The following is a 144179-nucleotide window of genomic DNA, read 5'->3' on the forward strand; positions in this document are numbered from 1 at the left end:
ATATTTGTAGACATTTTTTCAATTTTTAAAGAAATTTTAGGTTTTTATGATAAAACATTGTCACTTTTTTCATCTTTTTTTTATTCTTTATAGTTAAATCGGCGAATCCTAGAATTTGGTATACTACACTAATCATGTTATACCACTATGTAGTATATAAAATATATGAGATATTATGATTTAACATTAATTATGATATATCAATATGTAGTATATCAAGAATATTGGATATACCATTTAACATACTCAAACAAAGTATACTATGATTTAGCACTAGTCATTATATACCAATATATTATACCAAAAATATTGGGTATACTATTTAACGTACTCAAGTAACATATACCATGATTCAACACTAATCATGGTATATATATCTGTAGTATACAAAGAATATTAGGAATATCATAAGTCAATAGTAATTGTGGTATACCAATGTATAGTATATCAAGAATATTGAAAATACCATTTAATATACTCAAATAAAGTATACCATGATTAAATAGTAATTATGATATAGAAAAAAGTAGTATATGAAGAATACTAGGAATACCATGATTGTCAAACCATGGTATACTAATATGTAGTATACCAAGAATATTGAAAATACAATTTCAAAAACTCACATAAAGTATATCGTGATTCAACAGTAATCATAGTATACCAAAACTTACTATACCAAGAATATACTATTAGTATAAATACCATTTAACGTAGCAGTTATCACACTATACTATGGTTCAGCATTAATCACAGTATATAATATACTAAGAGTAGTGTGAATACCATATAAGATATCAGTTATCACATTATATCTTGATTCGACTAAAATCGTAGTATACTACATGGTATACTTAAATGATTGTGAATACAATTTAACCTATCATATTGTACCAACTTGCCTAACATTATGACAAATTGTACACTTTTTAGTAAATAAAAAATGATTATTTTTAGTAAATAATAAATATAAAATATAGGTATTAAAATAGATTGGTAGAGACTAAACATGTACATAAATAAATTAAATAGAATTTTGCCACGTAATATAGAATAATACTACTCCCCATTTTCAACTTAAATGAGGTAGTTTGACTCGGCACAAAGTTTAAGAAAAAAATAAAGACTTTTAAAATTTGTGGCCTTAAAAGCTTTGTGGGGTCATGTCATTTGTGTGGTTATAAAAGCTTTCCATTAAGGGTAAAATGGATAAAACGAAGAATTTAAAATTGAGTAAAGTGTATTATCTAAATTGAAATTGAGAAAGTAATTGAATGGCACACATTTCAAAGAGATTCATATCTTCTCACCGTTTTACCACAAAGTTATCTATTAAAGTCATTCTTCTTAGATCATCTTCTCTGATATTTTCTTAAACCCATCACTAGAATTCCATTACGACATAAAAACACCTATTTTCACTCTATTTACTTCATAAATACTTAGACGAAGAAGCTCCAAAGTTTCTAAAATCACATTTAAGCGTGGTAAACGGGCTCGGGTCGGATATGAGCGGGTCAAAATGGATAATATAAAAAATAGATAAATTATTCTACCTGATCCATATTTAATACGAATAAAAAATAGGTTAACCGACAGACAATATGGATATCTATATTATCCATGACTTCTTGAATATGATCACTTTTGGGAGAATTCCTAATCTCTCAAACTTGAGGAACCCCCAATTTAAGACTTTACAAATATAAAAGTTAAACCCATTAGTTATCCTTTGGTTATCCAAGAAGCCATGCCAATAAAAGGTTTATGGGTTAAGAGCAAAGGAAGTTGGAAAGAGATTAAAGCAGAAGAAGGTTAAGAGCAAAGAAGAAAATAAACTTTTGAGGGCTATGGTTAGTGAAAGAGGTAAAATGGTGAGTATAAGTAAAGATATAGACGACAAAAATCATGGCCATGATTACCTCAAGAACCAGCAAAAATATTGCTGAATCGTAGGGCAACACGTGTTCGGGGTATTAAATGCGAGGAGACGTGCGTCTTATCAAGCGTCAGAGACTGTTCAGAAGGCTTCACAGGAATTTTTCGCCAAGAAAGGAATCTTCACCAACTTCCCGGCGACACAAAGATATCTCACCGGAAAGCAGGAAAAATATCTGTATAGGATAAAATTGGTTCGTATTGAATGATAACATGACAAGTGGAACCAGAGACAGATGGAAGACAAATCGAGTGAGAACCAAGACCGGGAACAATAACTGCAGTTGACAGAGAATTTTGGCATTCATGGACTGCCGTTACACATTCATCAATGGCCCCCTTTATTGTCATTTAAGAGAGGCTTGATCCTAAGATCTTGTTTCCTAGGTGTAACTATAAATAGTAGCTTCAATAAGGACACGAAATCTCTGGCAAAACTCATGCTACAATCTATTCTCAAGCTAAATAATACAACTTTACTTTCTGTTTTATATTGCTCTGATTTCTGTCCACACGAGCATTGCTCCTGGAGCTACGCTTGCCATTTCCTTTAGTTTTAATGCTAAGTCTTATTTTTAATCTAATTTATTTATCATTTTGAATCAAATCATTTCGCTTGTCTATAAACCATGTAAAAAATTCAACTGTACCATTTTATGGGTAAACAGTTTGGTGCAAACCGTGGAGCTTAAACAGTTGAATAATTGAGTTGATCCTTGCATCTATTACTAACTCGTTTTTTTTGTTTCATAGAATAAATAAAAAATGACAGCTAACGATGTCAACATCACACACAACATTGAGGCACATGAAAATCTGCCTCAACATGAGAATTCAATCAGTGATACCCGCAATGAGGAGGATGTCGCTACTCCGTTCCATGGCGGATAATAATCCCAACACGTGCGGGAGACAACTCATGATGACGCGGAGGACAAGCACGTTGCAGAGACAGTAATGATCATGAGAGAGCAGCAAAAGGCCATCATGGGCCATCTCTCAAGGCAGGACGAGGTCATGACGGAACTAAAGCATGCATTATCAGATGACTCAAAGAGTTGATAATAATACCCCCAGGGGTGAGGTCGGCTTCGACGTAGCTTGGGGAACCGGTAACGGATCCGATAACGACAACGGTAATGATCCTTTTAAAATCTAACTCATGAGATTCATGAGGGGAATGAATTAGCGGATGGATCAGAACGTGAAGGAGTTTCACACCTGAATGGATCAAATTCCGGACGCACCACCAGTTTTGAAGGGCCCAGATTCGAAAAAGTACACTTAATTACCGTTTAAGCCGAGCGCAACACCAAAATTGATTCCAAAACGGTTCAACATGCCGTACATACCCAAGTACGATGGGACTTCAGATCCTTAGGAGCACATCAGAACTTATACAATGGTGGTGAAAGGAAACGACTTGGCTCAACATGAGATTGAGTCAGTTCTGCTCAAAATATTTGGAGAAACCCTCACAAAAGGGGCCTTCACATGGTATTCTCTTTTACCCTATTATTCAATTAATTCTTTCGAAATACTTGCAGATTCATTCATAAAGTCCCATGTCGGGGCCAGAAAGGTCCAAGTATGGAAGGCAGACATATATAGGATCGCATAGGGTGAGTCCGAATTGCTGCGGGAGTTCATGATCAGATTCCAGAAAGAAAGGATGTTGTTATCGGTCGTACGTGACTAATAGGCAACTGAGGAATTCACTAAGGGTTTGAACCCGAGGAGCTCTGATGCCTCCTGGAAGTTGAAGAAAAGCCTGCTCGAATTCCAAGCGACCACATGGGTAGATGTCCATAACCGCTATGAACCGAAGATAAGGATAGAAGATGATTAGCTCGGATTCCCGACATCAACTAAGAGACGGGACCAAGACAAGAATCGGGATAAGTTCAAGGATGATTTTGATGCAGATCGGTCTAAAGGACGATTCTTGCCTTACGAGAGAGCCGAATGACACAACAGCAAAGGGTTCCAATCCTCGAATAGGTTTGCTCTTGATAGAAGAACTGATCACAGCCGGAACAACATGTCGCTACAAGAAAAGAGGTACCGGGGACCCGGGATTCCTCATATCCCAGGCTGTCAGATTATAATTTCAACATCAACATAGTGGAGTCGGTATCAGTAATGAGGAACATCAAAGAAGCACTATTCCCGAAGTCAATGAGATCTGATCCCAACCAGAGGGACCCCAACTTGTGGTGCAAATATTATAGGACTCACGGCCACAGAATTGGGGACTGCTGTCATCTACACGAGGAGGTGGCAACGCTTTTGAAGAACAATTATCTCAGGGAGTTCTTGAGCGACCGAGCCAAGAATAATTACGGCAGTAGCCGGGACAACACAGAACCCTCGACGATAGGGGAAGACCCTCCTCGACTGACTATCAACATGATTTTTCGGAGGGAATGAAATCAATGATGTAACTTTCTCAGTAGCCAAGAAAACAAAGGTATCGGTAACCCACAACAAGAGACTCCGGGAAATCGCTGAGGATTACATCACCTTCACGGAAGAAGACGCTGATGGACTTCTTCTGTTGCACAATGACGCCCTGGTAATTTCTCTTAATGTTCTAGATTTCAAGATTAAATGTGTTTTGGTTGACCCAGGAAGTTCAGCCAACATCATTCAGTGGAGAGTGCTGGAACAAGCCAAATTAACCAGAAGTTTCATTATAGCAACAAAACTCCTCGCCGGGTTCAACTTGGCGAATGTGACAATCCGAGGGGAGAACCGGCTGCCCATGAACGCCGACTTACTAAAATAACCTTATTTGAAGTGGTGGATGGTGACATGGGCTACACCATAATTCTCGGTAGACCATGGTTGCATGAGAAAAAGGCTGTACCATCAACATATCACCAACTGGTGAAATTCCCGACCCTAGAGTGAATCAAGAAAATAAGAGGAGATTAACCGACAACAAGAGAAATGAATGCTTGTGTCAGTTTCCAGCAGTAGGGGCAAGAAACTCAGCAAATAATAATTACAGGAACCGTCGACTACTCGCGAGCCGAATGAAGATGATAAAGGCGAGGAGTCATCGGAATCCTACAAGGTACCGAGATACTTTCAGGTACCTAAAGAAACAGACACAACCAAGTCTACGGCAGAAGAACTCGAACAAGTGGCTTTGTTTGAGGAATTCCTCGAGAGAAAATTTCACTTGGGAACATGACTCAATCCCAAGCTCATGTCAGGATTTATTGATTTCCATAAAATTAACGTTGATTGTTTCGCATGGTCTCACTCAAATATGACAGGTATCCCACTGGAGGTGGTCATGCACAAGCTAAGCTTGAACCAAAGCGTCCCTCCGGCAAGGCAAAAGAAGTGCTTGATATCCGAGGTCAAAAACATATTTGTTCAAGAAGAGGTAACTCGATTACTGGACATCGGTTCAATCAAGGAAGTAAAGTATCCCAACTGTCTGGCTAATATAGTTGTAGTTCCAGAAAAGAATAACAAATTTTGAATGTGCGTAGATTACAAAGACTTGAATAAGGCATGCCCAAAAGACTCGTTCCCACTGCCAAACATTGATCAAATAATTGATGCAATGGCCGGGAACGAGTTAATGAGTTTCCTCGATGCCTATTCCGGGTATAATCAAATTAAGATGAACCTGGAGGATCAGGAAAAAACCTCATTCATAACAAACTTTGGTACATATTGTTATAATGTGATGCCCTTCGTGCTTAAAAATGCCGGAGCCACTTATGAAAGGCTCGTGAACAAGATGTTCGAGAAACAAATAGGTAAATCAATGGAAGTATACATAGATGACATGTTGGTCAAGTCTTTGAATGCATGTGACCCTTTAAAACACCTCCAGGAAACCTTTGATATCCTGAGAAAGCACAACATGAAAACTCAACCCCGAAAAATGCACGTTCGGGATTGGCTCCGGTAAGTTCTTAGGTTTCTTGGTTTCACAAAGGGGGATCGAGGTAAATTCCGATAAGAACAAAGCCACCGAGGACATCCCAGGCCAGCTGACAAGCATGAACAAAGTCAAAAGGCTAACCGAAAGGTTGGCCTCTCTAAGCAGATTCATCTCTCGATCCTCGGAAAAATGTCATCACTTATTCTCACTTCTGAAGAAGAATAATAATTTCGAATGGACTCCAGAATGTCAGCAGACTTTAAAAGACCTGAAACATTATCTATCAAGCCCCCCACTACTATCAAAGCCGGGGGAAGGTGAACAATTGCTTAATATACTTAACGGTCTCAAAGGTAGCGGCAAGTGCCATTGTAGTTTGGGAGGACGAATATACGCAATCTCCTATATATTAAGTTAGAAAAATTTTATTAGGAGCGGGAACTCGTTATCTGTTCCTCGAAAAACTGGCCTTAGCTCTCGTAGTCACCTCTCGAAAGCCCAGGCCTTATTTTCAGTGCCACCTAATAGCCGTTATGATAACCTTTCCCCTGTGGAATGTCCTTCACAAACCTGAGTTGTCAGGTCGATTGTCCAAATGGGCAGTTGAAATTAGTGAATTTGATATTGATTATAATCCTAGGACTGCGATCAAATCACAAGTTTTTGTCGACTTTATGGCCGTTTTCAGTCCTGGATTACTGCCTTTGGCCGCTAAAGAAGCGGTGATGGTGTCAAAAACGACATCAGGAGTTTGGAACTTGTTCACCGACGGAGCTTCCAATGTGAAAGGGTCCGGGCTCGGGGTGGTCCTGATCACGCCTTCGGGGGAAACCTTGAGATAGGCCATAAAAACTGTTATGTTAACTAACAATGAAGCCGAGTATGAGGCTTTGATTGCAGGACTCGAATTGGCCCGAGGACTTGGCTCCGAGGTCATAGAAATCAAATGTGATTCCAGGTGGTAGTGAACAAGGTATATGGAACTTTTGACACAAAGGAGGAACTCATGCAACACTATGTGATTAAAGTTCAAACTTTTCTTACACGATTCAGGGAGTGGTCAATCACATACATCCCGAGAGTAGAAAACATAGAAACAGATGCATTGGCCAATTTGGTCATCCGTTGAGATGAAAGGATCAGACTCCGGTACTATCGTTCAACTTATGCATTCGGTACTAGATGTGGACGACTATTGTGAAGTTAATACAAAGAACTTACTTTGGGACTTGAGGAATGAGTTCATCGATTATCTTCAACATGGAAAGTTGCCTGAAGACCCGAAAGCATCCCGTGCACTATGCACCAAAGCGGTTCGCTATAGCCACTTGGAGGGACAATTATATAGGAAATTGTTCCAAGGCCCGTTGGCCCGGTGTTTAGGAGCCTCGGAGGAAGATTACATAATGAGATAGGTCCATGAAGGAATTTATGAGAACCATTCCGGTGCAGATTCGTTGGTGTTAAAGCTGATTAGGGCAGGATACTACTGGCCCCGGATTGAGCAAGACGCAAAGGCATTCGTTCAGAAATACGACAAGTGTCAGCACCACACACAATTGGTATACCAGCTGGCAGAGCTCTTGGATTCGGTTTTGTCCCCATGGCCATTCATGAAATGGGGGATGGATATAGTTGCGCCATTTCCACCGGGTCCCGGAAAGGTAAAATTCCTTTTAATTTTTACTGATTACTTTACAAAATGGGTTGAAGCAGGTCCTTACCAAAAGATCGGTGAGCGTGAAGTACTCGACTTCCTAAGGGAAAACATAATTTGCCAGTACGGAATACCAAAGGAGATTGCCCGTGATTATGGACCACAATTCATAGGTTCCAAAGTCAAAAATTTCTTGAAGACTTGAAAATCAAAAGGATTACATCATCACCATATCATCCGAGCGCTACAGGCGGAATCAACCAATAAGGTGATTATTCAAAATCTCAAAAAGAGGTTATAAGAAACTAAAGGCAAGTGGCTGGAAGAGTTATCGGGCGTACTATGGGCATACCGGATGACGGCAAAAACAAGTACGTGAGAGACACCTTTCTCTCTCGTATACGGCTTAGAAGCTCTAATTACGGTTCTTTCGAGCAGACGAAGAAGCAAATAATGAGGTGTTGTTGGTAAAGCTAGAACTGCTCGATGAAAATAAGGACTTGGCACACGTGAGGATGGCGGCTCAGAAAAAAAAGGATAGAACGATACTATAACCGGAGGGCCAATCTCTGCTAATTTAAAGTGGAAGACTTGGTTTTAAGGAAAGTGACTCAGAACACTCGTGAAATCAACGCTGGAAAGCTGGGTTTGATGTGGGAAGGCCCCTATCGAGTATCAGCTGTCACCAGTAAAGGATCGTACGAGTTGGAGAATCAAGATGGAGTGAAATTACCAAGCAACTGAAACGTGACTCACCTCAAAAAGTATTACTGCTGATAGACCCTACCTATACTGAAAGTATGTGCTGCACTCTTTTTTCCTTCGACAAGTTTTTGTCCCAATTAGGTTTTTCTGGCAAGGTTTTTAATGAGGCAGTAACAGAAAGCATACTACGAAGGGAGCATCATCAGCAAAGTTAAGACCTTTAAATGATAAGGCACTAAAACAACAAGACACTATGGGATGATTAGATAATCTTTGGCTCGATGGCAGTGTTCTTAACGGGAAACGAAGCTTGCCATCGAACCAAAGATTATTCAACCATTCACAAGTGTTTTCCCTCAAAGGAGCAAGACCTCTAGTGTTCCAATTCGCATACTTCGCATTCGAACACTGGGGGGGGGATAATATGGGAATACGTCAACATGATTGCCACGAAAACTAGGACTGTGAGACCCGGGAACAATAATGTCTCATCAGGACCGAGGCCTACATGGCCAGCCCCGAAGTAATAAGTTCTACTAATTAGCCACATGTAATGGCAATTTCATTTTTATCAATCGAATGCTTATGTACTTTTAAAGATAGAAGGAATAAAATAAAGTCCTTTTGTTTTTATCTTGTTTTGTCCAAACGATGAGTTAATTTTATCATTTGAAACTTAACAAAAAACTTCAAATGCTTGTGCCGGAATGAACAGGAAATGCCCTCTTCAAGAGCACCATAAATATAAGAGGGCCCTCTCTTATGAAACACTCATTGTAAAGGGTTGGTTCCAGAAGAATTTATGCCCGGAACCTAAAAGCTATCAGAATAAAATACACCCAAAGCCTTATCTAATTCGATGCAAAAGGAATAAACATAGCGCAATACTTAAACAAAAAACCTTCTGTATTTATCAACATGCCAAACGGCATAAGTACAAAGGTACAAAGGGAAAAAAGAAAAGAAAGAAAAGAGGAAAAATCTAAACTTCATCACCACCGGAACTCGAGGGAGAAAGGCATCTATGCCTCCCCCATGAGAAGTGGGCGGGTCTGCCACCTAGGAAAGATCTTGGACTTCATAAGCATCCTCTTCAAGTTCCTCCTCGGTATCCGAATACTCGAAACCAAGATCAATAATGCTCGGGCAATTAACTCCAGCGCTCGGGCCATGATGGTTTCATTATCAATATCAATAACGATCGCCTTGGCCTCTTCCAAGGTTTTCCTCCTCGTATGGTACATAACGTATGTCTTTTCAAAGACGAGGGAATCCCCTTGGTGCTGGAGCTTTACCTTAAGCCTGTCAACCTTGGTCAAAAGGCCATCCAGCTAGGGTCTCGTGGCGCCGAGTCTAAGATCAATATCATGGATTATAGATATGTGGAACCTATTTTGATCCATGATCTTCTTAACTTTCTTCCATCCGGTCCCGCTTCTCCTCGGAAGCAGCAATTTCTTCGGCTTTGGAGTTCAAGGCTGCCTCCAAGTTATTTGCTCGTTCAATGGAGGCAGATTCGCGCTCGGTAGCAGTAAGAGCTATGTTTTGAGATTCATCCCATCTAGCCTTAGCATCTTGAAGTTGTACATGTAACCGAGTGGCTTCTTGACTGTGAGCCATCGCCTCCTACTCACTCTGCTGCAACCGAGCCTCAAGCTCGGCCGCTTCAGTAGCTTTTGCCTCTAGCACCAGGGAGGCGCATAACAAGTTATTTCCTCTCAGCCAACAACTGATCCCGCTCGGACATAATTCCTTATTTATCAAGGATATATATCTGAAGGCCTTCGGAAGCAAGGAAGTTGGCCTGCAAAACATATACCAGAGTCAGAAAACCCATTATAGTAGATAAACAAAAATTAAACAGTAAGTGAATTAGTACGGTACCGCTGCCGCATTGTGCATGGTGTTGTTCAACATACACTCGGAGAGGGAATGTATCTTCTTCTTATCTTTCTTTGAAGCCAGTGGCTTCAGGTAATTGGCAAGTTCCACCGGCCTGGACAGCAGATGGCACTCCTTTAAAACTGAGAGAGTGACGCTTCTCCTTCCTCGGGGATGCAGAGAAGGGTTTAATAATTGTCCCCCTAATTCCCGTGATCAGGAGACTGGAGAGGAGAAATAGCTTCTTCTCGGACATCAGTGGCCGGTGGAGAAGATGTAGCAACAACTGGGACCATAAAGTGAGAATTGCCATTCTATACCATCTCCATTTCTTCCCAAAGTGCTCGGACCTCGCTTTCAGTTGGGGTTCTAAGCTCTCCATATTGAGCATTTTGTTGCGCTGATAAAGATTGTTGTCTTTGTTGGAGGGAGCCTCTTCACCATTAGCCTCCCTTCCATCATCAATGACCACAGTGGATGCGACCGACTCGGGCGTGGCCTTCTTTGTTTTCTTATTTTTATCCCTAGCCAAGGAAAAACACCTCCTTTTTGGTTGCTTGTTCTATGGATGAGGACTTCGGAAGGAAGCACCTGCACCGGAGGCAGATCCGAGGGCACTGCTCCGAGTGAGAGCTTTCTGCAACAACCTCACAGCCTTCATAAGATTGGCCAAAACCTTGACTTCAGGACCGGTAGCAGAGCCGTGCGGGAGCCCTGAATCAAGTAAAAATGTATGGTTAGCAAGTTTTCTTATGTACTTACAGAGGCAGAAAATAGAAAGAAACAATTTATTGTGGTTCTTGGCCTTCCACCCGTTTTGGGGGCAAGATCTTTCCACCGGCGGGAGTTTGGCATAGTAATATCCAGAATATTCTGAACCCATTGGTCCTAGCCTTCTATCCGTGGTGGTGTCCGTCAAGTAGCTAAAATAATGGAAACAAAAGGGTTAGCAGTGATAGGGAATATTCTTTTTACGGAGAAAGAGTTAGATGACAAACTTACGTGAATGACTTCATGATTCGAGAAAAGATGGAGTTGTGGCCGGGATGATATCCCTGGTATTAATGATGACAAACCACTCCATAAACCCACGGTCGTTGTTATCATCTATGCTGATAAGCAGAGCATGGTGGTCACGCTTGCTGAAATTTATTACTCCCCCACAGAAAATTTTGGGGGAGTAGAGATTCATCATATGTGCCAGAGGTTAAGGTTTTCCCCGTCTCCGTGCACAGTTGGCGCAGACAAGCCATCATTCGCCATACATAGGGGGCCACTTATACCAATCAGACCTGGTACTGATGGCAAAACTCCAAGATCATGGGGTCAAGCCCCCCGCTCAAAAAAAACGGACACAAAGTGAATGGGTACGTATAGACATATGTAAAACCCTTCTTGGTAAAGGTAACCCACTTCACCAGGTCAGGAGCAATGCTGTTTAGGTCATGGCAGTCATAATCGTCCTTCACAGTAGAAATATTTGAAGGACAAATAGTAGAGGGATACCTGCTAACATACCAAGTTTGAGGATTCACGGAAGGAAACTTCTCTTGGAAGTTGTTAATAGTGGGTAAATGTTTGGGTATAATGGTGCCCATTGTAGGAGGATCAGCATCAACATCAACCTCTTTATCTTTGCTTCTCTTTGGGCCTCCACCAAAGAGAAGACATGAGTTTTTAGAGGACTCAGTAAAAGAAGTCATGACAATAAAAGGTTTATGGGTTAAGAGCAATGGAAGTTAGAAAGATATGAAAGCAATATAAGAAGGTTAAGAGCAAAGAAGATAATGAAATTTTGAAGGCTATGGATAGTGAAAGATGTAAAATGATGAGTATAAATAAAGATATATACGACAGAAATCATGGCCATGATTATCTCGAGAACCGGCAAAAATATTACTGAATCGTGGGACAACACGTGTTCGGGGTATTAAATGCGAGGAGAAGTGCGTCTTATCAAGCATCAGAGACTGTTCAGAAGAATTTTCCGCCAAGAAAGGAATCTTCACTAACTTCTCGGTAACACAAAGATATGTCACTGGAAAGAAGGGGGACTACCAGTATATGGTAAAATTGGTTCGTATTGAATGATCGAATAATAGCGAGACACATGGAACCAGAGACAAATGGAAGACAAATTGGGTGAGAACTAAGACCGGGAACAATAGCTGCAGTTGACACCAGATAAACCCCTAGGGAAGCCCGATCAACGGGAGTGGGTTGATGTTCGCCACCAGATGACATTTAATGAAAAATATCCCTATTATTAAATAGGCAGTCATTGTAGAGGATTTTGGCATTTATGGCCTGCTGTTATAGGTTCATCATTGGCCCCCTTTATTGTCATTCAAGAGGGGCTTGATCCTAGGATCTTGTTTCCTAGGTATAGCTATAAATAGTTGCTTTAACAACTATTGTAAGGACACGAAATCTTTGGCAAAACTCATGCTACATTCTATTCTCAAGCTAAATAATACAACTTTACTTTCTGTTTTATATTGCTCTTATTTATGTCCACGGAAGCATTGCTCCCGGAGCTAGGCCTACCATTTCCTTTGGTTTTAACGCTAAGTCTTATTTTTAATCTAATTTATTTTTTATTTTGGATCAAATCAGATCGCTTGTCTATAAATCACATAACAAATTCAACTGTACCATTTTATGGGTAAAGATGAATAACTGTTTTCTTTTAACCATTTTGCCACTACTAATCACATCCGATACCCACTAATAATGGAAGCACGTGAAACTATAGGGTCTTTGTTTCCCACAACTTTGTTCCTCACGTCCTTAATTTTACTACTCTATTACCCCTCTATCGCCATTGCAAGTCCTTTCTCTTGCTTTCAGATTTATGGAATCAAAGCTTTACCCATATTTGAGCATGAGGGACGTGCAGTTAACGGTGCCTAAAAAGTCGTCATTTTTTTTGTCGGTCACCGGAGATGGTGTGGACTGCCTAAGGAAAAGTGCGCGTAGATGTTGAATTTATAGACGAAGAGAATTTGGGTGAGAATTTAAGGAGGATTCAGGTTAGAGTTAGGGAGATATAGACATGTGCAACTTATTCTATCTCAGTAGAAAGAGATTGCGAGATTAGGGCAATCATCCGATGCGTTCGTAGCTTGGGGGTAGTAGGATGGAAATATGTGTTTTAGGAGCATGTATTATTTGATAAAATTAAAGCAGTAAAATTTGCAAAGTCTAAAACAGAGAATTTTATAGAGCTTAAAAGTCCGCTTACAAATGATATTACCGATGGTTTAAATAGAACAAAGTCTCAATAACTTTTACCTAATCTCTAGGAAGTGAATAAACGTGGGGATAATGAAAACATAATCAAAATAAGTGGATATCTACAACTAACTCCACTATCTTAAATAGAAATAACTACTTCCTAAATATAAGGCTACTTAGCTTTAGTTGCTTTCTTAATGCCACGTACTGGGATCACTTAAACATTATTTTTCTCTATTAGGGCATTTCTATCCAATTCCCTATTTACATGTTTACCCGTAAAATGATACATTTGAATTTATACGTGGTTTATAGACAAGTGAATTGATTCGATCCAAAAATAATAGATGAACTAGACAAAAATGTAAGATTTAGCCTTGAATTTGAAATAAGACGACATATATTTTAATCCCGGGTGCAGAGCTTGTGGGGACAGTAAGAATAATATAAATACGCAAGAAAGTAAGATGTTATTTGAGATTTTGATAGAGTACAATGTATGCTTGTTAGAGAATTCATCGCCTTACAATGATGGTAGAACTCATTATTTATAGTTACACCTAGGGAACAAGGTCTTAGGATCAAGCCCCTCTTAAATGATAATTATGAGAGCCATTGATGAATGTGTAACGGTGGGCCGTGAATGCCATATTCTCTATAACGGATCATGCACTTAATACTATAGAATATTCTTTATTGAATGATACCGAATGGCAGACATTTATTGTGCCTTTACGAACATTATTCTCTTCGATGACAAGCGAGATCATTGCCTTCGAGTTCGACTGTCTTCGACTAAACGCGTCGCTTTCTCATGCGATCATTAAATATGAACATATTTTACCCACATACAGATAGTCCTTCTTGCTTTCCGGTGGCATAAATTTGTGTCACCGGAAAGTTGGTAGAGATACCTTTTTTCACGGGAAATTCTGTGACCTCCCTGAAAAGTTTCTGACAGTTGATTAGATGTACGTCTCTCCGCATTTAATGCCCCGAACACGCATTATACCACGATTCATCATCACTTCTGCCGATTATAGAAGTAATTATGGCCATGATTTTAGCCCCCTATTCCTTTACTTATACGCACCAAGTTTCTTCATTTATACTTCATAATTCTTCAAACTTTCCCAAACTCTATTTACTCAAATCGTACTTTGTCTTCAACCTTTATTTAACCTTCTTCCTAAGAGAAAGCTTTCCTTCTTTGCTGGTAAAAAATGGCATCTTCTTCCAGAAACCCTAGTTCCTAAAAAGACAAAGGTAAAGCTGATGACACTGCTCCTCCTACGGTGAGCACCATCATCCCAAAGAGTCTTGTCACCACTAAAGACTTTGAAGAGAAGTATCCTTCTGCTCACCCTCGTACGAGGGCCGTCAGCGTATATCTTTCTTCCATCCGTCCTTCCAGTATTCCTGCTGTGAAGGAAAACTGCCATTGCCAACATTTAGATATTATCATCCCTGATCTGGAGGAGTGGATAACCTTGCCTAAGAAGGGTTTTACGATTTTTTTATACTTACCCCTTCACCTTGGGGCCGTTCTCTTTGAGTGGAGAGCTTGACTCCGTCATCGTGGAGTTCTGCATCCGCTACCAAGTATGCCTGGCACAAGTAAGTCCTTCCGTGTAGAGGACGGTCGCTTGTCTTCGGCGTCTGTGCCAGGAGACGGGAGAGGAGCTAATCCTAGATCGATTAATGAATCTTTATTCCCCCAAGAGTTTCTATGGGGGAATGATAAATTCCAGGAAGCGTGGCCACCATGCTCTGTTATCCAGCATGGATGATGATAATGACCGTGGGTGGATGGAATGATTCGTTGAAGTTGCCACCAGTGACATCATTCCGGCCACGGCTTCATCATTTTCGGAATTATGTAACCGAACTCGTAAGTTCACCATTTGCCTTTTCTTCCATTAAAGATTGTCCCATATCGTTATTGACCCTTCTTCTTTCTTTTGTTTTAGAAACTCGGTGGGTACCACCTAGGGTTGAAGGTTTGTACCAATGGGTCCATTTAATTTTAGACGTTACTATGCCCGAGACCCGCATGTGGAAAGAATTGGCCCTTAAATACAGATGGAAGGCCAAAAGTTATGGTAAATGGAACTCATCTTGTTTTTACTTTTCGTATAAGGAAGTTGATTAACTTTTCTCTCATGTTGAATTCAGGTCTACCCTAGGGCTCAGTTGTCATCCCCGAGGAGGATGTTTTGGCTAATCCTGCTAATGTGGCGAGGTTACTGCAGGAAGCTTTTACACAAACAGGTGTCTCCGAATGTGCTTCTTGTGCAAGTGCTTCTTCTCGGAGTCTCCGGCCGTAGAACAAGCAACCAAAAAGAAGACTTTCCTCCGCGACCGAGGGAAAAACTAAAAAGTCAATGAGTGCCGCACCCGAGTCAACTCCAGAGGTTATGGTGATGTGCCCCATGCTCGATCCGGCCATATACAGCGTGGTGATCGATGATGATGGAGAAGACAGTGAGGAGTGGGCTTCTCTACATAGAAGACGACGACCTTCCTCAGCTCAACAGAATGCTCAATCTGTTAAGTTAGTTACATTATCCGAGGACGATACCTTGGCACTCTTGGGGGTGTATGATATGGTGGAATATACCAACTCCCATTTTCAAATCCTAGTCTCCATGCTCGATACCATGAGGCTAAGTACCGAGTACCTGCCGTCCTCGGTTGATGAGAAACCAACAACCAGCACTGCGCTTGCCACAACCACTTCTCATCCTTCAACGCCATCAGCTTCATCTCCTTCTTCACCAACTTTGCCTTTGCCACCAACAACTGCTACATCATCTCCACCGGTCATTGTCGCCCAAGAGGAGAATGTCCCTCTTCCTCAGTCCTTAGTTCACGGGAACTTAGGGCAAAATTATGCTACCCCTCAGAAGATCCCCAAATGAGGAAGAGCGTCACTCTCTCGATTTCCACCGGATGCAATGTGTTGTCTCGGCCAGTAGAACTTGCTAACTATATGAAGCCCTTGGCTTCAGAGAAAGATTGGGAAAAAATAAAAACTCTCTCGGGAGAGTGTTTGTTGAACAATGCCATGCACAACGCTGAGGCGGTATAGTCTTTGTTTTCTCCGTTGTTTCTTCTATCTGTATTATGACATGGTTTTGAATTTGCATTCTTGTTTTGCAGGCCAACTTCCTTGCTTCCGAGGGCCTTCAAAGGCTGATTCGTGATAAGGAGGAACTTACCTCCGAGCGGGATCAACTTTTGGCCGAGCGGGACCAAACTGCTTCTTGCCTATCAAAACTGGAAGATCGGGCTGCTGAGGCCATTGAGTTGGAGGCTCGGTTGCATTAAAGCAAGCAAGAATTAGTGAACCTTATCCAAGAGGTTGCCCCATTAAGGGATCAATTTGAAGAAGTTATGGTCAAATGGGTTGAAGTCCATAATGTCATTTTTGCTGCATCCGATCGCGAGGCTTCCTCTGATGAAAGATTGAATAATTTGGAGGCGGCCTTAAACCCCAAAGCTGAAGAGCTCACTGCTGTCGAAGAAAAGTATGTCTGGTTGGAGGAAAAGCATAAGAAGATCATAAAGCATAATAAAATCTACAGCTCCACCGTCAGTGATTTTGATGTCAGCCTCTGATCCATGAGATCCGCACGGGACAATGTTTTTGCTGAAGTTGGCCAGCTTAAAAAATAACTTCAACGCCGAGCGACTTCCCTCATAATTGAAAAAACATATGCTATGTACATCATGAGGAGCAAAACCTTGGAAGAGGCCAAAACGGGTGTCATTGACTTTGATGCTGAAATTGCTAAGGCGCGCGAGCTGGAGTTATCTACAAAAAAGGGTCTTGCAGCCCAACCTGATGCTACCGATTCTTCTGGTTCCAGTTCTGAGTTCTCGAGAACTAAAGAAGAACCGGAAGGTGATGATGCCGAAGGCCAAAGTATTGAACCGGCGGCGAATCTACCCACTTCTCCTGAGGGCGTAGATGCTTCTCTTCCTTCGGGTTTCGGAGATGCAACATCTTAGTTTTTGCTTTCTTTTTCAAACTATTGTACTTGTGCTATTTGGCACATTTATTGTAAATAGAGACACTTTTTCGTTCAATTATAAGTTTTTCTCAAGTTTGCTCTTTGTGTGTTTTTGGTGAAGTATTTGCATAAGTTTGTTCTTTGCGTCCTTTTGTTTAGGGATTTGAGTGTATTTTCCCCCTAACGCATTTGAATTTTGGGCATAATGTTTTCCGAAATCAACCCTTTAACGTGAGGGTTTTCATAAGAGAGGGCTCTCTTATGTTTACGGTGCTCTTGAAGAGGACGTCTCCTGTTCATTACGACACTAGAATTGGAAGTACTTGTTTAACTTTCAAATGATAAAATTAATTCATCGTTCAGACAAGAAAGAAGATAAAAACAAAAGGACTTTACTTTATTCCATCCATTTTCAAAAGTAGATTAGTATTCGTTGTGCTAAATAGAAATTGCCATTTCTTGTGGCTAACTTTTACAACTTATTTCTACGAGGTTGGCCGCGCCGCCCCCAATCCTGATGATATAATTATGTTTCTAGGTTTCCTATTCTGGTCGAAGTGGCAGTCGTTGTTGTGGTATCCTCATATCATTCCCCCTAGTGTTCGAATGCGAAAGAATCGAATTTGAACACTAAAAGTTTTACACCTTCGAGGATTCCACTAGTCAATTGGTAGATAATCTTCAATTTGATAACAAACTTCACTTCCCCTTAGAAATTTATGCTATCGAGCCAAATATTATCTAACAACCCCCTAGTGGCTTGCACTTGTGAACAATCGGGTAATCTCTGTTCGACATCAAACTAACTTCCTGGAAGAAACTTTGCTATCGAGCAAAGGACTATCTAACCACTCCGTAGTGGTTCTTTGCTTATGTGCCTTGTCATTATAAAGGTCTTATTGTTGAAGCTTCCTTCGTAGTATACTTTCCGTTGCTGCCTCATTAAAAATATTTCTAGAAAAACCCAATTGGGACAAAAACTAGACGAAGGAAAAAAGAGCGCAACACACGTTTTCAGTACATGCGATGTTTATCAGCAATAATATCTCTCGAGATGTGCCATGTTCCAGTTGCCTGGCGTGGTTAATACTATGCCAAGCCTGGACCCTTTCACATTAGAAGCTTCATCCGTGAATAAGGTCCAAACTCCTGATGTCGACTCCGACACCATTACTACTTCTTTGGTAGCCAAAGGTAACAATCCTGGACTAAAATCAGCCACAAAGTCGGCCAAGACTTGAGACTTAATCGCAGTCTTAGGTTTATATTCTATGTCAAATTAACTCATTTCGACGGCCCACTTGGCCAGCCTACCCGAAGGTTCGGGTTTATGAAGAATATTTTGCAGGGGAAAGAGGTCACCATAGCTACCGGGTGATATTGGAAATAAGGCCTAAGCTTTTGAGCGGCAACTACGAGAGTTAGGGCCAATTTTTCAAGATGTGGGTAGCGAATTTCTGCTCCCGTTAGAATTTTACTAACATAATAGATAAAAGATTGTGCACCTTCATCTTCACGGACTAAAACAGGACTTATCTCTACCTTTAAGACAGCTAAGTAGATCAGTAGTTGTTTGCCTTCCTCCGGTTTTGACAGTAATGGAGGACTTGACCAATACCTTTTTAGATCCTTCAAAGCCTGATGACATTCTGGCGTCCATTCAAGGTTATTTTTCTTTTTGAGGAGTCCAAAGAAATGATGGCATTTTTTCGAGGATCGGGAGATAAATCTGCTCAAAGTGTCCAATATTCCCGTTAGACTTTGAACCTCTTTCACGCTTGACATCTGGTCCGGGATATCTTTGATGGCTTTAGTTTTATCGGGATTAACTTCGACCCCCCTTTGTGACACCAGGAATCCCAAGAACTTATCGGAGCTGACCCCAAATGCACACTTCTCGGGGTTAAGCTTCATATTATGCTTCCTTAAGATGTCAAAAGTTTCTTGCATGTTTTTAAGATGGTCACCTGCATTCAAAGACTTAACAAGTATATCATCTATGTAAACTTGCATGGTTTTCCCTAGTTTCCCCGCATTGAGCTCTCGGGTTTTCTGAGTTACATTCCTTAAAATCAAGTCTCCTACTTTGAAATAATGGAGGTTGGCCCTTCGATTGTCTCTCTACTCGCTGCTTTTGGGCTACCATCCTTATATGCGCCAAGTCCCTGCGTTCATCGAGCAACTCCAAATTGACTAACACTGCTTCATTGTTCCCTTCTTTATTTTCCCGAAAATATCTTAGGGTAGATTCCCCTACTTCCACCGGGATCAGGGCTTCTGCCTCGTACACAAGAGAGAAATGAGTCTCCCCCGTGCTCGATTTGGACGTTGTTCGGTACGCGCGTAGTATATCCGGCAACTCTTCGTGCCATTTACCTTTAGCCGATTCCAATCTTTTTTTGAGATTTCTTATGATCATCTTGTTTGTTGATTCTTCTTGGCCGTTTAAGCTTGGATGATAGGGTGATAATGTGATCCTCTTTATTTTCAAGTATTCGAGTAACTTTGTGACCTTTGCAACTATAAATTATGGCCCATCATAGCAGGCTATCTATTTTGATATCCCAAATCTGTAAATTATGTTCTCCCACAAGAAATCTACCACTTCACGTTCGCCGATCTTTTGATAAGGAACTGCTTCAACCCAATTAGAAAAATAGTCAGTTAAAATCAAAAGAAATCTTACCTTACCGGGAGCCGGTGACAGTGGTCCGACGATATCCATTCCCCACTTCATGTACGACCATGGTAACAAAATAGAGTGCAATGGTTCTACCGGTTGATGTACCAACGGTGCATAGCGTTGACATTTATCATATTTTTGGACATAAACGTTGATGTCTTGTTCCATCCGGGGTCAATAGTATCTTGGCCTAATCCATTTTAATACTAAGGAATCTGCGCCTGAGTGATTTCCGTAGATTCCTTCGTGGACTTTCTCGCATAACATAATTAGCTTCGGAGGCTCCCAAACATCGGGCCAACGGGCCTTAGCAAGATCTTCTGTACAATTTACATCCCTTGAAGCTGTATCGAGCTGCTTTAGTGTGCAGTGCCCGAGATGCCTTAGGATCTTCAGGCAATTTCCCGTGCTCGAGATAGTCAATAATATTGTTTCTCCAGTCCAAGACCAAATTAGTTGTGTTTACCTCAAAATAGCTATCTGCTTCTAGTACCGAGTGCATAAGCTGTACGACTTTACTAGAGTTTGATCCTTTCATCTCCGTGGATGATCCAAGGTTAGCTAGTGCATCTGCTTCTGCATTTTCTTCCCTCGGGATATGCTAGAGAGCAGAGCTTGGACCTTCATTATGTATTGTTGCATGTGTTCCTCTTTGGCTTCGAAGATCCCGTATACCTGATTTATCACTAACTGATAGTCGCATTTGATTTTTATGACCTCGGAGTCCAGTCCCCGGGCCAATTCGAGCCCTGCAATCAAAGCTTCATACTCCGCTTCATTGTTAGTCAGAGGAACAATTCTTATGGCCTGCCTTAGGGTTTATCTCGAAGGTGTGGTTAATACTATGCCAAGCCCGGACCCTTTCACATTGGAAGCTCCATCCACGAATAGGGTCCAAACTCTTGATGTCGACTTCGACACCATTACTGCTTCTTTGGTAGCCAAAGATAATAGTCCCGCACTGAAATCGTCCATAAAGTCGGCCAAGACATGAGACTTAATCACATTCTTAGGTTTATATTCTATGTCAAAATAACTCATTTCAACGGCCCACTTGGCCAGCCTACCCAAAAGTTCGGTTTATGAAGAATATTATGCAGGGGAAAGTTGTCACCATAGCTATCAGGTGACATTGGAAATAAGGCCTAAGCTTTTGAGCTGTGACTACGAGAGCTAGGGCAAATTTTACCAGATGTGGACAGCGAGTTTCTACTCCCGTTAGAATTTTACTAACATAACAGATAGAAGATTGCATACCTTCGTCCTCACAGATTATAACGGTACTTACCCTACCTCCGAGACAGCTAAGTAGATCAGTAGTTGTTCGCCTTCCTCCAGTTTTGACAGTAACATAGGACTTGACAAATACCTTTTTAGATCCTTCAAAGCCTACTGACATTCCGGCGTCCATTAAAAGTTATTTTTCTTTTTGAGAAGTGCAAAGAAATGATGGCATTTTTATGAGGACCGGGAGATGAATCTGCTCAAAGCGGCCAATCTTCCCGTTAGCCTTTGAACCTCTTTCACGCTTGATAGCTGGTTCAGGATATCTTTGATGGCTTTAATTTTATCAGGATTAACTTCGATCCCCCTTGGTGACACCAGGAATCCCAGAAACATACCGGAGCTGACCCTAAACGCACACTTCTCGGGGTTAAGCTTCATATTATGCTTCCTTAAGATGTCAAACGTTTCTTGCAAGTCTCTAAGATTTTCAACTACATTCAAAGACTTAACAAGTATATCATCTATGTAAACTTCCATGGTTTTCCCTAGTTTCCCCGCAATGAGCTCCCGGGTGTTCTGAGTTACTTTCCTTAAAATCAAGTCTCCTACTTTGAAATAATGGAGGTTGGCCCTTTGATTATAATATCTCTCTATTCGTTGCTTTTGGTGTGCCATTTGTATATGCGCCAAGTCCCTGCGTTCATCGAGCAGCTCCAAATTGACTAACATTGCTTCATTGTTTGCTTCTGCATTTGCCCAAAAATATCTCAGGGTATGTTCCCCTACTTCTACCAGGATCAGGGCTTCTGCCCCATAAATAAGAGAGAAATGAGTCTTCGCCGTGCTCGATTTGGCCGTTGTTCGGTACGCCCATAGTACACTTGGCAGCTCTTCGGGCCATTTACCTTTAGTTGCTTCCAATCTCTTTTTGAGATTTTGTATGATCACCTTGTTTGTTGATTCTGCTTGGCCGTTTGTGCTGAGATGATATGGTAATAATATGATCCTCTTGATTTTCAAGTCTTCGAGGAATTTGTGACCTTTGCGCCTATATATTGTGGTCCATTGTCGCAGGCTATCTCTTTTGGTATCCCAAATCTGCAAATTATGTTCTCCCTTAAGAAATCTACCACTTCATGTCCGTCGATCTTCTGATAAGGACCTGCTTCAACCCACTTAGAAAAATAGTTAGTTAAAATCAAAAGAAATCTTACATTACCGAGAGCCGGGGCAGTGGTCCGACGATATCCATTCCCCAGTTAATGAACGACCATGGTAACAACACTGAGTGCAATGGTTCTGCCGGTTGATGTTGAAATTTATCATATTTATGGATATAAACTTTGACGTCTTGTTCCATCCGGGGCCAATAATATCCTTGCCTAATCAATTTTAATACTAAGGAATCTGCACTTTAGTGATTTCCGCAGATCCTTTCGTGGACTTTCTCTCATAACGTAATTAGCTTTGGAGGCTCCCAAACATCGGGCCAACATGCCTTAGAAAGATCTTCAGTACAATTGACCCCCCTTGAAGTTGTATCGAGCTGCTTTAGGGCGCAGTGCCCGAGATGCCTTAGGATCTTCAGTCAATTTCCCGTGCTCGAGATAGTCAATAATCTCGTTTATCCAGTCTAAGACCAAATTAGTTGCATTTACCTCGTAATAGATATCTGTTTCTAGTAACGAGTGCATAAGCTGTACAACTGTACCAAAGTATGATCCTTTCATCTTCATGGATGATCCTAGGTTAGCTAGTGTATCTACTTCTGCCTTTTTTACCCTCGAGATATGCGTAATTGACCACTCCCGGAACCGAGAGAGTAGAGCCTCGACCTTTAATATGTATTATTACATGTGTTCCTCTTTGGCTTTGAAGATCACGTAGACCTGATTTACCACCAACTGACAGTCGCATTAGATTTCTATGACCTCGGAGTCCCATCCCTGGGCCAATTCGAGCCCTGCAATCAAAGCTTCATACTCAGCTTCATTGTTAGTCAGATGAACAGTTCTTATGGCCTGCCTTAAGGTTTCCCCCGAAGGTGTGGTTAATACTATGCCGAGCCCGAACTATTTCACATTGGCAGCTCCGTCTGTGAATAGGGTACAAACTCCTAATGTCGACCCCGATATCATTACTGCTTCTTTGGTAGCCAAAGATAACAATCCCGGACAGAAATCGGCCACAAAGTCGGCCAAGACTTGAGACTTAATCGCAGTCTTAGGTTTATATTCTATGTCAAATTCACTCATTTTGACGGCCCACTTGGCTAGTTTACTCAAAAGTTTGGGTTTATGAAGAATATTCCACAAGGGGAAAGTGGTCACCACAGCTATCGGGTGACATTAGAAATAAGGCCTAAGCTTTCGAGCGGCGACAACGGGAGTTAGGGCTATTTTTTCAGATGTAGGTAGCGAGTTTCTGATCCCGTTAGAATTTTACTAACATAATAGATAGGAGATTGCGTACCTTCATCCTCACAGACTAAAACGTCACTTACCTCTACCTCCGAGACAGCTAAGTAGATTAGTAGTTGTTCGCCTTCCTCTGATTTTGACAGTAACAGAGGACTTGACAAATACCTATTTAGATCCTTCAAAGCCTGTTGACATTCCGTCATCCATTCAAAGTTATTTTTCTTTTCGAGGAGTGCAAAGACATGATGGCATTTTTCTGAGGACCGGGAGATGAATCTGCTAAAAGCGGCCAATTTTTCCGTTAGCCTTTGAACCTCTATCATGCTTGACAAAAAGTCCGATTTATCTTTGATGGCTTTTATTGGGATTAACTTCGATCCCTCTTTGTGACACCAGAAATACGAGGAAACTTACCGGAGCTGACCCCAAACGCACACTTCTCGGGGTTAAGCTTCATACTATGCTTCCTTAAGGTGTCAAAAGTTTCTTCTAAGTCTTTAAGATAGTCACCTGCGTTTAAAGACTTAACAAGCATATCATCTATGTAATCTTCCATGGTTTTCCCTAGTTTCCCCGTATTGAGCTCCCAGGTGTTCTGAGTTACTTTGCTTAAAATCAAGTCTCCTACTTTGAAATAATGGAGGTTGGCCCTTCGATTGTAATATCTCTCTATTCGTTAGCCAAGTCCCTACGTTCATCGAGAAGCTCCAAATTGACTAACATTGCTTCATTGTTCGCTTCTTCATTTTCCCAGAAATATCTCAGGGTAGGTTCCCCTACTTCCATCGGGATCAGGGCTTCCGCCCCATACACATGAGAGAAAGGAGTCTCCCTGGTGCTCGATTTGGCCGTTGTTCGGTACGCCCATAGTACACCTGGCAGCTCTTCGGGCCATTTACTTTAACCGCTTCTAATCTCTTTTTGAGATTTTGTATGATCACCTTGTTTGTTGATTCTGCTTGGCCGTTTCCGCTCGGATGATAGAGTAATAATGTGATCCTCTTGATTTTCAAGTCTTTGAGGAACTTTGTGACCTTTGCACCTATAAATTGTGGCCTATTGTCGTAGGCTATGTCTTTTGGTATCCCAAATCTGCAGATTATGTTTTCCCACAATAAATCAACCACTTCACTTACGCCGATCTTCTGATATGAACATGCTTCAACCCACTTAGAAAAATAGTTAGTTAAAATCAAAAGAAATCTTACCTTACCAGTAGCCGGTGGCAGCGGTCCAACGATATCCATTCCCCACATCATGAACGGCCATGGTAACAAAACTGAGTGCAATGGTTCTGCCGGTTGATGTACCAACGGTGCGTAGCATTGGCATTTATCACATTTGTGGACATAAGCTTTGACGCCTTGTTCCATCCGAGGCCAATAGTATCCTGGCCTAATCAATTTTAATACTAAGGAATCTGCGACTGAGTGATTTCCGCCGATCCATTCGTGGACCTTCTTGCATAACATAATTAGCTTCGGAGGCTCCCAAACATCGGGCCAACGGGCCTTAGAAAGATCTTCTGTACAATTGACCCCCCTTGAAGCTATATTGAGCTGCTTTTGTGCGCAGTGCCCTAGATGCCTTAGGATCTTCAGGCAATTTCCCATGCTCGAGATAGTCAATAATCTCGTTTCACCAGTCCCAGACCAAATTAGTCGCGTTTACCTCGTAATAGCTATCTGCGTCAAGTACCGAGTGCATAAGTTGTACGACCCTACCACAGTCCAATCCTTTTATTTTCGTTGACGAGCCAAGGTTAGCTAGTGCATCTACTTCTGCATTTTCTTCCCTCGAGATATGCGTAATTGACCACTCCCGGAACCGAGCAATAAGAGCCTGGACCTTTATGATGTATTGTTACATGTGTTCCTCTTTGGCTTCGAAGATCCCGTAGACCTGATTTACCACCAACTGACAGTTGCATTTGATTTCTATGACCTCGGATTCCAGTCCCGGGACAATTCGAGCCCTGCAATCAAAGCTTCATACTCCGCTTCGTTGTTGGTCAGAGGAACAGTTCGTATGGCCTGCCTTAGGGTTTCTCCCAAAGGCGTGGTTAATACTATGCTGAGCCCGGACCCTTTCACATTGGAAGCTCCTTCCGTGAATAGGGTCCAAACTCCTGATGTCAACTCCGACACCATTAATGCTTCTTTGTTAGACAAATGTAACAGTCCTAGACTGAAATCGGCCACAAAGTCGGTCAATACTAGAGACTTAATCGAGTCTTAGGTTTGTATTCTATGTCAAAAGCACTCATTTCGATGGCCCACTTGGCCAGCCTAATCGAAAGTTCAGGTTTATGAAGAATATTCCGCAAGGGGAAAGTAGTCACCATAACTATTGGGTGACATTTGAAATAAGGGCTAAGCTTTCGAGCGACGACTATGAGAGCTAGGGCTAAGTTTTCCAGATATAGGTAGTGAAATTTTGCTCCTATTAGAATTTTACTAACATAAAAGATAGGAGATTGCGTACCTTCGTCCTCACGGACTAAAATGGCACTTACCTCTACTGCCGAGACAACTAAGTAGATCAGTACTTGTTCGCCTTCCTCCGATTTTGACAGTAACGGAGGACTTGAAAAATACATTTTTAGATCCTTCAAAGCCTTCTGACATTCCGGCATCCATTCAAAGTTATTTTTCTTTTTGGAAATGATGGCATTTTTCCGAGGACCGGGAGATGAATCTGCTCAAAGCGGCCAATCTCCCCGTTAGCCTTTGAATATCTTTCATGCTTTAAAGCTGGTCCGAGATATCTTCGATGGCTTTAATGTTATCGGGATTAACGTCGATCCCCCTTTGTGACACCAGATATCCTGGGAACTTACCGGAGCTGACGCCAAACACACACTTCTCGGGGTTAAGCTTCATCTTATACTTCCTTAAGATGTCAAAAGTTTCTTGCAAGTTTTTAAGATGGTCACCTGCATTCAAAGACTTAACAAGCATATCATCTATGTAAACTTCCATGGTTTTCCCTATTTGCTTTTCGAACATTTTGTTCACGAGCCATTGATAAGTGGCTCCGACATTTTTTGGCCCGAAGGGCATCACATTGTAACAATATGTGCCAAAGTTCGTGATGAACATAGTTTTTTTGGCCCGGAGACGCACACTATAGTTGACGAGCGTGTGGACGTGCACCATATAAATTGTGACTTGAATAAATCCCGTGAAGTTGTAAAATTAAAGAATTATGTTATTATCTGAACATGTTCCACGTGTTAGAGAAATTGATCTGAGCCTCTTATTAAAGATCATGTTTATGCTATGTGCCGATATTTTAGGACCCATAGGGTCGTGTTGCTGTTGAATTAATTATTTTTAAAATGTATGTTCCACACTCAATCATATTCGTCCATTGAGAGGATATTTTTGGGATCGAGTTGCGCGCTGCAATAGGCCACATTGGCTGTATATATATATATAGATCGGGACTGCCCACCTGCAGCAGGCCTTATAGGCTTTATTACTATATGGATCGGGGCTGCCCGCCTGCAGCAGGCCTTATAGGCTTTATTATTATACGGATCGGGACTGCCCGCCTGCAGTAGGCCATATCGACTTTATATCACGCTTGGGCTGAAGGAGCCCCTCCGGAGTCTGTACACACCCCTAGTGAGCATAGAAGATTATATATTCGGGATGGACTTCACAGGGCATGGACTTGCCTTACTTGTTTATATTGTGATGAATTTCCCTGGACATGAATCTTGTCCGTATCATTTACATTTGGGAATGAATTTTTGAGGGCTGGATTGGCCTTATACGGTACTGAGTGACTGACTATCACTCGATATGTATATATATATATATATGGGATGGAATATCCCTGAGCTGGATTTGCCATAAAGGTACCGAGTGACCGAATAATTTCTGACAAGTAGTACATGAGGTCTTACCATTGAGATGTCATATACCTTATATCATGTAGTATCGATCTATTTTTGCTTGTATTGAGTTTACCTATTGAACATGAAAGCATGTCTTCCTTTCTGTACCATTATTTATGTACTGAGCTGTACCTGCAGAGCTCGTCACTACTCTCAGCCTAGAGGTTAGTTTTGTTACTTATTGAGTTGGTTGTACTCATACTATACTCTGCACCTCGTATGCAGATCCATGTGCTTTCATACACGGCTACTGTTAGATCTCAGAGTGCTATCAGTTGGAGAATATCAAGGTAGCTGCCTAGAGTCTGCTGACCTTGATTCTCATTCTTTCAGTTATTGTACTGTTCTATACTTTCAGACAGTGTTTTATCAATCCAACTTTATTATCATTTAGATGCTCATGTACTCAGTGATACCAGGTTTTGGGAGTGTTTATATCTGTATTTGTGAGATTTCTTTTGTCGAATTTAATTATTATATTTCAAACATAAAAGATATGGTGGTTTATTGAGATTGTCGGCTTGCATAGTATGAGATAGGCGCCATCACGACATGTGAGATTTTGGGTCGTGACAAGTTGGTATCAGAGACTAGGTTACAAAGGTCTCATGAGTCATGAGCAGGTTTAGTAGAGTCTTGCGGATCGGTACAGAGACGTTTGTACTTATCTTCGAGAGGCTGCCGAACCCTTAGGAAAATTTCACTTTCTTCTATTCTATTATGCGGAATTGATTCAGCTTGAAACATAACTCTTTGAATTCCTTCCACGTATCCGTATGCGCATATGAGCGCTCGGTATCAGTTGTGCATCGCCGACTTGTGATTTTAGAGGCCGAGGCCGTGATAGAGGCTGGGGTTGTGGTAGAGGTCAAGGTGTAGCTCGTACGACAGTTGGAGTAGCAGCTATAGCACTACCAGTTGCTCTAGCTCAGGAGCAAATTCCAGATATAGTTGAGCCGGCGAGGCCAGTTCAAGCACCCGCTATGCCCATTGTGATTCCATGAATGAGGTTCGAGACGAGTATTCTGTGTTTTTGTGATGGGCCAGTCTGGAGGACTTGAGGCTAGGGTTAGACCGCATCTTAAGCTCGGTAGTTTTGGATGTGAGAACTTGTGCATTTGGACTTATGCGTTGGTAGTATCGCTATGAGTTGAATTTATGGCTCGATGGGCCGTTGAATGACTATATGATGAGTATGATGTGAATGCGAGATGTGTTCAGGTGGGTTGAGTGAGACAAATAAAGTTTACTTGTGACTCAAGAGTCTGCTATTGGGTACTTGATTCCTGTTTTGATGTGACATACAGTCTTGAGTTGTGAGTACATTGAGGGATCTGTCATGCTGTTTAATGGTGGAGCGATGTAGATTTTCATGTCATGTTGATGAGTTCAAACTCAGAAATATTAAGTGATTCCGTGGTAATTGTGGATGCGAAAGGTTATAGCAAGATGCCAATTTGAGGCTAAGCGGGTGGATTATCTCATGCAGAGTAATCTACGTAGGTGTGTTCTTTATAATGTTGAGTGGAGAGTTTCTTTTCTACCAGCGGGGCGTATGTGTTGGGATTTGAATTTGAATCTGGTTGAGAAAGTTGACTTGACTGTCACGAGAATAAATGCGAACTTAGCGGATGATTGAGGTATTTTATTGTGGGTGTTGCATAAGCTTGAGAAGAATTTTCGGTGAACTGACTGTAATATTATGGCAGTAATAAAGTATAGGTATTGTGAGTTATGGAGTGTTTTGTTTTATGGATTTGAGCCAAGTGGGGGAGCCTGCTATTGACAATTCAATTTCATGGATATATGTTAAATTTTAGTTTTGGTCTGAGACATACTTGTGGGTTAGTTATGACTTGCAGATGTGGAGATTGAGGATGACTCGGGTAAGAAAATTCTTGGATACGGGTTACATTGCACTTAATGAAAATATAAAAAATTATGAAATGATTAAGTTGTTATTTTGAAGGAAGTAGTGCGCACAAAGTATGAATTTGATTGGTCGTATTAAGGTAAGGTTACTTCTTTGAGTGTTGATTGTGCTAAAGGAGCACGTGTCTTTCGGCCTGTTTGGGCGGTGCAAATTAGATTTGAGCAGAGCGGATGACTCTCGAGAGGGTTCTAATGGATTCAAAATGTATATGTGACAATTGAAAATGTTTGAATTTGTATATCACTAGAATCGGTTACTTATATTGGATGGTATCGGGACGTGAGGTAATTTTGTTTGACTATGGATTCTACATTTCAGTATAAGAAAGGAAAGAGAAATAATTTTATATTCACATAAGGTCCTTAGGAGTGGGTGTCTCAGTTGTGGTATTTATGGAGGTGCTTAAGAAGAATACAATGGCTTATGGGCCTTAGGGCAGTGTGGTTTTATGTTAGGATGTCTTGTAGTAAGCTTTGGGTAAGTATCATAGTGTTCTGACAAGGAGAAGTATCAATTTGAAGGTAATTCAGAAGAAACTCGAAGAAAATAAGACAAATGGGTAACAAGTTGGACTAGTATGGTAATGGTATGTTTGGTTCTTTTGGGGTAATTATGATGTGGTGAGGCTCTACAGATGTTTTGGTGGCAATATTCTTGGGTTTGGTAACCTACGTGACTTGGTCGAGTTAGAGGAATTCAGTTTTGATAGATTGTTTATGTGCAAACAGATTTCAAAGTGTTCTTGATGGTTTCTACCATGGTTTGATCCTGATATTTTCTATCGGTGTGAGGAACATGTTGTGTATTGTGATTTCCTCCTGGAAGGGAACAAATGGAAGATTCTCGTATGTATTCTACCGGTGACTCAGAGTTTATATGAAATTCTCGTACTTTTGTATGGTGGTCTAATAGAGGCGGTGTGCCTCGTGGGATTGAGAATTGCATGTACAAGGTGGCAGTTCAGTTTTGAAGGGGAAGTCATGAATTATAGACAACATGGTCAGTTTCAGACATTTAGATGAATGTTATAACTGCTCGGTAATTCCTAAGAATGGTGCGCATTTCAGAAGGCGTATTTGTGTTTTGACTTACAGATGTTCATTGGTATTGCGGTACTCACCTGGTTGATAAGCATCGAATCGACTGTTGAGCTTTAAGCTATGATGTTTCTCATATCTGTAACATTGCGTGAGCTATTTGAGCCTTGATTGAGGCTACATAGGAGTTAAAATCCCTGAATGAACTTGATAAATGCCTCAGTGATGAAAGATTTTCGATTTGAGATATGATAGCATACTTTGTACATACCTACACTTTAGCATGTCATTTATACCAGTCTAGGAACATGAGAATCTTATTGTAATGACCCAGTCGGTCGTTTCGAGTATTACAACCCTGTTGTTCCCCCATTCACTTCTCAATTTATGCCTTACAGTTGATTTATGACTTATCGGGTTAGTTGGTTCGGGTCCGAAAGGATTTTGGTATGACATGAGACACTTAGTCTCATAATAGAAAACTTAAGTTGGAAAAGTTAACAGGATGTCGACTTATGTGTAAACGACATCGTATTTGAATTCTGGTGATTCCAATAGCTCCGTATGGTGATTTTGGACTTAGCAGCGTGTCCGAAAAGTATTGGAGGCCCGTAGTAGAATTAGGCTTGAAAGGCCGAAAGTTGAATTTTTGGGAAGTTTGACCGGGGGGTTGACTTTTTTATATCGGGGTCGGAATCCGATTTTGAAAATTGTAATAGGTCTGTTATGTCATTTATGACTTGTATGTAAAATTTGAGGTCAATCGGACTTGATTTGATAGGTTCCGGCATCGTTTGTAGAAATTTGAAATTTTAAGGTTCATTAGGCTTGAATTGGGTTATGATTCGTGGTTTTGATGTTGTTTGACACGATTTAGGCCTCGAGCAGGTTCGTGTTATGTATTGGGACTTGTTGGTACGATTGGACGGGGTCCCGGGGGTCTCGGGTTTGATTCGGGGTGGTTCCGGACCAAGTTTGGTTGTTTTGATGTTGCTGGTTGCTGGTTCTGGTATTGTTCTTCGCGTTCGCGAGGAGCTTCTCGCGTTCGTGAAGAAGGATTTTGCTGTTGGGACTTTGCTCTTCGCGTTCGCGAAGAGGATCTTGCATTCGCAAAGAAGGAATTTTTGCTATTCGTCGTCTGATTTTGGAGGCTCATACCTCGCAATCTATAAGGAATTTGTAGCTGATCTACAAATGAAAGTTGTAGCCCTTTTGTATAGTTTTCAGAAAGTTAAACTGTTTGTCATTTGGGGTTGTGTACAAAATGTTATGGTGGATACACTACAAGCTATCTGGGAAGAGTTTGGAAATGTCTGTTGCACATGGCTGACTTTGGAAGTTTATATCTCGCTATTTATAAGGAATTGGGAGATGAGCAACAAATTAACGTTATAACCCTTGGCCTCTAATTTTCAAAAAGTTAAACCATTTATCAGTTGGAGTTTTGTACAAAACGTTATAACCATTATACTAGAGGCTGTCAGAGAAGAGTTTGAAAATGGCTGTTGGAGAATTTGTTCATCGCGAACGCGAGGAGAGGGTCGCGAACGCGAAGAACAAACCCCTGGGCAGCAGAATAAAGTCCAAATTCGTCTCATTCTTCCATTTTTTGACCAAGTAAGCGCGGGTGAGGCGATATTTCGAGAGTTTTTCAAGGAAAACATTGGGGTAAGAATTCCTAACCTGATTTTGGTTAAATTACATGAATCTATTGTTGTTTTTATCACTAAATTAGTGAATTGGGTTGAAAATGGTAGAATTCCTCTTGACTTAATTTAAGATTTGAAGGGCAATCCGTTATCGAAATTTGGTAAAATTGGTATGGTTAGACTCGTGATTGAATGGGCTTTCGGATTTTGTAACTTTTGTCGGGTTCCGAGACGTGGGCCCCACGGGCAATTTTTGAGCTAAATTTCAGATTTTCTTGGAAAATTTGTATTTTCTTATGGGATTAATTCCAATAATTTTTATTGACTGAATCGAATTATTTGTGACTAGATAGGAGGCTTTCAGAGACCAATTCTTGAGGCAAAGGCATAGCAGAGAGAGCAATTACACGGTTTGAGGCAAGTAACACTTCTAAAATTGGTTTTGAGGGTATGAATTCCCGAATTGGTGTTAAATAAATTGTTTGGAGGTGACGCACACGATAGTTGATGAGCATGTGGACGTTCACCATATGCATTGACTTGAATAAATCCTGTGAAGTTGCAAAGGTAAAGAATCATGTTATTATGTAAACACGCCACACGTGTTAGAGGAATTGAGCTGAGGCTCGTAATAAAGAGCATGTTTAGGCTATGTGCCGATATTTTGGGACCCATAGGGTCGCGTTAATGTTGAATTAATTATTTTTAAAATGTACATTTCATACTCAGTCATGCTCATCCATTGTGAGCATATTTATTGAATCGGGAATGCCCGCTTGCAGCAGGTCATATCGGCTTTATATATATTATTATTATTATTATAGTATCGGGTTGCACGCCGTAGCATGCCTTATATGCTTTATTACTATATGGATCGGGGGTTCCCGCCTGCAGCAGGCCTTATAGGCTTTATTATTATTATTATTATGGGATCGAATTGCATGCCGCAGTAGGCCAAATCGGCTTTATATAGCACTTGGGCTGAATGAGACCCTCCGGAGTCTGTACACACCCCCAGTGAGCGTAGATGATTATATATATTCGGGATGGACTTACCAAGGCGTGCCTTACTTATTTATATATTGTGATGAATTTTCCCTGGACATGGATCTTGTCTGTATCATTTACATTGGGGATAAAATACCCCAGGGCTAGATTGGCCTTATACGGTACTGAGTGACTGAATGTCAGTCGATGCGTATATATATACGGGATGGAATATCCCTGGACTAGATTGGCCATAAATAGTACCGAGTGACCGAATAATTTGTGACCAGTATTTACATGAGGTCTTTCTACTGAGATGTCATATTCCTCATATCATGCAGTATCGATCTATTTAACTTGTATTGGGTTTAACTATTGAACTTGAAAGCATGCCTATATTTTTGTAACATTATTTGTACTGGACTGTACCTGCGTAGCTCGTAACTACTTTCAGCCCAAAGGTTAGTCTTGTTACTTATTTAGTTGGTTGTACTCATACTACACTCTGCACCTCGTGTGCAGATCCAGGTGCTTTTGGATACGGCAGCTGTTAGATCTCAGAGTGCTATCAGTTGGAGACTATCAAGGTAGCTGCCTGGAGTCCGCTGACCTTGTCTCTCTTTCTTTCAGTTATTGTAATGTTCTATACTTTCAGACAACGTTTTATCTGTAAGACTCTGTGTTTATATTAGATGCTCATGTACTCAGTGACACCGGGTTTTGGGAGTGTTTATATTTGTGTTTGTGAGGTTTTCTTCCGCTGAATTTAATAATTATGTTTTCAAATTTAAAAGATATGGTGGTTTATTGAGATTGTCGGCTTTCCTAGTATTGAGATAGGTTCCATCATGACATGTGAGATTTTGGGTCGTGACACTTATCATACTCATCATATACCTGTATTTCTATTTAAATGCTCCCATATGATATATTTGGACTGGAGGCCTGGGACTATGCTAGGCAGATTATATTATTGGCACGTGATTTATCCGTGCGAGTTCTATTGTTAGCACGTGAGTTGTCCGTGCAGTGTGTGGAATTTTCGTTTCCTTGATCGTTTATCTGATTAATTGTTTCATTCCTATACATACGATGCTATCGCCTAATCAGGGCAATTTGAGAGAGAGAAAAATGTGCACATGCACACATATATGTTTTTCTCACAAAATTTGATGAGTTGGATTTAAATAATGTTCTGTGCCGGAAAGACAGGATTACACCGGAATAGCTAGAATAGTTGTATTTGGTGATATAAGGTCATTGTACCTAGAATGGATACTATCAGGTTTGATTACATCGTGTTGGAAGAATAATTTAGAATTCGGCTTAAATAATTAGCTATGGTACTTGTTGAACAAGGGAAAGCTCTGTGACTTGTTGATATGGTAAGTGGTCATAAAATTTTGTGTATTTCTTTCATTATCGGCTGTATACGAAGATTTTGTAATGAGGTATTGTTTGATATGGGATTTAATACCTGTATCAAGTTTTTTTAGCAGCTACAGTGATTACAAACTATTGCGAGTATGCGGGTTGTGTGGTATATCATGTGACTACATCGAGAGTTATGGCTAAGGCTTAATACAACCTGTTAAGACTCATATAGTAGGGATGTTCAAAATCGAATCGAAACTATTAACCAAACCGATGACTTATTGGCTTATTGATATTGGATTATCGGGGTAATGGACAGTGAACAGATTGAAATTTTATAATTAACGGCTTAACGAATTGGGGGCAGATTACTCAATTTTCTTATTGGATAAACCGTTAACCCATTAAGAATTTTTATCTTTATACTTTCCTATGGATCTTGAAGTAGCAAGAACTCCTAAGACTCGATGTCCATTCCATTTTATAACTTTTCCACCCGAATTTTCAATTCTATCCAGCTCATCATGTCTGTTTGGATGTGTACAGGAAATCAATCAATAAAACCACCCATAAAAAGAATCCATTTCAATATTATACCAAATAGTTTTATCCGATTTAGCCGATAAACTGCCCGATAATTGTTAATACTATACCAATCTACTCGTTGTCTTATTGGATGGCTAGAGGTTTACTACATTTATAATCCGATAACCGATAATCCAAACCATTAAGCATAATTATCCACCCGATCCGCCCGATAAGCACCCCTATCATACAGAGTGTAGATGTGAGATTCGGGTCTTGAAAAGAAATATTTGGATGTTGGAAATTAGATTCTAAGATTTATGGGCTAATGCTAAATTAGTAATTTTTAGTTATGTGGTGTCGTCAGGCCTATATGGAATAGGGTGATGTGGGATCACTCCCGGGTATGTGCGTGATAAGGTGAAATAGTGATTTGAAGGTTTAAGAACAACTCTTGGCACGTTCGAGAACGAACGTATGTTTAAGTGGGGGAGAACATAACGGCCCGACTTGTCATTTTGAGAATTAGCCTTCTGTTCGGTGGCTTAAGGTCTCGAGAAGCTTTTAAATGTGTATTATGATGGTTTTCGGATGATTCAGGATTTAATTGAAAGAACAATTCTTGTTTTGTAAGCTTAAGTTGAAATAATTGATCGGATGGTGAATTATGTGTAAACGACCCCGGAATGGAATCATGATAGTTACAATAGCTCTGTATGGTGATTTCGGACTTAGGAGTGTGTCTGGATATTTAGTTTGAGGTCCGTAGCTAAATTAGGCTTGAAATAGCGAAAGTAGGAAATTTAAGTTTGGAAGTTTGACTGGAGGGTTGACTTTTTGATATCGGGATCAAAATTTGATTCTGGAAATTGGAGCAACTCCGTTATGTCATTTATGACTTGTATGCAAAATTTGAGATCCATCGGAGTTGATTTGATAGGTTTCGGTATGAAATGTAGAATTTGGAATTTCTTAGTTTCACTAGGCTTGAATTGGGGTGTAATTCGTGGTTTTAGTATTGTTTGATGTGATTTGAGGCCTCAACTGAGTTCGTAATATGTTTTGACATTTGTTTGTATATTCGGACGGGGTCCGAGGGGCTCAGGTGAGTTTCAGAGTGGTTTCAGACCATTTCTAGGCCATTTTTAATTGCTAGTTGTTTTGCTACAGCAGTGTGCATCGCAGAAATTTCTGCTGCATAAAACTGACTTTGGAAGCTTATATCTTGTAATATATAAGAAATTTTGTGATGATCCAAAATGAAAGTTGTAGACCTTTGTATCTAGTTTTCAGAAATTTAAACCATTTGGTAGTTGGAATTGAGTACAAGAAGTTATGGTTGATACACTACAGGCTGTCGGGGAAGAGTTTTGGAAGAGTTTGATGTTTTCAACATAAGCATGTACTGATCCAAAGATCCATTTTTAGTTCTAAAGATCAAAATTCGATTTTGAGACTTCCAGGAATTTGATAATGAATTATAGGAATGATCTGGAATGTTTGGTCTAATTTTATCAAGTCGCAATTGGGTTTTAGCACGAAACACGAGTTAATTGTTTAACAAGAAAAATTGGTATCGCATTGAGCAAATGAGCTCCGAATTGAGTTTCGATTGAAGGACTAGGTTCGTATTATTATTTTTGACTCATAAGAACAAGAATCGCCGCATTCCGAATTTGTATAATGGAGTTAGAGCTTTTTTAGTGAAAATAAATATTGCTGGTGCAACAGGTTCTGGTGCAAACCTTTAGCGACCAGATTTGATACCAGAATAGTGTTTTTATTGAGCAGTTCTGTTTTTTTTAAGCTCATTTCAACATTTTTGGACGAAAGAACACGGCTTGGGGCGATTTTTGAGCAAGAAATCATGGGAAATCTTGAGGTATATTACTTGTGATCATTTCTACTCCATAATATTGAATTATCATCGAATAATCCGACTAGATTATATGATTTTGAGGTGTAAATCGGGGATTTGGACCTAGGGATTTGAAAATAATATTTGAGGATTTGGAGGTCAAGTTGATGTCGGAATTTGGTAAAATTAGTATGGTTAGACTCGTGGTTAAACGGGATTTCAGATTTTGTAACTTTTGACGGCTTCCGAGACGTGGGCCCCACGCATGATTTTTGGGTGAAATTTTGGACTTTTGATTGGAAATGTGTATTTTCATATGGAATTAATACCTATAATTTATTTCGACTGAATCAAATTATTTATGACTAGATTCGATGCATTTGAAGGCCGATACGCGAGGCAAAGGCATTGCAGAGTAAGAAATTACACGGTTTGAGGTAAGTAATACTTCTAAACTTGGTTTTGAGGGTATGAATCCTCGAATTGGTGTTATATAAATTATTTGGAGGTGACGTACACGATAGTTAACGAGCGTGTGGACGTGCACCATATAAAGTGTGACTTGAATAAATCCTGTGAAGTTGTAAAATTAAAGAATCATGTTATTATCTGAACATGTTCCACGTGTTAGAGAAATTGAACTGAGGCTCTTATTAAAGATCATGTTTAGGCTACGTGTCGATATTTTGGGACCCATGGGGTTGTGTTGCTATTGAATTAATTGTTTTAAAATTATATGTTTCACACTCAGTCATATCCGTCCATTGAGAACAATGCTTTGGGATCGAGTTGCGCGCCGCAGCATGCCACATTGGCTTTATATATATTATTATTATATGGATCGGGGCTGCCCGCCTGCAGCAGGCCTTATAGGCTTTATTACTATATGGATCAGGGGTGCCCGCCTGCAGCAGGCCTTATAGGCTTTATTATTATACGGATCGGGATTGCCCGCCTGTAGTAGGCCATTTCGGCTTTATATCATGCTTGGGCTGAAGGAGCCTCTCCGGAGTCTGTACACACCCCTAGTTAGCGTAGATGATTATATATTCTGGATGGACTTCACAGGGCATGGACTTGCCTTACTTGTTTATATTGTGATGAATTTCCCTGGACAAGCATCTTGTCCGTATCATTTACATTTGGGAATGCATCTCCCAAGGCTGGATTGGCCTTATACGGTACTGAGTGACTGACTGTCAGTCGATGTGTATATATACGAGATGGAATATCCTTGGGCTGGATTAGCGATAAACAGTACCGAGTGATCGAATGGTTTGTGACTAGTAGTACATGAGGTCTTACCATTGAGATGTCATATTCCTCATATCATGCAGTATTGACCTATTTTTGCTTGTACTGAGTTTGACTGTTTAACTTGAAAGCATGCCTTCATTTATGTACCATTATTTATGTACTGAACTGTTCCTGTGGAGCTCATCACTACTTTCAGCCTGGAGTTTAGTTTTGTTATTTATTGAGTTAGTTGTACTCATACTACACTCTGCACCTCGTGTAGAGATCCAGGTGCTTTCAGACACGGCGACTGTTAGATCTCAGAGTGCTATCAGTTGGAGACTATCAAGGTAGCTGCTTGGAGTCCGCTGACCTTGACTCTCATTCTTTCAGTTATTGTACTGTTCTATACTTTCAAACAATATTTTATTAGTCAGACTTTATTTTCATTTGGATGCTCATGTACTTAGTGATACCGGGTTTTGGGAGTGTTTATATCTGTATTTGTGAGATTTTTTTCGATGAATTTAATTATTATGTTTTAAATATAAAAGATATGGTGATTTATTGAGATTGTCGGCTTGCCTAGTATTGAGATAGGCGCCATCACGACTTGTGAGATTTTGGGTCGTAACAGTCATGGATCTCGACCTTGAGTTAAGGGTTGATTCTCCACCACCTCTTACTGATAAGAGTACCTCTAATGAAAAGAGGGAGTGTCCCGACCCAAAATCCAACTAGTCACGATGGCACCTAACCCAACCCGCTAGATAAGCCAATTAACAACTAAATAATTTCCAATGAAATTTGATGAAACAATAATGATGAAATAACTGAGCTTTTATACAAAATCCCAAGGACTGGTAGTACAAATCATGAGCTTCTAAGATTTAGAATTTACAAAGCTGGTATGAAATAAAGTACATCATCTGTTTGAAATATACATGAGCAGACTAAAAATCTAAAACTACCAAGATTAAGAGGCAGCAATAACCGGAACGCAGGTACGTCTTCAAATCCATCTCCCGCCATACACAACAACATCAACATCCAACATCTGCACATAAGGTGCAGAAGTGTAGTATGAGTACAGCCGAACTCATGTACTCAATAAGTAACAAACCTAACCTTAGGTTAAAAGTAGTGATGAGCTGGAACAAAGGTCAGGGTCCAACACCAATAGCCAACAATAGTTCATAACAACATAATAAAAGTGATAAAAGAAGTAACTCAGAGATATAATGCTCAACTCGTTCACATTTTCGGAAAATAGGCATGCTTTTTAAGTATACCAGTGTAAACCCAAATCTTTTGCTGCAATCACCAAAAGATGAGTAAGTTTACTATGATTTTTCCCAAAAATTTCAACAGGTAAATGTTTCATTTTCAAATGGAATGAGAAAAATACATCTCTATGCCTACATGTTAATGTGCATGTAAATTCATGAATGATGCAATACCATACATCATGAGGAAAATGCATCTCTATTCTTGTATGTCAAGTGTGCATGTCGAATGCAATGCAACTCAGTGATAAAACCATATGCATACTCTCAGAGTATTCAATCTCAATGTTTCACACTTTCCACTCATCACACTTAATCATTCAACATACTTAGTCACTCAGCACTGAACAGTGAAGATCCAGCCATCAACACTCTCAGTCACTCAGCACTGTACATGGTAGATCCAACCCAAGCGCTATAATAAGCTAATCATGGCATAATTAACAAAGCTTGATGTGATGTGCAACTCAATCCCATCATGAATCAATAATACAGGGAAGATCCAACCCAAGAATAATGAATCTTGTTGCGGCGTGCAGCCCGATCCCATCAATACCACTCACAATCCGGCCCTCAGGCCCCAACTCAGTCATCAATTTATCCAATCTCTCGGGCTCACAATGTCATGAAAATCAGCCCAAAATGATGATATGATGTATTAATAAATAACAACAGAGATTAAGATATGATATGCAAATGAATGAGCCTGACTGAGTATGTAACTGCAATTTAAGCAAATAACTCACAACAGATATGACCTCAGTGGGTCCTGACAGAATCAGCATATAGCCTAAACATGGTTTCTAACATGAATCACAACTCAATTACTCTAGCACGTAGATATTTCATGGATAAAAACAAGATTAGGTAACTACACAGTACTACAAAATCAATCGAGTCATAATTCACACGTGCACGCCCACACACCCGCCACCTAGCATGTTCGTCACCTCAACACCAAACACATATTACATATATTCTGGGGTTCACACCCTCAACACCAAGTTTAGAAGTGTTACTTACCTCGAACAAGCTAAATCCAATACCAAGCAAGCCAAGAGATACTCCAAAAAAGTCATCCCATGCGTACCGACCTTCGAACGGCTCGGAACTAGCCAAAAGAAACGAACATACATCAAATAATGCCTAAGGAAACAATTCCAAATGATAAAGATCGAATCTTTAATCAAAAATCCAAAGTCAACCAAAAAGTCAAACCCGGGCCCACACTTCGAAACCTGACAAAACTCACAAAATCTGACAACCCATTCAACTACGAGTCCAACCATACCAGTTTCAGTCAAATCCGACCCCGAATCGATGTTCAAAACTCAAATATTCACCCTATAAAACTGTAGACAACCCCCCCCCCCCCCTAATGTCTGTTGTGAATTCATCCACCAAATGCCATAAATGAGAATCGATTCATTAAATGTAATCAAAAACGAGTTAAGAATGCTTACCCCAATTCGTGTGGTGAAATTCCTCTTCAAAGTCACCCAAAACCGAGCTCAAAGTCTCAAAAATGTGAAAAGAAAACGACCAAGTCTTAAAATATAGTTCTGCCCAGGCTTCATTGCATATGCAACAATATCGTCGCATCTGCGACCCCCGCTTCTGCGATACAAATTTTGCTTCTGCGAAGAATCTCTGAACCCAACAGTCATTGCTTCTGCGATCTATTTCCCGCTTCTGCGGTCGCGCTTCTGCGCATATCGAACCGCATATGCGGTCGTGTAGATGCACCTATGCACCCGCAACCTTCATGCCCAACTGTCCTTTTCCATGATGCGAAGAAAATCTCACTTCTAGAAGTCACTTCTGCGACCAATATTTCGCAGATGCGGCTACACCAGAACCACCACCAACAAATTGCAACATACAACAAACTACTCTGAACCTCATCTGAAACTCATCCGAGCCCCTCGGGACCCCGTACGAATATACCAACAAGTTCCATAACACAATACAGACCTAATCGAGGCCTCAAATCATGCATAAGATCGCGGAAATGACAAATCACACCTCAAATCGAACTTAAATGAACTTGAACTTTCAACTTCCAAAACTCGCGCCGAAACATATCAAATCAACTCAGAATGAACTCAAATTTTGCATACAAGTCCCAAATGATATAACGGAGCTATTCAAATCCCCGGAACCACAATCTGATCCCGATATCATTAAAGTCAACTCCCGTTCAAACTCATAAACTTTCCAAACCTTCAAATTTCCAACTTTTATCAATTAGTATCAAAACCTTCTAGAAATATTCAAATGCGAATCCGGGCATACGCCTGAGTCCAAAATTACCATCTGAACCTAATGGAACCATCAAAACTCAAATCCAAGGTCAAATACTAAAAAGTCAAACTTGGTCAACTCTTCCAACTTTGAAGCTTCAATCATGAAATTCATTCTTCCAAATCAATTCCGAATAACCTGGAAACCAAAACTGACGATTCACACAAGTCATAATACATTATACGATGCTGCTCAAAACTTCAAATAGCTGGATGGAATACAAATGCTCAAAAGAACTAGTCGGCTCATTACATGGAGATGAAAAGGTGGGAGAGATCAAATCGCATGTGTATGATGATCATGAAGAAAGCCATTCCAGAAATATTTAGGGGCACTATATCTAACAAGGTTAAGACGGCTAAAGAATTTATGGCTGAAATTGAAAAAGTATTTGTCAAGAGTGAAAAGGCTGAGATTGGTACACTCTTGACACGTCTGATTTTAATGAGGTATCAAGGCAAAGGTAACATCATGGAGTACATCATGAAAATGTCTGATCTTGCTTCTAAGTTGAAAGCACTTAAGTTGGACCTCTCTGAGGACTTGCTAGTGCATTTGGTTTTGATATCCCTTCCACCACATTTTAGCTAGCTTAAGGTGAGCTATAATTGTCAAAAAGAGACTTGATCTCTAAATGAGCTCATCTCACATTGTATTCAGGAACATAATAGATTGAAGAAGGAAAATATAGAAAGTGCCCACATAGCCTCTATGCCTGAGGACAAAAGGAAGGACAAGAAGATAAATAATAAGGAAGTTGTAGATACAACAACACAAAAAAAAAAAAAACATCAGGAACCAACTATAGATGGTTGTTTCTTTTGTAAAGCTGCAGGTCATAAGAAGGATTGTACCAACTATCATACATGACATGCAAAGAAAGGTACACCTCTTAATTTTGTTTGTTCTAAGGTTAATTTGACTTCGGTACCAAGACACTGATGGTGGAGAGATTTCGATATAATAACTCAAATTATTTTGTCTATGCAAAGTTGCCTGAATTATCGAAAGCCTAATGGTGGTGAAAGATACATTTACGATGGTGACAGAAAGTCGGTGAAAGTCGAAGCAATTGGAACTTTTAGATTATTGTTAAGAACTGATTATATTTGAATTTGAACGAGACTTGTATTGCACCATTTTTATGGGATTTGATTTCTGTTTTTGTATTACAAGTTTGGTTATTTTTCTTTATTTGGAAATGAAAAAAAAATAGTCTCTTTCATAATTCAAAATTGGTTAGTCCCAGTTCTTTATTAGGTTACAATAATCTATACTTACTTGATATAATTATTTCGTTTAATGAACCTTGCATGTTAACATAAATAGTAATAAGGGTAAGTTAATCATCCAATAGTCAGCTTCCTTATGGCACGAGAGATTAGTTCAAGAAAAAACTCTACTACCTCAATATTAAATCTCAAAAAAGAAAATCATCTATGGACTTAAGAAAGTGTCTCAATAATAGTATTACTAATTTCATCAAGTTATTGTCTCATTTGGTTTCGAGATAAATCTTGTCAACTATTGTGTATACCACAAGTTTAGTGGGAGTGAGTATTTTTTTTATTATCTAATGTATCATCAGTTTTTTATGCGTTTATATAATTTTGGGGATGTTAGGCAGATATTTAAATAATTTAGAAACTTATCTTTTGAAAGCAGCTTAAAGGTCCAAAAGCTAATTACAGAGAACAAATATTTTATGCTTACATAAAGATAGTCAAAAAAGTTAAAGATAATCATGTATTCAGATATCGACTTCATTAGATGTTGATATAATATGACATATGTCACGGCCCAATTTTTTCCATAGGTCGGGATGAAGCCCAATGTCATCGCTAGGAAAGCCAGCGATGAACTAGCCATGTAACTATTCTTTTAATATTTTAGAAATAGTCGATTCTTAATTATTAAATAAGCAAGAGGTGAGAAATTTAATAAAATAAAGTGTAAACAATTATAAGAACAAGTGTGGCGAAACAATTACTCAAAAAATCATCAAGTGTCTACTAGCAAAAATTTCCAAGACACGGTGTTACAAGTGTATGAGCTACTAGTAGAATATACAAAATACTAAACTACTGTCCGAATGGAGTAGACAGAAAATAAAAGCAAAAGAGAAACTCCAGGTGCTGCAGGATGGACTCGGAAAGCATCTCACCACAAAGTCTCGAAGTATGAAGGGTGTGTGCCGGGATAATTTCCAGATGCACCTGCCTCAGAACCTGCACGATTAGTGCAGAAGTGTATCGTGATTACATAAACAACATGTACCCAGTACGTATCTAGTCTAACCTCGAAGAAGTAGTGACGAGGGGTCGACATCGACACTTACTATGGGCCAACAATAAAATACAAAAGTTCTAAATAAACATGGATCATATAAATAATAAATACAACTCAGTAACAATTAGTGAATAATAATTCTTCCACTAATAATAAATTGCAAGTCAATTTCTGTCATTAAGTAATTATAACCGCTCAAGCCATTAAATGATATCAAATATAATTGGGCTCCGAGTATTATCATGCATGATTTATACCGAGGTCGTATGACCCGATCCAAAAAATATACCGTGTGCACTGTCGAGGGTCGAACGGAACAAAACATAGATGCATCTATTAACCTGCCGAGGCGAACGACCCGCTCTCATGAGAGTAGAGGAAATTTACCTCGCTCGCGAAAATACTCGCGACGCGAGTGAAGATGGATTTATCAGAGTTATTATAACATTCTTCAATTCTTGCCAAAACTTAAGAAGTCCAAACTGGAGACTTTAAATCTTAAAATCCTTAATCTCACCTCTATTTAAGAAAATTAACATGCAAAATCAACATAACAGTGCAAACAAAGCATGATGTAAACCTGAAACTTCCCGGACATCACATGGAATTTAGTTACGCACGGACTCTCGTCACCTAGTGCGTACGTAGCTCCCCACTCAAGTAATTCACAACAAATACACCTAAGGGATGATTTTCCTCTCACATGGTTAGGCAAGAGACTTACCTCGTTCTCAAGGTCACTAATGATCCACAAATATGCTTTAAATCCTCAACTCGGTGCCAAACGACCTGAAACTAGTCAAATGTTATATAAATATATCAATACATGTTCAGAACTTCGCAATATAACTATTTGAGTAATCACCCAACTCAAATTTGAATATTCCAAAAATTCACCCCCGTCCCCACATGCCCGGATTCCGAAAAATTTCTAAGAAATGATACCCATAACCTCACGAACTCAAATATATAATTTTCACTCAAACCCACAACCATTTTCGTGGTTAAATCCCATTTTTATCAAAACCTAGATTTGTTCATCTAAACCCATATTTTTCACAATTTTACATGTTATAATCCACCCATAATCTATCTATTTAACTCACATTGGATAGAAATTACTTACCTCAAATATCAAGGTGGAAACCCCTCTCCAAAAGCTCCAAAATCGACCAAGAAAATGAAAAAAGAAATTAGTCAAAACAATGGTCTAAGTTAGTCTTAAACGACCTCACTTCCTTCAGTGATTTCGCTTATGCGGATGATCTCCCGCATCTGCGGAACCGCTTTTATGGAATCTAGGTCGCATCAGCGGTCAAGCCTGTCTAAGCCTCCAAGTGTACCTATGGTCACTTTCTCGCAGATGTGAGTCCGCTTATGCGGAACTTCCACCGCTTCTGCGATAGAAATACCACACCTACGCCTTCGAAGATGCGGCCCTTTCCTCGCTTATGTGACCACATGACAGCCCACTCCCTTGCACTTCTGCGTCCCTGGGCTCGCTTCTGTGAGTTCGCATTTGCGGCCAAACGCTCGTAGATGCGGGCACACCAGAACTGGTAAACCAACAACCCTTTGAACTCTAAATTGATTTGTATATCGTCCGGATTGCATCCGAGGTCCCAGAGGCGTAGTTCAAACATATCAACAAGTTTGTACACATGAGACGGACTTGCAAACCCTCAGAACGCAGAAAACAACACTAAAACTAAGGATCACACCCCAAACCAAATTGAATCAACTTATGAGCTTCAAGTTCTTCCAACTTACTCCGAGCGCGCCGAATAATACTTATACTACTCAGAATGATACCAAATTTTGCGTGAAAGTCTTAAATCACCATACAGAACTATTTCCAGGCTCGAAATCCCAACTAGCCCTCAATAACATCAAACCTACTCAAAACCAAATTTAAAGAACTTTTAAACCTCCAATAAGCCCCTTTTAGCCAACATTAAGGAACCAAGTGTTCCGATTCAACCCGAACCCTTCCAAATCCCTGACTAGTCATTCCCCTGAGTCATAAAATAGTAAAAACACATACAAGGAGTCTTATTTAAGGGAACGAGGATGTATAAAGCAAACGACCAGTCGGGGCATTACATTCTCCACATCTTAAACAAACGTTCGTCCTCGAACGGGTCTAGAATCATACCTAGACTGCTGAATAGGTATGGATATCTGCTACGGATGTCCTCCTCAGCCTCCCAAGTCACCTCCCGACTGGTTGTCCCTTCCATTGAACTTTTATCGTAGAAATCTTCTTGGACCTCAAGTGGCGATCCTGTCTGTCAACAATGGCAATCGGCTTCTCCTCATAACTAAGGCTCTTATCTAGCTGAACCGTGCTGAATTCTAACACATGCGACCTATCGGCACGATAACTCTGGAGCATAGACACGTGGAAAACCGGATGAATTCCCGATAGACGGGGAGGCAAAGCAAGCTCATAAGAAACCTCCCCAACTCATATCAACACCTCAAATGGGCCTATAAACCTTGGGCTCAACTTGCCCTTCTTCCAGAACCTCATGATTCCCTTCATCGGCGAGACTTTCAAGAGAACCTTCTCGCCCACCATAAATGATAAATCACGCACCTTCCGATCTACATAACTCTTTTGTCTAAACTGTGCTGTGCGAAGTCGCTCCTCAATCAACTTTATATTTTCCAAGGCATCCTTCACTAAATTAGTACCATATAACTTAGCATCGCCAGGCTCAAACCATCTGATGGGCGAACGAAATCGCCGGCCATATAATGCTTCAAATGGAGCCATCTCCATGTTGGACTGATAGCTGTTGTTGTAAGCAAACTCGGCCAAAGGAAATAATCGATCCCACAGCCATTCGAAGTCAATCACACAAGCTCTGAGCATATCTTCCAAGATATGAACCGTTCGCTCTGACTGCCCGTTGGTCTGTGGATGAAAGGTTGTGCTGAGCGCTACCCGGGTCCCCAACTCACTCTGTACTGCCCTCCAGATATGTGAAGTAAACTGAGGGCCTCTGTCTGGTATGATGGAAACAGGCACACCATGCAACCGAACAATCTCCTGAATGTAAATCTGGGCCAACCTCTCTGAAGAACACATGGTCACATCCGGAATGAAGTGTGCCGACTTGGTCAAGCTATCGACAATGACCCAAACTGCATCAAACTTCCACAAAGTTCACGGCAACCTAACTACGAAGTCCTTAGTAATGGGCTACCACTTCCACTCAGGTATAGTCATCTGCTGAAGTAGGCCACCTGGCCTCTGATGCTCAGACCTAACCTACTGGCAATTTAGACACCTGACTACATACTCAACTATGTCCTTATTCATCCGCCGCGACCAATAATATTGCCTCAGGTCGCGATACATCTTCGTAGCACCTGGATAAATTGAATACCGAGAACTGTTGCCTCCTCTAGGATCTTCTCCCTCAAGCCATCAACATTCAGAACACATAGGAAACCCTGGAGTCGCAGAACACCACCCTCACTAATAGTAACCTCCTTGGCATCACCCTGTAGTACTATCTCTCTGAGAATCAACAAGTGCGGATCATCAAACAAGCAAGCCTTGATCTACTCGAATAGTGAAGACTGGGTGACAACACATGCAAGAGCTCTACTAGGCTCTGAAATATCCAACCTCACAAACCTGTTAGCCAAGGACTGAATGTCCAAAGTCAGTGGCCTCTTCTCTACTGAAATGAATACCAAACTACCCATACTCTCCGCCTTTCTACTCAAGGCATCCGCAACTACATTCGCCTTGCCCGGATGATACATGATGGTAATATAATAATCCTTTTAGTAACTCGAGCCACCTATGCTGCCTCAAATTGATATCCCTCTGCTCGTACAAATACTGGAAGTTGTGATGATCGATGTAAACCTCACAAGAAACCCCATAAAAATAATGCCTCAAGATCTTGAGAGCATGAACAATCGCGACCAACTCCAAATAGTGTACAGGGTAATTCTTCTCGTAGGATTTTAGATGGCGTGAAGCATATGCAATTACTCGCCCCTCCTGCATCAGTACACAACCTAAACCAATGCGTGAGGCATCACAATACACAGTATACACCCCTAAACCGGAAAGAAAACACTAATACCGGTGCTGAAGTCAATGCGGTCTTGAGGTTTTGAAAGCTCTCCTCGCAATCATTTGACCATCAGAACGGAGCACCCTTCTGGGTCAATCTAGTCAAAGGTACTGCAATAGATGAGAAGCCCTTCACAAACCGGCGATAATAGCCTGCTAACCCCAAGAAGCTCCTGATCTCAGTCGCTGAAGTAGGACAAGGCCAACTCTAGACTACCTTGATCTTCTTAGGATCTACCTTAATACCCCCGTGTGATACAACATGTCCCATGAATGCCATATATTCTAACCAGAACTCACACTTGGAGAACTTAGCATATAGTTTCTGTTCCCGCAAGGTCTGAAGCACCACTCTCAAATGTTGTTTCTGCTCCTCCATGCTACGTGAGTAGATCATAATGTCATCAATAAAGAAAATGACACACAAATCAATATATGGCCTAAACACCCGATTCATCAAACCCATAAACACTGCCGTGGCATTAGTAAACCCGAAGAACATCACTAGGAACTCATAATGGCTATATCTAGTCCGCAAGGCCGTCTTCGGAACATCCGAATCCCGAATCCTCAGCTGATGGTACCACGATCTCAAGTCGATCTTAGAGAACACCCCAGCACCCTGAAACTGGTCAAACAAATCATCAATACACGACAACGGGTACTGGTTCTTAATGGTGACTTTTTTCAACTAGCGGTAATCAATGCACATCTACATAGTCCCATCTTTCTTCTTTACAAATAACACCGGTGCACACCAAGGTGACATACTCTGTTTGGTAAGCCCCTTTGCTAGCAACTCCTTAAGGTGTTCCTTTAACTCCTTTAACTATTTCGGAGCCATGCGGTATGATGGAATAGATATATGCTGGGTACTTGGAGCCAAATCAATACAGAAATAGATATCACGATCGGGTGGCATGCCTGGAAGATCAAAAGAAAACACACCAGAGAACTCCCGAACCACGGGCACTGAATTAATCGCCAGAGTCTCTGCAGTAGTATCCCGAACATAAACTAGATAATCCAAACAACCCTTCTCGACCATGTGTTGAGCCTTCCGAAAGGAGATAAACCGGCAACTCTGGCATCACCAAGGTAACAGTCTTGGCGTGGAAATCAAGGGTGGCATGATATGGAAACAACTAATCCATGCCCAGTATGACTTCAAAGTCGGTCATATCGAGAAACAGAAGATCTGCTCGGGTCTCACAACCATAGAAAGTAATAGTGCAGGACTGATAAATCCGATCCATAACATAGATGAAACATACGAATATGTAGACCCTAGATCAAAGTGTACCGAAGCACCCTACTGCAGATAGGAATAATACCTGTGATCACGGCATTTGAGGCCACTGCATATGGTCTGGACGAAAAGGCATAGAATCTAGCTGGAGTGCCTCCTGGCTGGCCTCCACCTCTACCCTCCTACCCTCTGCCTCTGGATGGCCGAACGGCTAGAGGGGCAGATGGTGGTGTAATCATAGGTTCCTGACCTTGCTACACTGCCTTGCCCCAAAGTCTGGGACAAAAACGTCTTCATGTGGCCATGATCCCCGCACTCGTAACAATCCCTCAGAATGGTGGACTGCTGATCGGAAGTCTGTTCCTGATGGTCTGGATACCAACTGGAGGAACCTGAATAGCTGGTGGCCAGTAGGAACTCTCTGGTATGACCCCTCGGGAACTGACCCCTGCCCCCAACCGGGGCACCACTGAACTCTCCATAATATCGGAACTGCTTATCCCTCGTCGCCTGCTCTCGTCCCCGCTGACGGACACCCTCGATCCTCCAAGATATCTCCATAACTAGCTCGTAAGAGGTCCCCATCTCAACCTCTTGCGCCATAGTGGCATGGCTACCAGAGTACAAACATGTAATAAACCTCTGCACTCTCTCTGCATCGGTCGGAAGTATCATAAGTACATGGCGAGAGAACTCAGAGAATCTCGTCTCATAGTCGGTCACGGACATCTGGCCCTATTGGAGCTTCACGAACTGAAATCGAAACTCTTCCCTCTGAGAGGGTGGAATATATATGTCCAAGAAGAGGCGTGTGAACTGGTCCCAAGTCATGGGAGGAGAACCTGCTGGTCTACCGAGAAGATAAGACTGCCACCATCTACAGGGGCCCTGCCCTCTAGCTGAAAGTGGTAAAGTCCACCCCGTGGGACTCCAATATCCTCATGTTGTGCAGTCTGTCCCTCCACTGATCAATAAAGTCCTGGGGGTCCTCATGTCGCTCACCTCCAAATATAAGAGGATGCAGCCTGGTCCATAGGTTCAGTAGCTTCTGTGGATTGCCGTCTGTAGCATGTCTAGGATTAGGTATAGCTGCTGCAACTGGCTAAGCTCCGCCCACGGGTAGTGGGCCTGGGGTCTAATATACGGCAAGTGCATGCCCTGGAGCCTGAGCAGTAGGGGTTTGTGCTCCCCCTCCCACCTGAGATGTGGTTGGGTCTACTGGAAATAAACTAGCTTGAGTCAAAGAATCCATGAGCCATATCATACGACCTATGAACTCCTAGAATCTTGATGCGGACATGAAATACGTTGAGGCCTGCTCCGCTGCAGGCGCCTCGCCTTGCTCCTCAATAATAGGATCCTCTACAGGATCCACTGATGGCATAGCTGGAGAAACTCTAGGATGCCCTCGTCCTCTACCATAAGCTGGAGCCCTCCCTTTAACTCTACCTCAGCCCCTAGCAACAGGGGGAGAAACTCCTCCATTATCGGGTACATCTGCCGCGCGCGTTCTCACCATCTATGAGAGAATAAGAGAAAGATACTTAGAACAACATCAATTGCACGATAGGATATGAAGAAATAGTAGTTTCCTACTCTCGAAGATTTGTATGGACATCTATGCACTAATCTGCAAGACTCTATTAGGTCTGCTCATAACTTGTGAGACCTACGTGAACTTAGTGCTATGATACCATATTTTCACGACCCAATATTTCCTATAGACCGTGATTTTCACAACCCGAAATTTCCCACCGACGGGACCATGATGGCGCCTAACATTTCACTTGCTAGGCAAGCCAACGTTAGAGAATCATTAAACCAATTCCTTATTTCCATTCAGTAAATAACAATAATTAACTAAGATGAAATATAAGAAGTGTGGAATATTATAAAAACTGTATTAATTACTACCACCCGGATCTGGAGTCACAATTCACGAGCATTCTAGAATTTACTACAAGTAATAGTTTGAAAGAAATACAACTGTTTGAATGAAAGAAAACAGTAGGACATAAAAGATTGACGGGGACTTCAAGGTCTATGGACGCCGACAGATCTACTTTGAGTCTCCGGACAGCGGACAAATAGAAAAATCTCGATCAACCTGAGCTGGTACCAAAATCTGCACAAAAAGTGCAGAGTGCAGCATTGGTAGAACCGACCCCATGTACTGGTAAGTGTTGAGCCTAACCTCGGCGAAGTAGTGACGAGGCTAGGACAAGATACCTACATATAACCTGAATAGTATAATCATGGTAGTGGCAACAGTAGTAAATAAAGAAATAACACAGAAATAATGGGAAGGGGACATACAATGGGGGAATACAATATAAAAAGTGAGAATAATGAAAAGACAGAATTAAACCGAAAACCCTTAAACGAATTAAGCAAATAAAACAGCAAAGGAAAACTGCACGGCATCACCCTTCGTGCTTTTACTCTCAACCTCACCAAATAAATAAATATAATGGCACGGCATCACCCTTCGTGCATTAAACCTCTCATAATATACAAGGTATCACCCTTCATGCTTTACACCCTTCCTCACAAATCACAGAATCAATAACAACGGGTAGATAGGAGTATCACAAAGAAACCAGTATTTTACCCATAATCAATTGCATAATGTAATCTCAACCTTGAATCAATATTCGAAAGTTACCAAATCTCAGTGAAACCAGATATAAGTCACCCAACATTTCAAAAAAACCCGCTAAGCATGGATAGTAGAATTTAAGGCTACAAAATAGACAAGAATAGAATTTCACTCGCATGCTATGACTCGACAACGACGCATAGATGCTCGTGACTTCACCTATACATCGTATTTAACAACCAAACACGTAGGAAATAAACACATAATACCTATTCCCTCAAGCCAAAGTTAGACACGACACTTACCTCGCTCCGAAGGCCACTTAATTCTCAATCACAACTTTTCCTTTGGAATTCATCTTCAAACCACTCGTATCTATTCAAAAATGACTCAATAATATCAAATATTACTAAAGAAATCAATTATATTGCATAAATTAAATCTTCCCAAATTTTCTTCCAAAAAGTCAAAAAATCGACCCCGGGCCCGCTTGGTCAAAACTCAAGGTTCAGACTAAAATTCATTTACCCATTCACCCCCGAGCCCGAATATGTAATTGGTTTTGGAATCCGACCTCAAATTGAGGTCTAAATCCCCAAATTTCCGAAATTTCTAGTTTCTAGCCTAACCCCTAATTCTACCATGAAAACTCTAGATTTTAGGTTGATAATTCAAGAAATGTAATGGGTAATTGAAAGAAAATGGTTTAGAATCACATACCAACACTTTGGGGAAGAAAAAGACTCTTGAAAACCGCCTCTACCCGTTTGTTTCTTGAAAAATGTTGAAGAAATGGCTTAAACCCGTGTTTGATTCTATTTTATGCACTAGGCTAGAGTGTGCATCGCGTTCGTGAGGCCACTGTCGCATTCGCTAATGTACTGACTGCCAAGCCTTTGCGTTCGCGAGACCCTGCTCGCTTTCGCCATGGTTACTCCCTCCTGGCCTTCGCGTTCGCGAGACATTTCTCGCGTTCGCGATGAAGGAACGACCAACCCTCCCCCAGGTGTGCCTAACACTACGCGTTCATGAGGAGCTGGTCGCATTAGCGAAGGGTAACGCCCCCAGCTCTTCGCGTTTGTGACTAAGCCTTCGCGAAGAAGAAAACTTCAGCTGCCCAGTTTACTCGTCGCGTTCGCGAACGCGAAGAAGGACCTGCCAGAATACCTGCTACAGCAAAATACCGAATTTTCAAAGTCCAAAATATCCCGTGGCCTATCCGAAACTCACCTGAGCCCTTGGGGCTCCAAACCAAACATGCACACAAGTATAAATACATTATACGAACTTGCTCGCATGATCAAACTGCCAAAATAACACCTAGAACGACGAATTTAGCACCAAATCATATCTTCCCAACTGGACGTCCGATTCACGTCAAATCAACTCCGTGTGTCACCAAATTTCACATACACGTCTTAAATATTATAATGAACCTGTACCGGGCTCCGAAACCAGAATACGGACCTGACACTAACAATGCCAAACATCAATCAATTCTTAAAAACTATTAATTTTCAGACTTTTAATTTTCATCAAAAATTCACAGCTTGAGCTAGGGACCTCCGAATTCGATTCCGGGCATACGCCCAGGTCCCATAATTCGATACGGACCCACCGAGACCGTCAAAATATGGATCCGGTCCCGTTTACCAATAATATTGACCAAAGTCAACTAACATCAACTTTTAAGGCATAAATTCTTATTTTTATCAATTTTCAATATAAAAGCTTTCTAGAAACATGCCCAGACTGCGCACGCAAATCGAGTTCTAAAAAATAAGATGACATTTTGGGTCATCACATTCTCCACCTCTAAAACAACCACTCGTCCTCGAATGGACATAGAAAAGTACCTGGGTTGGTGAAAAGGTGAGGATATCTACTCCGCATATCGGACTCGGACTCCCAAGTAGCTGCCTCAATAGGCTGACCTCTCCACTGCACTCGAACTAAAGGGTAACTCTTTGATCTCAACTGGCGAACTTGCCGGGCTAGAATTGCCACCGGCTCCTCCTCGTAAGTCAAATCCTTGTCCAACTTGACAGAGCTGAAATCTAACACATGGGACGGATCGCCGCGATACTTTCGAAGTATGGACACATGGAATACCGGACGAACAACTGCTAAACTAGGTGGCAACGCAAGCATGTAAGCCACCTCTCTCACTCTCTCCAGAATCTCAAAGGGTCCGATATACCTAGGGCTTAACTTTCCCTTCTTTCCGAACCTCATTACACCCTTCATGGGTGATACCCGAAGTAACACTCTCTCTCCGACCATGAATGCAACATCACGAACTCTACGGTCGGCATAACTTTTCTGCCTCGACTGAGCTGTGCGAAGTAGATCCTGAATAATCTTAACCTTATCCAAGGCATCTTGTACTAAGTCTGTTTCCAACAACCGAGCCTCTCACGACTGAACTACCCAACTAGCGACCGACACCGCCTAGCATATAATACCTCATAGGGAGCCATCTGAATGCTCGACTGGTAACTGTTGTTGTAGGTGAACTCTGCAAGGGGCAAGAACTGATCCCAAGGACCTCAAAAGTCTATGACACAAGCGCAGAGCATATCCTCCAAGATCTGAATAGTACGCTCGGATTGCCCGTCCGTCTGAGGATGGAATGCTGTGCTCAACTCAACCCGCGTACCCAACTCACATTGTACTGCCCTCCAAAAGTGCGAGGTAAACTGCGTACCTCGATCAGAAATGATAGACACGGGCACACCGTGAAGACGGATGATCTCCCGAAAATAAATATCTGCTAACCTCTCTGAAGAATAGGTAACTGCCACTTGAATGAAATGTGCTGACTTGGTCAACCTGTCCACAATGACCCAAACTGTGTCAAATTTTCTCTAAGTCCGTGGGAGCCCAACAAAAAAATCCATAGTGATACGCTCCCACTTCCACTCAGGAATTTCTATTTTTCTGAAGCAAACCACTAGGTCTTTAATGCTCGTACGTAACTTGCTGACAATTCAGGCACCGAGCTACATATGCAACTATATCCTTCTTTATTCTCCTCGACCAATAATGTTGCCGCAAATCTTGATACATTTTGGCGGCACCTGGATGAATAGAATACCTGGAATTGTGGGCCTCATCCAGAATTAATTCACGAAGCTCATCCATATTAGGCACACATATATGACCCTACCTTCGCAGAAATCCATCCTCCCCCACAGAAACCCGTTTGGCATTACCGTGCCACACTGTGTCCTTAAGGACAAGTAAATGAGGATCATCATACTGTCTCTCTCAGATACGCTCATATAAAGAAGACCGAGCGACTGTGCAAGCTAGAACCCGACTGGGTTCTGAAACATCTAACCTCACAAACGGATCAGCCAAAGTCTGAACCTCTACAGCTAACGTCCTCTCACCAACCGGATTATATGCAAGGCTGCCCATACTCACAGCCTTTCTACTCAAAGCATCGGCCACCACATTGGCCTTTCCGGGGTGATACAAAAATGATGATATCATAGTCTTTCATCAACTCCAATCATCTTCTCCGCCTCAAATTGAGATCTTTTGTTTGAACAGATCCTGTAGGCTATGATGATCAGTGAATACCTCATAAGGCATACCGTAAAGATTATGCCTCCAAATCTTCAGCGCGTGAACAATGACTGCTTGCTCTAGATCATGAACAGGGTAATTCTTCTCGTGAACCTTCAGCTGCTGCGAAGCATATGCAATAACCTTGACACCTTGTGTCAATTCTGCACCCAAACCAATACGAGATGCATCACAATATACTGTATAAGATCCTGAACCTGTAGGTAACACCAATACCGGTGCCGTAGTCAAAGCTGTCTTGAGCCTCTAGAAGCTCGCCTCACACTCGTTTGACCACCTGAACGGGACACCTTTATGGGTTAGTCTGGTCAATGGGCTTGCTATAGATGGAAACCCTTCCACGAACCGACGATAATAACCTGCTAAACCCAAGAAACTCCGGATCTATGTAACTGAGGTAGTTCTAGGCCAATTCTGAACAGTCTCAATCTTCTTAGGATCCACTTTTATGCCTTCCGTCGATACAACATGCCCCAAAAAGGCAACTGAGTCTAACCAAAACTCACATTTTAAAAATTTGGCATATAACTGATTATTCTTCAAAGTCTGAAGATCACTCCGAAGATGCTACCCATGCTCCTCTCGACTGCTGGAGTAAATCAAGATATCATCAATGAATATAACCATAAAAGAACCTGAATAGGGCTTGAACTCCCGATTCATCAAATCCATAAGTGTTGTTGGGGCGTTGGTAAGCCCAAATGATATTACTAGGGATTCGTAATGCCCATACAGAGTCCGAAAAGCTGTCTTAGGGACATCAGATGCCCTAATCTTCAACTGATGGTAACCAGACCTCATAATTATTTAACCGAATTAACGAGTCATATTTAACACCACCTGGGCGGGCACCTATCTCGTAGGTTAAAACTCAATAATTACGACACAAATTTGGCAAGTATGCACAGAGAATTTCATACAAGAATTTTCAATTAGGCCTAACAGGCATGACTCCCTATTATTGCTATAGTACAACTTTAATTTCACAAGGGAGAACTTAAACACAAGAATTTTTCTCACAAGGATATCATCTTTATATAACTTCTACCGCAACTCGTAGCCCAGTTTAAACATATCAATTTATATTAAAATGTGAGGATCTCGTCCCCAGTTCCGAATCACAAGTAATGTGCACATCGTTCCAATAAAAAATTTCCATTTTCTTCTTTTAAAAAAAAAATTTGGTTACACCAAATCACAACGCATAATGAACCCCACACCGACAGGGCATATAATTCACAATTTGTAATTAATTATCTGAAAATTACATCAAAACTTACCAAAATGGGTAACAGAAAGCCACCTTTAGCCTCACACAGCTCTTATTAGTGACCAACATGGAATGATAGGCGTAGTTATCTCCATAGAACCTCCCAGCAGGAGTAAACACATAAGTAGATTATAGAATCTCGAAGCTCACTCATATGTGGAGCACAATAGGAGGACTCGTTTCGATACTCAGAACCAAATCAAGTTAAGGAAATTATTCCTTTATATTAAATCGAAGTCGTACCCGTAACGACACCATCTGATATAGCAACCTCCGCCATTCCATAAAACAAATATAACAATGGCTAGGTCTCCACATTTAAGATGCCTTCTACCCGCCTGTCCTCCACCCTTAACTGATCGTGTGGGTGGTGTAGCAACTCAATGGGGCACGTAGCCTAAGTGCTTTGACGAAATATATCTCTCCCAAGTTTGGGACAATTTTCTCATGATGTGCCTGGTATCGCCGTATTCATAACAACCCCTTTGCAGGTTTGGATGCTCATATTGAGTCTGTGCCAGATAACTGGAATAACCATTTGTAGGAACTCATGCCGGTGGTGCATTAAAAGAACTTACTGGAGCACCCCGGGTAATCCGATGTGTGGACTGGGCTGGCCGACTGCCCGAGCCCCTGCCATAATGATTTTTACATGCAGAGTAAAATCCACTGAATCTCCCAGAACTTCGAGACTTCTTGGCAATTTCTACCACTAGCGGAAATGAAGTATTAGCCTGTAGCTCCCGAGTCGTACAAAATTTTACGATAATAATTGGGTCCTTCAATGAGTCTGTTGACTCGCTCTCTGGCTGTAGGAAGCAAAGTAGGAATATGTCGGGCTAACTTATTGAACCTGATGGCATATTATGACACCGTCATGGTGACCTGACGCAACCGTTCAAACACTATATGCCACGCATTACGGAGAGTCCGGGAACAAACCTTTTCAAAAGCGTTTTTGAGAACTGAGCCAAGTGGGCGGTGTTGCATTGGCTGGTCTGCCCTCTTTATAGGCTTTCCACGGACACCTGTGGAGCATTATCCCTCCCAAGGATACTTTTTTCTTTTGTTATGTTGACTTAACACTGTTGAGTTGACCCATTTCTTAACATACTCTTCGTTCTTCTCAGAGGTAACCCTTACCCCTATTTATACACAACGATCACAAAAGTAGAGCTCCATACAGACAAATCTTGGCACGAACCACATAGTCTAGAATCTCGTCAACCACTGTACTTCCTCCGAAGCACCCCAAAATCCGCAACCATGGCGTCCACGCTGAGTAGACCTTCTGTAAATTTAATGTTGTTTCTCTAACTTCTTGGGTAATGAAGTATATGATTATTAAGTAAGCGGACATACCGCAAGTCCCAACCTCCTCTACAAAATCTCTGTCCTTAAACATGTGTAAAATTTTTTTTTTTTAGGGAAACCTTTCAGTACCACATATATACATTTCAGGCCAAAACTGATATAACACATGACCCCGCAATCCATCCATTAATAGTAGACTCCCATACTCGACGCAGAGTCATAATTCATCATGCCCGATGATCCATAATATTAACCTTCACAGCTCGTATAAATAAACCAGATGCCAAGGTCCGTTGCACCCCCCACGTGATTCACATGATTCATTGGGTGGTCTCTCAATGCGCCCGCATCTTCAGTGGGAACCACACGTTGAGGCAATGTTTGAGCATCTATGGCTTTCTCGTAGTCCATCTACGGCATCACGAACCGTTGACGCACAACTGATACTGAGTGCGCAATGTCATACACGAGTGGATACAAAGGAATACGAGATATATATTTCAAGCTAAATCAATGCCACACGATAAGGAATGAAAGAAGTGATATTGTTCCTAAACTTCATAGGCTTTGAGAGATAAGTACAGACGTCTCCGTACCGATCCTTCAGACTCTACTAAGATTGCTTGTGATTCATGAGACCTATGTAACCTAGTGCTCTGATACAAACTGTCACGACCCGAAATTTCCCACCGACGGGACCGTGATGGCACCTAACATTTCACTTGCTAGGCAAGCCAACGTTAGAGAATCATTAAACCAATTCCTTATTTCCATTCAGTAAATAATAATAATTAACTATGATAAAATATATGAAGTGCGGAATATTATAAAAACTCTATTAATTATTACCACCCGGATCTGGAGTCACAATTCACGAGCATTCTAGAATTTACTACAAGTAATAGTCTGAAAGAAATACAACCGTTTGAATGAAAGAAAACAATAGGGCATAAAAGATAGACGGGGACTTCAAGGTATGTGAACGCCGACATATCTACCTTGAGTCTCCGGACAACGGACCAATAGAAAAATCTCGATCAACCAAGGCTGGTACCAAAATCTGCACAGAAAGTGCAGAGTGCAGCATCAGTACAACCGACCCCATGTACTGGTAAGTGTCGAGCCTAACCTCGGCGAAGTAGTGACGAGGCTAGGACAAGACACCCACATATAACCTGAACAGTATAATCATGCTATTAGCAACAACAGTAAATAAAGAAATAACGCAAAAATAATGGGAAGGGGACATACAATGGGGGAATACAATATAAAGAGTGAGAATAATGAAAAGACAGAATTAAACCGAAAATCCTTAAACGAATTGAGCAAATAAAACTGCAAAGGAAAACTGCACGGCATCACCCTTCGAGCTTTTACTCTCAACCTCACCAAATAAATAAATAGAACGGCACGGCATCACCCTTCGTGCTTTTACTCTCAACCTCTCCAAATAAATAAATAGAATGGCACGGCATCACCCTTCGTGCTTTTACTCTCAACCTCACTAAATAAATAAATAGAACGGCACGGCATCACCCTCCGTGCATTAAACCTCTCATAATATACACGGCATCACCCTTCATGCTTTACACTCTTGTTCACAATATAAATAATGCATGCACGACATCACCCTTCGTGCTTTACACTCTTCCTCACAAATCACAGAATCAATAACAACGGTTAGATAAGAGTATCACAAAGAAACCAGTATTTTACCCATAATCAATAGAACAATGTTACCTCAACCTTGAATCAATATTTGAAAGTCACCAAATCTCAGTGAAACCAGATATAAGTCACCCAACATTTCAAAAAAACCTGCTAAGCATGGATAGTAGAATTTAAGGCTACAAAAAAGACAAGAATAGAATTTCACTCGCATGCTATGACTCAACAACGATGCATAGATGCTCATCACCTCACATATACATCGTATTTTATAACCAAACACGTAGCAAATAAACACATAATACCTATTCCTTCAAGCCAAAATTAGACACGACACTTACCTCGCTCTGAAGGCCACTTAATTCTTAATCACAACTTTTCCTTTGGAATTCACCTCCAAACCACTCGTATCTATTCAAAAATGACTCAATAATATCAAATATTGCTAAAGAAATCAATTATATTGCATAAATTAAATCTTCCAAAATTTTCCTCCAAAAAGTCAAAATATCGACCCCGGCCCGCTTGGCCAAAACCCGAGGTTCGGACCAAAATCTATTTACCCATTCACCCCCGAGCCCGAATATATAATTGGTTTTGGAATACGACCTCAAATTGAGGTCTAAATCCCAAAATTTTTGAAATTTCTAGTTTCTACCCTAACCCCTAATTCTACCATGAAAACTCTAAATTTTAGGTTGATAATTCAAGAAATGTAATGGGTAATTGAAAGAAAATGGTTTAGAATCACTTACCAACACTTTGGGGAAGAAACTGACTCTTGAAAATCGACTCTACCCGTTTGGTTCTTGAAAAATGTTGAAGAAATGGCTTAAACCCATGTTTGATTCTGTTTTATGCACTGGGCGACAGTGTGCATCACGTTCGCTAGGCCACTGTCGCGTTCGCGAAGGGTACTGGCTGTCAAGCCTTCGCGTTCGCGAGACCCTGCTTGTGTTCGGGATGGTTACTCCCCCTGGACTTCGCGTTGCGAGACGTTGCCCTCATTCGTGAGGAGCTGGTCGCGTTCGCGAAGGGTAACGCCCTCATCGCTTCGCGAGGAGTTGGTCGCGTTCGCGAAGGGTAACGCCCCCATTGCTTCGCGTTCGTGACTAAGCCTTCGCGTTCGCGAAGAAGAAAACTTCAACTGCCCAGTTTACTCTTCGCGTTCGTGAGAGTAACTTCGCGAAGGCGAAGAAGGACTTGCCAGAATACCTGCTGTAGCAAAATACCAGATTTTCAAAGTCCAAAACATCCCGTGGCCTATCCGAAACTCACCCGAGCCCTCGGGGCTCCAAACCAAACATGCACGCAAGTCTAAAAAATTATACGAACCTACTCGCGTGATCAAATCGCCAAAATAACACCCAGAACTACGAATTTAGCATCAAATCAAATGAAATTCTCAAGAACGCTTTAAAATTCATATCTTCTCAACTGGACGTTCGAATCACGTCAAATCAACTTCGTTTCTCACCAAAATTCACAGACAAGTCTTAAATATCATAATGAACCTGTACCGGGCTATGGAACTTGAATATGGACCCGACACTAACAATGCCAAACATCAATCAATTCTTAAAAATAATTAATTTCCAGACTTTTAAATTTTATCAAAAATTCATAATTTGAGATAGGGACCTCTGAATTCGATTCCGGACATACGCCTAGGTCCCATAATTCGATACGGACCCACCGAGACCGTCAAAACATGAATCTAGACCCGTTTACCAATAGTGTTGACCAAAGTCAACTAAAATCAACTTTTAAGGCATAAATTCTTATTTTCATCAATTTTCAACATAAAAGCTTTCCGGAAACATGTCTGGACTGTGCACGCAAATCGAGGAGGGTAAAAATGAGATATTTAAGGCTTAAGAGCGTAGATTCGAGTTCTAAAATATAAGATGACCTTTTGGGTCATCACAGTGATGGCGCCCAACATCGCCGCTAGGCAAGCCAACAATTAACTAGCCATGTAACTATTCTTTTAACATTTTAGAAATAGTTGATTCTTAATAATTAAATAAGTAAGAGGTGATAAAATTAATAAAATAAAGTGTAAACAATTATAAGAACAAGTGTGGTGAAACAATTACTCAAAAAATCATTAAGTGTCTACCAGCGAAAATTTCCAAGACCCGGTGTCACAAGTGTATGAGCTACTTGTAGAATATACAAATTACTAAACTATTGTTCGAATGGAGTAGACAAGAAATAAAAGCAAAAGAGAAACTCCATGTGCTGCAGGATGGACTCGGAAAGTAGCTCACCACGAAGTCTCAAAGTATCAGGGGTGTGCGCCGGGATAACTACGAGATGCACTTACCTCAGAACCTGTATGATTTGTGTAGAAATGTAGCGTGAGTATATAAACAATATGTACCCAATAAGTATCTACTCTAAACTCGAAGAAGTAGTGACGAGAGGTCGACATCGACACTTACTATGGGCCAACGATAAAATATAGAAGTTCTAAATAAGCATGGATCATATAAATAATAAATACAACTCAGTAACAAGCAGTGAATAATAATTCTTCCACTAATAATAAATTCCAAGTCAATTTCTGTCATTAAGTAATTATAACCGCTCATGCCATGAAATGATATCAAATATAATTGGGCTCCGAATATTATCACGCACGATTTATGCCGAGGTCGTACGGCTCGATCCAGAAAATATATCGTGTGTACTACCGAGGGTGGAACGGCACGAACCATAGATGCATCTATTAACCTGTCGAGGCGAACGACCCACTTCCATGAGAGTATAGGAAATTTACCTCGCTCGTAGGAATACTTGCGACGCGAGTGAACATAGATTTATCAGAGTTATTATAAAATTCTTCAATTCTTCCCAAAATATAAAAAGTCCAAACTAGAGACTTTAAATCTTAAAATCCTTAATCTCAACTATATTTAAGATAATTAACATGCAAAATCAACATAATAGTGCAAACAAAGCTTGATGTAAACCCGAGACTACTCGGACATCACATGGTATTTAGCTATGCACGAACTCTCGTCACCTAGTGTGTACGTAGCTCCCCACACAACTAATTCACAACAAATACACCTAAGGGGATGAGTTCCCTCTTACAAGGTAGGCAAGAGATTTACCTCGTTATCAAGCTCACTTCCGATCCACAAATATGTTTTTAATCCTCAACTCAGTTCCAAACGACCCGAAACAAGTTAAATGTTATATAAATTAATCAATACATGTTCAAAAGTTCGCAATTTAACTATTAGTGTAATTACCCAACCCAAATTGGAATATTCCTAAAATTTACCCCTAGATCCACGTGCCCGAATTCCAAAACGTTTCAAAGATAAATGTTACCTATAACCTCACGAACTCAAATATATAATTTTCACTCAAACCCAAAACAAGTTTCATGGTTAAATCTCATTTTTATCAAAAGCTAGGTTTCTTCAATTAAACCCATAATTTTCATAATTTTATATATTACAATCCACCCATAATCTATGTACTTAACTCACATTGGAGAGAAATTACTTACCTCAAATAGCTAGGTGGAAAATCTTCTCCGAAAGCTCCGAAATCGGCCAAGAAAATGAAAGTAATGAGTCAAAACAATGGTCTAAGTCCGTCTTAAACGACCTCACTACTTTAAGTGATTTCGCTTTTGTGGATGGTCTCCCGCATCTGCGGAACTACTTTTGTGGAAGCGAGGTTGTATCTTCGATCAAGCATGTCTAGCCTCCATGCGCACCTATGGTCGTTTCCTCGCAGATGCGCCTCTTCTGCGGTCTACAAGCCACAATCCCTGGCCTCTTTTGCAATAGACCTCCCGCACCTGCGCCTTTGTAGATGCGGCTCTTTCTCCACTTCTGTGACCACAAGACAACCTAGTACCTTACGCTTCTGCAGCCCAGGGATGGCTTTTGCGAGTTCACATCTGCGGCCAAAAGCTCGCATATGCGGGCATACCAGAACGGATGCATCAGTAGCCCTTTGAGCTCTAAATCGATCCGTGCATCATTCGGATTGCACCCGAGATCCCCGAGGCCTCGTGCAAACATACCAACAAGTTTGTAAATAAGAGACGGACTTGATCGAACCCTCGGAATGCAAAAAACAACACCAATACTAAGAATCATACCCCAAACCAAATTGAATCAACTTATGAACTTCAAGTTCTTTCAGCTTACTCTGAGCGCGCCGAATTATACTTATATTACTCGGACTGACACCAAATTTTGCGTGCAAGTCTTAAATCACCATACATAACTATTCCCAAGCTCAAAATCTCAAACGGAGCTCGATAATACCAATACTTACTCCAAACCAAATTTTAAGAACTTTTATGCCTTCAATAAGCCAACTTACAACATTAAGCGCCGAAATGCTCCCGGGTCATCAAAAACCCGATCCGAACATACGCCCAAGTCCAAAATTATGATACGAACCTATTGGAACCATCAAACCCCAGTTCTGAGGTGGTTTACTCAAAATATTGTCTCAAGTCAAACTTAGCCCTTTTTAGCCAACACTAAGGAACCAAGTGTTCCGATTCAACTCGAACCCTTCCAAATCCCAAACTAGTCATTCCCGCGATTCATAAAATAATAAAAGCACATACAAGGAGTTTTATTTAGGGGAACGGGGATCTAGAAAGTAAAACGATCGATCGGGTCGTTACAACATATTTGGTTGATGAGATATATAAGGAAGTGTGTTAAAACGAACACCCATAGCTCTTTTCAAAGTGGCAGCTAACTTATTACATATTATGTAGCATCTGATTGTGGAATATGACTGAAGAATTTTATCCTTGGCTGCCAATTTATGGATAAAGTTGAAAGCACGCTTGAGCTATTTTATGATAATAAGTAAGCAGTCTTGTATTTTAGTAACAATAGGAGTTCGGTAAAGTCAAAGCACATTGGCATAAAGTTCCTGGTTGTTAAAGAAAGAGTTCAGAGTGGCTAGGTGTCTATAGAACATATTGGTACAAATTCCATAGTTGTGGATCCACCTACTAAGGGACTACCACCCAAGATCTTTCATGAGCATATTGCTCATATGGGTGTCATGTCATTTAAGGATATTCAGTTTCAGTGGGAGTTTGTAACCTCTTAAATGTTCTTTATGGACACAATTTGGTTTCAGTTTAAGGTTTCAGGTAATGATTTAAGTATAAGGATATTTGAGGTTATTTCTGCAGAAATAAAGTATTCAGTTTATTTTTCACTCTGACTTGTTTTTCAGTTGGACCGGTTGGATATAGTTATGATTGGATCACATTGCATGTAATTTTAATGATACATATCCATACTTGATCTATGTAATTTGATTATATTGGTGTTCGTGATCAAGGAAAGTTTAGTTATGATAAATATAATAAAAGCCGCCTTGATCCAATATTGGCATAATTGATGGACAAGACTGTTCGGAGGTACTTTGGTTTATGATATCAAATATTCTTGACCTCATAAGGTGACATACAATTATAAATTTATATGGACATATATATGCGTCGTCCAAGTGGGAGATTGTAAGAGTTTATGGACTTGCGCATATATTTTGTATTAAGAATAATTGTATGTTGGTTGCTATCGTTAAAAGGTTAACCCAAATTAAAAGTGATCTGCTAAGGTTTAAAGTTAAATTGGTCTATAAGACATCTCCTAAAGTATGGGGTCTTATGTGTAGATTTATATGATGGACTAAAATAGAATAACATAAACATGTGCAACTATAAATGGGTTATGGTCCTCAAATGAGACGAAAGGTTTTCTTTTCTGATATCCTGTCATTGAAAATGTTGAGAGTCACCCACGTCTTGGTTTGGAAGACCAATAACTTAAAAGATAAAGGATTTCATCGTCTCTCATGGATTCGAGTACGCTTTTGCATCTAATATTTGTTCTTGATGATCTAACATGATAGGTCTTGGTTAAAAGATAAAGGATTCCACCCTTAAAGTAATTTGGTTCTAACATACAATTGTAAAGTGTTATGCTCTTGCGATATGTTATTGCAGAGTTGTATATTGTTGAAGTATACTGCTGTAAAGTGTATAATGTTATAGCATACTTTTATAGTATCATGTTCAGGTAACTGAGTTTCTTCTTTAAATTTCAGCTCCAAATGGGACTAAATTCCATTATGGATATTCCAAATGTACTATAAATAATATTTCATAACATCCACCTCGAATCAAATAATAAATTTTAGCTTTAAGCTCAACAATAGTAAGTCTTCTCTAAAACACAAGAAGTGCAAAATTTAAACAAGAATAATCAAACCCAGTACAAAAACCAACTCCTCACCTAGAGGATCCCAAATACCAAATGGCAAAAAAATATTTGTTCATACATATAACACATAGGATTGAAGGCATATCTATCATAGAGATAAAAGCTAATACACGTAGGAGGAAATGTATATATAAGCCGAGACACCATTCAAATATTTAAAGGGAACTTTACTGAAATATCCTAAATAAGTCCCAATTTATCAACATCTCGCCATTATTTGTAGACCTATCAAAACTTGCCAAGCACGTATAAAAATTAAAATTCCAAATAAATAAGGTTCTTTCTCTCCAAGAATTACACGCAAAGATCTACTTCCATATTTTTAAGCGTGATCAGCAACATTAGATGCAAGATAAAAAAGAAATTTTATAGATGAGGTAGCAAACAAGGTGATGAAATTCTTAAAACAATATATACAAGATTCCAAAAATCTAAGCAAAAAAGGACCTTTTTCAATGGGTATAGTTGAAATTCATTTAAAACATATAGACGAGTCAATATATAAAATTTGAGGAAGGTTGGAGGTGATTTGAAATGATTTGATATCAAAATTCGTAATTAAAATCAGGTTCAAAGACTTCTTCCGCGATAAATGTATCAAACATGTATCACGCATGTATCTCACACACATGTATACATGGATATATATGTGATACACATTCGATACAAATATGATACATATGTGATACACAAATGATACACAGTATTATACACATATTATCTTTTTTCATGTTCATATTTTACATCAAATTTTAAATTTAAACCACCTCAAAATTCTACCAAATTATCCCAAAACTGAGATTCAAACTCTTTAAGATGAACTCAATCTATTCTAATAACACCCACTCAAAAAAAAGTAAATATTTGACCTTTTTTGGCTACAAATAGCTAATTGCCTAATATTGTTAACATTTGGCTACTATTAATAATATTTTATGACTTGATCAATTTTTGTAATAAGCTACTTATAAATGGACCTACTTGGTAGTTTTCCATATTTAAACGGTAAATGGGTAGGTCGTGCAATTAAATTGGGCCACTTAAGTTGTAACGACCCGGCTGATCGTTTTGAGCTTTAGCGCATTGTTTGGCGGTTTAAGGCCTTGAGTAGCTTCATTTCATATATTATGACTTGTACGCTTAGTTAGAAATGAATTTGGGAAGTTCAGAGTTTATTAGGATGGAAAAATCTCAATTCAGAAGCTTTAATTTGGAAGAATTGACCAAGATTTGACTTTTGAGTAAACGACCTCAGAATAGAGATTTGAAGGTTCCAATAGGTTTGTATGATGATTTCGGACTTGGGCGTATGTTCAGGTTGAGTATCGGGTGGCCCGGGAGCATTTCGACGCTTAATATGGAAAGTTGACATTTTGAAGGTTTAAGAATTTCGTAAGTTGATTTAAAGTGGACTTTGGTGCTATCGATGTCCGTTTGGGATTCAGAGCCTTGGAATAGGTTTGTGTCATGATTTGTGACTTGCACGTAAAGTTTGGCATCATTCTGGGATGTTTAAGTGTAATTCGGATGTGTTCGGCGAAGTTTGAAGGTTGGAAAGTTCAAAGAAAGGTTTTGGCCATCGATTCATGATTTGGATGTTGTTTGACGTGATTTGAGGCTTAGACAAAGTTTGTATCGTGTTTTGGGATGTGGTGGTGTACTTGTATGGGATCCCGTGGGCCTCGGGGGTCATTCAGATTGGAAATCGGGATGAGTTTTGACTTGGGGAACTACTGAAGTGCACAGGTCTGGTGCGATCGCACCTGCGAAGGATTTGGTCACAAGTACGAGACTGTAGGGGTGTTTTTGTCATCGCAGGTATGGAGTTGTGCTGGGCGGGGGGGATGCGCATGTGCGAGGTTTTGGCCGCACCTGCGAGTTCGAAGATACGGGCAGTTGAGCGCAGAAGCGAAGGAGGAGAGGCATGGCCTTCTGTAGATGCGAAGGCTTGAATGCAGGTGCACACCCGCTGGCGCGACCAAACCTTCCACATAAGCGGAGCAGGCAGGCTAGTGAATGCTCGCAGGAATAAGAATTTTTTCGCAGAAGCGGGGACGATTGGTCTTAGAGTTGACTGCACCTGCGATGGATTTTTTCGCAGGTGCGGAGTCGCAGGTGCGACTGGTGGACCGTAAATGCAAAAGTCGCTGGGCAGTGGGGTGCTTTTAATTCGAGACTTAGCCCATTACTCCCACATTTTTATTGGTTTGGGCGATTTTTGGAGGTCTTCAAGAGGGGATTCTCATCATCTATTGCAAGGCTTCCCACATATTGCAAGTTAATTTCAAGGCTTTCATAAGGATTTAAACATGGAAATTAGTTGAAATTTGGAATTTTGGTAGAAAACCTAGAAATTGGTATTTTTGAATTTTGTTCACGAAATTGGACATGGAATTTGACTTAAATCATATATTTGAGTTTGTGGCGTCATGGATAAGGTTTATCTTCGAACATTTTCGGAATCAGGACACGTGAGCCTGAGGGTTGACTTTATTGACTTTTTGAGCGAGGTTGGGAATTGCTATAAATTGATTAATTTTATGCATTGAAGTATATTCTGATTGATTTGAACATTGTTTGACTAGTTTCGGATCGTTTGGATTTGAGTTAAAGAATTTGAGAGGCATTGGAGCCGGTTATGGAACTTCGGAGCGAGGTAAGTCTCTTGTCTAACCTTGTGAGGGGGACACTACCTCTAGGTGATGTAATTGTTATGTGATATTAGTTGTGGGCGCTACATATGCACGAGGTGACGAGAGTCCGTACGTAGCTAAAGCATGTTTATGTTCGGGTAGATTTAGGACCTTATCATGTAATATTTGAATTATTTGAACTCATTCTGCTGGCTTAATTAATTGAATTTATAATTGAAATTGATTTAGAAATAAATATATGTATACTACGCTGAGTCTTATCACCTTGAGTTGTTGGCCAGTTATTTGAGAAATGGTAAAGATTATATTCACGTTGTGCTCATGTACTCTATTGTAAGCACGTGTCTAGTAACTCGGTAATGTCCTTCCTCTCTTGTGGAGCGGGCCGAACGCCTCAGCAGTATAATAGATGCATCTATGGTTCATGTCGCTCAACCCGCGGCAGTGTACACATTATTCTTGATCGGGCCGAACGACCTCTGCATAATCGTGCGTTATATCGCTAGCAGTCTGAACATTCACAAGATTATCTCTCTACTGATGCTTGGCATTTTTATATGGTATTTCTTATCTGTTTAATACTGGCTCTTGATATATATGAGCTGTTGAGGTAGAATACAAAACTGAAAAATTCATGTTTTAAAAGAAATATTTGGAAGATTAGGTGACTTACAAATTTACCCCATTATTGTTGTGTGCTTCATATCTGCTTATGATTTATTATATTGCTTTATTGGACCTCTAGTAAGTGTCGAAGTCGACCCCTCATCACTACTTCTCCGGGGTTAGTCTAGATACTTACCGGGTACACGTTGATTTACATACTCATGCTAGACTTCTGCATTAAATGTGCAAGATTCGATAGGTTCAAGTGGTGGTTATCTTGGCGCGTAGGCGCAGCTGATGAGGAGACTTTATGTTGAGCTTCACTCCAGGCTATGCATCGCAGCCCACAGAGTCTCTATCGTACTATTTACTCTATCCTGTCTTATTTACATTCTAGACAGATGTTGTATTATTATTGTACTCCTTTGTAAATGCTCATGCACTTGTGACACCGAGTTTTGGGATGTTCTAGATGTTGTCTGTGATTTTACTTAGCATTTACACACTTTTATTATCTATTATATTTAAAGTGTAAGTTTCCATGATTTTTATGCGTTGATTCCTTTATTTAATAAAATTCACGATTTCGAAAATAAAAAAATTGAGTAAAGAGGTTGGTAGTTCACCGTTGGCTTTCCTAATGGCGACGTTGGGTGCCATCATGGCCTATAGTGAGTTTTGGGTTGTAACAACTTGGTATCAGAGCTCTAGGTTCACTTGGGTCTCACGAGTCATGATCAAGTCTAGTAGAGTCTTGCGGATCGGTACGTAGATGTCTGTACTTATCTTCGAGAGGCTACAGGGCTATTAGGAGCACTTCCCTTCTTGATTCCTCGTAGTGCGATTTGTTCCCATCGAGCCTTTTGCCTTCATATCTTTCCTACTCACTCATACACGATGTTGAGCGCTTATATAGATGTGGCACATGATGTATCTCCCTGCGTATTCGAGCGAGCTATTGTGGTCATCCTATGGAAGGATATTATGTCATTTCAGCCATGTATCAGTATTGCTTATGGTTTTAAGGATATGCACGGATTGTTATGATGTTCATGAGTGGTTATCGTGTAATGTTGATGTAAATGGTAGGGTGCTTATTTATGGATCGCGGTAGTGAATGACTCGAAAGGAGGATTTCTTCATTCATGGTTATCGAGGTTCGTCATTTAATTCCAACAGAGGAAAGGCAATCAGACTATGGATGTTCACGCTTTAGTTGATGGGGTAAAAAGACTTGATATTTTTGAGCGTAGTGGAATTCTCATTGGTGATGTGGTGTCATTGTCCTTATTTTAACGCATTAAGGTTTGCCGGTGTTATGATCTTCTTTGATTTGCCTTTGGACAGGGTGTTGTGGAATGGTGCCAGAGAAGCGGTCGTCAGAGATGGCGGTGTGTAGAGGTTTCAGAATCTAATCGGTGTTTCTAATGCTGATGGCTCGAGAAAGATGATCGACGGATTTTGATTTGAGGCAACATTTGGGTAGCGAAGGATGAGGAAGGACATGGTAGGAGATGTCTCGTGGTGGTTGAATTGCTAGCAGGTCATGTATGAAAAGCAGAGGTCGAGAAGTTTCTTAAAAGAGATGGTTTAACCGAAGTGGGAATGGCAGAGTAGCATATGCATTATGTAGTAGGATAGCCACATGCCTTGAGAAAAGTTTAGAGCGATTTGGGAATCATGGTGGACAGTGACTAGGTCGACGTATTTTATTTGGAATGGTGGCTACTCTGCTGAGGAAGGTTGAATATGACGGAAATAAGTTTGCTTAGAGTGCTTAGGGGTGTAAGAGCTTGATTATCATTATGGGATATGACATGACTTCGAGTTTAGAAGGTATTGTCATACTTTCAGTTGATGTCAATGGGGAATGAACAGACTTGTACAACTGGTGGATGAGCATGGGCTCAAGAGGGTTTACTAATTTCATAGTAGTGGTACCCAGTGCAGTGTCGTTGGAAGATGTCGGTATGGAATTCCACAAGTGGGCTATCTCCTATGGGTAGGTTAGCGGTTGCATGATTTGGATGAAGTTTCTATGAAGAGTTCTACTTACTACTCGGCAGAAGGTCAAATATACGATTGTGGATGATAATTTGGAATGTTCATGGAAAGTTTGACAAGGGATTTCGAGAAATTTGGCGGATTAACAGTGCGAGATCATGGTAAGTTGTGAAGGAGGAATCTTTGTGGGTTCTAGATTTATGTAATTGTAGCTTAAAGTTAAATAGGGGAGCCCACCGTCTACAATTGGATCATGTGGTTGTCTGCTTGGGCGGTTTCTGGTTATCGGTGCATTGGTAGATTATTTATAACTAAGAAAAACAAATCAGGGGTAATTCGAACAAAGAACTTGACGAATATATTTTTCCTTATCGACTCATGTGCAGGTTTTGGGAAGACTCAGAGTTTATGCTTCTTGTGGATTTGATGTACAAGGAAAAGATTTAATCCGGTTGCTTCTTTGGGAGTGTTCATGTGCTAACAGTGCGATGTAAATTGATTATACTCGGGACCAAGTCAGAGTGGGTGGCTCTCAATAGTTGTTCCAATGGGTTTAAGGATGTAAGCGTGGTGTCTAAGGATTTTGAGTTTGTTGCGTGGCTGAAGACCGGAATTTTGGAACAGAGTGTGAAGAATACTTGGGGATTTTTCTATGTTATCATCGGGTCTGCGGGGCATTATTGGAGAATAGGGAGGAATAGTTTCGGATTCGCGGAAGGTCGTTCAGAATGGGTGCACCAGTTAGAGATGTTATTGTGTGCATAAGAAGGGTATGAGATGGTTCATGGGTACCGAGAAGATGTGGCCTCATGATTCGGGTCACTCGGGATGACTGCTAATTGAGTTCGCTATGTTTTTTAATGGAGCTATTATTATTTCCAAGGAAAGTCAAGAGTAAATTGGAAGAAGTTGGGTCGGTTAGTAATGGTTTGAATCACCATTATTGTGGCAATGATCATGTCACGACCAAAAATTCAACTAGCCGTGATGGCACCTAACCTCATCTGCTAGGTAAGCCAAATAACAATAATCTGATTCAATTAATATTTAACTGACTCTAAAACACTCCCCAAGGACTCGTACTACAAATCATGAGTTTCAAAGATTAGAATTTACAAAGCTGGTGTGAAATAAAATACATCATCTGTTTGAAATATACATTAAAAAATTTAAAATTCTAAAGCTACCATGAATAAGAGGCAGCAATGACTGGAACGTAGGTACATCTTCAAATCCAGCTTCCATCAAACAGAACAAATCAACCAACATATGCACACAAGGTGCAGAAGTGTAGTATGAGGACAACCGATCCCATGTACTCAATAAGTAACAAACCTAACCTTAGGTTGAAAGTAGTGACGAGCTTGTACCAAGGTCAGAGTCCAACTCCAATAACCAACAACAATTCATAGCAACATAAATCAAGTAATAAAAGAAGTAACTCAAAGATAAAATACTCAGCTTAATCATGATTTCTCAAAATAGTTCTGCCTTTCAAGTGTATCAGTGAAAACCTAAGTCATTTACTGAAGTTGCCAAAAATATGAGTAAATTTGAAAACAGTAATTTTTCCCAAAATCACCTTTCAACAATAAACAAGATGTTTCATTTTCTTTCCGAATAGCTAGTGTAAAATGCATCACTATGCCCATATGTCAATATGTATGGTAAGTCATGAATGATGTGATACAGTACATCATTAGGAAAATACATCTCTATGTATGTATGTCATGTGTGCATGCCAATGCTATGTATCTCAAAGATGAACTCATGTACTCACACTCTCAGAGTACTCAATCTCACTGTCTCACGCTTTCCGCTCATCATGCTCAATCACTTAGTACTGTATATGGTCAATCGGCATAGGGAATATCCATCCCAATGTATATATACATAATAACTTACATCCAGTCACTCAGTACTGTACAAGGCCAATCCAGCCCAGGGGAAGATCCATCCCCAAATATAAATGATTCGGACAAGATCCATGTCCAGGGAAGATCCATCCCTTAATATAATCAATTGCGCTCACTGGGGGTGTAACTCGCACTCAGTAGGTACCTGCGCTCACTGTGAGTGTGCAGACTTCGGAGGGGCAGATCCAGCCCAAGCGCTATAATAAGCCAATCATGGCATGAATCAATAAAGCATGTTGTGGCGTGCAGTCTGATCCCATAAATATCCTCACAATCAGGCCCTCGGCCTCACTCAGTCATCAATCTCTCCAGTCTCTCGGGCTCACAAATATCAGGAAATTAGCCCAAAAATGTTGATATGATATGTCAATATCTAGCAACATAGACTGAGATATGATATGAAATGAATGAACATGACTAAGTTTGAAATTGCAATGTAAGCAAATAAATCAACATCAATAACAAGCTCAATGGGTCCCAACAAAATAAGCATGTAGCCAAGACATGGTTTTCTAACATGTATCACAACTAGATAACTCTAGTACATAGAGATTTCATGATTACAGATAAGTTCAGGTAACTACACAGTACCATAGGAATAACAGAGTCACAATTCACACGGTGCACGCCCACACGCCCGTCACCTAGAATGTGCATCACCTCAACACCAAACACATAACACGTATAATCAGGGTTCATACCCTCAACTCCAAGATTAGAAGAGTTACATACTTCGAACAAGCTAAATCCAAGGTCGAGCAAGCTAAACAATGCTCCAAAATTTCCATTCTGCGCGTATCAACTACCGAATGGCTCTAATCCCGTTGGTTTCATTAAAAATCTCCCAAACATCGCCTATTCCCGAGCTCCAAATCGGTAAAAAATGGGAATCATAACTTAAATTCTCTGCCCAATCATTTCTTCTATTCGATCGCGGACCAAGTCCCACGATCACGAAGCACACATTGTCACTGCCAAAAATTTACCCTACACGATCGCGGATTAGTTCACGTGATCGCGAAGCACAAAAGAAACTTCCCCCTAGTTTGGCCTTACGAACGCGGTTGAATCCACGCGAACGCGGATCAACTGATGTACAAACCTACGCGATCACAGACTGATCCACGCGATCGCGGAGAGCAAATTTGCATGACCTCCTGTTGCCTCACTTCCTCTTCGCGAACACGACTTTGCCCATGCATTCGCGATACGTTCTCTCCTCCCAGCTACGCGATCACGATTCTCCCCACGCGATCGCATAGAACAAAAACTCAGCAGCCTCAATTAACCCTACACGATCGCAGATATTTCTACGCGATCGCGTAGAAGAAAACCAGATAGTGCACCAGAAAAACATCAATAAAACTCCAAGTCCAAAAGTCAATCCATTAACCATCTGAAACTCACCCGAGACCCCCGGGACCTCATCCAAATATACCAACAAGTCCTAAAACATCATACAAACTTAGTCGAAGCCTCAAATCACATCAAAGAAATGCTAAAAACAAGAATCATCCCCCAATTCAAGTCTAAGGAAAACTATCAATTTCCAACTTCTACATTAAATGCCGAAACCTATCACATCAAGTCCGATAGTCCCCAAATTTTGCACATAAGTCATAAATGACATAATGGACTTATTCAAATTTCCATAATCAGATTCCGACACCGATATCAAAAAGTCAACCCCCCGGTCAAACTTCCCAAAAAATTCAACTTTTGCCATTTCAAGCCTAATTCCACTACGAACCTCCAAATAATTTTTCGGACACGCTCCTAAGTCCAAAATCACCATACGGAGCTATTGGAATTATCAGAATTTAAATCTGAGGTTGTTTACATTAAGTCAATATCCGGTCAACTTTTCTAACTTAAGTTTTTAATTATGAGACTAAGAGTCTCATTTCACTCCGAAATCCTTCCAGACCCGATCCAACTAACCTGGTAAGTCATAAAACAACTGTACAGCATAAATTGAGCAGTAAACGGGGGAACGGGGCTGTAATACTCAAAACGACCGGTCGGGTCGTTATATTCTCCCCCACTTAAACATACGTTCATCCTCGAACGTGCCAAGAGTTGTTCTTAACCTTCAAATCTCTATTCCACCTTACCACGCACATACCCGGGGGTGATCCCACGTCATCCTATTCTATATAGTCCTGACCACACAACATAACTGAAAATCATTAATTTAACCTTATCCCAAAAAACGTGGAGCTTAATTTCTAACATCTAGAATTCCTTTCAAGACCCGAATCTCAAACCTACACACTGTAAAATTCTGAACAAGTTTATCAAGCCATAACCATAATCCCAAAATATAATCACATAATATACTACACAACTCGCATACTCGTAGCACCATTCCTGATCAGAGTAACTACTCAAAACCAACTAAGTACTAGTATAAAACCCCGCATTCAACAGAACCTTATTCCAAAACCTTTGTATAATGCCAATGATGAAAGAAACAATCAAAAACTCATAACCACTCATTAGATCAACTAGCCATGGAGCTCTCTCGCCCCAACCAGAATCATAATTACCTCCTAAGCCCACTTGCAATATTATCCTCCAGAATATACCGTAATCAAACCTGATAGTACCCATTGTAGGTCCAATGACCTTATACTATTAAACATAACTATTCCACAGACATGCCACACCAATATAACTCAAGCCACAAACTGCACAATTCGTGTACCCAAAATGGAATTTGTCTCAAAGAAGAGAACCGCTTTCGCAGGTTCAACCAGCACCACCACAACTGCTATACTATGAGCTTATCATGTACATGATAAATGAAATAAGATTCACATACTCCTGGACCGGTATAAATAACACGCCATAGAGTAGGCATGTTCAAAGTGTGCTATCACAACTCGAATTGGCAAGCTAACGCAAAAATAGCAACTACCCCATTTATTCAGGGGAATTAACCTCTTTGTAACCTCAAATGTGGCCCAGATAGTTCTTAACAGAGGTACAGACATGAGAAATGTTATAACTTTATGCTTAACATTCAACTCTAAGAATATCATAGCGTAAGCATTCTTTCGAGTATGAATACTTTCCCTGATGCCCGCACATTGGCTCAAACCTCACACATATGCACACTTCTAGCGTATAGCTATCACAAATAATTAACGCAACTAGTGCTTCCACTGAGTTAAAATAAAATACTCACCAAAAATAGGCCGCAACCCGAAACAATATACTTATGAGAACTCCAAACCTCCAAATTCATCGAACACATGAATCACCATAACTGATCCCAACTCCAGCACTAGAATGACTAACACATCTTCCATTCACGATCATCCCATGAGGAATACTTTCATAATTCTTCCATTACACATAGCAATAATTTGAATATCAACAGTCTATCAACCAGGTGAGTACCGCAATACCAATGAATATTCGTAAGTCAAAACACAATGCACCTTTTGAAATGCGCACCCTTCTCAAGGATTACCGAGCAGTTATAACATTAATCTAAATATCTGATATTGACCATTCTGTCAAAAATTTGTGATCTTCTGTTCCAGAATGAACTGCCACCTTGTACATGTAAATCTAAATCTCGCATCACATAACATCTATTATGTCATCATGTGAAAAGTACAAGAATCTCATTATCAACTTTGGGTCACCAGCAAATTGCATACTCGGTTAGTTAGAAACCTTACTCTTGCTTCTTTCCAGGAGAAAATCACAATACAAAACACGTTCCCCACACCGATAGAGAATATCCGGTTCAAACCATGGTAGAAACCATCAAGGACACTTTGAAATCCATTTGCACATAACCAAGCTATCAGAACTAAATTTCTCTTACCCGACCAAACCACGCAGGCCACCAAAACCCAAGAATATTGCCACCAAAACATCTGTAGTGCCTCACCACATCATAATTACCCAAAACTCACTATGAGACATCCTAACATAAAATGACACCGCCCTAAAACCCATAAGCCATTGTATTCTTCTTAAGCACCCCCGTAAGAACCACAACCGAAACGCCCATCTTGAAAATACCTTATGTGAATTTAAAATTGTCCATTTACCTTTATATAGTGGAATATAGAATCCATAGTCATACATAATTACCGCAAGTCCAGGTACCATCAAATGCAATTCTCAGATTTTATCCATACACAAGTCCGGAAAAATTTTCAATTGCTACATATAAATCTCGAACCCATTGGAACTTTCTCGAGAGTCACCCATTTTGTTCAAATCCAAATTGCACCGCCCAAACGGGCCGAAAGACACATGCCCCATTATCACAGCAACACCCAAAGAAGTAATCCTGCCTTAACACCATCAATCAAATTCATACTTCGTGTGCACTACATCCTTCAAATAACAACTTAATCATTCCATGATTTTCGTATACTCATAAAGCGCAATATAACTCGCATTCAGGAATTTCATTATTCTAGTCTTTCTCGATCTCAACCTTTGCAAGTCATAACTAACCCACAAGTATGCCTTAGACCAAAACTAAAGTTTAATATATAACCATAAAATTAAACCGTTAGCAGCAGGCTCCCCCACTTGGCTCAAAACCATAGAACAAAACATTCCATAACTCACAATACCCATACTCTATTACTGTCATAATACATCCGTCAGTTCAACAAAAAAATATTCTTAAGCTCATGCAACACCAACCATAAAATAACTCAATCATCCGCTAAACTCGCATTTATTCTCTTGACAATCAAGTCAACTTTCTCAACCAGATTCAAATTCAAATCTCAACACATACAGCCCGTTGGTAGATAAGAAACTCTTCTCTCAACATTATAAGGAATACTCCTACGTAGATTACTCCACAGGAGATAACCCCCCTGTTTAGCCTCAAATTGGTGTCTTGCTATACCCTTTCGCAACCACAATTACTATGCAATAACTTAATCTTTCTAAGTTTGAACTCATCAACACATCATGAAACTCTAATTCGCTCCACAATTTAACAACATGAAAGATCCTTCAACACACTCATTCCTTACTCGAGACTATACATAAAATCAAGATAGAAGTCAAGCACCCAATAGCCCTCCTTACATTCTAAGGAAACATTTCTCATCACATTCAAACCATCTTAACACATCCCGCAATCACATTATACTCATTATATAGCCATCCAACCACTCATCGAGCCACAAATTCCACTAATAGGGACACTACCGAACTTATAAGTCCAAAGCACGTGCTCAAAATAATAAAAATCTCTCTACTCAAGCTACAGTCGAAACCCGGCCTCAAGTCTTCCAGACTGGCCCATCATCAGCACACCGAATCACATCTCACACCTCATCCAGGAAATCACAAGTATGCATAGCTGATACCGAGCACTCAAGTGCGCATATGAATGCGTGAAAGGAATTCAAAGAGTTATATTTCAAGTTGAATCAATTCCACACGATAAGGAAAGAAAGATGGGAAATTATCCTAAATGCCTTGTAGCCTCTCGAAGATAAGTATGGACGTCATCATACCGATCCGCAAGACTCTACTAGACACTTTCTCATGACTTGTAGAACCTATGAACCTAGTGCTCTGATACCAAATTGTCACGACCCAAAATTCCACTAGTCGTGATGGCACCTAACCCAACCCATTAGGTAAGCCAATTTCCAACTATCCAATTCCAATGAAATTAATTAAAAGAAAATATCTAAAACTGATACATCTCCCCAAGAACTGGTAGTACAAATCATGAGCTTCTAAGAATAGAGTATACAAAGCGGAAATGAAATAAATACATAGTCTGTTTGAATAATACATAAACAGAGCTTTTATAAATCTAAGGCTACCCTGAACAAGAGGCAGCTACAACAGGAACATAGGTACATCTTCAAATCCAGCTCCCATCGAACACAACAACATCATCAGCCAACATCTGCACACAAGGTGCAGAAGTGTAGTATGAGGACAACTGACCCCATGTACTCAATAAGTAACAAACCTAACCTTAGGTTGAAAGTAGTGACGAGCTTTTACCAAGGTCAGAGTCCAACTCCAATAACTAACAAAAATTCATAGCAACATAAAGCAAGCAATAAAAGAAGTAACTCAAAGATAAAATGCTCGGCTTAATCATGATTTCTCAAAATAGTTATGCCTTTCAAGTGTATCAGTGAAAACCTAAGTCATTCACCGAAGTTGCCAAAAATATGAGTAAATTTGAAAACAGTAATTTTTCCCAAAATCTCCTTTCAACAATAAACAAGATGTTTCATTTTCTTTCCGGATAACCAGTGTAAAATGCATCACTATGCCCATATGTCAATATGTATGAGAAGTCATGAATGATGTGATACCGTACAGTATGAGAAAAATACATCTCTATGCATGTATGTCATATGTGCATGTCAATGCTATGTATCTCAGAGATGAATTCATGTACTCATACTCTCAGAGTACTCAATCTCATTGTCTCACACTTTCCACTCATCATGCTCAATCACTCAGTACCGTATCTGGCCAATCAGGCCCAGGGAAGATCCATCCCATTGTATATATGCATAATAACTAACATCCAGTCACTCAGTACTGTACAAAGCCAATCCAGCCCACGGGAAGATCCATCCCCAAATATAAATGATTCGGACAAGATCCATGTCTAGGGAAAATCCATCCCTAAATATAAATCAATCGCGCTCACTGGGAGGTGTGCAGACTCCGGAGGGGCTCCTTTAGCCCAAGCACTATATAAATCCAATCATGGCGTACTACGACGTGCAGTCTGATCCCATAATAATAATAAAGTATATAAAGCAAATAAGGCCTGATGCGGCGTGGAACCCGATCCCATAAATATCCTCACAATCAGGCCCTCAGCCTCACTCAGTCATCAATCTCTCCAGTCTCTCGGGCTCACAATTGTCAGGAAATTAGCCAAAAATGATGATATGATATGTCAATATCTAGCAACAGAGATTGAGATATGATATGAGATAAATAAACATGACTAAGTATGAAATTGCAATGTAAGCAAATAAATCAACATCAGTAACAACCTCAATGGGTCCCACTAGAATAAACATGTAGCCTAGACATGGTTTCTAACATGAATCACAACTCGATAACTCTAGTACGTAGAGATTTCATGATTACAGATAAGTTCAGGTAACTACACAGTACCATAGGAATAACAGAGTCATAGTTCACGCGGTGCACGCCCACACGCCTGTCACCTAGCATGTGCGTCACCTCAACACCAAACACATAACACGTATAATCAGGGTTCATACCCTCAACTCTAAGATTAGAAGAGTTACTTAGCTCGTACAAGCCGAATCCAATGTCGAGCAAGCTAAACAATGCTCCAGAAATTCCATTCTGCGCGTATCAATTTCCGATCGACTCGAATCTAGTCACAATTAATTTGGTTCTGTAAATAAAATTTATTGGAATTAATTCCTTATCAAAATACTAATTTTTCCACAAAATCTGAAATTACACTCAAAAATCGCCTGTGGGGCACATGTCTCGGAACCCGACAAAAGTTACTAAATATTAACTCCCATTCAAAAACGAGTTCAACCATACTAATTTTACTCAAATCCTACATCATCTCAGCCCTTAAATCTTCAAATTAAACCAAGAGGGTTTTCATAATTCTTCTAACATAATTCACCAATTAAATGTTAAAAACAACCATGGATTCGGGTAATTTTACCAATATTGAGCTAATAACACTTAACCCGTTGTTTTCCTTGAAAATCTCCCATAAATTGCCTCTTCCCGAGCTCTAAATCAGTCCCATTTTCAAAACATAAACTCTCTGCCCAGTCATTTCTTCTATGCGATCGCGGACCAAGTCCTGCGATCGCGAAGCACACATTATCACTGTCAAAAATTGACCTTATGCGATCACGCATTAGTTTACGCGATCGCTAAGCACAAAAGAAACTACCCCAAAATTTGACCTTCGTGAACGCGGTTGAATCCACGCGAATGTGGATCATTGATGCACAAACCTACGCGATCGTGGACTGATCCACACGATCGTGAAGAGCAACTTTGTGTGACCCCCTGTTGCCTCACTTCCTCTTCGCGAACACGACTTTGCCTACGCATTCGTGATTCTCCCCACGTGATCGCATAGAACAAAAACTCAGCATCCCCAATTAACCCTACGCAATCGCGGATCTTTCCACGCGATCGCATAGAAGGAAACCAGACAGTGCACCAGAAAAACTTCAGCAAAACTCCAAGTCCAAAATCTGATCCGTTAACCATCCGAAACTCACCCGACTCCCCCGGGACCTCGGCTAAATATACCAAAAATTCCTAAAACATCATACGAACTTAGTCGAAGCCTCAAATCACATCCAAGAAATGCTAAAAATACGGATCATCCCCCAATTTAAGCCTAAGAAAAACTAACAATTTCCAACTTCTACATTAAATGCCGAAACTTATCAAATCAAGTCCGATTGTCCCCAAATTTTGCACACAAGTCATAAATGCCATAATGGACTTATTCAAATTTCTAGAATTGGATTCCGACATCGATATTAAAAAGCCAACCCCCAGTCAAACTTCCAAAAAATTCAAGTTTTGCCATTTCAATCCTAATTCCACTACGGACCTCCAAATAATTTTTCGGACACACTCATAAGTCCAAAATCACCATATAGATTCAAATATGAAGTCGTTTACACATAAGTCAACATCCGATCAACTTTTCTAACTTATATTTTTAATTATGAGACTAAGTGTCTCATTTCACTCCGAAATCCTTCCGGACCCGAACCAACTAACTCGGTAAGTCATAAAATAATTGTAAAGCATAAATTTAGCAGTAAATAGGGGAATGGGGCTGTAATACTCAAAACAACCGGTCGGGACGCGGCTGCTCATACTGAGTCTGTGCCGGATAACTAGAATAACCACGCTAAGAATATCGTGTCAGTGGTGCACTATAAGAACTTACGGGAGCACCCTGAGTAATCTGATGTGAGGACTGAGCTGGTCGACTGCTTGAGCCTCCGCCATAATGGGTCATAGCCGAAGAGTGAATTCCACTGAATCCTCCAGAGCTTCGAGACCTTTTGGCCTCCTTAAACTCCCTTTCTTCATTTAGAACACCCTCAATCCTCCTCGCAATCTCCACTACTTACTAAAATGGAGTATCAGTGTGCAACTCTCGAGCCATGCATATTTTAAGATTTTAATTGAGCCCCTCAATGAATCTGCAGACCCGCTCTCTGACTGTAGGCACCAAGATAGGTGTGTGTCGGGCTAACTTACTGAACCTGATAGCATATTCTGACACCGTCATGGTGCCTTGATGCAACTGTTCAAACTCTATGCACCATGCATCCCGGAGAGTTTGGGGAACAAACTCTTTCAAAAATATTTCCGAAAATTGAGCCCAAGTTAGTGGTGTTGCATCGGCTGGTCTACCTTCTTAATAGATTTGCCACCACTGATACGCTGCGCCTGACAGCTGATATGTAGTAAAGGCAACTCGGCTAACTTCCATAATACCCATGGTGCGGAGAATACGGTGACACTTTTCTAGAAATCCCTGGGCATCCTCTGTAGTTGTGCCACTGAAATTAGGTGGACTATACCTCTTAAACCTCTCAAGTCTCTTTTGTTCTTCTTCTGATGGCTCTGGCCTGACTTAGGGCTGAACCGGAATAACAGGTTGTACCGGTACTACACCCGAAACCTGACCAATATGAACCTGCTGCTCTGGAGTCGTGGTAGGAGTCTGAGCTAATCCCCCAATCTGCAAGATATATGGTGCAACGGAGATCAATCCAGACTGAGTTAATATGAAAAACATACTCAGGAACTGCGTTAAAGTCTCCTGAAATCCAGGGTAACAACAGGTGCTTCTGGTACCTGTCCCCTAACTGGAGCTATTGGCGGCACCTCAATTGCTTCTCGGACAGGTGCTCTAGTTATGGCATGTTCCCTTCCGCGGCCTCTACCTCTGCCCCGGCCTCTCGCGGCCCTAGCAGCATGTGTTGGTGTCTGCTCAGCTGATCCGGTAACATGTGTCCTCACCATCTGTGAAAGAATAGAGATACAAAAGCTAAAATTTCAAATTCAACAAATTTCACACGACCAGAATGAAAGAAGTGGAAATGTCCTAACAGTTCTGTAGCCTCTCGAAGATAAGTACAAACGTCTCCGTACTGATCCACAAGACTCTACTAGACTCGTTCGTGACTCGTAGAACCTATGAACCTAGAGCTCTGATACCAACTTGTCACGACCCAAAATACCACCACAGGCGTCGTGATGGCACTTAGTCTCTAAGACTAAGTAAGACGATCATAACAACGATTCAAGCCATATTTTTCTAACATAGATAATCGAAACCAAGGTTGACATTACGGACCTACTCCAACTTTCGGAATCAAAATCCAACCCCGATATCAAAAATTCCACTCCCGGTCAAAACTTCTCCAAAAACCTTAAAATTCCCAACTTTCGCCAAATGACCCCAAAATGACCTACGGACCTCCAAATCCACTTTCGGACGCGCTCCTATGGCCATAATCATCATGGGGAGCTATTCCCAGACTCGCAATCCCAAACACACATCGATAACATTGAAATGCACTTCAATTCAAATTTATGAAATTCTTCCAAATGCCAACTTTCCACAATAGGCGCCGAAACGCTCCCGATTCATCGAAAACCCGATCCGGGCATACGCCCAAGTCCACAATCATCATATGAACTTGTTGGAACCTTCAAATCCCGATTCCGAGGTCGTTTACTCAAAAATCAACACTTAGCCAATTCCTCCAACTTAAAGCTTCTGAAATTAGAATTTTCTCTCCAAATTAACTTCGAACTTCCCGAATTTCAATTCTGACCACACGTACAAGTCATAATACCCGAAGTGAAGCTACTCATGGCCTCAAACAGCCGAATGATGTGCTAGAGCTCAAAACAATCGGTCGGGTCGTTACACCAACTACCAAACGGTTTACATTTCTGCAAACTAGATACAAAGGGCTACAACATTCATGTTTCGCTCATCGCCCAACTCCTTGTAGATTGCGAGATATATGCTCCCAAAGTCAGCCCTATGTAGCAGAAAATTTTGGTGATGCACACTGCAATAGCCAAAATCTGCAGTACCAACTTCAGCCAATCGATTATAACTTTTTGTACAGATGTCTGAATGATGAATGGTTTATCATTCTGGAAACTAGAATCAAAGGCTACAACTTTCTTGTTTAGATTATTTCCAGAGACCTTATAGATTTCGAAATATAAGCTTCCAAAGTCAGCTCTGTGCATCAGATATTTCGCACATTGCTGTGAAGAAAACCAATAGTTAAAAATGATCTAAAACCACTCTGAAACTCACCCGAGGCCCTCGAGACCTCAACCCAATACACCAACAAGTCTTAAAATATCATACGAACTTAGTTGAAACCTCAAATCACATAAAACAACTCTAAAACTACGAATCATACCCCAATTCAAGCTTAAGGAACTTAAGAATTTCCAACTACCACATTTGATGCCGAAACCTATCAAATCAATTCCGATTGACCTCAAATTTTGCACACAATCCATAAATGACATAATGGATCTATAAAAAATTTTAGAACTGGATTCCGACTCCGATATCAAAAATTTAACTCCCCGGTCAAACTTCCCAAACGACAAAAATATGATGACTTTTTATTGGGAACGTAGCGTAGAAAGGGGTTCTTCCGGAGTGAAGCAAATGATCTAGCCAATCATTCTTCTACCGATTATCCAATTTCGGTATTCTGTAATTTCTAGGTCATATCGAAATGACTCCATTGAAGTAAGATCTGTTCGATATGTAAGTGGTATAGTCACTACCTGTAAGGCAAGCCCCATAGACACCTTACTACTTTCTAAGTTTTCTCTCTTGTCTCGCCAATCTATTCAACTTTCGCCATTTCAAGCAAATTTTCAGTACGGACTTCCAATAAATTTTTCGGACATGATCCTAAGTCCAAAATCACAATACAGAGCTATTGGAATCATCAAAACTCCATTTCGGAGTCGTTTACACATAATTCACCATCCGGTCAATTATTTCAACTTAAGCTTTCAAAATAAGAATTGTTCTTTCAATTAAATCCCGAATTATCCGAAAACCAAACTTGACCACCCTCGCAAGTCATAATACACATTTCATAGCTACTCGAAACCTTAATCCACCTAACGAAACATAAATTCTTAAAATGACATGTCGGGTCGTTACATCCTCCCCCTCTTAAAACATACGTTCGTCCTCGAATGTGCCAAGAATTATTCTGAGGACATTAAATTTTTGAGTGTATTATTACTCACATACTCGCGGGTGATTCTACGTCACCACAATTTAGCATGGGTCCGACAATACCATCTCGGTTGAGATTATTTTTTTTATCCTCATTTATAAGCTTTGAAGCCAACTTCTTACACTCCAATTAATTACAAAAGGCCTTATTATCACATCAACACACAGTGTTAGTTTCAACCAGCTAAAGTAACCCGTGCCTACGCACACATCAACGTATGCCCATAACCACATCTCTGGTCATAATAGCCGTTTATAATTAATTCCAGCATCCTTAATTAATCTCATATTAACTAAAATCTCTTTTCAAATTTTCGCAACACTGACAGCAACACGCGAGGCATGAAGACCTCATAATTATTTATCCAAATCAACGAGTCGCATTTAACACAACCTGGGCACTCACCTTATAGGCTAAAACGCAATATTTACAGCACGAATATGGCTTAATATGCATAGAAACATATAAAAGAATTATCAAATAAGCCTAACAGGCATGACTCCCCATTAATACTATAGTTCAAATTTAATTTCACAAAGGGAGAATTTAAACTCATAAATGTTTCACCACAAGGACCTCGTCCTTATATAACTTCCACCGTGGCTTGTAGCCCAGTTTAAATATTTTACATCATATAAAAATGTGAGGATCTCGTCCTCAACTCTGAATCACAAGTAGTTTGCACATTGTGCCAACTGAGTTTTTTTTCCATTTCCTTTCTTTCTTCTTTTTAATCAATTTTGTAAACAATTTTCACAATACATAATGAACCCCCATACCAATAGGGCATGTAATTCATAAACTTGAACTCAATTATTCCGAAATCACATTAAAACCCAATGTAGAGAGTAATAGAAAGTCACTTTTGGACTTATAGTCCTAAATAGTGTAGAAAATAAAAATGATAGACACGGGCTAACATCATCGAATCTACCAACATGGATAAATATATAAGTGGGTCACAAAATTACGAAGACCACCCATAAGAGGAGCATAATAGAAGGCCTTGCCTCAATATTCGGAACCGAATCAAATTAAGAAAAAATATCCTTTTATAACAAATCGGGATCTACCTGTAACGACACCATCTGGTGTAGTGGCCTCAGCCACACCATAGAAAAATATATCAATGGGATGGGCCTCTCCCTCTAGGGCGCCTTCTACCCGCCTGTCCTCCACCCTAACTGGTTGTGCACGTGGGGTCGTAATTGCATTGGGGCCCATAGCATGAGTGTTCTAATGAAATCCACCTCTCCCAAGTCTGGGATAATCTCCCATGATGTGCCTAGTATCACTACACTCATAACTACCCCCTCTGAGGTCACGGATTTTCGTACTGAATCTGTGCCGGATAACTGGAATAACCATGGTAAGAATCTCGTGTTTGTGGTGCACTATAAGAACCTGAGGGGGCATCCCAAGTAATCTGATGTGCGGACTGAGCTAGCCGACTGCTCGAGCCTCCGCCATAATGGGTCATAGCTGAAGAGTAAAATTCACTGAACCCTCCAGAGCTTCGAGACCTTTTGGCCTCCTTAAACTCCCTTTCTTCATCTAGAACACCCTCAAACCTCCTCGCGATCTCCACTACTTAGTGAAATGGAGTATCGGTTTGCAACTCTCGAGCCATACATATTTTAAGATCATAATTGAGCCCCTCAATGACTCTGTGGACCCACTCTCTGACTGTAGGTACCAAGATAGCTGTGTGTCGGGCTAACTCACTAAACCTGATAGCATATTCTGACATTGTCATGGTGTCCTAACACAACTGTTCAAACTCTGTGCGCCATGCGTCCCGGAGAGTTTGGGGAACAAACTCTTTCAAAAACATTTCCGAAAATTGAGCCCAAGTTAGTGGAGTTGCATCGACTGGTCTACCTTCTTCATAGATTTGCCACCGCTGGTACGCTGGGCCTGACAGCCGAAATCTAGTAAAGGCAACTCCACTCACTTCCACAATACCCATGGTGCGGAGAATACGGTGGCACCTTCCTAGAAATCCCTGGGCATCCACTGTAGTTGTGCCACTGAAATTAGTTGGACTATACCTCTTAAAACCTCTCAAGTCTCTTTTGTTCTTCTTCTGATGGCTCTGGCCTGACCTAGGGATGAACCGGAATAACAGGTTATACCGGTACTACACCCGAAACCTGACCAATGTGAACCTGGTGCTCTAGAGTCGTGCTAGAAGTCTGAGCTAATCCCTCATTCTGCGAGATATTTCGTGCAACAGAGATCAATCCCAACTGAGTTAATGTACCAAACATACTCAGGAACTGCGCTAAAGTCTACAGAAGTCTAGGGATAACAACAGGTGCTTCTGGTACCTGTCCTCTTACTACAGCTATTGGCGGCTCCTCAAATGCTGCTCTGACAGGTGCTCTAGTTGCGGGGCATGCCCTTCCGCGACCTCTACCTCGGCCCCGGCCTCTCGCGGCCCTAGCAGCATGTACGAGTATCTGCTCAGTTGATCCGGTAACATGTCTCCTCACCATCTGTGAGAGAATAGAGATACAAAGGCTCAAATTCCAAATTCAACAAATTTCGCACGACCTAAATGAAAGAAGTGGAAATTTCCTAACAGTTCTGTAGCCTCTCGAAGATAAGTACAAACGTCTCTGTACTGATCCACAAGACTCTACTAGACTTGTTCGTGACTCGTAGAACCTATGAACCTAGAGCTCTGATACCAACTTGTCACGACCCAAAATCCCACCATAGGCGTCGTGATGGCACTTAGTCTCTAAGACTAAGTAAGCCGATCATAACAACGATTCAAGCCATTTTTTCTAACATAGATAATCGAAACCAAGTGCAATGGAAATATTCAAACAAACTCCCAAGACTGGTAATACTGAGTCACAAACTCTAACTGAATACATAAAATGACCTCAAGGAAATCGAATATACAATACTTTTCGAATAATAATTGATAGCATGATAAAATGGAAAGACTACAAGGGACTGCGATGACCAAGCAGCTCTACCTTGAATCCTTGCAACCAACACACTAACTTTGTTCGAGTCCAATATCTCCAGTACCTAAATCTGCACAAAAATGTGCAGAAGTGTAGTATGTGCACACCACAGTCGATACCCAGTAAGTATCAAGACTAACCTCGGTGGAGTAGTGACGAGGTACAGTCAAGACACTCACTAGTCTAAACCTTTGCAGTATAGCATATAAAAATAATTGGAAGCTAATAGCAATGATACCAACAATAATCAACCTGTGATATAAACAGCAGGGAAACAAGAACAAAATAAATATTGCTCAACAAATAATGAATACAAGTACAACCAATTAATCAAGTCCTTCAAATATAAATCTTTCACCTATCAGTTTTTCAAAAAAAAATTAGAATATAATTCTTTCCAATAACTATATTTCGAATATACTTTCTTCAAATAAATATCTTTCCAACATAATTCTTCCAAATAAATATCTTTCGAATATAATTCTTTCAAATAAATATCTTTCGAAGATAATTCTATCAAATAAAAGTCACAACTCACATGCCAATATCATCATCATTTACTTACGACACCTCGTGTCCACATTTCATATCACAACTATACAAATATTTCACGTGCCAATATAATTTTCATAATATAACCACGGCACCTTGTGCCCATATTTCATATCATAACTGCACGGACAATTCACGCGCCATTAATAAATTCATCATATTTCCCCGGCACCTCGTGCCCATATCATAATCCGCCCGGCAATATTCACAGGCTCATAATTTCAACATATATCTGACTATTATCAAATTTACTGAATTTAGAAAATAAATTGCACAATATATAAAAGAAGTCACAAGGAAATCACAACATGACATAAAAATTACAAACACAATATCCCCACATCATCACATATCATCCATGACAATAGCCACCCTTATCTCTCCTATAGCCACCCTTATCACTCCTATAATAGCCACCCTTATCTCTCTTATATTAGCCTCCCGTATCGCTCCATTTAATAGCAACCCTTATGCTCCGCCCAGACAATATCCCAACACGCATAACCACAGTGAAATGCCACCCTTATATCCATATAATATCAACAGTGGAATGCCACCCTTATCCGCCGCATAACAATAACCTAAATCACACAACAATTTAGACGGATATTACCACGATAATACAAAATAATAATTCATATTATAAATTGTCTGTAACAACCCGACCGATCATTTTGAGCTCTAGCACATTGTTTGGAAGTTTGAGGCCATGCGCAGCTTCACTTCAGGTATTATTACTTGTGCGTGTGGTCGAAATTGTATTTCGGGGAGTTCACAGTTGATTTGGAGAGAAAATTCTAAATTCAGAAGCTTTAAATTGGAGGAATTGACTAAGGGTTAATTTTGAGTACATGACCTTGGAATCGGGATTTGAGGGTTCCAACAGGTTGGTATGATAATTTTGGACTTGGGCGTATGTCTGGATCGAGTTTTGGATGAACCGGGAGTATTTTGGCGCTTATTGCGGAAGGTTGGCATTTGGAAGAATTTCATAAATTTGGGTTGAAGTGCATTTCAATGTTATCGATGTCCGTTTGAAATTCTGAGTATGGGAATAGCTCTGTATGGTGATTCTGGTTTTAGGAGCGTGCCGGGTTGTGGATTTGGAGGTTCGTAGGTCATTTCGGGGTCATTTGGCGAAAGTTGGAAAATTGAAAGTTTTTGAGAAGTTTGATCGGGAGTGGACTTTTTGATATTGGGGTCGGATTCCGATTCTGGAAATTGGAGTAGGTTTGTAATGTCAAATATTACTTGTGCGCAAAATTTGAGGTCAATCGGACGTGATTTGATAGGTTTCGGCATCGATTGTAGAAGTTGAAGTTTTAATATTCACTAAGTTTGAATTGGAGGATGATTTATGTTTTTAGTGTTGTTTGATGTGATTGAAATACTCAACTAAATTCGTATGACGTTTTAGGACTTGTTGGTATAATTGGTTGAGGTCCCGAGGGCCTCAGGTGGATTCCGGACAGTAAACGGATCGAGTTTAGGCTTGAAGAAATGCTGAAGCTGTTGTCATCTGGTGTAACCGCACCTGCAAAGTTTTGGCCACAGGTGCGGGGCCCTAGAAGCAGAGTAGGTCATCTAGGTGAAGGACCGCTGGTGCGGAGTTTTGGCCGTACCTGCGCAAGCGCAGAAGCGAAGCGTGGGGCGCAGAAGCGTAAGAAGGCGCAGGAGCGGAAGGAAGCTCGTACCTGCGAAGATGCAAAAGCGGGGAATGTTTCCACAGGTGTTAGGCCTTGTGTTTGGGTGAGTTCCACAGAAGTGGAGGGGTGGTCGCAGAAGCGACGCCACAGGTGCGGCTACTGTTCCGCAAGTGCGAAAATATCACTGGGCAGAATCGTTTTAAGAGCAGAATTTGGCTCTTCTTCTCTCATTTTTCACTTGGTTGGGGCAATTTTGGAGAGCTTCAATGAGGGATTTTCATCATCTATGTCAACGTAAGTGATTCCCGCGTATTGTGAGTTAAATACAAGATTTATATATGCATTTAGACATGTAAATTTATAGAAATTTGGTAATTTGTAGGAAACCCTAGAAATTTATATTTTTGGATTTTGACCACGAATTTGGGTATGGAATTGAGAATAAATTATATATTTGAGTTTGTAGTGTCATGGGTAAAGTGTATCTTCGAAAATTTTCAGAATCCGGGCATGTGGACTCGAGGGTGATTTTATCCACTTTTCGAACGAAGATGGAAATTGTTGTAAATAGGATTATTATGAGTATTAGAGTATATATATTTATGGATTTGCTCATTTATTGACTAGTGTTGGAGCGTTGGGAATCGAATTGAGTCACTTGAATGGCTTGGGAGCCGGCTATGGAACTTCGGTGAGAGGTAAGTCTCCTTTCTAACCTTGTAAGAGGGAATTAACCTCATAGGTGAATCAAATCATTATGTGCTTCTATTTGTGGAAACTACGTACGCATGGAGGTGACGAGATTCCATGCGTAGATACTATTATGCTTATGTACGGGTAGTCTAGGACCCATATCATGTTGTACTTGCAATGTTTGCGCCCTACTTGTTAATTTAATTGTTTAAGACACTTAGAAACTCGATTAAGGAATTATAAAGAGGTTAAACTTCATTTACTTGACCGTTAAATGGGAATTTAAAATTCTTGGAATATTTGCCCCTTAATAAATCTTGAATTGGTTATTTAATGTGTTTTGTCTCTTTTGTGGAGTGGACCGAACACCTCGGTAGTAGATAGATGCATCTATGGTTTGTGTCGTTCGACCCTCGGCAGTGCACAGTTTAAATATTTATGTTGGATCGGGTCATACGACCTCGATATGAGTTGCGCATGATTGAATTGTTTGCTTTGGAATTTATGAAAATTGATATTGCTTCATTGGGCTGAGATACAAAATGATAAACTGTGAAAAATAAATTTGGAAGTTTATTATTAACAAAAGAATAGTTTACTTATTTCATGATATTGAGCTTTCAGTCATTCTACGCAATCCATGCTTATTATATCATTGGTATTTTATTTATAGCCGGTAGTAAATGTCAGAGTCGACCCCTCGTCACTACTTCTTCGAGGTTGGGCGAGATACTTACTGGGTACACGTTAATTTGCATACCCGCACTACACTTGCTGCACATTTTGTGCAGGTACATATATGTCTAGTGGCCTTGTGGGCGCAGAGGTGCGGTTATCGCGAGGACTTAGGTGAGCTACACTCTATACTACGATCCACAGCCAGCAGACTCTCCTTCAGAGTATTTATATTTTTTCAGTCCAATTTGTATTCCGGACAGATGCTATATTTTATTTTACTTCCTAATTTATGGTCATGCACTTGTGGCACCGGGTTTTGGGGTGATTATGGGTTGTTTGATATTGAAATTGTGAAAATATTTTTATTTACTATGTAAAGTTCATCTTTTATTATTAAATTGAAGGAAATTGTGTTTTCAAATACTAAAATGAGTAATTAAGTTAATAAATTATTATTGGCTTGCCTGACAGCGGTGTTAGGCACCATCACGACCTTTAATGGGTTTTTGGGTCGTGACAACATGGTATCCGAGCGCTAGGTTCACTTAGGTCTCACGAATCATGAGCGAGTCTAGTAGAGTCTTGCGGATCGGTACGGAGACGTCTATACTTATATTCGAGAGGTTATAGGATTGTTAGGAGCACTTCCCTTCTTGAATCCTCATCGTGCGATTTGATTCCTTTGAGGCTTATGCCTTCATTTCCTTCCTTTTCAATCTTATGCGACGTGAAGCGTTATTATTAATTTGGAATCGAGGCAATTTAATGGTACTACAGATATGGTACAGGATGTTTCTCCCTGCGTATTTGATTGGGCTATTGTCGCCGCCTTGCGAAAGGTCGTTCTATCATTTCAGCTCAGTATCAATAATGCCTAAGATTTTGAAATTTGGCATTGATTGTTATGACGATGCGTGCATTGCTATCACACAGTATTTGTGTAATGGTAGGATGCTTGTCTATGCGTCGAGGAAGTGAATGACTTGAAAGGAGGTTTTACTCAGTGCATGATTCAGAGATTCAGTATTTTATTTCCGGTGGAGAAAAGGCAATCGGGCTATGAATGCTCAGGTTTGGGTCGATGGGGTAATAAAACTTGGTATTTTCGAGCATGGTGGAATTTTTATCTGTGATGTGATGTCGTCGTCCTTGTTGAATGCGTTAAGTTTGCCGGTGTTATGGTCTTCTTCAATTCGCCTTCGGGGCAAGGTATTGTGAAATGGTACCGGAGAAGCGGTTGTCAGAAATAACGGGGTGTAGCGATTTCGGGATCGAATCAGTGTTTCTAGTGTTGATGGCTCGAGAAAGATGATCTTCGAAAAGGTTTAAAGTTGGTAGTGATTGATTGGTTCAAGTGCTACAGAGATAGATTTTGATTTAAGGCAACAATTGGGCAGCGAAGGATGAGGAAGGACATGTGGGAGGTGTCTTGCGGTGATTAAAATTCCAGAAGGCCAAGCGTGAGAAACAGAAGTCGAGTAGTTGCTTAAAGGAGAGTGGCAGAGTAGCATATGGGTTCTGTGGTAGGATAGCTACATGACTTGGGGAAGTTTAGAATGATTTGGAATTCATTGTGGACATTGACTAGGACTACAGACTAATTCGGAATATTGGCTACTACTGAGGAAGGTTGGATACCACAGGATGGAGTTGCTTAATATAAAGAGGGAGGCAACATGACTTGGGTTGGAATGCATCGTCGCACCTTTAGTTGATGTCAATGGGGAGTAAATGGACTTGTACAGCTGGTGAATGAGCATGGGCTCAGGAGGGTATATTGTTTTCGTAGTAATTGTACTCAGTGCAGCGTTGTTGAAAGAGGTCGGCATGGAATTTCCACAGGTGGGATATCTCCTGTGAGCAGGTTAGCGATTGCGTGGTATTGATGAAGCTTCTACGAAGAATTTTACTAGCTATCCAGTAAGAGGTTGAATATGTGAATGTGGTTAGTGATTCAGAACGTTTATGAAATGTTTGACATAAGGATTTCGAGGAATTTGGCGAGTTGATTGTGCAAGATCAGGTCAATAAGGTATAAGGAACCTTGGTGGGTTCCAGAGTTATGCAATGGTAGCTTCAAGCTAAGTGGGAGAGCCCCACCGTCTGTGAATAGATTGCGTAGTTGTCAACTTGTGCGATTTCTGGTTATCGGTGTATTAGTGGGTTATCATGACGAAGGAAAGAAAACATCAGAGGTAATTCGAGCAAAGGATTTGAGGAATGTGTGCTATATTTGGCCTTATCGATTCGTGTCCACGATTTGGGAAAACTCAAGGTTTATGCTTCGTGGGGATGTTATGTACAAGGAAAAGGAATTCAGTCGGTTACTTCTTTGAGAGGGTATACACGTGTTAGCAGAGCCTTGGAGTTTGTTATATTCGGGACCAAGCCAGAGTGGGTGACTCTCGACAACGGTCCTAGTGGATTCAAAAGTTAAAGTGCGGTGCCTCAGGATTTTGAGTCTGTAGTATGGTTAAGTATCGAGCTTTTGCAGTGGATTATGAAAGGGGCCGAGAGTGTTCTACATTATCTTCAGTCTGCGGTGTAGCATTGGAGGAATGGGAGAAAAATAACTTCGGATTCATAGAGGGACTTTCAGAGTGGGTGTACCAGTTGAAGATGCGAATATGCGCATAAGGAAGGTATGAGATGGTTCATGGGGTTTGGAAACAACATGGTCTCGTGAAATAAGGTCACTCTGGATGAGTGCGGATTTGGGTTCATGATGTTTTGAATAGAGCTATTATTATTCTTAAGGCAAGTCCAAAGTAAATTAGAAGAAGTCGGATCGGTTAGCAATGATTGAATTAGCATGATGGTGGCAATGATCAGTTCCCTCAGCGTGTTAAGTTATACATGTGATTTGTGGCGGTACGTGCGAGGCTTGACGGCCGCTATAATTGATTTTATTTGGAGGCATTCAAGTATTATGGCTTGTTATGTTAGATGGATCCCAGAAGACTTATGGTGGTTTAGACCACTACTTGAGGGTTGTATTTTCTGCGGTTATGAGAATTCAGTCGCGTGTTGCAATGGTTCTCCTGAAATGAGTTAAGTAAAAGGTTGCTATGAGATAGAGTGTCTAGATTATTAGTGGATCAGGAGTCATGATGGAATTCTTGTACTCTCACATATTGGTATGTTAGGTGCAGTGAGCGGCATGGGAATTGGAAGTTGAGGATCAAGGTTACCGTTAGGTGTCGACAAGAATATCAAGAGCTCGGATGAGCAGGAAAGGATTCAGATGGTTAGAGTAAGCTGGTATTATCTTTAGCGTCACCTGAGATCGGTGTTATGTGTAAGAGGCTTTAAGTACTGATCTTGGATGTTATTTCTGTCATCATCCATTCTGCGTAATCTCTATTGTGCTATGTGGGTTTTGAGATGGTTTGATTATTCGCACTCGTATTGAGATCTCATATAGTTTAAAACGATTGATTAAAGATTTAAAACGAAGTATGGAGATTGTGGCACTATCGCTAATGTGAGAATTTATTCCTGAAGGGCGCTCGTTTTATTTAGTTGTGGACTGTGAAAGTTTGTTCCGAATTTGAAGGTTGTTCTTGTGTGTCATGGGGAAAAGGGTTATTGTGGATCCTTGAATGGTTATTAGCCCAGTGCGCTACGATCAAAATCGGCTTGAAGTTCGTGGATGGATCTAAATGTGAATGTGTGCTCTATATCAGGCCGGATGTGTCCATTTCAGCGTAGCGTTGTTTACGGAGGAGTCTTCGGGCCTTGGATGTTATTTCTGTCATCATCCATTCTGCGTAATCTCTATTGTGCTATGTGGGTTTTGAGATGGTTTGATTATTCGCACTCGTATTGAGATCTCATATAGTTTAAAACGATTGATTAAAGATTTAAAACGAAGTATGGAGATTGTGGCACTATCGCTAATGTGAGAATTTATTCCTGAAGGGCGCTCGTTTTATTTAGTTGTGGACTGTGAAAGTTTGTTCCGAATTTGAAGGTTGTTCTTGTGTGTCATGGAAAAAAGGGTTATTGTGGATCCTTGAATGGTTATTAGCCCAGTGCAGTACGATCAAAATTGGCTTGAAGTCCGTGGATGGATCTAAATGTGAATGTGTGCTATATATCAGGCCGGCTGTGTCCATTTCAGTGTAGCGTTGTTTACGGAGGAGTCTTCGGGCCTTGGATGTTATTTTTGTCATCATCCATTCTGCGTAATCTCTATTGTGCTATGTGGGTTTTGAGATGGTTTGATTATTCACACTCGTATTGAGATCTCATATAGTTTGTGGTGTTATGTGAGCATGATGGCTCTCGAGATGCAGATCATATATCGCACCTTAGTTGTGCTTGAGTTTTATAGCGTATGATGCTGTCCGTCTCCCAAGGATTTATATTATGCACTTGGCGTGCTTATGGTTGATATTCGGGCATTTCGTGAGTATAAGTGTTACGGCACGATGTGTGTTTATTATTATGTGTGGATCGGGTGGCACGCCGCCACGAATATATGGTTGGATCGGGTGGCACGCCGCCACAGATATGTTGTATGGATTGGGTGGCACGCTGCCATGGGTATCATGGTTGGATCGGGTTGCACGCCACAACGGTATCATGTGTGGATCATTTGCACGCCGCAACGGTATCATATGTGGATCATTTTGTAGTTTTCCTATATCTATTATTGTGTTTTGCTTCTCATTTCCTGAGGAAGGTTCATAACATCTTTTCGGTTGTTTAAATTAGTTACGTGGTTTGAGTAGATCTTTCTAGAGTTCGTTTCATTATGTATCACATTCGAGTTTGTATCTTGTTGGCACATTGTGGCATCATATGAGACTTTTGCCAGTGTCTGAGGTGGCTTATTGCCTAAGCAGCTTGTACTGGGGTGAGACGAGATTATTGGACCTGGGATCAGTGCGATCAGATTTATATAAGGCATATTAAAGAGTAAAAATTATTACTCAGTCCAGAATTAGGTAATGGTTCTTGTCGGGGGAGAGACTCCATGAATTGTGATTCGGTAGGTTGTTATGAGTTTCTACACATCCTTTCTGTTGTGGCAGTATTGCGAGAGTTGAAACGGTACTTATATGTGTCATAAGATCTGGTGTGAGCATCAGATTCATGGGATTTTGGCTACTGTTGTCAGAGGATATTATTATGGTCATGTGAAAAATACGGTTCATGGTGTGAATTCAGTGAGAGTATACAATCATGTATTGGTACATTGTGTAGTGATTGAAACAATGTTCGTATGTTGGAAACATGCTTAGTAGAGAATTTCGGATGTTAGAATTTGGCTCTAAGGCTTATTTGCCTAAATAAAGGGGAGGATCTTCAGATTTACTCGAGCTAATGTGCTCAACTGAGTTGTGGTAGCACAGGTAGATGCATGAGTTATTAAACAGTGATTTCAGACAACTCCACAGAAGTTCTTAACACGTTCGAGGACGAACGTATGTTTAAGTGGGAGAGAATGCAATGACCCGACCGGTCGTTTGAGCTCTAGCATGTCGTTTGGCGGTTTGAGGCCATGAGCAACTTCACTTCAGGTATTATGACTTGTGCGTGTGGTCAGAATTGAATTTCGGGGAGTTTAGAGTTGATTTTGGAGAGAAAATTCTAAATTCAGAAGCTTTAAGTTGGAAGAATTGACTAAGGGTTGATTTTGAGTAAACGATCTTGGAATAGGGGTTTAAAGGTTCCAACAGGTTGGTATGATGATTTTGGACTTGGGCGTATGTCCGGATCGGTTTTTGGATGACCCGGGTGAATTTTGGCGCTTATTGTGGACGGTTTGCGTTTGGAATTCATAAATTTGGGTTGAAGTGCATTTCAATGTTGTCAATATCCGTTTGAAATTTGAGTCTGGTAATAGCTTTGTATTGTGATTCTGGTATTGGAAGCCCGTCCGGATGTGGATTTGGAGGTCCGTAGGTCATTTCGATGTCATTTGGCGAAAGTTGGAAATTTAAAGGTTTTTGAGTTGTTTGACCGGGAGTGGACTTTTTGATATTGAGGTCGGATTCCAATTCCGGGAGTTGGAGTAGGTCTGTAATGTCAAACATGACTTGTGCACAAAATTTAAGGTCAATCGGACGTGATTTGATAGGTTTCGACATCGATTGTAGAAGTTGAAGTTTCAAAGTTCACTAAGTTTGAATTGGGGATGATTCCTGTTTTTAGCATTGTTTGATGTGATTTAAAGGCTCAACTAAATTTGTATGATGTTTTAGGACTTGTTGGTATAATTGGTTGAGGTCTCGACGGCCTCGGGTGGATTCCGGATGGTAAACAGATCGAGTTTGGGCTTGGAGAAATGCTGAAGCTGCAGCCATCTGGTGTAACCGCACCTGCGAGATTTTGGCCGCAGGTGCGGGGCCGCAAAAGCGGCCAAGGGGTCCCAGAAGCGGAGCAGGTCGGCCAGGGGATGGACCGCAAGTGCGGAGTTTTGGCCGCATCTGCGCAAGCACAGAAGCGAAGCGTGGGGTGCAGAAGCATAAGAAGGCGCAGGAGTGGAAGGGAGCTCGCACCTGCGATGTCACAAAAGTGAGGAATGTTTCCGCAGGTGCGAGGCCTTGTGATTGGGTGAGTTCCGCAAAAGCTGAGGCATGGTCGCAGAAGCGACGCCGCAGGTGCGGCTACTGTTCCGCAGGTGCGAAAATATCGCTGGGCAGAATCATTTTAATAGCGAGATTTGACTCTTCTTCTCTCCTTTTTCGCTTGGTTGGGGCGATTTTGGAGAGCTTCAAGGTGGGATTTTCATCATCTATGTCAATGTAAGTGATTTCCGTGTATTGTGAGTTAAATATAAGATTTATATATGGATTTAGACATGAAATTTTCTAGAAATTTGGGAATTTGTAGGAAAACCTAGAAATTTGTATTTTTGGATTTTGACCACAATTTGGGTATGGAATTGAGAATAAATTATATATTTGAGTTCGTAGTGTCACGGGTAAAGTTTATCTCCGAAAGTTTTTTGAATCCGGGCACGTGGGCCCGAGGGTCATTTTATCCACTTTTCGAACGAAGATGGAAATTGTTGTAAATAGGATTATAATGAGTATTAGAGTATATATATTTATGGATTTTCTCATTTATTGACTAGTGTTGGAGCGTTGAGAATCAAATATAGTCGTTTGAAAGGTTTGGGAGCCGACTATGTAACTTCGGAGAGAGGTAAGTCTCCTTTCTAACCTTGTAAGAGGGAATTAACCTCATAGGTGAATCAAATCATTATGTGCTTTTATTTGTGGGGGCTACGTACGTATGGGGTGACAAGAGTCCTGCGTAGCTACTATTATGCTTATGTCCGGGTAGTCTAGGACCTATATCATGTTGTACTTGCGATATTGCACCCTACTTGTTAATTTAATTGTTTAAAATATTTAGAAACTTTATAAAGGAATTGTAAAAAGGTTAAACTTTATTTACTTGACCGTTAAATGGGAATTTGAAATTCTTGAAATATTTGCCCCTTAATAAATATTGAATTGGTTGTTTAATATGTTTTTTTTCCTCTTTTGTGGAGCGGGCCGAACGCCTCGGTAGCAGATAGATGCATCTATGATTCGTGTCATTCGACCCTCGGCAGTGCACAGTTTAAATATTTATGTTGGATCGGGCCGTACGACCTCGACATAATTTGCGCATGATTGAATTGTTTGCTTTGGAATTTATGAAAATATGTATTGCTTCATTGGCCTGAGATACAAAATGATAAACGATGAAAAATAAATTTGGAAATTTCTTATTAACAAAAGAATTGTTTACTTATTTCATGATGTTGAGCTTTCAGCCGTTCTACGTAATGCATGCTTATTATATCATTGGTATTTTATTTATAGCCCATAGTAAGTGTCGGAGTCGACCCCTCGTCACTACTTCTTCAAGGTTGGGCGGGATAATTACTGGGTACGTGTTGATTTACATACTCACACTACACTTGCTGCACATTTTGTGCAGGTACATATATGTCTAGTGGCCTTGTGGGTGCATATGTGCATTTATCGCGGGGACTTAGGTGAGCTGCACTCTATACTACGATCCACAGCCAGCAGAGTCTCCTTTTATATTTTTTCCAGTCCAATTTGTATTCCGGGCAGATGCTATATTTTTTTTTACTTTCTAATTTATGCTCATGCACTTGTGACACTTATGGTCATGCACTTGTGAAGTTGTTTGGTTTTGGGGTGATTATAGGGCAATGCCTTCATTAATCAAAATTCTTGATAATTATATTAATGCCTCAATTTAAATTTATTTAATTAATTATTTACAAATAAAAAATCCATAATATAATTATTTCCAGGATATATCAAATCAACAAACTCACTGAATTCACATAAAAATTCAAGCGACAATCACACCTAATTATCATATAAAAATAAGTTCGATGAACAAGGATTGAGGCATGGCAAATAGAAGATTTAATAAATGCCAACAATTATCCAATTTACTATACAAAAACTCCTAAGACTTTAACCCAATAAATTTTGCACATATAAGCCTCGCGAACACGACTTTTCACATTTCACAAATGGCGTATAAGGCTCGATGCCCAAGGGGTAATTCCCCCACTCAAGGCTAGGCAAGATACTTACCTTTATGAAGTTAGGCCGATATTCCAAAATTGTCTTCTTGCTTTAATTGACCTCCGGATAGCTCAAATCTATCCAAATTAATTCAATTCGGTCAATACTAATTATAGGAATTAATTCCATATGAAAATACTAATTTTCCAACAAAATCCGAAATTTAACAAAAACATCGCCCTTAGGGCCCACTTCTCGGAATCCGACGAAACTAACAAAATTCGACAACCCATTCAATTACGACTCCACCCAAACCAATTTTATTAAATTCCGATAACAACTCGACCTCCAAATCTAAAATTTTCGTTCTTGAAAAGTTTTACAAAAATCTTGATTTCTTCCATTTAAATCTAAAAATAATGATGAATATAACCATGGATTTATGAAATATAATCACTTTTGGATATAGGACACTTACCCAAGTCGAATTCGTGAAGAAATCCTCAAGAACCATGCTCCAAAAATTCAAAACAAAATGAAGAAAATGACCATTTTTAGTCCTTAAGCTTCTGCCCATCCGTCACTAAAAGTCCATTTTCCGTCACTAAAAGTCCACACCAGAACGTGCTTGCACCAGCACTTATTATTTTCACTAAAAAGGCTCTAACTCCATCATATGGACTCGGTATTCGATGATTCTTGTTCCTATGAGTCACAAATAATTATACGAACTTAGTCATTCAATCGAAACTCAATTCGGAGCTCATTTGCTTAATGCGGTTCCAATTTCGCTCATTAAATAAATAACTCATATTTCGCGCTAAAAACCCAATCGCGACTTGATAAAATTAGATTAAACTTTTCAGATCACTCCTATAATTCATTATCAAAATCTCGGAAGTTTCAAAATCAAATTTCGATGTCTAGAACTAAAAATGGACCTTTGGATCATTACATGCTTATGTTGAAAATATCAAACTCTTCCAAAATGCTTCCCCGACAGCCTGTAGAGTATCAATCATAACTTCTTGTACTTAACTCCAACTGCCAAATGGTTTAAATTTATGCAAACTAGATACAAAGGGATACAACCTTCATGTTTTGCTCATCGCCCAAATCCTTATATATTGCGAGATATAAACTCCCAAATTTAGCCCTGTGCAGCAGATATTTCTGGCGATGCACACTATTGTAGCCAAAACCTGCAGTACTAGCTTCAATCAATCGATCATAACCTTTTGTACAAATGTCCGAATAATAAATTGTTTATAATTCAGGAAACTAGAATCAAAGAGCTACCACTTTCATGTTTTGATAATTTCTAGATTCCTTATAGATTTCGAGATATAATCTTCCAAAGTCAGTTCTGCGCATCAGATATTTCGCACATTGCTGTCAAAACAACTAGTAGTTAAAAATGATCCGAAACCATTCTGAAACTCACCTGAGGCCCCCGGGACCTCAATCCATTATACCAACAAGTCCTAAAACATCATACGAAGTTAGTTGAAACCTCAAATCACATAAAACAATGCTAAACCATGAATCATACCCTAATTCAAGCTTAAGAAACTTAAGAATTTCCAACTTCTACATTCGATGTCAAAATCTATCAAATCAATTCCAATTGACCTCAAATTTTGCACATAAATCATAAATGACATAACAGATCTATGAAAAATTTAGGAACTGGATTCCGACTCTGATATCAAAAAGTCAACTCCCCGGTCAAACTTTCCAAAAAATCAACTTTCGCCATTTCAAGCAAAATTTCACTATGGACTTCCAAACAATTTTTCGGACACGCTCCAAAGTCCAAAATCACCATACGGAGCTATTGGAATCATCAAAACTATATTTCGGGGTCGTCTACACATAATTTACTATCCGGTCAATTATTTTAACTTAAGCTTCAAAAACATGAATTGTTCTTTCAATTAAATCCTGAATCATCCGAAAACCAAACTTGACCTCCCTCGCAAGTCATAATACACATTGCAAAGCTGCTCGAGACCTTAAGCTACCGAACGGAATGTAAATTCTTAAAACGACAAGTCGGGTCGTTATAAATCATTTATGAAATTTACCCTAAAAGAAAAGGGTCTCAAAATTTTCGAACTATTAAACATAAAATTGAAATAAATTTTGGTTAAACACATGATTGCCAATTCCTAAACGAGATAGGAAAGAATCGTTTTCTCTCAAACTACAAAATTGAATCAAACTTCCCTTTCCTATTGAAGTGTGTGTGTGTGTGTGTGTGTGTGTGTGTATATATATATATATATATATATATATATATATATATATATATATATATATATATATATATATATATATATATATATGTTGTTATGGCTGAAATTTCAAGTTGTATCTACTTCCTAAGGTATGTAGATCATGTTCTATTCGCTCTCTATATATTTTTGTTTCTCTGCCCAAAGTTGCTCTATTCTCTCATTCTCGATATTTTCTTTCTCCGTCCAAAGTTTTTATTCTCCAATAGCTTTCTCCCAGCTGGGCAATTTCAAGAAAAAAGAGATGTGGAAAAAGGAATTGTTTGAAGAGATAAACACAAGCGAAGTGTCACGACCCAAAACCTAACATGTTTTGATGGCACCTATCGATGGTACTAGGCAAGCCGATGTTCCCAAAATATTCAAGTAACTCATTGGAAAAGGTAGTTTAAAACTTTTTCATATCAAAAATGTTTCATAAAAACCAAAGTTGAACTCAATATAGAATCAAATGTGGAAACTAGCAGTCATGAGCATCTAGACAAACAAACTAATACAACCAGTGCCTAAGTATCAATACAAGACAGAAAGAAATATAGAAGGAGAGACAAGGTCCTGCGAACGCCGGCACCTACCTCGTAGTCTCCGGTACTCGATCGCGCCCGAACTCAACGACCTCTATGATCCAACACATCTGGATCTGCACATGAAGTGTAGGGTGTAGCATGAGTACAACCAACTCAGCAAGTAACAATAATAACTAAGGAACCGAAGATAATGACGAGCTACATAATTATAGTCCATTTTCAATAATTCCAACAGAGAATAGACATGCTTTCAAATCCAGCAGTTTAAGTCAAATCAATTTATACAGTTCAAGTTCATCTAATCCGGATATAAATTCTTTCAGAGAATTTCACAATAATGACAGATAGCAACTAAGTGCAACGACAAATGAAAGCAACTACAGCCTCTCAGGCAACAGTAACTCCACTCGTCCCAATAGCTCAATCACTCGGCTCTCAGCCCTCAGCACTCACACTCAATGAGTACCCGCGCTCACTGGGGGTGTTCAGACTCATGAGAGGCTCCTACAGCCCAAGCACTATAAGCACGGATAACTCACGTGTTGCACGGATAACTCACGTGCTATAATATCTTATCTGTATCTGCACGGACAACTCACGTGCCATAGTATAAATATAAGGATCCGCACGGATAACTCACGTGCCATAGAACAATCTCACATTCAGGCCCTCGGCCTTGCTCAGTCATAAATCTCTCCAGTCTCTCGGGCTCTCAGAAATATCAGCCTAAACAACAATAATATGATGCATCAATAATGAACAATAGAGACTGATATAAAATAATAAGTAATTTGTGACTGAGTGCAAACAACAATTAAGAAGATATTTCAACGTGTACATGACCTTTGTGGGTCCAACAATACCAACATATAGCCTAAACATGGTTTCTAGTCAAATTTCTACATCACATAGAGAGCACATAGCTATCAACAAGTTATTCAACTTTACAGTTTCCACGGGACGAACCAAGTCACAATCCCCTCGGTACATGCCCACATGCCCGTCACCTAGCATGTGCGTCACCTCCAAAGTAATCACATGACACAAAAATCCGGGGTTTCATACCCTCAGGACCAGATTTAAAACTATTACTTACCTCAACCGCGTAGAACTCCTACTCCGAAATGCCCTTTCCTCTCGAACTGGCCTCCAAATGACCCGAATCTAGCAACGAGCTGTAAAATACGATCAATATTAGCTAAAGGAATGAATCCCACAAGGAAAATACAAATTTGTAGGCCAGATCCCGAAATTCACTCAAACCCGGCCCCCGGGCCCACGTCTTGAAATCCGATAAAAGTCATAAAACCCAAAAGCTCATTCACTCACGAGTCCATACATATGAAATTTATCAAAATCCGACATCATTTGGTCTCTCAAATCCTTAAATTAAACTCTCCAAAATCCCAAGCCCCAAGCCCTTATTTCACTTCAAAAATCCTACTAATTAAATGATGAACAAAGCCATAGATTCACGAAAGTTATACCATTATGGGTTAGAATCACTTACCCCAATGTTGCTCCATGAAAACCTTTGAAAAATCGCCTCTCTCCCGAGTTTCTCAAGTCCAAAATCGAAAATGAAAGACAAAACCTCGAGCTGGAGCTTTTCTGCCCAGCAATATCGCACTTGCGGCCCCTTTTTCCGCTTCTGCGATGCCGCACCTGCGTTATTTCCATCGCAGGTGCGGAACTCACTCAAGATCCCAGGTTCCACATCTGCGGCCAAACTTTCGCACTTGCTCTTGCGCACCTGCACATAATTCTCAGCATCTGCGAAGCCAGTCATTTTCCTCCCTTCCGTATCTGCACCCCAAGTCTCGCACCTGCGGGCTCGCAGATGCGATAGCTTTCTCGCACTTGCACTTCTAGCCCACCTTAGTCTTGCTCGCACCTGCGACTTCTCCAAGCGCTTCTACGCCCTCGCACCTGTGGCTCCCCCTCCGCAGGTGCGGAAATACCAGTAGCAGCAGCTTCAACTGCATTTTTCCAACTTCAAACAATCCGATAACCACCCGGAATCACCCCGAGCCTCTCGGAACATCAACCAAACATAGCAACAAGTCATATAACAACATAAAAACGTGGTCGAACCTTCGAAACACTCAAAAAAACATCAAAACACCAAATTACCGTCGGATTCAAGCCAAAGGACTTCTAAACTTCTGAATTCCATAAACGACACCGAAACCTACCAAACCACGTCCGAATGACCTCAAATTTTACACACACACTACAAATGACACCAAGAACCTACTCCAATTTCCGGAAATCCATTCCGACCCTGATATCAAATTTTCCACTACCGACCGAAATCGCCAAGTTTCTAACTTCTGCCAATTCAAGCCTAATTCCACTATGGACCTCCAAATCACATTCCGGACACGCTCCTAAGTTTAAAATCACCTAACGAAGCTAACAGAACCATCAAAATTTAAATCTGAGATTGTTTACACATAAGTCAACATTCGGTTGACTTTTCCAACTTAAGCTATGTAGAGTACGATATAGAAATCAAGAATCTTCTCTTTCGTTGATCATCAAGGCTAAGGCAAGATTTATTTATTTATTTATTCCAATTTTTAGTTGTCTAATTTAGATGTGTTCCCACACAACCATGATGAAATTGACTTTGAGTTGCTTGGGCATGATAAGATAAGGGATTGGGTTCTACAAACTAATATTTATGGAAATGAAAGTGTTCACACAGGGAGAGAAGACAAGTTTTACCTCTGGTTTGATCCAACACTAGATTTTCATGACTACAGCATCCTCTAAAATAATCATCACATAGTGTAAGCTTAGTTGATATAATCTAACTATTACCTTTGTTTCATTTTATATGATATTGTTTAATTAGAAATGGAGTTTTAAAACAAAAAAAAATCTTGGTACGCAGTAGAGGAGCCACCTTATAGCAAGGGGTGTCAACTGATATCCCTTCACGACAAAAATATATTGTATAGGTAGGTAAAAAAAAGTTATATGCATATATACTATGTGTTGACTCCCTTTGAATTTTTTGTATGTTTGCTTTTATAAATTTTGACACCCTTAATGAAAATTCTAGCTCCGCCACTGTTGACGCATATCAAAATTGTCCTTAGAATTTATAGTCTTAAACATGTCAGAAATGTCTATAAAAGAATATTATTAAGGAAAATGAAAAGTTTAAAGTATAGCAAAATATAAAGCATATTATTCTTTTGTTGGAACAAACTAAAAAGAAAAGGTGGCATATAAAATAAACAAAGTGAGTACTATTCTTTACTTAAGCCTTAATCGGCCACCCACTAAACAAGAATTTATTTTTAAATTCTATGTTAGGTCCAAATTCAACTCCCCTTGAGGTACAACAAGAGGATTTTCCACCTATTACCCTAATTACCATCTGGAAAAAAAACCTTATTATTCAATAGGTTTTTCATGCGGTTAATCCAACCCATGTATTTAGCTACAAATATTGAATCTTTTTAATCAAAATGGAACCTCTGATGGGATCGAGTTATAGGTTTGATAACAAGTTCATAACTCACAAATTTCAATCTTGACTACCCCTCTGACCCTAACTATTGGAAAAATATATCTTAGTCTCTATATTTATTAATATCTTTTTTGTGGTAGAAAGTTTCACAGTTTGTTGTAAATATAATGCATATTTCTTGTGGATAATGTACCAATAAGAGAGGTAGTTCATAACACTACTATCTCTTCTGTTTACCCATCAAAGCCAATGTCAATTATAGCAACAATATGAGACGGATCAGAACGGGCAACTCATGGAGGAAAATACCTTGTAAACTACCAATATGCACCATTTGTAACATCAATGAAAGAAGTAGAATTAGAAGGATGTGTAAGGTTACAAAATACTTCAGCAATTTCTACATGTGATAGAAGAAGTATTTCACGAACCAATTCTCCCTCCGTAAGATGTCGTGACGACACCTAGTCTCTACAATTAGGTAAGCCTAATAAAGATGCGGAAATAACAAAAATGGAAAACAAAATTTAACAACTAACTATAACAGATAACTAAATAACTTATAACAATTCCGCTTGGCATTTACAACAACCAGCACTCTAATAATATACAGTATTCTCATAACTCGGAACATCATATGTCAGAAGCTACAGGAGAAAAACTAGTATCTCTATACACGAGAGTCTAATAAAAACAATAAGGAAGGTAAATGACATAGGAGGGAATGAAGGGGGACTCTGAGGTTTGGGATGCGGCAGATATATCTTGAAGTCTCCGTACAGTAGCAAACACTCTCAGCTAGTAGCGGGGCTGATAAGAAGTACCTGGATCTGCACACAAAATATGTGCAGAAGAGTAGCATGAGTACACCATAACGGTTCCCAGTAAGTGTCAAACCTAACCTCGGTAGAGTAGTGACGAGGTCAGGCACGGGCCCTACTGGTATATAATAATAAGACAGATGCTATAATAAACATGAAGTAAAAACGGAGAAGATAACAACAAGTAATCACAAGGCAATAACAAAACCGCACAATGATATTACAACTGGGGCGCTCCCGAGATACCGTCTTGTAGTCTTAAAAGTAAATATGCAGGGAGAACTCCCGAGGAACCGCCTCGTAGTCTCAAAAGTAAATGTGCAGGGAGAACTCCCGAGAAACCGCCTCGTAGTCTCAAAAGTAAATGTGTAGTGAGAACTCCCGAGGAACCGCCTCGTAGTCTCAAAGTAAATATGCAGTACAGGGGGATCTTCCGAGTAAACGCCTCGTAGTCCAAAAATAAATACGCGACTCAAACAAATGAATATAACAGTTACAGCTAGAAAACCTACAATTTAGGCTAAGTACAAGTTAAGAAAGAAACAGGACTTACTAAACATGCTGCAAAGAGTTCAAATAGGCAATTAGGACACGTAGACATGCTATTCTAGGCTAACAGGATAACTACACATGCTAGTATACTCAGATAAGATGCAAACAGGCTATTACTCAATAAAAATCAGGTTATTTTTTCCACAAATAGTCCGTGTACGCACTCGTCACCTCACGTACAGGGCGCTCACATATCATAACAACACCAAATCCTAAGGGAATTTCTCCCACACAAGGTTAGGCAAGCCACTTACCTCGAACCAAGCTCAAATCAATCTGTAACAATGCTCTTCCCACAAATATCCGACTCGGAATGGCCCAAATCTAGGCAAAATCAATTAAATATCATAAATATAACTAAAAGAAACTAATCTAGTTAATGAAATCAAAGCTAAAGCGAAAAATTAGAAAATCGCCCCAACAAGTCCCCCAGGCCCACGTCTCGGAATCGGTTAAAAGTCACAAAATACGAACACCCATTCACTCACGAGTCTAACCATACAAGAATTACTCGAATCCGACCTCAAATCGCCTTCCAAAACTCAAAATTATAGCCTATGAAGTTTCTACCATTTTCTCCCAAATTTCCAACTCAAATAGCAATAGATTCATGAAATAAAGTCCAATCCGAGTTAGAACCACTTACCCCAACAATCTTCTTGAAGAAATCTCGAAAAATCGCCGCACACCAAGCTCTCAAACTCCCAAAATAGAAATGGAAAATCAACCCTCAAATTCATATTTTCTGCCCAGTAAACTAGCTTATGCGAGCCTTCAACCACTCCTGCGGTACCGCACCTACGGAAAATTCATCGCAGGTGCAAAAATGACTTAAATGGTTGGGACCGCATACGAGCTTTAGGCTGAACCTGCGAGTCCGCTTCTGCGGTTTGACCTCCGCATTTGCGACCCTTGCCCGGGCCGCCCATACCGCTCCTACAACCATCATTCTGAATCTGCGGATGCGCAGATGCGACTCCCTTCTCACACCTGCATTCACAGACCTCCTTGACCAAAAGCGCACCTGCGCCCTTCCCTCCACACGTGCATGCCCGCACCTGCAGTCTCCCCACCGCAGGTGCAAAAATATCAGAAACTAGAAGCTTCAGCCATTTGCCTAAGTCCAAATTCAATCCGTTAAGCATTCGCAATACACCCGAGGCCCCCGGGACCTCAACCCAATATACAACAAGTCCTAAAACACTATACGAACTTAGTCGATCCCTCAAATCACGTCAAACAATGCTAAAAACACGAATCACCCTCCTGTTCAAACTTAATGAACTTGAAACTTTAAATTTCTACAACCGATGCAGAAACCTATCAAATAACGTCCGATTGACCTCAAATTTTGTACACAAGTCATATTCAACATTATGGACGTACTCCAACTTCTGGAATTGGAATCCAACCCCGATATTAAAAAGTCCACAACCGGTCAAAATCTCGAAAAATTCGACTTTCGCCATTTCAAGCCTAAATCAGCTACAGACCTCGAATTCATAGTCCGGACACGCTCCTAAGTCCAAAATTACCCAAAAGAGCTAACAGAACTGACGTAACTCCATTCCGGAGTTGTCTTCACACAATTCCGACAACGGTAAAAAATCCTAAGACTTAAGCTTCCATTTAGGGACTAAGTATCCCAAATCACTCCAAAACCACAACGACAACCTCCCGGTACATCACATAAGTAGAAAAAAGATGCAGGGAAAATAGTAAACAGGGGATCAGAGCTATTACTCTCAAAATGACCGGTCGGGTTGTTACAAAGTACTTCAAGTTTGGATCCTGTTGATGGAGAAGAATTTATGAAGTTATCACAGCAACAGATGACAGGACTGGATTGGGAAAGGAGAAAGCATATGTTCTACTCATGTTGTGAAGATACTAATAGATACAAAGTTCTACCACCAGAGTGCACTTCTAATTAATTTATTTGTAATTATTAAATCTTGATTCTTTTTCTCTAATTATAAAAAGGAGATGGTCAATAAGAAAAGATGCTGAAAGTATTAAGGAAAGGGAATTTTGGAGGAGTACCTATTAGACAAAATTCTTTCTATGATGTAAATATAATGTTGACATGTGTTCCTGACATGTTGAAAATTCTGGTGTTTAAATGAAAAGAGATTACATTTTTGAATATTTTGATTATACTCTTTTGGAATTCGACAAGGGTGAGCAGGGTTGTCGATGTTTGGTACACACTCAAAACAGTCGGTATTATTGATGTAACTGAGTAATAATACTTCCTTCTTCTAACATTAACTAGTCCAAATTTCCATCAAACAACTTCAAACTTTGTATACAGCCTACTTAGACTATTTTTCATAAGTTCAAACAATATCCACTCCAAATTTCTTACAAAATCATATTCAAAATTTAACAAGATTAGCATTAATGGAGATGGGATTTTAGATTTCTCTTGTATGTTTTTGCATTTTTGTAGCTGTGGTAGGTTTGTAGAAACTTGGGGAAAAGGAGAATGAAAACTCATGGATGTTTCACTAAACGAAAAAAAAATCATATCTAAGCTTATTGATATTTGGCTACCCATTTGCAAACTTATAAGTGGGCTAAAATACTGCAAGGCCAACTTATGAAGTGCATTATTCTGTAATTTTATCGAGAAAGTACTTTCACTAATTTTCTAATTTGACAGTGAAGAGGCAAAGATCATTAAGCTCTGGTATAGGTACGGTTATGCATGTGGAAGAGACAAGGTAGAAAAAAAGGTTTAATATTATATTTTCATATACTTTTGATAATCTGATTTATTCATATATTTATTATTAGCACCAGGGGAGTACGCAGAACTTTAAGTAAGCAATATCATAATTAATTAATGGCATATGACCCTAAGGAGTTTGGGGAGATGACGAAAATGAAAAGCCAAGTACAGTAGCAGCAAACCGGCACAAATAAAAATTGCAAATTCAAGGATGGAATTTTTCTGAATTGAGTATTTAAACGATGTCAAATAAAATGGTTGTTGCTTTTTCCATTGCAAATCATCATCTGTCCCAATGGTTTATGGTTTATACTTCTTATTTTATCGGGGAGGTCAGAGGTTTGACTCTCCAAGAAAATAGAACCATGGACCTTTGCTATGGAAATCAAAGGCCTAACAACTGAACTAACAACTTGTCACGACCCGAAATCTCACCCGTCGTGATAGAGCCTATCTCAATACTAGGCAAGCCGACATAATCAATAACCCACGATATCTTTTAAATACGGAAAATATCATAATTAAGTTTAATAGAAAATCCCACGAATACTAGGTCAAATATATTCCCAAAACCCGTGTCACTGAGTACATGAGCATTTATACATTACAAGTTTTGAAAATACGGTCTATAATAGTCTAAGACCAAATACAGTAAATAAGAAGATAGGAAAGGAGAAACAGGGTCTGTGAAATATGACAGCTACCTCTAAATCTCCGAAAAATTAACTGTGTGAAATAATCAACACCCACTATGTCCTGGATCACCTGAATCTACACACGAAGTACGGGGTGTAGTATGAGTACAACCAACTTAGTAAGTAACAATAATAAATAAGAACTGAAGGTAGTGACGAACTTCATAGCTAAGTCCAAATACACAAATTTTCAACATAAAAGGGTAGGCATGCTCTCAAGTTCAACATTTAAAATTTCACAATAATTTCATATTAACTTTGACTGAAACAGAAGAAAATATCTTTTAGAAATTTTTCCAAAACAATCATATATGACAGCTGAAATGCAGCAACAATGAAATTAATGCATCATCAACAATCACTCAACCCTCCCATTCACTCCAACTTCACAGTCACTCTTTCCTACAGTCACTCATTCCTCACAACCACTCGGCACTCGCACTCAGTAGGTACCTGCGCTCACTGGGGGTGTGTACAGATTTCGGAGGGGCTCCTTCAGCCCAAGGGCTATAACAAGCCAATTATTGCACAAATCAATGAAACATGTTGCGGCGTGAAACTTGATCCCATAAATATCCTTACATTTAGGCCCTCAGCCTCACTAAGTCATCAACCTCTCAAGTCTCTCGGGCTCTCAGAAATCATGATAAGCAACCTAACAACAATTATATGATGCATCAATAATGAATAAGAGATACTGAGATGTAATATGCAAGTAAAACCGTTAGTGAGTACAAAATAGTAATTTAACATATAATTCAACATGTACACGACCTCTATGGGTCCGAACAATGTCAACACGTGGTTTAAACATGATTTATAGTTCAATTTCCCCAATACATGGAAATATGTACGGGTAACAACAATTTATTCAACTACACAGATCCATGAAATTATCCAAGACACAATACCTACGGTGCACGCCCACACGTCCGTCACCTAGCATGTGCATCACCTCAAAACCAAACACATAACACATAATCCGGGGTTTCATACCCTCAGGACCAAATTTAGAACTGTTACTTACCTCAACACATGTAATTCTTTATTCTGCTATGCCCTTGCCACGACAATTGGTCTCCAAAAGCCTCGTATCTAGCCACAACTAATTCGATTCAGTCATTATCAATTATTGTAATTAATTCCATAAGGAAATACTATTTTTTTCAAATAAAATCCAAAATATAACTCAAAAATTGCTTGTGGGACCCATATTCGGAACCTAACAAAAGTTACAAAATATGAATGCCCATCTAACCACGAGTCCAAGCATATAAATTTCACCAAATTCTGACGTTAACTCGACACTCAAATCTTCAATATTGAAGATTTATACCATTTTCAACCTAATCTTTACCCATTTGAACTCAAAAATCATTCCACAAACCTTATTGGTATGTGTATGTAAAAATAATACTCTCACACCCAAGAATCATACTCTCAATCACCCATCTTTACCCAAACTCGAAATTGAAGACTAGGGGTTAGAACCTTACCTATTGGGTGAAGATCTTGTGATATTTCCTTGTTGGGTTTCAAAGCTTGAACAAGATCTTGATGAACAAAGTACTTGAGCTTCTTTCTCTCTCTAGAACACTCTCCATTCTCTCTAAAAATGTCAGATTTTTTGCTCCAAAATAAGCTTCAAGGGCTATAAATCGAAGTTGATTTGGGTTAAAAATTAGAAAGAATTGAAGCCCCGACGCAGATTTGCGATCGCATAACACATATGCCGTCCGCAAACTGACCGTATAATTAAAGCTCCAAAACGAGGGTCGCCTGGATAGGTCTACGGTGATTATGCGGCCCGCATACATGATCTGTGGTCGCATAATGCACCGCAGATTTCCTCAAATCTTTTCTCGCATATGCTTCACTTGCAGAAATGTCCTTTTCTGCCGAAATTTTTCCTTTACTCCCCAGCAAAAATTCTCCGGGGTCGTTACACATAAGTCAACATCCGGTCAACCTTTTCAACTTAAATTCTAAACCTTGGAACTAAGTGTTCCAAATCATTCCGAAACCTCACCGGACCCGAACCAATTACCCCCGGCATGTCACATTACAAATTTAAAGTATAAATTGAGTAGTAAATAGGGGAACATGGTTGTATTACTCAAAATGACCGGCCGGGTCGTTACATTTTCTCCCTCTTAAACAAACATTCATCCTCGAACGAGTTTAGAATTATATCTAGAGTCTCAAATAGGTGTAGATATTTGTTCTGTATCTCCAGCTCAGTCTCCCAAGTAGCTTCTCCGACTGGCTGGCCTCTCCACTGCACTTTCACTAAAGCTATGTTCTTTAATCTCAACTTTCGAACCTGCCGGTCTAAAATGGCCACCGACTCCACATTCATAAGTCAAATTACCATCCAATTGCACTGTGCTGAAATCCAAAACATGAGACGGATCCCCGACATACTTCCGGAGCATAGATACATGAAACACTGGATGAACACCCGATAGATTAGGCGGCAATGTAAGTTCATAAGCCACATCTCCAATATTCTTAAGTATTTCAAAAGTCCCAATATACCAAGGGCTCAACTTTCCCTTCTTCCCAAACCTCAACACACCCTTCATGGCCGAAATATTGAGTAGAACCTTCTCCCCAACCATGTAAGCAACATCAAGGACCTTCCGATCGGCATAACTCTTCTGTCTAGACTGCGACGTGCGAAGCCGCTCCTGAATCAATGAAACCTTCTCCAAAGCATCATGAACCAAATCAGTACCCAATAGTCTAGTCTCACCCGGCTCAAACCAACCCACCGAAGACCGACACCGTCTCTCATATAAAGCCTCATACGGAGCCATTTGAATGCTTGATTGGTAGCTGTTATTGTACGCAAACTCTGTGAGTGGCAGAAACTGATCCCAAGAACCCACAAAATCAATGACACAAGCGCGTAGCATATCCTCCAATATCTTAATAGTGCGCTCGGACTGTCTGTCCGTCTGAAGGTAAAATGTTGTACTCAACTGAACCCGTGTGCCCAATTTTCACTGCACTGCTCTCAAAAAATGTGATGTAAATTGCGTGCCCCAATCTGAAATGATGGACACTGGCACACCGTGTAGGTGAATAATCTCACGGATATAAATCTCAGCCAACCGCTCCAAAGAATAAGTAGAACCAACTGGAATAAAATACGCAGACTTGGTCAATCGATCCACAATCACCCAAACAGCAGCAAACTTCCTCAAAGTCCTTGGGAGCCCAACTACAAAGTCCATGGTAATACGCTCCCACTTCCAATCCGGAATTTCAAGTATGTGAAGCAATCCGCCCGGTCTCTGATGCTCACACTTCACCTGTTGACAATTTAAACACTGAGCTACAAACCCAACTATATCTTTCTTTATTCGCCTCCACCAATAGTGCTTCCTCAAATCCTGATACATCTTCGCGACACCTGGATGAATGAAGTACCACGAACTGTGAGCTTCCTGGAGAATCAACTCACGCAAACCATCTATATTAGGCACACATAGCCTGCCCTGCATCTGTAATATACCGTCATCTCCAATAGTGACTTCCTTGGCATCACCGTGATGAATCGTGTCCTTAAGGACAAGCATACGGGGATCATCATACTGGCGCTCTCTGATGCGATCATATAAAGAAGACCGAGAAACCACACAAGCCAAAACTCGGCTCGACTCAGAAATATCCAATCTAACAAACTGGCTGGCCAAGGCCTGAACATCCCAGGCTAAAGGCCTCTCTGCTACCGGTAAGTATGCTAAGCTGCCCAAACTCTCCGCCTTACGACTCAAGGCATCGGCCACCACATTGGCCTTTCCGGGATGATAGAGAATGGTGATATCATAATCCTTAAGCAACTCCAACCACCTTCGCTGCCGCAAATTAAGATCCTTCTATTTAAACAAATGTTGTAAACTCCGATGATCGGTATATACCTCATAATGGACACTGTACAAATAATGCCGCCAAATCTTCAAGGCATGAACAATAGCTGCTAACTCAAGGTCATGGACGGAATAATTCTTCTCATGTACCTTTAATTGTCTGGATGCGTAGGCAATCACCCTACTGTCTTGCATCAACAATACTCTGAGACCAATACACAATGCGTCACAATACACAATATAAGACCCTAAACATGTAGGCAACACCAATACTGGGGCTGTAGTTAAAGTCGTCTTGAGCTTCTGAAATCTCTCTTCAAACTCATCCGACCACCTGAACGGAGCACCTTTCTAGGTTAATTTAGTCATAGGCGATGCAATAGATGAGAAACCCTCTACGAAGCGACAATAATAACCGGGCAAGCCGAGAAAACTTTGAATCTCAGTAACTGAAGATGGGATGGACCAACTCTGAACTGCCACTATTTTCTTCGAATCTACCTTAATCCCTTCACTGGACACTATATGTCCTAAGAATGCCACCGAACTAAACCAGAATTTACACTTAGAGAATTTGGCATATAGTTTCTCTTCTCTCTGCCTCTGCAATACAATACCCAAGTATTGTGCATGCTTCTCCTGGCTACGTGAGTACACCATGATATCATCAATAAATACCACAACAAATAAGTCAAGATACGGCTGGAATACACTATTCATCAAGTGCATAAATGTTGTCGGGCCGTTGGTCAGCCCAAAAGACATCATGAGAAATTCATAATGACCATAACGGGTCCTGAATGCCGTCTTTAGAATATCCGAATCCCGAATTTTTAACTAGTGATACCCAGATCTTAAATCAATTTTGTAGAACACCCTCGCTCCCGAAAGCTGGTCAAATAAATCATCGATACGCGGAAAAGGATATTTATCCTTGATTGTAACTTTGTTCAGTTGTCTGTAATCAATGCACATCCGCATAGTACCATCTTTCTTTTTCACAAACAAAATCGGTGCACTCCAAGGTGACACACTAGGCCTAATAAACCCCTTATCATGGAGTTCCTGTAGTTGCTCTTTCAACTCTTTCAATTCAGCTGGTGCCATACGATACGGAGGGATAGAAATGGGTTGTGTGTGCGAAACCAAGTCAATACCGAAATCAATATCCCTGTTGGGTGGCATACCCGACAGGTCTGTAGGAAATATATTCGGAAAGTCTCGCACTACCGATACTGAATCAATAGTAGGGATATGTGCATAAACGTTTCTCACAAAGGCCAAATATGACAAAACACCCCTTTCCCACCATACGTTGGGCCTTCAAATAAGAAATTACCCTACTGGGAACATAAACTAGAGAACCTCTCCATTCGACCTTTGGCAACCTCGGCATCGCCAATGTCACGGTTGTTGCATGAGAGTTCAGGATAACATGACAATCCAGGATAGCATGACAGTCCAGGATATGGAAGAGGAATTTCCACCAGCCAAAGCGTGATATGAAATAGCAGACTGCTCTTGGACCTCCAAAACTTGAAGTTCCTTAGCCAAAGGACCGTTAGAGACGAAAGGCTCCAGCAAAGTAGGTTCAACATCATACCCATCTGTAAGAAGAAGAAGAAGAAGAAGCTGAGGTGGAGATTTACACTTGTGGCATACAGTGTATTTCTCCTCACAAAAGTAGCATAAGCCATGCTCACGTCGGATCTGAATCTCAGCATGAGTAGGACGTTTGAGGGGTAGTCGACTTGTCGATGTGGTTGTAATGAATGATGATGAGAAATTTTGATTAAGGCTAGGCAAAAGAGGTTCCCCTTTGTTAGCAAAAGCGGATCGAACTAGACCCTTTTCTACCTGGATCATGCGCTCATGGATATAGGTCCACTTCTCACGACCCAAACCGATGGGCCGCGACGGGCACCCGGTACCTTACTCAACCGAGTACCAACATAACGTATCTTTTCATATCATACTATCATAGATAATTGAGCCGGAGAGGCTGCCATGAGATAAGTAGAATACAACATATAATACCAACTTATACATAAGACATATAGGCCTCTAAGACCAAAATAACAACTCGTACACTGAACATAGGCCGACAAGGCCATACAATCTCTTACGTACATGACATCTATCTACAAGCCTCTAAGAATATATAATTGTCATAAAGGTCGGGACAGAGCCCAGCCATACCAAATAATACACATCTAAATCATACTGACCACACAAGTAACTCCGGAGCAAATGGAGTGTACCAATATCTTCCGCTGAGCTGATCGCCTACTTGGAGGACTCTCGACCTGTCTATGGAGACCTGCGGGCATAAAACGCAGCGTCCCCAGGCAAAATGAATGTCGGTACAAATAATGTACCGAGTACTAAGGAATAAAAATCAGTAAATAATAGACATGAGAGAAATATGGAGTAAAAGACTCGACATGTACGTCTGCATAGCTCTGTGAATCATTTTATTTTTTTAACGTCATGCATATGCGTATAAATGTCATACCATGCATAGGTATATGTGTTCATAACATCATCAAGTCTCTGAGGGCATCCCATCATATCATTTCGGCCACTGTGGACAAATCATCAACGTATACCAACTGATCAGGTGGTGGTGTGTATATAACGCCATAACCTTTTCCCATATCCCATATACATATAATATACGTGTATATAACGCCATCTGGTCATGGGTCAATGTATATGTATAAATGCATGAAATGCATAAGAAATACATTAATAGGATTTCTCGGAATGTCATAAAAATAATATGCATGTCGGATAAACTTTATCAAATACGTATTTTTCTGAGACCCATGAACAAAGGATATAATAATAATTCATATGGGGAATCAAGAATATAGACACCCCTAGTATTTCTATGAATAAAGTCATTTATGGAAGTTGTGTATTTTGCTCGTTTCATTTGTATCATTCGGACCATGCCAAAAGAAAGAAGGGATAGCCTTAACATACCTGAACCGATTCTCTTGACAATCCCTTTAACACCGTTGATTGCGACAACATGTAACGGCGGATCAAAGTAGGGAAATATCCATATGATATTCTTGAGAAAGATTGCACTGTATTCCCTTATAATTGCAAAATATAACATTTTGAACTGTTGAAGATGCTATGAAATCTCATGTTGAATTCTTGAAGATGCTTATTTTGGCATTTGATATATGCTTAAAGTAGAGATGCCTTTTGTTGATGCTTCATCCGTATGTTTGTTGAAATTTGATCATAATCTTGGGTGACTTTTGAGAGGTTTTAGGCCTTCTTGGCCTTTTACAATATTAAATTTAAGAAAATATCTTTTTAGATCTCTTACGCGTAAATGAAAGATCTCTTACGTGTAAAAATAAATCTCCCATGTGTAAAAAAAAGAGATAGGGTCATAAAACTAAAAATAAGTTTGTAAAAGGCCAAAAAACCAATTGACCCGACTTTTGATTAATTGGAGAAGTCTTGTATGGCTTTTGCTAAAGCACTCACGTTCCATTCCATATATTTGTGATTTGAGAGCCTTTTATGGCTTATAACCAAGAGTCCATTTCAAGATGCCACCTAGCTCATAACATCCTTAGTCACTTTAAGCTTGATGAAAGCTTTACACATGCTGCCACGTTTTTGGGGGGTTAAGTCCTCCATAATCTTTGATTATCCAAAGATTTTAATTAATCTCCCACTAAAAATTATTAATTACCCAATTATCCACCTAATTTCCTAATTAATTAGATAATATTTTATTACCCAATAATTAAGAATTATCTCAAATTACTTAAAATACTACTCACTTTGAACATATCTTATACACCTCACTAACATGGTCAGGTGGTACCTTGTATGGCACTAGTCCATAATTACCGGGTATTTTAGCTCGGATCGTATTTTATCCCAACATGTTCAACTTTGATGAAAATTCATTTTCTTTGATTTGCTTACCCTCTCTCCTTCATGAATTTACTCATCACTTGTTTGAAATAGCATAATGCTTATAATCTCATTCTCGAATGTACTCGATTAACTTTCGACGAAATTTTAACATACAAAAATGCAGGATGTACCATCTCATTTTCGAGCTTCTATCAATTTACTTATGGCATACTTTCACGTACGAAAATATGGGGTGTAACATCATTCCCCCCTTTGGAACATTCGTCCTCGAATGTTGACTGATGCACTTATCATTTTCATAACTTATGTCTTCCGAATACTTTAATATTCTCCTTGCCATTTAGGCAACTGTTCTTTGTATAAATCCAAAGGCCAGGGCATTCCTCCCTTTAGGCTTCTTTCTTACACCACGGTCTGTGGTCGGAATTCTTCCAATCTCGTAACTCTTGCTACCTTCTGTCATGTAGCCTGTAGGACTTTTTCCTTGCATGTGCTCCTATGCGACTCTTCCCTTCAGCCTTTAGCCAATCTTTAGGCCTCACTGTGGGAACATATACAGAACTTGATAAGATGTCCCTCTGGGCATCTATAGGTGTACTGAAGTTCTTCGGTCGGTACTTTGTAGAACTTACGAATATTTCCATATCTTATTTTATAGGCCGGTTATCTATCCGCATGACTTTACTGCATCTAAGTAGGTCATAATATACCATAACTCTTATCTCGATTTATCATTACTAAAGTCTGCTACCAAACTCCAGGTTACGTTCGTTGCTTATCCCAAGATAACTCACCTTACATGGGTATTTTAATCTCGTATAATTCATGAAATCCTCTTTCAGTCATTACTCAATCGAAGGCCCAATATCATCCTTTATCTATCACAATTACACCCTCATTCTACTACCAGGGCAGCATTCCATCTTTTCTAAATGCTATTAGTCTTAGACTCCTTTGAGTTCATTCAGGCTATACTGAGCTCTCTATAACTTAGAGGAACCATCAGCTCTCTTGTTTTCATGGGCTTAATCCCGAGGACTTATCCATTCTCGTCACCTTCTCACTTACCTTTTCTCATCCTTACTCATGTCTTCCAAAACCCTTGTCGCTATACCATACTTTAGCTTGTGACCTACACATATTCATTTATACTACTCGCGCCCTTTCTTCAACTTGCTTGCACCATAGATTTCCTTATGCCATTCTGGGACATCAAGCGAGACATCATATCGTCTCCAACTCTTCTTTGCTCTCTTGACTAGATCTATCGGCACCTAGAAACCATAGGTTGGAAGATATACCACTGACGACGCTGCTATCATTCCTGGATACTGAATCCCCGCGCTTCTAGCCTTTTATCCAAAGTATGAATTGTTCACAACCTTCTGTATTTGAGTATCTTGTACGTTGTTCACCTTTACCTTACTTACCTTAAAATCTCGCATCACATATTCTTTCTCCTTTATGACCTTCCTTCCACATAGATATAATTCACATCCACAACTTGAAGCTCTATTATAATACTTGTAACTCTGGTGCATACACGATCCGGTGGAAGCTTCATACTGACTTCTTATAAGGCTGGTACTCTTCTAGCTTGCTTTTTTCGTAGGGCCGTTATAGAGAATGGTTGTTGTACTATCTCTCGTGTACCTCTGATATTAAGAGTGATTCTGCATTGTTCTCAATCATGATATCTATAATTTTCTGGGTCCAATAATCAGACTCCTGATTTACTTCGTTGATATAACTCTTTAGTTTCCTCTTCCTTCTGATCAGCCTTTATGTAGGCTTAAGCTATCTTCCGATCTACGGCTCATGGTATTAGCTATTACTTTAGCCTTTCATGGGCGCTATGGAATATCCATGATACAATCTTCTGACAATTCAATCCTTTGTCTATTCCCTGGGCTCAATTCCTTCATTTAAGTTATACCGGAGTCTTCTACGGCTATATGAATGTCAATATATATGTTGCATGGATAATACTCCAAAATTTTAAGTGCGTTCATAACGTAACTAACTCTGGATCATTGATCGAATACTTCCTTTCGTTCCACCTCTGCTTTCTTTAAACGTAAGTAATTACTTTTTCTGGTCTTTCTACTCCTTGTTGTGTGCATACTTAGCTTTCACATCGTATACTTGACGGAATTTTTTATGTTCTTCCCCGCCTATAATTATCCGTAGTAACTTATTTCCACACCCTTGTGCCTGTAGGATTTCTTCTGAACTAATATTTTGACTGTCTTCCAGTGACATTCTCTTTTATTTACCTTTAACTACCCCAACTCCTATCTGAATATATCTCAAGGATCACGATGTCATATATGCGACACTGAATTCCCCATGTTGGGGTTCACTATGTTCATCTTGCACAATCTGTTGATTTGTCTGTGTCCCCTTGTTTAACCATAACTAGGCTCTTCCTCGATCAACTACTAACTACTCGTTGGCCCATTCTCATATCAATATTCCGCGTAATCTTCTTGGGTTATCTCCTTTATCATAACTTACGTCTCGCACATGCTCTTTATCTATTAATAACATCTCGGGAAGGAACCCTTATTTCCTCTCCTTGACGTCGTGCTTGCATAATCTTCTGGAATCATAGTATATCTGTAGGATTTGAATGAGTGCAATCTCATCCCTTTCTCATTTTTTTCGCATTCTTCTTTACCATTCCATAGTTACTAGAACAATTTCATTCTGACTTAATGCCACATCACTCCATATTCCCCCCTTTAGGGGAGTACTAAGATTTAGTGTTACGACGAGCTACCTATAGATTTTTATCTCTTCATCTTTGGCGTCTTTTCACATCATCAATGACCCTTAATCGCCTTGCGATAATCCTTCTGTACAAGGATAACAAAATTACTTACTCACGAGGGAGACACCTAGAGTAACTGGCACACACAATCCCTTAAGCTTGACTTTGCTCACATTGCTTGCGTTAGGGAAGCGTATTCCTGATTAACCTTTAAAGATTATTCTTCTGTCATCCATTCTATTATCGTCGGAACGCAATCTCTGAAATTCTCATGATACAGACTATTATCAAATCACTAAGTTCCTAATTCATGTTTAGTTTATCTTGTTCACCAGCACATACTAATTTCTATTACTCTAGGGTCTAACTTTTCCTTTTGGTAATCGCGTTAGAGTTGCAAACTTATTTCTCGAAATGAGGATATAACTGTATGGCCTAAACTCTTTTGTTGTCTTAAGGCCTGTCAACTCTCGTCTCTTCCCTCACTTGACTATAGACTTTGTAATACTGTCATCTTTTTGATCTACCGTTGTCATACATGTATCACATCTTACTCATAATGCTTCATTAACTCTCTTATTATTTCCCGCTAACATTTCTGTCTATCATTTTATTCTGAAAACTGCAACAAGATATTCTTTTACTCTTAGCTCCCCTTGCTCCATCCACTAGCTCTTAAGGTTGCCTAACATTATCTCTCTACTAGGGACGGGAGCCACACTAAGGTAATATTTATCCCTTCCAAGATTCCAGTGCCTATCTTTATAGTACTCATATCTAGCTGTACTATTTTAGAGTACACCATCTGGGTGTCTCACAAGGAGATCTATTAGCACATTTGCAATATCCTTCGAAAATGTCAACAACGCAAACAATCCATCCATCATTTTGGGTTACTCTAACCCCAGTTAGATCCTGATATCCTGCCTTCTCTTATACTACACCTGTCAGCCCCCATAAGGCATAACTGGAATGGCTGTGATCCATTGTATATATCTCCGTTACTGTTGAAAGTAACTCAGAATGCTTATATTTCTCTGCTTGAATTGTAAATACTGTTAACCTTCATTAACTGGGTACCTCGTACCCTTCTTCCCCTTACTTCTTTTGCATGCTGAAATATGTATTTATCTTCTGAATCTCTCATTGCCTTTTACCATAGGGGTGTATAGATATTCTTGCCTTAAGGCTCCTTATCTAAAGGCTAACATGTCTTAGTATACACAAAATCTACTGAAGACCTTACATATACTCATCATAAGCATGATGCAAAATCGAGTTCCTCTGACTCAACTCTTCCACAGCTATATCTCTTATCAACCGTCTTTCTGGATGTAGGTATCATTGTATTACGAATAAGAAAGAATTTAGGAAATTGAGTTCTTACAACTGAGCTCTATCACACGATCTAAAATAAGAAGAAAGAGTGACAATCCTAAATGCCCTGTAGCCTCCTGCTTATAAGTGTGGTGCACAACACACTCATAAACAAGACTCTACCAGACACAACTTGTAGACTCCCTAGGACAGAACTGCTCTGATACCACTTTTGTCACGACCCAAACCGATGGGCCGCAATGGGCACCCGATACCTTACTCAACCGATTACCAACATAACGTATCTTTTCGTATCATACTATCATAGATAACTGAACCGTAGAGGCTGCCGTGAGATATGTAGAATATCACATGTAATACCAACTTATACATAAGACATATAGGCCTCTAAGACCAAAATAACCACTCGTAGACTGAACATAGGCCGACAAGGCCATACAATCTCTTACGTACATGACATCTTTCTACAAGCCTCTAAGAATACATAATTGGCATAAAGGTCGGGACAGAGCCCCGCCATACCAAACAATACACATCTAAATCATACTAACCAAACAAGCAACTCCGGAGCAAATGGAGTGCACCAATATCTTCCGCTGAGCTGATCGCCAACTTCGAGGACTCTCGACCTGTCTATCGAGACCTGCGGGCATGAAATGCAGCGTCCCTAGGCAAAATGAACGTCGGTACAAATAATGTACCGAGTACGTAAGGAATAAAAATCAGTAAATAATAGACATGAGAGAAATATGGAGTAAAAGACTCGACATGTACGTCTGCATAGCTCTGTGAATCATTTTATTTTTTTAAAGTCATGCATATGCGTATAAATGTCATACCATGCATAGGTATATGTGTTCATAACATCATCAAGTCTCTGAGGGCATCCCATTATATCATTTCGGCCACTATGGGCAAATCATCAACGTATACCAGCTGATCAAGTGGTGGTGTATATATAACGCTGTAACCTTTTCTCATATCCCATATACATATAATATACGTGTATATAACGCCATCTGGTTATGGGTCAATATATATGTATAAATGCGTGAAATGCATAAGAAATACGTTAATAGGATTTTTCAGAATGTCATAAAAATAATATGCCTGTCGGATAAACTTTATCAAATACGTATTTTTCTGAGACCCATGAACAAAGGATATAATAATAATTCACATGGGGAATCAAGAATATAGACACCCTAGTATTTCAATGAATAGAGTCATTTATGAAAGTTGTGTATTTTGCTCGTTTCATTTGTATCATTCGAACCATGCCAAAAGAAAGAAGGGATAACCTTAACATACCTGAACCGATTCTCTTGACAATCACTTTAACACCATTGATTGCGACAACGTGTAACGGTGGATCGAAGTAGGGAAATATCCGTATGATATTCTTGAGAAAGATTGCACTGTATTCCCTTATAATTGCAAAATATAATGTTTTAAACTGTTGAAGATGCTATGAAATCAGATGGTATGAAATCTCACGTTGAATTCTTGAAGATGCATATTTTGGCATTTGATATATGCTTAAAGTAGAGATGCCTTTTGTTGATGCTTCATCCGTATGTTTGTTGAAATTTGATCATAATCTTGGGTGACTTTTGAGAGGTTTTAGGCCTTCTTGGCCTTTTACAATATTAAATTTAAGAAAATATCTTTTTTAGATCTCTTACGTGTAAAAGTAAATCTCACATGTGTAAAAAAAGAGGTAGGATCATAAAACTAAAAATAAGTTTGTAAAAGGCCACAACCCCAATTGACCCGACTTTTGATTAATTGGAGAAGTCTTGTATGGCTTTTGCTAAAGCACTCACGTTCCATTCCATATATTTGTGATTTGAGAGCCTTTTATGGCTTATAACCAAGAGTCCATTTCAAGATGCCACCTAGCTCATAACATCCTTAGTCACTTTAAGCTTGATGAAAGCTTTACACATGCTGCCACGTTTTTGGGGGTTAAGTCCTCCAAAATCTTTGATTATCCAAAGATTTTAATTAATCTCCCACTAAAAATTATTAATACCCATATTCACATAATTTTCTAATTAATTAGGTAATATTTTATTACCCAATAATTTAGAATTATCTCAAATTACTTAAAATACTACTCACTTTTAACATACCTTATACACCTCACTAACATGCTCAGCTGATACCTTGTATGACACTAGTCCATAAATATCGGGTATTTTAGTTCGGGCCGTATTTTATCCCAACATGTTAAACTCTGATGAAAATTCATTTTCTTTGATTTGCTTACCCTCTCGCCTTCATAAATTTACTCATCACTTGTTTGAAATAGCATAATGCTTATAATCTTAAAATAATCTCATTCTCGAACGTACGTCGATTAGCTTACGACGAAATTTTAACATACGAAAATGCGGGATATACCATCTCATTTTCGAGCTTTTATCAATTTACTTATGGCGTATTTTTATGTACGAAAACATGGGGTGTAACACCACTTAAGTGTGTCTTTATATGTTTTGGGCTCATGACTGAGAACCGAATTTTTTACGTCTTCCCTAAGCCCATAAATAAAGAGCCTTACCATCAGACCCTGTCAGACATACTCTGTCTTGTTGGCTATAGCTTCAAACCGTCCCTGTAACTCCGATACGGTGATCACCTGCCTGAGCTTCGCGAGACGACCCTCATTAGATTCAAGACCCTTCGGCTTGAAATGAATCCTCGCCTTCTCAGCAAAATGGTCCCATCCAATTAATTGTTTGTTCCGAAACAACCGTCGGTACCACTCTAGTGCCTCTCCATCGAGATAAAAGGATGATATCGTAAGATTTTGTGAATCTTCAATCTTATAAAAATCAAAGTAACGCTCTACTTGGAATACTCAAGCATCCGGATTCTTGCCGCGAAATCGTCCAAATTCCACTAGAGCAGGTTTGTGCCGGAGAGTGGGTGCCACCGGTGTGGTATCCTGTCGTGTGATTGCCATTGTTGGATCACGCACTTGTTTACCCACCACTTCCAGTAACATACCACAGATTTCAGCTAGTTCCTTGGAAAAGGAATCTGTCGCTTCCCTTACAGATTCATTTACTAGAGCCTTGAGTTGTTTTTGGTCCTCCATCAAAAAAACCTCCGGATGAAAGTACCAATGGAGCAATCAAGTAACAACCAACCAAACAAACAAACAACTATATTGATTTAATGAAGTACTGAATTGAACTACAAACAACTGAATATGCAAAGGAACAGAAATACTGAAAGATAATAGAGAGGAGATGAGAGGAGAAAAGCAGAGGAAGATGAGAAGCATAAATACAATGCAACACTAGCCTAAAATTGTTATGCCCGGCAACAATGACTTATAACAGATTCCTTATGCTCCAAAGTCCAAACGTCGCATAGCACGCACTCCCTCAACCCATTCTGTTTACCTGGACCCACTACAAAATCAATTAATCTTCTAGATGGCATTTTCACACGAGTAATCTTTCTAGGCTGAGTAGGATTATTATAACGAGGCTGATTGAAAATTGTAACCAAACATGAGTTTGGTTATGACGAAGGAGGAATGGGTGGTGATGTCCGGTGATGGTGGGTAGAAGATTGAGAAATGGAATAGTGAAAGAGAGAGGACTTATTGAGATTTTATTTTTTTGAAAAAAAGGTAATAAATTTGGAATTTTTATAAAAAAAATAATATTTTGTAATAAATAATGATGTGGCATTAATTTAGCTGAGATGGATATGATATGTCTTTCATGTCAAGCGAGTGAGCAGCAAAGGTGTTTAAAACTTATGTTTTGATCGCGTTCAAGTATCCGGTTGAAACTTTATAAAGGGACCGGGATGACAAAACCAAACTAGTACAAGTGTCTCTCAAGTTATTGTACCTTATTTTTAAAGGAATATAATATATATTAATTAATCGTAATTCAACTTGACTATAAAGATCAGAAACCTCGATTAGCAACTCTTTAGAGATGCCTCGTTCTAAAAAAATAAATAATATACTAATAGAGATATGTTTAATAGAAATACAGGAAAACGCATACAGTCATAAATATCGTATGTACTGTACAGTTATAGGACGAAATTTCTTGACTACTATCTAGTTCTTGCTAAACTTTTGAACTTGATATGTAATTTCAAGCCTTTTAACCGTTATACCATACTACTATCTAATTACTACATTTGAAATTAGGTAGTAATTTTTAGAAAATGAGAAGGAAAAAAGAAGAAGAAGAAAGAACAAGGCATAAGGATCCAAATATGTATGCAAACGTGGAATAGAGTTACCCTCATTGTTGAAACCCCACTAAAGCCTTATTCTCTTTTTACTTTGCTTTCAAGATTTATGTGAAAAAAGAAGAAGAAAAAATAGAAGTATGACTAAAAAAACCTTCCCACAAGTGCTCTGTTTACTAACGAATAAATAAATTTTTAATGACTTATGAAGGTGATATAAATATAACTCAAAATAACAATATCGAACAAGGAAAAACAAGCTAAGATATATAGAGAGAAAGAGAGGAAGAGAGATTCTTATTTCTTCTTCAATTGTGTATTTTTTCTATCTATTACAAGGCTTTTATATAGGCATGAAAAGTGAATAAAAATATGTCATTGAATATATCATTAAGCATAGAAATATGTCATTGAATATGTCATTAAGCATTTGAGAAGATCATGGAGGAAGAGTAGACATCCAACATAATTTGATTTCTCTTATAACACTCCCCCTTGGATGTCCATAGATAATGTACCTCGCTAAAACCTTATTAGGAAAAAAATCCTATTGAAAAAAAAAAAATCATAGTGAAGGAAAAAGAATACACATATTTAGAAATACGCCTTTTGGTTGCCTCGTTAAAAACCTTACAAGGAAAATCCAGTGGGACAAAACCTTGTAAGGGAAAAAGAGTACAACGCGTATTAACTCCCCCTGATGAGAGCATCAATTCACATCCTTGAGCTTTCGCATCCCAATCTTGTACACTAGTTTCTTGAAGGTTGACGTCGGTAGAGATTTGGTGAACAAATCAGCCATATTATCACTTGAACGGATCTGTTGCACATTGATATCACCATTCTTTTGAAGATCATGTGTGAAAAATAACTTTGGTGAAATGTGCTTTGTCCTATCCCCTTTTATGAATCCTCCTTTCAATTGGGCTATGCATGCTGCATTGTCTTCATACAAAATTGTGGGTAATTTATCATACTTCAAACCACACTTGTCTCGAATAAGGTGTATTATAGACCTCAACCATACACATTCTCGACTTGCTTCATGAATAGTAATTATCTCAACATGATTAGATGAAGTAGCCACTATTGATTGCTTAGTCGATCGTCAAGATATGGCAGTACCTCCATATGTAAACACATAGCCTGTTTGAGATCGAGCCTTGTGTGGGTCAGATAAATACCCAGCATCGGCATAACCAACAAGATCGGGACTGCAATCATTGCCATAAAATAACCCCATATCGATAGTCCCTTTTAGATACCGCAATATGTGTTTGATTCCATTCCAATGTCTCATTGTAGGAGCAGAGCTATATCTTGCTAAGACATTAACTGAAAAAGTTATGTCAGGCCTTGTAGTGTTAGCAAGATACATAAGTGCACCAATTGCACTAAGATATGGTACTTCAGGACCAAGAAGTTCTTCATTCTTTTCTTGAGGTCGGAACGGGTCCTTATTCACATCAAGTGATCTAACAATCATCGGAGTACTTAATGGATGTGCTTCATCCATATAAAACCGTTTCAATACCTTTTCTATGTAGGCAGATTGATGAACAAAAGTCTCATTTGCCAAATGTTCAATTTGCAAACCAAGACATAATTTTATTTTTCCGAGATCTTTCATCTCAAATTCCTTCTTTAAATAATCAATTGCCTTTTGGAGTTCTGTAGGAGTTCCAATAAGGTTTATGTCATCAACATATACAGCAAGTACAACAAACTCTGATGTTGTTTTCTTTATAAAAACACATGGACAAATGGTATCATTTATATAACCTTCCTTTAATAAATACTCATTAAGGCGGTTATACCACATTCTACCTGATTGCTTTAGACCATGCAAAGATCTTTGCAGTTTGATTGAAAATATTTCCCGGGACTTCGAATTATGTGCATCAGGCATTTTAAATCCCTGGGGAATTTTTATGTATATCTCATTATCAAGTGAGCCGTAAAGGTAGGCTGTAACCACATCCATTAAATGCATGTCAAGCTTTTCATGGACAGCAAAACTAATGAGATAACGGAATGTTATAGCATCCATAACAGGAGAATATGTCTCTTCATAATCGATACCAGGCCTTTGTGAAAATCCTTGTGCAACAAGGCGTGCCTTATATCTTTGTACCTCATTTTTCTCATTCCTTTTACGTACAAAAACCCATTTATAGCCAACAGGCTTAACACCATTTGGTGTTTGGACTACAGACCCAAAAACTTCACGTTTTGCAAGTGAAGTTAATTCTGCCTGGATAGCATCTTCCCATTTTGGCCAATCATTTCTCTGTCTATATTCATCAACAGATTTTGGTTCAAGATCCTCATCTTGTTGCATTATTTCAATAGCGATATTATAAGCAAAAACGTTATCGATAACAATATTATTTCGGTTTCATCTTTTTTCCGTTAAGACATAACTTATTGAGATCTCTTCATTCTTATCATTTTCAGATACCTGAACCTCCCTTGAGGTTTTATCATTTGTTATGTCTTTGTGCTCTCCTTGAGTCACTACCTCCGTATTATGATCACTTTGATCATTTGCTCCTTTTCTTTTTCGAGAATTTTTATCCTTAGAACCGATAGGTCTACCACGTTTCAAGCGTGGTTTAAAATTATTTGCTTTAATTAATTGTCCTACCGGGATATCAACTCGAATTGGAGCATTAGCAGCTGGAATATGTGACTTAGTCACCCTTGGTAGGTCAGTGAATGCATCTGGCAGTTGATTTGCAATATTTTGCAAATGAATTATCTTTTGAACCTCTTGTTCACATTGATTTGTTCGAGGATCTAAATGAGATATTGATAATACATTCCAATCTATCTCCTTTCTCAGCTGCTTATTTTCTCCCCCTAATATTGGGTATACTGATTCATCAAAATGACAATCAGAAAATATTGTTGTAAATAAATCTCCAGTCATAGGCTCCAGATATTTTATAATAGAAGGAGATTCATACCCAACATATACTCCCAACCTTCTTTGGGGACCCATCTTTGTGCGTTGTGGTGGAGTAATTGGAACATATATCGCACAACCAAAGATTCTAAGATGAGAAATATTTGGCTCCTGACCAAAAGCCAATTGTAATGGGGAGACTTTATGATAACTTGTGGGTCTTATCCGCACAAGTGCTGCTGCATGTAAAATAGCATGACCCCATATTGAAATGGGAAGTTTTGTTCTCATAAGCATTGGTCTAGCAATTAATTGGAGGCGTTTGATCAATGATTCCGCTAGACCATTTTGTGTATGAACATGAGCAACCGGATGCTCAATTATTATCCCAGTTGATATACAATAATCATTAAAGGCTTGGGATGTAAACTCACCAGCATTATCAAGACGAATTGTCTTAATTGCATAATCTGAAAATTGTGCTCTTAGCTTTATTATTTAAGCCAACAATCTCGCAAGTGCCATATTGCGAGTTGATAGTAAGCACACATGTGACCATCTTGTAGATGCATCTACCAAAACCATATAATATCTGAATGGTCCACATGGAGGGTGAATGGGCCCACATATATCACCCTGTATACGTTCCAGAAATGTAGGGGATTCCATCCTAACTTTAATAGCTGATGGTCTAATAATTAATTTGCCTTGAGAACATGCAGCACAAGAGAATTCTTTAAATTGAAGAATCTTATGGTTCTTCATTGAATGTCCATGTGAATTCTCAATTATTTTACGCATCATAGTAGAACCAGGATGACCCAACCGGTCATGCCAAATAATAAAATTATCTTGATTAGTAAACTTTTCATTTACTATGGCATGCGTTTCAATCTTGCTAATACTTGTGTAGTATAAGCCGGAGGAAAGAGCAGGTAATATTTCAAGCACATATTTCTTACCAGACATTATTGTAGTAATATAAAGATATTCAATCTTTTCCTCATTTGTAGTCTCAATATGGTAGCCATTTTGGCGAATATCTTTGAAAATTAATAAGTTTCTTTGAGATTTACTACAATATAGTGCTTCATCAATAGCCAAATTTGTTCCTCCTGGTAGTAATAAATTGGCTCTTCCAGAACCTTCAATTAATTTTGTACTACCGGATATTGTATTAACATTGGCTTCTTTCATTACCAAATAAGAGAAATATCTCTTATCTCTTAAAATAGTGTGTGTTGTAGCACTATCCAGAAGACATATATCATCTTTATTAATCTTGAGTCCAACTGAAGACCGAAAAATTTTCATATTCTTCATAAAAAAAATCAAAAAGTACATTATAAGAAATACGAAAGACAAACAAAATATATATTAAGAAATACATTAGGAATGTAGAAACTAGCAACACATGATACATTAGGAAAATACACTTAAGAAAAATAAACTAGTTGCAAACATAACAAAATGACAACTTTTATTATAGCTTCATTCCCAGTAAGATGATTAGTTCTTCAGTCAATATCCTCAAAGAAGTCTCCAGCTTCTAAATGAGTAATATTTGCTAGGCCTCCAAAATCATCATCTTTATATGCAAGATGTGCCTCAGAAATCATATTTGTTTGAGGGACCTACTTCATCATCATTATTTTGAAAGGTCAAGTGTGCCTCCACATTATTTTCTTTCTTTCTAAGGGAGGCTTGATAAAGTTTGACAAAATAATCTGGCATACGACAAATGCGTGCCCAATGACCTTTCATACCACATCGGTGACACATACTAATTTTACCTTTTGAAGGATTAATTTGAGAACCCTTATTGTTCTCCTGTTTATTTCCACCATAATGGCGATAATTGTTTCGTCCCCTGCCACGTCCACGTCTACGACCATGTCCACGACCACGGTAATTATTTTGTTTTCTTTCAGACTTATCATATGCTGCTACAACATTCACTTCCGGGAATGGTGCTGACCCAGTGGGACGGGCTTCATAATTTTTCATTAATAGAGTATTATTCTGCTCTGCCACAAGTAGGCATGTGATTAACTCAGAATATTTCTTAAAACTGTTTTCACGGTATTGCTGTTGTAGCACCACATTTGAAGCGTGAAAAGTAGAAAATATTTTTTCTAATAAGTCCTCATCTGTGATAGTGTCTCCACATAATTTTAATAGAGAACTTACTTTAAAGATAGCCGAATTATACTCACTTACGGTTTTAAAGTCTTGCAACCTTAAATGTATCCATTCATACCGAGCTTTCGGTAATACCGTAAGTTTTAGGTGGTCATATCGATCCTTCAAATTAATCCATAACTCAAGTGGATCTTTTACAGTTAAATACTCAGTTTTTAACCCTTTATGTAGATGATGACGAAGGAAAATCATGGCCTTTGCTTTATCCTGATTTGATGCCTCATTTTCTTGTATAATAGTATTTCCAAGACCTTTAGCGTCAAGGTGAATTTTAGCATCAAGGACCCATGATAAATAATTCTTCCCGGTAATGTCTAGTGCCACAAATTCAAGCTTTGACAAGTTTGACATATTGAAACTAATCACAAAAGTAAATGGGTTAGAACAAATACAAATAATTTTCAATGAAAATATACTTATAAAAATAAATCAGACAACTAACTAAGAAGTTGATCACCTCAAATATGTAGTATAAAAAGTAACATATAATATATATATGTCCAATAAACAAGAATTATGGAGTATATGAATAAACACAAAGAGATATATTTAGTATAGTAAAAGAAAAGTAATTTATTATAAACGTGAATTTGAGGAATAACCATATACGGTGATAAGAGTGAATGTATTCAAATATTACTTTCCACCAATTGTAAAGTAATTTAAACTAGTATGTATAATAATTACTTTGTCACCTTGGTTATCACTATTTTATTTATGTAGAATGTCTTGAAGATAAGTTTTGTTCTACTTAAGTCCACACATATTTATTAAATTATTTTTTGTTAGTTTAACGCACTTAAGATCTATATCTTATATTTTCTTTAATAATAAGCAAGGTAAGAGAACTTCAGTAACATGATCAACTAAAATAAATGCTTAACAGTATATGAATTTGTTAATAAATAGCATATTGGTGCATATATATTATCATAAACTAAAAGAATATATAGTAATATACCTGAAGGAGAATTGAACACAACTAGGATGTGATTGTAAAAATGAAGGTGACAATCGTGCTGATAACGTGTTATAAATATAACTCAAAATAACAATATCGAACAAGGAAAAACAAGCTAAGATATATAGAGAGAAAGAGAGGAAGAGAGATTCTTATTTCTTCTTCAATTGTGTGTTTTTCCTATCTATTACAAGGCCTTTATATAGGCATGAAAAGTGAATAAAAATATGTCATTGAATATGTCATTAAGCATAGAAATATGTCATTGAATATGTCATTAAGCATTTGAGAAGATCATGGAGGAAGAGTAGACATCCAACATAATTTGATTTCTTTTATAACAGAAGGCACGTTCTTGGCTAGTTATACTCTTGATTAACTACTTCATTTCGCAAGAAATCTGTATCAAATTATTAATCATTCCCTCACTGCTAGCATTCCTTTTCCAAAAACCCATAAAATCTTCCTACAATCTCATCATTCCTTAAGGTATCCGACAAAATCTTTTTCCAACTCTTTATACATGAAATATTCAAAAGAATAAAAGTAGTCTAATAACTAGCACATAGGAGTAACATATATATATATATATATATATATACTACATATATTAAGTACACCATAATAAAGAAATAATGTAAAAATAAATTATTTTAAAGAGTAAGAGTTTGTTGCATCAAATTGGGCCACTTGGTGTTGGCGACGCGTTTGTCTCAATTTTGGTTAAACACGTGATTGTGAATTCCTATACGAGATAGGAAAGAATCGTTTTCTCCCAAACTACAAAATTGAATCAAACTTCCCTTTCCTATTGAAGATAGGAATAGGAAAGCATTATATATATATTGTTGCTCCTCACTATTACTACTATTCCCTCATTCTCTTCCTCTGCCCAAATTGCTCCGTAGTATTACTATTCGTTCTCATATATTTTTGTTTCTCTGCCCCAAAATTGCTTAATTCTCTCATTCTCGATATTTTCTTTCTCCGTCCAAAGTTTTTATTCTCCAATGGCTTGCTCTCAGCAGAACAATTTCAAGAAAAAAGAGATGTGGAAAAAGGAATTATTTGAAGAGATAAAACAAGTGAAGTTAACGTTACAAGACCAAAGAAAAAACATAAAAAAGACTTTGAATCTGAAAACAGAAAAAGAAATTGCATTGCTGATGGGTGAAGAATTTGATGAACAACAAATCAACGAGAAAAAACAGACATGGGAAAAGGAATTACGTGAAGAGATCGAAAAAATCAAGTCGAAAAAACGTTTAGCTACGGTGAAGTGTTAGTAATTTGCTGAAGATTATGGCCAAGAGTCTCTAGTATTTATCGTTTTCTTACAAAACACTAACTCTCTATAGTTTAGAAATTGTTTAATTCTCTTATCTACCAATTTTAAGTGAAGAATCAAAATTTATTTAATACTTTTCAGGTTTGATGATTTGATGTGTATTCAAGTTTACTACTGTTCCATATTATTATAAATCAAATTATTAATCATTCCCTCACTGCTAGCATTCCTTTTCCAAAAACCCATAAAATCTTCCTACAATCTCATCATTCCTTAAGGTATCCGACAAAATCTTTTTCCAACTCTTTATACATGAAATATTCAAAAGAATAAAAGTAGTCTAATAACTAGCACATAGGAGTAACATATATACTACATATATTAAGTACACCATAATAAAGAAATAATGTAAAAACAAATTATTTTAAAGAGTAAGAGTTTGTTGCATTAAGTTGGGCCAGTTGGTGTTGGCGACGCGTTTGTCTCAATTACATTACCAATCAAACAGCTATTTGATTGAATAACAAACAAAATGCATGCAGCAGCTTTTGCTTTTCTAATGGATTAGACAATCATATGATTGATTGATTTCCAAATTGCTCTAGGTTCCACATAATTTCTGTTGTTATTATCAGTAAATGTTTTTTCACATACAGCATGCAATTCTGTCGGAATCCAACAACATGCGACAACTCACATGTTTGATTCACATCTTCATGAAATGAAACACTGTTGACAGAAAAAAATGATTTATGAATCTTATTAACCTGTAGCAAATTCCCTCTCGCCTTCAAAGTGCATTTGGTATTAGGTTTATATTTATAAAGGTTATGGGTCATTTGGTATAACGGTGGGATAAACGAGGATATCATATGGGGCAGGATATTCCATGGGATTAGCTATTCGGCCATCTTTTATATGGGATAGTTAATCTCACTATTTTGGCGTAAAACATATACTAGGATTAGTTAATACCTACAGTCAAACATGAAATAAATACAATTTCAAATTCTATCCCGAGATTATTATGATTATCCCTTAAAGTTATATACAGCGTAAATATTTTATTTTGATTATGGTGGTGTCTTGATAAGTTGCACACACTTTTCTCATTGCACGAAAAACCTGCTACATACCTTTCACACGAACATGTATCGAATTAAAAAATCACTCACTCCCTCCGTTCCAGTTTATGTGAACATATTTTCTTTTTGGTTCGCTCCAAAAAGAATGACCCATTTCTAAATTTGGAAACAATTTGACTTAAACTTACAATTCTACCATTAATGAGAAACTTTTATAACCACACAAATACTCTGGGCCCCTTTTTGAATTGTTTAGGACCACAAATTTCAAAAGTCTTTATTTTTTCTTAAATTTCGTGCCAAATCAAACAGGTTCACATAAATTGGAATGGAGGGAGTAATATTTTCTTTGGCAACTAAAATATGAACTCCGATCTCTATGATTTATCCACTACGTAATGTTAGGCCACACTTTGCAGCGGTCATAACATATACTCCCTCCGTTTCAATTTATGTGAACTTATTTCCTTTTTAGTCCGTGCCAAAAAGAATGATCAATTTCCTTATTTGGAAACAATTTACCTTTATGCAATGATTTATAGCCACATAAAATATATGTGCCTCATTTTACACCAAAAGTTCAAAAGTCTTCTCTCTTTTCTTAAACTTCGTGCTTAATCAAATGGGTTTACATAAATTTAAACATAGGGAGTATACACAATTCACAAACTAAACATCTAAGTTACTATCGAACGAGAATCTCGAACCGAATTCATGACCCAAGCAGTCAATGGGACCAATCTCAAACCTAAAGAAAAACAGAACAAAGTACATGAAAATGTCAATAATTGTTAATTAATGTTTTCACCGAACAATCAAAAAGCCTAACATTTCTGTAATTAAGCTTGGATCCCACTTGAACTGATTTGGACCACGAGGATTCTTTTCTAAACATGTCAATATCGTACATGAACTTTCTAATCATTGTCCACAATCCCTCAATTGTATCTTAACATTAACTATTTAATTGGATTTTTTTGAAGGATACATCCAGCTTGCAACAACTAAGCACAAGGTTTCCATGTTTTCTTCTCTATCTTTCAATCCATAAATAGCCCATCTATTGCCCCACATTTCCATAATTAAACAAGAAAAAAAAATGAAATTCTTTCTACGTGATAAAACCTTCCTATTATCACAGTTCTTGATTTTCTGCATGATAGTTGTCGTTTCATGTCTAGGTCCAGTCTATAAACCTCCAGTAGTCGAGAAATAAACCGATCATTTTAGCCGATTATTGGTTAACCAAGGTTATAATGTATTCTTTAGAGGTGCTAATGTTCGTATGACAAACAATGGGTACAGTGTTGATCTTATCTTAGATAAATCTTCAGGTACACTACAACTTTATCATACAAAAAATGTTTTTGCTTAAGTTTATATATAGTTGTTGAAGTATTTACAACAATTTTCTTTTTGTCCATAGGTTCTGGACTGATCTCTAAGGACAAATACTACTACGGTTTCTTCAACTGCTCTAAAATTGCCTGATCATTTTACATATGGAGTTGTAATTGTCTTTTATGTAAGTTTTCATGCACGTCTTATAACTAATCTCCATATAACTAATACAGTACTGGCACTAAACTCTAAATGCGTTATGTAGAGTACGATATAGAAATCAAGAATTTTCTCTTTCGTTGATCATCAAGGCTAAGGCAAGATTTTTTTAAATTTTTTTTCCAATTTTCAGTTGTCTAATTCTGATGTGTTCCCACACAATCATGGAAGTGGAAGTGTTTACACAGGGAGAGAAGAGAAGTTTTACTTCTTGTTTGATCCAACACTGGATTTTCATGACTACAACATCCTCTGGAATAATCATCACATAGTGTAAGCTTAGTTGATATAATCTAACTATTACCTCCATTTCATTTTATATGATATTGTTTAATTATACATGGAGTTTTAAAAAAAACAATCTTGGCGCACAGTAGAGGAGCCACCTTATAGCAACTGACACCCCTTCACGACAAAAATATATTGTATAGGTAGGTAAAAAAAAATTATATGCATATATACTATGTGTTGACCCTCCTTTATTTTTTTGTCTGTTTGTTTTTATATATTTTTACACCCCTTAATAAAAATTTTGGCGCCGCTACTGTTGACGCATACGAAAATTGTCCTTAGAATTTGTAGTATTAAACATGTCATAACATATCTATGTCTATAAAAGCATATTATTAAGGAAAATGAAAATTTTAAAGAATTGCAAAATATAACGCATATTATTCTTTTGTTAGAACAAACTAAAAAAAAGGTGGCATATAAATAAACAAAGTGAGTACTATTCTTTACTTTTGCCTTAATCGACCACCCACTAAACAAGAATTTATTTTTAAATTCTATGTTAGATCCAAAAATTCAACTCCCCTTGAGGTACAACAAGAGGATTTTTCACCTATCACCCTAATTACCATCTGTAAAAAAATCCTAATTATTCAATAGGTTTTTTATGAGGTTAATCCAACGCATGTTTTTAGCTACAAATGTTGAATCTTTTTATCAAAATGGAACTTCTGATGGGATCGAGTTATAGGCTTGATAACAAGTTGAGAACTCACAAACTTCAATATTGGAAAATATATCTTAGTTTCTATATTTATTACTTGGTATCTTTTTTGTGGTAAAAAAGTGTAACGACATGATCGGTTGTTTTGCGCTCTAGCACGTTATTCAACGGTTTGAGACCCTGATCAGTTCACTTCAGGTATTATGACTTGTGAGTATGGTCGGAATTGAATTTCGGGAAGTTCGGAGTTGATTTGGAAAACAAATTCTAATTTCGGAAGCTTTAAGTTGGAAGAATTGACTAAGGTTTGATTTTTAAGTAAACAACCTCAAAATCGGGATTTGAAGGTTCCTACAGATTTGTATGATAATTTTGGGCTTGGGTGTATATCCGAATTGGATTTTGGATGACCCGAGACCGTTTCAGCGCCTATTGTAGAAGTTGGCATTTTGGAAGAATTTCATAAATTTGGGTTGAAGTGAATTTCCATGATATCGACGTCCGTTTGGGATTCCGAGTCTGGGAATAGCTCCGTATAATAATTCTGGTCTTAGGAGCACGTCCGGAAGCGGATTTGGAGGTCCGTAGGTCATTTTGGGGTCATTTGGGCGAAAGTTGGAAATTTGGATAATTTTTGTAACGACCCGACCGGTCGTTTTATTTTATAGAACCTTGTTTCCCTAAATAAGACTTCCTGTACTTGCTTTTATTGATTTATGACTTGCGGGGATAGTTGGTTCGGGATTTAGAAGAGTTTAGGTTGAAATCGGAACACTTAGTTCCTTAAGGTTGGCTTGAAAGGCCAAGTTTGACTTTGGTCAATATTTTTAGTAAACAACCTCGGAATCGGGATTTGACGGTTCCAATAGGTTCGTATGATGATTTCATACTTGGGCGTATGTTCGGATCGGGTTTTGGGTGACCCGGGAGCGTTTCGGCGCCTAATAGTGAAAGTTAGTTCTTGAAAGTTTTTGAAGTTCTTTAAATTTAGTTTGGAGTAGGTTTTGGTGATACCGAGGTCCGAATGAAATTCGGAGATCGGAAATAGTTCCGTAATGTCATTTAAGACTTGCACGCAAAATTTGGTGTTATTCCGAGTAGTATAAGTATGTTCGGCGTATTGGAAGTAAATTGAAGAATTTGAAATTCTTAAGTTTGATTCAATTGGTTTTAGGGTGTGATTCTTAGTTTTAATGTCATTTCGGGCGTTTCGAGAGTTCGAGCGAGTCCGTTTTATGATTTCAAACTTGTTTGTATGTTCGGGCGGGGTCCCGGGGGCCCCTAGTGTCAATCGAACGAGGCTCGGACCAAGTTGGGAGCTTGGAGCAACAACTGAAGCTCCCAGATCTGTCATAATCGCACCTGTGCTTGGTCATCCGCTGGTGCGGGCTCGCAGGTGCGAGCCACGAGCCACGAGCCGCAGAAGCGAGAAATGGAGGGCAGCCTAGAATCCACAGATGCGGAAGATTGGGCGCACATGCGAGAGACATGGTCCCAGGTGCGGCTAGGCTCACAGAAGCGGCCCTTCTTGTCCGCAGATGCGGATTGTCACAACCCAAGATCCCACCACGGACGTCGTGATGGCACCTAGTCTCTAAGACTAGGTAAGCCGATTTCAATTATATTTTGAAGCCATTTTTTTTTTTGAAACTAACAGTGCAAATAATTACGATATACAACCTCCCAAGACTGGTAGTACTGAGTCACGAATTCTAAGTGGATACAAAGAATGATCACGAGGACCGAATATACAATATTGTTTGATTACAAGTTAACAGTACAATGAAATGAAAAGACTCCAAGGGACTGCGATGACCAAGAAGCTCTACCTTGAATCCTTACGATCCCGCTTTAACTCCGCTCAAGTCTGTTATCTTCAATACCTGGCTCTGCACAATAATGTGCAGAAGTGTAGTACGAGTACGCCACGGTCGGTACCCAGTAAGTATCAAGACTAACCTCAATGGAGTAGAGACGAGGTACAGTCAAGACACTCACTAGCCTAATAATCTGTTCAATATAATTTACAAAATAATAGGAAACAAATAATAATAAGGGCAGGATAAAGCAATCAGTTATATGCACAACAGACAACAAGAATACCATTAATATCACTCAATAATTAATAAATATAATTACACCCAATTAAATCAAGTCTTTCAAATAAATATCTTTCACATATAATTCTTCCAGATAACTCTCTTTTAAATATAATTTTCTGAAATAATTATTTTTCAAATATAATTCTTTCAATGAATCTTTTCAAATATAATTTCCTCGAATAAATATCTTTCAAATACAATTCTTTCATATAATACTTTCTAAGTAAAAATTATTCCAAATAAATATTTTAAATATAATTCTTTCAATTAAAAAGTTACCATGTAACACCTCATTTCATAATCATAAAAGTACGGGTCTCAGTCCATTTTCATATTTCCACGGCACCTCGTGCCCATAATTAAATCATCATATTTTTCCGGCACCTCGTGCCCTAATTTCATCTCACAACTGTACGGACAATTCACGTGCCAAATATCATTACAATTTCATCACAGCACCTCGTAACCACATTTCATATTACAACTGCACGGACAATTTACGTGCCAAATATCATTACCATTTCATCACAGCACCTCATGCCCACATTTCATATCACAACTGCACGGACAATTCACGTGCCAAATATCATCATTATTTACTCACGGCATCTCGTGCCCACATTTCAATTTATAATCCGCCTAGCAATAGCCACAGGTTCTCAATTTCAACATAAAACAGATTGTTATCAATTTACTATCAACAAGACCAATTACACAAGGCATAAAAATAAATACAAGAAAAATCACAACATCACATAAAAGTCATCACCACCACAACCCCACATCATCACATATCGTCCCTGACAATAGCCACCCTTATCGCTCCTATTGCCACCCTTATCACTCCTATAGCCACCCTTATCGCTCCTATTGCCACCTTTATCGCTCCTATAGCCATCCTTATCGCTCCGCCCAGACAATATTCCAACAAACACAACAACAGTGAAATGCCACCCTTATAACTACATAATATCAACGGTGAAATGTCACCCTTATCTTCCCAAAATGACAACTCACACAACACAACAATTTATACGGAAAATTATCACAGCAACATAACAAAAATCAATTCATATCACAATTTGCCCAATGGCCACAATCAAATTTCAAAGCTACAACCAAGTCAATTAATTTCACAACAAATAGTCAAAAGCTCCACATAATGTTTACAACACCCAAAAATAATCAATAAAGATAGAAATTACTCAACATAAAGCAAAATCTTCATAAAAATTAAATTTTCAATAATTATAGAAACACCTCTTCTTAAACTCATTTAATTAATTGTTTGCAGAGGGAAAAATCCAAAATAAAATTAAATTCCAATAATTATCAAACCAGCAAATTCACGAAATTTCATAAATAATCAAACAACAATCATATCACATTGTCATATAAGAACATAGCCAACAACAAGGATTTAGGCACGACAAGTAGATGATTAAATATATGCCAACAATTATCCAATTTACTACACTATGCTCAAGACTTTAACTCAATAAAATTTGCACATATAAACCAAGTACGTACTCGTCACCTCGCGTACATGATTTTCAATTACACAAATTGCACATAAGACTTAATGCCTAAGGGGATATTCTCCCACTCGAGGTTAAGCAAGACACTTACCTCGACTTGCCCCAATTTAAATCAAGTAGTATGCCTTTTTTTCTTGATTTTTCCAACTCCGATCGACTAGAATCTAGTCATAATTAATTCAATACTGTCAACAAAAATTATAGAATCAATTCCATAAGAAAATACTATATTTTTTCAATAAAAATCCGAAATTAACTCAAAAATTTGCCCGTGGGGCCCACATCTCGGAATCCTGCGAAAGTTACGAAATACGAACACCCATTCACTCACGAGTTCAACCATACAAAAATCATCAAATTCCGATATCATTTCGTCCCTCAAATCGTGATTTTTCATTTTGAAAGTTTTCTTCAAAACCAACATTTTCCTCAACTCAAAACACAAATTAAATGATAAAAATGAAGATAAAAATCGTGGAATATATTAAATACTAAGTGAAGAACACTTACCCAATTGAATTGCTTGAAAAACCCACCAAGAATCGCTCAAAATCGAGCTCTATAAATCAAAATGTGATAAAAATGGCCGAACCCTCGATTTGAAAATCTTATATTCTGCCTAGGTGATTGTGCATCGCGAACGCGGAGAAAGGATCGCGTTCGCGAAGAAGAAGAAAAATGAACTGCCCAGTTGTGCTTCGCGAACGCGATGGGTTGTTCGCGAACGCGGAGAGGAAATATCTAATGGCCCACGACTGACTTATGCGAACGCGAGCAAAGGGCCGCGAACGCGAAGAATAAGAACAGGAAACCTTCGCGAACGTGAGATGCTCTTCGCAAACACGAAGAAGAAACATGAGGCTGCCATGAAGAGCTTCACGAACGTGAGTGTCTAATCGCGAACGCGGTGGAGGAAAAGACAAACCTTCGCGAATGCGATGGGATGAACGCGAACGCAAAGAAGAAGTATAAGGTGGTCAGCAGTAACACTTCGCGAACGCGAGGTGATCTTCGCGAACGCGAGGTGATCTTCGCGAACGCGAAGAAGAACCCCAGAAAACAGAAATAGCAGTTCAAAAATAGAAGGAAATGGTCCGTAGCCCATCCGAAATACACCTGAGGCCCCCAGGACCCCGTCTAAACATACCAACAAGTTCCACAACCTAACACGGACTCGCTCGAGGTCTCAAATCACATCAAATAATGTCGAAAATACAAATCGCACTACAAATCGAACTTATGAACTTCCAAAACTTCTAACTTCTAAAACTCTTGCCGAAACCTATCAAAGCAACCCGGAATGATGTCAAATTTTGTAGGCACATCTCAAATGACATAATAGAGTTGTTCCGACTCTCGAAATCGCATTCCGACCCCAATGTCAAAAAGTCAACCGCTGGGTCAAACCTTCCAAATTTTTGAGTTTTTGCCATTTCAAGCTTAATTCCACTACGGACAAATAATTTTCCGGATATGCTCCTAAGTCCAAAATCATCATATGGAGCTAATGGAACCGACGAAACTCCATTCCGGAGTTGTCTTCACACGGTTCCGACTACGGTCAAAATCCTAAGACAAGCTTCCTTTTTAGGGACCAAGTGTCCCAAATCACTTTGAATCATCTGGTAACTGAATTCAATCACACA

General features: G+C 39.4%; 2 pseudogenes; both read left to right on the plus strand.

The window, feature by feature from the left end:
- The first annotated feature begins 42016 nt into the window (after positions 1-42016).
- LOC107776473 (putative xyloglucan endotransglucosylase/hydrolase protein 33) lies at positions 42017-110311 on the plus strand (annotated as a pseudogene).
- Positions 110312-135015: 24704 nt separating this feature from the next.
- LOC107800207 (putative xyloglucan endotransglucosylase/hydrolase protein 33) lies at positions 135016-138325 on the plus strand (annotated as a pseudogene).
- Positions 138326-144179: the final 5854 nt, after the last annotated feature.

This window comes from Nicotiana tabacum, chromosome 24 (genome assembly GCF_000715075.1).
Source record: "Nicotiana tabacum cultivar K326 chromosome 24, ASM71507v2, whole genome shotgun sequence".
Classification (NCBI taxonomy): domain Eukaryota; kingdom Viridiplantae; phylum Streptophyta; class Magnoliopsida; order Solanales; family Solanaceae; genus Nicotiana; species Nicotiana tabacum.